Raw genomic sequence first — 125,130 nt, 5'->3', positions numbered from 1 at the left:
TATATATATATATATATATATATATAACTAATTTATTATACATATATACATAACTATATGTTATATCACATATAACATATAATCTATAGTTTTTATATTGTATCAAATATAATATAGTCTATAGCTTCAATTTTCTCTCACCAATGACTTTCAATATAAATCATATTTATATTAAATTTAATTATATGAATCCAATTTATATAATTAATATTTAAATTATATTCAAATATTTGTTTTCTCTCATAAATACTTAATATATAATGTATCAAATATATTATAGTGATTATATCATATATAATTAATTCCCTCAATTAATTTGAACAACTCAAATTAATAAAAAAATTGATCTCATTAAATCCCGTTGAGCTATTGAGGGGACCTCATGGACCTGTAACTTGAAGTTCCAACGATACGTGAATAATTAGTTGAACTCTTTAATTAAATTATTCACCATCTGTTAATTTTCGGACACTCCACTAAAGACCGATAGTTGTACTTTTCGCACTACAGATATAATTTTGTGTCCATTGGATATAACCAATCAATAGTACAAGACCCTTCGAAAATTACTCGTAAGTACAGTTGGACCAAAATTATCGTTTTTTCCCTGTAGTTACATCTAACTCCTTAAGTACCACTGATCCCTCTAATGAACAATAAATCATAGTCCAATTATGATCAAACCTCTCTCTGACCAGGAGAGGGTGTGGCTCCATATTATTCAAGCTTTGGAATCAATCCTTAAGAGAGCAATTTATCTACTTGCCCCGACATTGGGGAAGGAGTGAATTCCTTCTTATGTAGTTGTGTTCTCAGCTCCCCAATCAGAGTAATCCCCAAAATGGTAGACTTGTTGAGTCGATGATCTGGCCACTCTCACCTATACAAATCAAAGAACTGCCCTTATAGGTAGGATTTCACAACTCACTCAAGATTCAGGTCATGTTATCTATGGTCATCCTAGTGAAATGTAAGTCTCTATTATGAACGACGTTACATTTCGTGGTCCGATCTTATACAAACTCCTTTGTATAGAATATTTTCGCTCACATGTTTCCACATGAATGATCAGGATCAGATTATTTGTAGCACTTTACAACAATTTGTAACATCTACGAAGCGGGGCATACTTGTAATGTCACAAGGATAAGATATCCAGCCTTATCCATCTACTACAGATAATTTAGATTATCACTTAAACATGATCCACCCGTATGTCTCTACATAAATGTTTAAGTTACAAGATAACCTTGGATGTTAGTTTATTGGTTTGTAGTTAATGCAACTAATTTTGAAATAAAATATCACATAATTACATAAATAAAATGTTTGTACATTATAATTACAAACTATGAGACCCTAGGAGATTTAGGGCATCAACCCCAACAATCTCTCACTTGACCTAAAGCTAGTGGTGTTGGGATTTGTGTTCTAATTCACTTGGAGTCTTGTAGTTTGTAAACTCTGTACACATTGTTATTAATCAAATAAGAGTTATTTTATTTGCATTTACTCATATCCAATAAACAAAGATCCGTGGTTATTTTATGTAAACTTAAGCATATATTTGAGATATACAAGTGGATCATACCTTAAGTAATAACCTAAAAGGTCTGTAGTATAAGAATAAAGAAAGGATACCTTATCTTGGTGACACTACGGATACGACCCGCTTTGTAAAGGTTTTCAAGTGTTGTAAACTACTACAGATGGTTTATCCTAACCATTCATGTGGAGAAAAGCGAGCAGGGGTGTCATATACAAAGAGTTTGTATAAGACCGAACCACAAGATTATTTGTTTCTTTATATAATGCTGTTGATAATTGAGACTTACATCTCACTAAAACGACCATAGGTGATATGACCTTAATCCTGAGTGTTTTGGAAATTCCTGCCTATGAGATCGGTCCTTTGATTAGTATGGGTGAGAGTGACTAGATTGCCAACTCAACAAGCCTACCTTTTTGGAGATTTGTCTGATTGGGGAGCTGGGAACTCAGTTACACAAGACAGAATTCACTCCTTCTCCAAAGTAGGGGTAAATAGATAGATTGCTTCCTTAAGGGTTGATTTTGGATCTTGAACATAGTGGTCACATCTTCTCTTTGGAAGAGAGGACCTAGTCATAGTAGGACTATGACTTATTGTTCATTAGAGAAATCAACGGTACTTAAGGAGTTAGATGTAACTACAGGGGCAAAACGGAAAATTGGTCCAATTGTATTTACGAGCGATCTATGAAGGGTTATCACACTGTTGATTGGTTGATATGGAGACATAAATATATCTGTAATGAGAAGAGTGCAGTTTTCGGTCTTTAGTGAAATGCTTGGCAGTTAACGGGCGGTGGATCTTGTGACTAAAGCGTTTAGTCAGTTATTCACGTACAGTTAGAGCTTCAAGCTACAAGTCCATAAAGTCCCTTTGGTAGCTCAATGAATTCAACTTGAGAATAATATTTTGGGGTTGATTTGAAGTGTTTAAATTAACAAGAGGAAATTCAATTATATGTGATATAATTCGTATGATATATGGGATAAATCAAGTGGAGGAATTATTGTAAATATGATTTACATTAAGTACCGTAAAATAGAAAAAGAACTATGGTTTGTATGTTTCATGAGATGAAATATTAAAACTATATGATATAAATATAATATGGTATGTTGGTTATCATATTTATTTATAATATATTAATTATATGATAAATAATTTCTTTTTCTCTAATAACCGATTGAGTGGGTGATTATTGGTAGTTTTATGGTAACCATGAGATAAAAGGAAATTTTTTTTCCTAATTTTAGAAGATGCCTCATTCGGAAAGTTCTCACAGAGACAAGTTATCAAGTAAAAGATTTTTACTGAGCGATAGTGTTGACAGAGACTAAACGATCGTGTAGAGTTGACTATACGATAGTCATTCAGCTGATCATTGCTACACGATCGAGTGGCTACGTCTATACAATAGGTTGTCGTTTACTAAACGATCGAACACATCGTCAATACGATAGACAGCTTCTTATCTCCCACTTGCTTGATCAACTCGATCGTAGACCTCCAGTCTCTTCCTCAAGCTAAGATCATACATAGCCCATAACTCTTGGATTCTCACACCGAGAATAACAAGGTAACCATTGTGGTGGTGTCCTCATTCAGTTCATGGATCGAGTTAGACTCGATTGGGTTCGAGGAGTTATTGGGTATTCGTGTTGTTCGTGTGGTGATCGTTACGTTCGTGTGTTGCTGTCTTTGGACGCATTGTAGATTGTTCGAGAGATTCTTAAAGAATGGTTCTTGAAAGGGATGCATCCTCTATCCCTTGTGTCATCGTTTAGCATGCTGTAATTTATGTATATGCATGACTTATTAGTTTCCGTTCTTAGACTGTAATTGTTTATGTTCAATCTGAATGGAATTTGGAACGTTCCCTTCCGCTGCTCATGGAAATCGTCATGTTTGATTTTCTTCAAGTGGGGTGTACAATGTAAAAGTCATACTAAAATACAAAGTACAAAATCAATAAACTAGGGCATAAACCACCCAATAGAAATCATACTCTACAGGTGACCTTTAAACACCTTAGTCGTGACGATCACGTCCCCTTGATGCACAATTTCTCAGATGCGATGATACTTCTGCTCGATGTGTTTGCCACGCTTGTGACTCCTAGGTTCTCGAGAATTAGCCACAACATCACTATTATCACAATAAAGTGTAATGGGCTTTGACATATCTGAAATGACTTCTAAATCCATCAAGAATTCCTACCAAACAGCTTTTTTAGTAGCTTTACAAGCCATTACATACTCTACCTCCATAGTGGAGTTAGCATTGCACCCTTACTTGGTGCTCCTCTAGACTACTGATCCTTCGTTAAGAGTGAACACTGATGTTGATGTGGATTGCTTAGAATCCTTATCAGACTGTTTTGCTTTCTTTGTTTTAACATTCATCGAACCACAAAGGTTTGAATGTACTAGCTCTAGAGGTTCTTTTTCCTTGTAATCTTTTCCAGTAAAGGGTCTTTTAGTAATTTTGCCTTTAAAGCATGACTCACACACAAGTAAAGAATTTTCTTTTATCTTGCTTAGAAGTCCATTATTCACCAACCTCTCAATCCTATTGAGATTTATGTGTCCTAACCTTAGGTGTCAATGTTGGGCATTTTTTTAGGACAAATTTTAAGTCTTTTATGTTGAGTTACCGCATTTTTAAACATTTTAGTGTTATGGAGGGCTTTAGTTGCTAACAGTCTTAGCACATAAAGATTGTTTTCCAATTTCGCAGAACAAATATCAACACCATTTTTGGAAATAAACGTTTTATTTACATGGAAATGATAAAATAAGATTGTTATAATAAACACTTTACAGAAATTAATTTTCTTTTTAAGCCAGGAACTACATACACATTTTCTAGTAAAATGAATTTATTTTGTAAAGTCAACTAGAGACCTTCCACTGCCACAGTCGAGACGACATGTCCAGTTCCAATTCGCATTATCATCTCACCAGCCTCAAGTTGCCACCAGGAATTAATTCCCTGAAATGAAGAACAAACGTGATTAGTGGCGCCAGAATCTATAATCCAAGTAGAAATATCATTCTCTACTAAACATATTTCCAATACAAGTAAATTACATTTACCTTGCTTGGCCTTCTACTTTTCTGCCAAGTACTTGGGACAATTCCTCTTCCAATGTCCCTCCTAGTTGCAATGAAAACAGATTCCCTTTGCAACCTTGGCTTTCTTTTGAGCAAAAGTTGGTGGGTTAGCTTTCCCCTTTCCACCTTTCTTCTTCTTCCACTTTTTGGTGCCGGAGGAAGAAGGTACAAACTTTTTCCCAGAGGTTGAACCCTTATGGAAATTTTTAGAGGATGAAGTAACATTTGCTTCACCCTTCTGTCCCTTGCTTTTCATCAAGGACTGGAAGCTCTGTAGCTCATTGAGAAGGCTGGTTAGGTTATAGTCAATCCTGTTTAAAACAACATTGCTATGAAAGTGTAGGAAACTTTCAGGTAAAGATTCCAAAATGAAGCTAACCTGGTTGGCTTCATCGATGACAGACCCATTCATCTTTGCCACGTTGAAGTGGACCATCATGTTGAAAATATGTTCTCGCACAGATGCCTCTTTTTGAATACGGGCATTGAAGATGTGTTTGAGAGCGTCATGCCTGAGCTGTGCGGAGGATTGTCTGAACATTCCCCTCAGGGACTCCATGATCTCACAGACTATGAGTATGGGCTCATGCTTCTTGGCCAAGACTTCGGAAAGGCTTGCCAAGATATATGCTTGGGTCTTTTCGTTTACCCGTGTCCAACGTTCGTATGCTTCTCGAATATTTTGAGCAGCATTTGGAGCTGGAATGGGAGGACAGTCCTCCATAAGGACGAAACGAAGGTCATCAATTATAAGAATTGTGTTGATCGTGTTTTCCATGAAGTGTAGTTTTTGTCTGTTAATTTTTCAGTGGCGAGTAGATTTAATGTCACGGAAGTCATTGTGAAATAAGATTTGCTGAAACCATACAAATTATTTATTATTAATTTATTTACATTAAAACAACAAGACAACCAATCGATTTTAGCAAAATAGTCTAATGTACCCTAAGTGACATCTATTTTGCAATGATGTTTCAGTGAGGCAGGACAAAAGTCACTGTAGGGTGATCAAGTGCCCCTTCACTGAAATGAGACATTCTCAACCAATAGATAGAATAACACCTTGTTACTGTAACTATCAGTCATCATTATTCAGTCAAGAATTTGTTAAACTCACTTAATAATTCTTGTAAATGTAACCCTGCATTTTAGGTCCTAGAGTTCCGCTTCAATGAGCCAACCGTAGGGAAGAACATGAAATTAAAGTAACCCTATCCATTACTGGAATTTGAATAAATTGTCATGCAAAAATGCCATCCTTTAGGGGGACACCCACGGTGCTACGAGGTCATGCATGAAACTTTACTTCAAACTAATGAAAGAGACCGAGGGATGTGTTGTCACACATCCCACTCCCACTTACTATATCTAAGTGATTGTTTAATTTGTCAAAAAAAAAAAAAAAAAAAACTTGCCTGTGGATAGTTAAACAATTTTGATTAAGGTTCATTAAACTCTTTAACAAACTTTAATCAAACTTGTATACTTGTAACAAATCTATCTAATTCATCTTTGCAGGTAAGTTCCCAGATAGGGGTATTACGTTTTCGTCAACTTAAATACCCCAGTCTAGACAGAACTAGCTTTAGACAGAAGGTTTTTTATAGATACATTTGTTACAATATTTAATCTTTGTAGTTAAAATCAATTTAATCCTATTAAACCGATTAAAAGATTAAACTTAAAAATTCTAATCTCATTAGAAAAATGATCTTAGGTCTATGTGAGTCATGTCTTAAAATAATCTTAAAAAATGATTATAATCTAAGGTTTGCATGGAACTCTAAATTATTAATTTTAATTTTAATTTTACTTTGTTATAACAATTGTAAACAAATGAAATAAATTAAAACCATCCATTGCATGCTTTGACATACTTTATTAAATTATAACAATTATAAATTAACCTAAAGTAATGTCATGCTTCATGCAATTCCATTTCATTACTAACATATATATAACATTTATATAATAAAGTAATGAAACATACTATTATAGCATACATCCATACATACATTGAATCATATATTATAACAATTATAATATAAATGATACATGGATATGCTACTAATGCATGCATGCATATATTATAACATTTATACTATATGATGCATGAACATGCTATATTAATTAAATCATGCATATACATATATTATAACTCTTATAATATAAATGATGCATGAAATTAAATGCGTAACCTATGGTGGGTTTTAATTCTATATGACATATAAATATAAATGAAATTCATACATTACATGTATAAAATAAATAAAATAAAAGCAATTAACGAATCAGGATTGGGCACCTAAAAGGAAATTTAAAACTAACTATTACATAAATAATAGCCATTTGGTTCGAAACAGGTGAACCGGGTCTTGAACCGCTTGAACCGAACCAGAAATCGGTCCAAATGAACCCAAAACGGTCGAACCGGGGAACTCACGAACCAAACCAGACCGGTAAACAACGAACCACACATGAACCGAAGCTGAACTGCATGAAACTTCTATCTCGGAGCGCTGCAATGCTGGGCAGAAATTTCCTTCCATCTGCCACATCCCATCGTTGCAACGTTAGGGCACAGTATTGCGACACTACAACATAGTCGCCCACTGTATTGCTTCGGTCTCCTTAGAAAAAACATCAAATTCTGCCTTGATTTCTCCAGTAAACGAACGGGAACACCAAGAACGACTCAACAAATGAATACACACTCAATAGCAGCAATTAATGCCCCAAAACATGGGCCTTTACAATACCAAATTTGTAAAAACAAAAAGTGACAAACCTAAATGCCCAATCTCGAACACATCCGTTAATGCAAAACCACATTCAACATAAAACATCTCATGAATTACAGAATGCAAAAATGAAAAATCCCAATGAGTTTTTACAAAAATGCTTTGATAAAAATGAGAATTTATGCAAAATGCTTTGATAAACCACATTCTGTAATTTACAAAATTATTTCATAAAAATGAGAATTTGGAATCAAAACCTAGAGGCTTTGATACCAATTGAAGGTTCCCAATGAAGGGTCCTTGAGCGAAAGCAACGGATCGTCCCAAATTTCATTTTTCAGAATTCAATTTTTACAGAAAAAAACAATTATGCATTAAATAAAAACTAAAAATACAACATGCTCATAAGATTAGAGAATAATTAAAAGGGTTTTAGAAATCCTTACCTTTGAAGACTTTCTTCAATGGAATTCCTCTACAACGAATGGACAACAATACAATGATTATCATGGTATTATCTAGGATGAGAACCCAGGAATTGTGGGCTCTGGTGATTTCAGAAAGAATAAAGAACTATTCTATACTTTAAAAAAACAATGGTCAAAGAAGGAGAAGAAGAGGATCCCATCTCCCTATGTCAACCACCCACATGATATGTGGGTGGAGAGAAATTGGATATTTTCAAAAAATAATTTAATATTAATTAATATAATATATATATATATATAATTACTAATTTATTATACATATATACATAACTATATACACATATAACATACAATCTATAGTTTTTATATTGTATCAAATACAATATAGCCTATAGTTTCAATTTCATCTCACCAATGATTTTTAATATAAATCACATTTATATTAAATTTAATTATATGAATCAAATTCATATAATTAATATTTGAATCATATTCAAATATTTATTTCCTCTCATAAATACTTAATATTATAATATATCAAATACGTTATAGTAATTATATCATTTATAATTAATTCCTCAATTAGTTTGAACCATTCAAATTATTCCAAAAACTGGTTCTCATTAAATCCCATTGAGCTATCGAGAGGACCTCATGAACCATTATCGTTTTGCCTCTGTAGTTACATCTAACTCCTTAAGTACCACTAATCCCTCTAATGAACAATAAATCATCGTCTAACTATGATCATGTTGGGATTGGTGTCCTAATTCTCCCAGAGTCTCATAGTTTGTAATTTGTACACATTGTTATGAATAAAATAAGAGTTATTTTATTTGGCATTTACTTATATCCAATAAACAAAGCTCCATGGTTATTGTATGTAAACTTAAGCATGTATATGAGATTTACAAGTGGATCATGCCTTAAGTGATAACCTAAATAGGTTTGTAGTATAAGGATTAAGGAGGGATACTTGATCCTGGTGACACTACGGATATGGCTCACTTTATAGTGGTTTGCAAGTGTTGTGAACTACTACAGATAGTAGATCCTAACCATTCATGTGGAGACATGCGAGCGGGGGTGTCCTATACAAAGATGTATAAGACCGGACCACGAGATGATTCGTCTTTGTATATAACGCCGTTGATACTTGAGACTTACATCTCACCTAAACGACCATAGGTGACATGACTTCAATCCTGAGTGTTTTGGGAACTCCTGTCTTTGAGGGCAGTTCTTTGTTTAGTATGGGTGAGAGTGGCCAGATTGCCAACTCAACATGTTTACCTTTTTGGGCATTTTTCTGATCTGGGAGCTGGGAACTCAGTTACACAAGATGGATTCACTCCTTCCTCGAAGCCGGGTAAGTAGATAGATTGCTTCCTTAAAAGCTGATTCCGGGTCTTGAACATAGTGGCCACAACTTCTCTTTGGAAGAGAGAACTCAATCATAATAGAACCATGACTTATGTATATTAGAGGGATCGGTGGTACTTAAGGAGTTAGATGTAACTATAGGGGCATAACGGTTATTGGCTCAACTATACTTATGAGCGATCTATGAAGGGTTATCGCACTGTTGATTGGTTGATATGGACACATAATATATTTGTAGTAAGGAGAGTTCAGCTGTCGGTCTTTAGTGGAGTGCTTGGTAGTTAATAGATGGTGGATCCCGTGACTAAAGAGTTTAGTCAGTTATTCACGTACCGTTGGAACTTCGAGTTACAAGTCCATAAGGTCCCCTTGGTAGCTCAATAGATTCAAGTTGAGAATCAGTTCTTAGTGTTGATTTGAAATGTTCAAGTTGACAAGAGGAAGTTCGATTATATATGATATGATCGGTGTGATGTATAAGATACATCAAGTAGAGGATTAATGTAAATGAGATTTACATTAAGTACCATGAAATAGAAAATGAACTATGGTTTATATGTTTCATGAGATGGAATATTAAAACTATAGGTTATAAATATAATACGGAAAGTTGGTTATCATATATATTTATAATAATATTAATTATTGAATAATTATATCTTTTTCCTTAGTAACCAATTGAATGGGAGGTTATTGGTGGTTTCATGGTAACCGTGAGATAAAAGGAAAAATGTTTTCCTAAATTTGGTAAGATTTGAGATTTTTGCTATTCTCGGTAAGTTCTCATGGATTTACTAAACGATTCTCGCCAAAATGATTCCATGAGAACTTGCCGAGAATAGATTTCCTAAACAAATGGTGAATAAGATTTACTAAACGATAGCTGACAGAGACTAAAAGATCGTGGAGTGACACTACATGATAGTTCACTCAGTTGGTTGTAGCTAAACGACCGCGGAGCATTTTTGAAACGATTGGGCATCGTCTATACGATCGACTTTTGCCATCTCCTACTTGCTCAATCGTTTACACGATTGTTACTCTTCGATCTCTTCTTCTAACAAGTCCACACAGAGCCCACACTTCTGGATTCTCACACCGAGAATACCAAGGTAGCCATTGTGGTGGTGTCTGACTCAACTCGACTAAGTTGAAGTTTTGGAGGTCACTCGTTGTGTTCGCAGTGTTCCTGTGGTGGTTGCTGATTGATTGTGTTGTGTTGCGGTCACTGTGTTTGAGCATTCGTATGTTGCAGTCTTGGAGATTGAACGAGCGTTCGTGATCAAGGGAGTTTGAAGATGAGTCTTCAAAGGTATGTATAATCTTTCCCTTGATTATCTTGTGAAGCTTGCTGTAATTTCGTTTTGTGCCTGACCGGTTAGTTTCCGTTTCTTGACTATAATTGGTAGTGTTCAATTTCAAAGGAAATTTGGAACGATCATTCCACTTCTCATGGAAATCCTCATGTCTGATTTTCTTCAGATCAAACCCCTTTCCGGCTAGGAGAGGGTGTGGCACCACATTGTTCAAGCCCCTGAATCAATCCTTAATAGAGAATTTTATCTACTTGCCCCCACATTGCGAAAGGAGTGAATTTCCCAACTCTCAAATCAGAAGAATCCCCAAAATGGTAGGCTTATTGAGTCGGTGATCTGGCCACTCTCATCCATACAAATCAAAGGGCTACCCTCATAGAAGTTTACAACTCATTCAGGATTCAGGTCATGTTACCTATGGTCATCCTAATGCCATGTAATCTGTATTATGAACAATGTTATATAATGAGACTAAACATTTCGTGGTTTGGTCTTATACAAACTTATTTGTATAGAATATCCATGCTCACATGTCTCCACATGAATGACTAGGATCAGATCATTTGTAGCACTTTACAATAATTCGTAACATCTACAAAGAGGACCATACTCGTAGTGTGACCAGGATAAGGTATCCAGCCTTATCCATCTACTACAAACTATTTAGGTTATCATTGTTGGGGTTGATGCCCTAAAGTCTCGTGTCCTATAGTTTGTAAACAGTTTGTACGAATGCTTGTGATGTATAATATATGATATTTTACTTCACTTCTTGATTTTGCTCAGTTGTTTGCTTTATTTTCTTTACCACAAACCAATAAACCTAAAATCCTTAGTTATCTGTATGTAACATACAAGTGGATCATGTCTTAAGTAATAACCAAAATGGTTTATAGTATATGGATAAAGGAGGGAAACCTTATCCTGGTAATGCTATGGATGCGGCCTGCTTTGTGGAATGGTCATAATTGTTGTGACTTATCACAGATGGTCTGATCCTGATCATTTGTGTAAGGAACATGCGAGTGGGGGCATCCTATACAAAGAGTTTGTATAAGACCTGACCACGAAGTGTTAACATCTCGTTATATAACATTATTCATGACAGGGACTTCACTTCACTAGGATGACCATAGGTAACATGACCTAAATCCTGAGTGAGTTGGGAATTCTTGCCATTGAGGGAAGTCCTTTGATTTTATGGGCGTGAGTGGCCAGGTCGTCGACTCAAACCTACCATTTTGGGAATTCGTCTAATTTGGGAGCTGGGAACTTAGCTACACAAGATGGAATTCATTCCTTCCCTGAATTAGGGGCAAGTAGATAGATAACTCCCTTAAGGGCTGATTCCAGGGCTTGAACGATGTGGCGCCACACACTTTCTCTTGGCCCGAGAGGTGTTCACACATAGTTGGACTATGTTGTATTGTTCATTAGAGGAATCAATGGTATTTAAGGAGTGAGATGTAACTATAGGGGAAAAATGGTAAATTAGCCCAGCTGTACTTACGAGCATCTGTGAAGAGTCATCGTACTCATGATTGGTTATATCCGATGGACACAGAAATATATCTGTGGTAAGAAGAGTTCAGCTATTGGTCTTTAGTGAAATGCCTGACAGTTAACAGATGGTAGATCTCGTGGTTAAAGAGTTTAGTAAGCTATTCACGTACCATTGGAGCTTTAAGCCATAGGTCCATAAGGTCCCCTAGGTAGCTTGGATAAAGTCGAGAATCAGTTTTTGGGTTAGTTTGAAATGTTCAAATTGACAAGAGGAAGTTCGATTATATATGATATAATTGAACTGGTTAATTATATATGATATAATTGACTAAATGTATGAGATACATTATTTTGGAGGAAATTAGATATAAATATGATTTATATCAAGTAGAGGAGAAATTACTATAGTAGATATATGATATCAAACTATAGGTTAAGAATATAATATGATCATATTCATTTATTATTTAATTAGGCGATTATGTGATAATTGGCCAGAAATCTCTCCTAAATCGTGTGAAAGTGGGAAGATTAATTTCGGTTATTGTATTTGAAGAATAAAATGAAAATGGATTTCATTTTGCAAAGAGTTCAAAAAAATCGCTCTAGGTGTGGAAATGTCACGATCGCTTAGCTAAGAACCTATACGATAGCACCTTATCGCCTAAACGATTGCACACCCCGCGTACTAAACGATCACATGCATTCTCTAAACGATCGCTTAGCGTACCGAGTTTTCTAAACGATCACTTACTCTTTACTAAACAATCGTTTACTAATTACTAAATGATCGCTTAGTAAAACCTACACGATCATGTACTTTTCTCTAAGCGACAAACACCCACTATACGATAGCTCTTTCCCACTTGCTTGTCGTTGTACACGATCATCCCTTTTCTTCCTCCTCTACCAATTCCATAAAAGTCCACTCTTTGGATTCTTACTCCGAGAAAAGAAAGGGCTTTGAGTGGTGGTGTCATCCTCGATTGCTGTTTGTTCGTGCGCTGTCGTTCGTGTAGACGATCGTGGTGCTGGTAGCCGACTAATTGTTGGTCGATTTGGACCGTAGAGGAGTCGCTTCCGCTTGATTGAGTTTGTGTGAAGAAAGTCTTCAACTGGTACGTTTACTCAATCTGTTATTATTTACTTTTCAAAGCATGCCCATAATTAGTGTTAAAATGCATACCTGTTTTGTTAGAACGTGTGTGTGGTAATTCAGTCACAATGAAATAGAAAAAATCTGAATGTGCTCATGGATACTCTTGTTTAAGAGTTCCTTCAACTTAAACATGATTCACCCGTATGTCTCTACATACATGTTTAAGTTACAAGATAACCTTGGATGTTAGTTTATTGGTTTGTGGTTAATGCAACTAATTTTGAAATAAAACATCACAAATTTTATTACATAAATAAAATGTTTGTGCATTACAATTACAAACTATTGGACCCTAGAAGATTTAGGGCATTGATGCGATGGAAAAAGAAGAGGAAATAACTATGCATCTTATGTTATGCGTTGATCTCCATGCGTCGATGGTCATCGTTAGACTAGAAAATATACATTATGCGTTTAAGCATGTATGCGATAACCATGCGTTCCTGTCACAAGTTTTCTTGCTTTCTCGCCAAGTATAATGAGAACGAAAGTTTCTCGGGATGATCCGAGGTCAAACACAGGGACTTGGAACTCAATGATGTTTGTAAAGCAATGTGTTTGAGACGATGAATAAAAGTAAAAAGACAAATATTAAAGTATCATGCGCTACTCCTACTCCTAACTAAACAGATTGAGCAATGAAAGTTTAACTATGAGAATTGGTAGGGACGCAGCAGTTGTTAACGCATAATAATATTCATTATGTTAGGTCGCTCGAGTAATCCTAACTCGGCACACTAATGCATCCACACCTCTCTGTGGCCAGCCGCATGCCTATATCTCTATAATACATGGTTGCATCGAGCATAAGATCGTGCCTATCTCTAAGAACAATGCATACTTTGCTTTAGTGTGTTCCACTACTCACCCTCTCAGGCGGTTAGTTGCGTCTAATCAGCTCATAAACAAGCATCGCGATGACTCATAGACAAGTGTTGCTACCACCTCACACCAAGCGAAGAAGATTAACTCACTATACTTCCGCAACGCACACCTCTCGATGGGTTGCTACATGTGTCCTAACTCTAGGCTATACGATTGAATATGCGACTGCCTTTGATAACTAAACAATGAATGTAAATGATGATAAAGGAGAGGAAGATGAAGAAGATGAAGTTGAAGGAACTAAAAAATGCATTGATTACAAAATGTATTAATGTCTTAAGCCAAAATGTAAAACAATACAGAGATAAGAGGAGAGGTGGAAGGCTAGATGCAAGTAATCTCTTGCTTTTCATCGGAAATGCGTCAAGGCTGCTGGTGGCGCCATTGATGGATGGTAGAGAAGTCTCTCTCGAGCTCTATCTTCGGTCGTTACTCAGAAGGGGCTGTGGAGGTGGAAAATCTTCAAAGAGTGTCTGCTCATGCTCTCATCTGTGATCACAAAGATCCGCCTCAAGGCAGAAGCTCGGATACCTTGAATTTGGCTCTAAGGCTCTATTTATAGAGCTCAAATGTCGACAACATTGGTGGTCCCGCTCTGAATCCCTGCCACCTCTGACGCGGTAGGTGAAATGTTAACATCATCTTATCTTTTTTATACTCCTAAGGTATGCTTTCATGCTTATTTCTCCTGAAGTATCAACGCATTCCACTCACTTTGTGATCGACCTTCTATCTTGGTTATCACTCTGTAGCTGCAACATTCCATGCGACAAACTGGTCTTCATGAAGATCCACGCATACGATCAACTTTGCGATGGTCTGGGATCAATGCATGCGATCGATTCCTGCGATAGCTACAAAAATAGACATTCTGATGCAGAATAACGCATAATATAAGATTAGTAGAGATTTTCAGTGCTGATCGATGCAAGCTCACTTTTCACATAAATTCTTAGTATTATCAACGCATATCCTACTTGTTAGCCCTCATAATTCTAAATAAAAGGCTACAATAGCTTGTATTTCTACCAGCTATCAAGAATCAACCCCAACAAGTTGTAAAGGTTATTATAAGTGGGATGTCAAGCTTGAATGCTAATGTTAAGCTCAAAAGGAAGCTAGTGACATTAACTAAGGTTACCTATTCTTGTCACAGAGCAAACACAAATAGAAGAAGCCTATAACCCTTAGGGGAGTAGAATAAGAATGTGAGTGACTAGTTTTTATAAAATTTATTTTGATTTGATTTCCATGAGCTATGGCATATGTTTTGATGAGGTTCCAATGCATGAATACTTACAATATAAAGTGTTTACATTTTCATAATATGATTTTCACCATGATAGATGAATGAACCAAAGAAATCAATCAAACCAAGTCAAAAGAACTAAACTGCTGAACCAGACTGGTCTAAAATAATTGAACCGAACCGAATCATCTTGGTTGGTTGAATCACCTTAGTTTGATCGAACTGACTTGATTGAATCGATTGCACTCTTCTAAAGAAGAACGTAAACTAATTTCCTTGGGACAACTAATTTAATGAGAAAATATTCCAACAGAATGTGAATCGGATGAATCTGGAACGCTCAAATAGATCGAATTAAGGATTTCAGATCTGGTTCGAATTCGATGATGAACGTGAATCCTCAGAAACACAACGATGCAACATGTATTGAAACTTAGGGGTGTTCAAGGAACCCTATAACCTGAGAAAACTAGCCAACCCAACCCAAATAATAAGGGTTGGGTTGAGTTATATTTTTCAAGAACCGACCAATTCGGTTCGATTCTCGGGTCCAAGGAAAAAAATATCGGTTCAACTCAAACCGAACTGGTATTATATAGTTTTTTTTTTCGGTTTCATTCCAGCCTTTCCCTTCCCCTCCCTTTCTTTCTTATCCTTTTCTCTTTATTGCCACACACCCAACCACTTCTTTCTTCTTGTTCATCACCATGTTTCTTTTTTCTCTTCATCACCACATTTCTTTCTTCTCCTTCATCCCATCTTCTCCCACTTGATGCTTTCTATGTAGTACAGTCACTCTTCTTTAGCACTCACTAGACCAAATCTTGTCATAGAAGCCATGCACCACTAGATTTTTCATCATTGGAACCATCCACTACCAGATTAGCCATTGTCGTAGTCATCCACCACTAGTTCTGTTGTTATTAGAGCAGTCCATTGCCAAATTTACCATTTTTGGAGGCTTCCACCATTGGATTTGTCGTTGTTGGAATCGTCCACCTCTAGATCTACCATTTTTGGGGCTTTCTAGTGTTGGATCTATCGTCCTTGGAACCATCCAACACTAGATCTGTCATTTTTGGAGTCGTCTACCACTTGATAGGCCATCGTTAGAGCCATCCACAACCAGATCTGCCGTCGTTGGAATCATCCATAATCAAATCTACTACCGTCGGAGTCAAACAACCACCTTCCTGTGACTGGTTTTATTTTAATTTAATCATTTATTTTTAGATTCAATTAGATTTGTATTAGATTTATGTTAGATTTGTATATGAATTCAATGGATCTGGATTAGATTTATATTATAAAGAATATTTTATCAACTTGATGACCCAACCCGAATCAACCCCAAAATATATGGGTTGGGTTACTCTCATGAATAGAACCGATTGGGTTGAAGAATTCCCAACCCAAAAATTCGGGTTGGTCCAAAAAACTCCCCTAACCCATCTTGTGTACACCCCTATTGGGAGCGGCGACGAAAGTAAACACAATGACGCGGGGAGGAACGAGGAGATCAGATCTAACGTACGATGGGACGTGAACAAATGAGATGGCTGAGACGCGAACGGATCTAAAAACAAAGACCTATAGAGAGATCTGAAAAACAGAGAGCAGTGTGGATCTTAACAGGGAGCGGCAAAAGCTATACGAATCTGAGCAAGGCCGATCAACCGAACAGATCTGAGCATAAATCTGAGGGAAAAAAAAAACTTGAATAGAGATGGGCAGGGCGATATCAGATTGAATGGGAGAGGTGAACTGCTAAGTTAAAAACCATGCTCTGATACCATGTAAAAATACTCATCTTTTATTGATATCATATCTTCGAAATACATATAAAAATGTACTCAAAATATAGAATAAATAGGAAAGTCTAAGACTAAGTTTAGCCTTTAAATCAACCTAAAAATTGGGTAATTTACAACACATTTATATACGGCAACATTCATGATTTCTTCACTCTACATTAATTTTCTTGACGCTTTCTTAAAAAGTTATGTTTTACTTCAAATCATAATTCCTGCTAAATACACCAATATATACGTGACCATAACCATTTAAATCAAACAACCATTAATAATATAGGATTAATCAAACAACCATTAATAATATAGGATTTACAAAGTAAGTGAAAAAGTAAAAATTTAGTCTCTATGATTTTAAAAGTTAGAATTTAATCCTAATGATTTGATAAAATCCTCTTAAATAGATATCAAAGCCTAACTAAGACTATTTAAAGATTTTATCATACCATAAGAATCAAATTATAACTTTTAAAATTATAGAATAATTTTATAATTTAACATAATATTTAAACTCTATAAATAGCTGAGGATATGTGCTATAAAAAACACATGGCTTTTTTTATGGCAAGTGTTTGCAATATATTTTGGAACTTATTCTCAGCTATGATATGGGAAAAGTCTGAACAAAGATTCTTGCTTGCAGGCAAACAAAAGACCAAGTTGCTTAACAATGAGACAAACCAATTCAGTGAAAGGAAGGAAAAGCATATATTTTTTACCCATATCCCCATAGCCATATCATAACAAACAACCCCAAATTTCTCTCAATTTCAAAGCCATCAAATCCCATAATTTCACTCTTCCAATGGCTCTTTCTTCATTACCAAATTTCATCCATTTCCCCAACTCATTCTCAATCTCAAACTCCAACAACCTCAACGTTGCCTCTATTCACAGTACAACAAATAGTTACCTCCCTCCGCCGCTGTCGGCCAAGCGTCGACCCTCTCTGTGCGTAAAATGCCATGGCAGTCCCGAGTTGGAAAATAAAGACGACGACGATGACGACCCTCTTGAAACAATCAATAAACTTTACAAAGGCATAAAGAAGAAAGACATTGCAGACTTGTCTAATGTAATAGCTAATCGACGTCCGGATATCTTCAATTCCATTCCTTTTCTTCAAACCAATTTGGTAATTCCATTAACCGGTCCCTCTCTCTTGAGAAATTATTGAAAGAAGTTGTCACACCAATTTGAAATTATTGTATGTAGTAATTTTTATGAATGGTCTGTATTAATCATATATATACTTTTGGGTTATTGTTCTTTTTTTATTTGTCAGAAAATGTGGAGTTTGATGTCTAATATTATAAAGGGATTACAAGATAGCTTAGTATTTTCAGTGCAGCCAACAACAAAAGATGGATCGATGGTGGGCATTAAATGGAAAGTAGGTACATACTCCAAAACTCAAACCACGCCTTTAATTTGTTTGAATTTTACTAGGTGCGAAAATGGGTTTGATTTTTATAGAATAGTTAAAAATTGATGTCCAATAAACAACAAATTTTTATTTAGTTTGGTTTATTATGGCCTGGTTTTTGGTTTTGAATATTTTTTTCTTCCAAATATTTATTTTTAATTTTTACTTTTATTTTATATAGTTCAAATTAAAATTGGGTCTATTTTTTTTTAAAGAATTGAAACTATTTTTTTTTCTAACACTTTTCTAAATAACAAACATACATGATAATAATTAGTATTTTTTTTCCACTGTAATATTTAAAATACTAAGAAACACATAATGTAGAGTTTCTTTTTAAGGGTATATGTATACCCTTAGTATGGTTCGGTTTTAATTGGTTTTTCCAATGAAAAACCGATCCAGAGCAGTATTTTTTGGTCTTCTTTAAATACAAACCAATATACTTAATTTTATATACTAAATAACCAAACCAAACTAGTAGATCAGTTTTGTTTTTTGGTTTTTGAGTTTTGTTGCACTCTTAAATTTTACTACAAAAAAGTTTTTAGTATGGACTATTATATTCCTCTTGTTCACACCATAAATTTATGTTCATAAATATTAGTGAAACTTGCATTAATATTAATGGACTCCATTCTATTTTTAAAATCATGGTGACATGACACAAAAAATGAAAAGAGTATAGAGAATTTTCCATACTCCTATAAGATACATAAGTTTTCTTTTTACTACAAACAAAAGGTCATGTATGTGTTATTAATGATTTCAATTTATGTTTGTTTCTTCTCAAATTTATCTATTACCATTTTTACCAATCTTAAAATAACACTTAAATTTCTAGTCAAATTTTCAAAATAGAAACAAGTTTTTAGTTTACATGTGATTTCTATCGGTGGAAGTAACAATTATAAACTTAATTTTTCAAAAATAAAAAATAGAAAATGTAATGTTGTTAAACGAGAACCTAAATAATTTATGGATGACACCAAATCAACAGGGTGGCATAAACCACTGATGGAGTCGAAAGAGGGAGTCAGTATCCATTCTCACCATAGCTATGTTGGAAAGTTGCTTATTGGGTACTTCATAATATTATTCAAACGTCTCTTCTTTTCATTTTTCAAATTCATTATTCTCAAATTCATTATTATTATTTAATTTGAATTGGATTCAGAAACTTCGAGATGTTATTGGATCCTCTTCTTCAGCTTGGACCGATGAAAACGGTGAGTGAAATTCTATAACTCAAATAGATCAAAATAGTCCATATTCAATCTTCTATTCTTACAATTGTTGAACTAAGAAAAATATAACTTTTCATTTTTGTAAATATCACATGCAATCTTTAAAATTATGTTAATTAAAATTAACAAATTTATTAGGTAAAAAGATTGAAAATTTTGAGTTTAATAAGATGAGATGAGTTTTGTTTTTGTAATAACGTGTGGAATTAAAAATGTGTAATTATTGGAACAGATGAAATGGATTGAGGCTTCAAAGTCAAAAGAGAGGAGAATTGCATCTCTGTGTTTGGGTTTTTTCCTCCTCCTCGTGTCGCTCTTTTGTCTCCAGTTTTCTGTTCGTTAATTTCCGGAGAATAATAAAAAACCCTAAACTCTAATTCACTACTTCCTTGTTGGATGATCTAATCTTATATTCTTTCTACTTTTATTCCTTTTTAAATGTTCATCATTAAGGAATAACATTATTGCCCCCCAACAATTTCTTATGCATTATTTTTACTTTTTCGAGGGAAGAATTAAATTTTTGACTTTTCTTTAGATGGTAATTGATATTTAGAGTTTGTTTAATAAAGTATTTGAAAACAAGAGATTTAATGAAAACAAACTTGTGTTTGATATTTTCAGATATTTGTTTAGTAGCAGATTCAGAAATTATATTCTAATTAAATAATTGTTTAAAATGTGTTTGATACTACATATTTATAAATCATAAAACTAATTGTAGTTACTCACTAATATTTAATTGACAATAAATTATTACTAATTTATTTATGAAGATGATTTATGTTAAAAAAAAAAGATATTCTTATAATCATTATTTTGTAATATTATATAATTCATAATATATTACATACTATATATTAGATTTTTTAAAAAATGAATTGAGTTTACAACATGAAATATTGTATTTCTAAATGTTTTATCTTTATTTAATATACTTCCGTATTTTAAAATTTTAAATTCAAAATCTGAATAAAATGAAAACATAAAAATGTTGTTTTAGAGTTTGCACTATTTGGATCACAGAATCCTAAAACAGATTTAAAAAATAGGATTCAGTTATCTATAAAACACATCTTTCTTGAATTCAGTGAATCTAAAAATATAAATAAGAATACGAATTCTCTACCAAATAGACCCTTATCTAGTGCGACAGGCTTGAATTTTCAAATATAATTATTACCCTATTGTTTCATAGCGACCTTTTGAGATAACTAGTGTTTCCAACTTGAACTTGTAAATTTTTCTTAAGATTGTTAATAGTATATTTGGTAGGCAATCTGAAAACAAGGGATTCAATAAAAAAAAACTTATAGCATAAAATTAATTGTAGTTTTTTTAAAGGAGATGAACCAAAAGAACCACGACCTATGACTACCTCACCTCCTCAACAAGGAGAAGAGGGAGAATACAATCAGGCTAGACATCTTTTTAAAGCAAAGAATAACCTCGAGAGGATGCCAAAGCCGCAAAAGCATGAGCCGTTTTGTTCTCCTCTCTCGAGATGAGGACCCTGATCTCAAAGAGAGAATTCTCCTTTCTGTTACTCATTATATATTAGGTTGAATACAAACTACTATAAATTAATTTATGGACTTGATTTATATTTAAAAAAATTGTATAATGATTGTTTTGCAATATTATATAGTTTATAATTCATTATATAAACATATTTTAATTTAACAAAAATAATTGAGTTTGTATCATGAAATGTTATATTTATTAATATTTTTATCTTTTTAAATATAACTTTGTAATATAAAATTTCAAATTCAAAATTTGAATATAAAAGAGAATATGAAAATTTTGTTTTTAGAATTTACACTATTTGAATCACAAAATCCTATAACAGTTTTTTGAAAACTAAATTCAAATTGTCTACCATAGGCTTATTCTCTGAACTCAGTGAATATGCAAAGCAGAATTCAAACGGCCTACCAAACACTTTCAAAATTTTCCTCCCTTGAACTTCTAAATTTTTTTATACTTTGTGAAGGAACTCATTTTGAAGGGAGATCCTTGAGTGGAAACGGATCGTCCAAATTTCATTTTTATTAAAAATTAAATTTACAGTAAACATACAAGATATGCATTCATAAACAAATTACAACATGTTTTTTTATAAGGAAAAAGGGTTCAAGAGATATTACTTTTGAAGAACCTTTCTTCGTGTAATTCCCTCTAATGGTCACGAGCCTTGAACTCAACAACTTCTTGAAGACTTTCTTCAAGAACTTCACGAACCAAACAGAAAGGACACTACCACAGTAAGCTTTTGGTATTCTCAGGGTGAGAACCCAAGAGTGGTGGATTCTGACTATTTTAGTTAAGAGGGATTGTTTGAGTTTGAAGGAAGAAGATTGAGGAAACACACAGAACGATTATGCAAATCTCAATTGTTTAGCAAAAATACGTTGAATCATCTAGCAAATTGCATGGTTGTTTTGGGAGAAGAGAAAACAATTTTCTTTTATTTCTTTTGCACTACAAGGGTTTTAATGTCGTTTGGAAAAAGTGAAAACGGATGTATAATATCGGTTTTGTTTTTTTAAAAAAAGTAGATCTACTTTTTCCTTTCATTCCCAGACTTCCACTCACCCAACAACCTACGCAAAACCCTTTCAAAACGTGACTCCTTTCTTCCTTCCACGCGAAACCCACAACCCGGCCAAGCATCCGGCCATGGATTTGGTCATGGATTCAACTGTTCAGGTGCTGTTTTGATAAGAAGTCTGAGAAGAAGTCCGGCTTTTTCAAGTTTACTTTCTGTTATCTCTTTTTTTATATATATTTTTCTAACTGATTACTTGATTATTATTTATATGCTTTGTAGACTATGTTGTAGTAGCAGTGTGTTCCGCATGGGGTTTTACAGCTTCCATCTTTAGATAAAGTAAGAGCATCTTCCTTGCGGTAGATTGTGAAAGTTTGTGAATTATGATCCTTGCTGAACATCAACTTTTTGTTTTGGGATGCCGTATACATAATTGTTTTCAATACTAACTGTTTCTGAACTTGTTACATGTAATACTATTTTAATAATAGGCCTCTCTGATAATAATTTATTTTAATTTCTTGTAGCCTGACATTCCTACTATTTGTTTAGTATTTGACTGTTAGGTTTTAGTAGCTTGTTGTAAGCATGTATTAAAAAATAGGTTTAAAACCTTTATGTTTTTTCATTTGTGAATTGGAACAAGCAAAGATCGTCTGCGACCTATATTTTTATTTCCATTATTCGTATTGTTAAATGTTAATATGTATTATTTCAGTAATTTTTACCCATGCTTTGAATAATGGGGTTAAAAATACACGTGATTTTTCTATTTGTAAATTGGAGCAGCGCTGGAGACCTCATTTTGTTTCATCACATTTTAGTACTTTCATTAAGTTGACAAATGAAGTATACTTGAGATATCTAAGGAGACTATTTATAGACAATTTTGTGGCTGAGGATGTCAATCTTGTGGCTCGCATCAGAAATTTTTTCTAACTCTCAGGAGTCATCAGCAGGGCATTATAAGCCAATGCAGTCATGTAAAAGCTCAGGATACGTAGTAATTGTCTTCTTGTGTCTCTTATCTTTCCTCTCTCCTTTTTCTGTTGTTTAGACAATTAAAGAATTTGTTGGCATATAAAAAAGATTGACATCAAAAAAAGCAATTAAAGAATTTGTCTGTGTTGGTTTGATATGCTAGGGTATGTACTAGTTACACTAATCATATCAAAATTTCCTTTTTCTGTAGGCAGACATTCCATCTAGAAGCTTAGCAACACAGGTGAGTGAGTCCTGGTTGTTTTAACAACTTAGACACTTTTGAGAATTAGGCAGTATGAATATTTTTACCTAATTTTCCTTCCTGTGATAAAACATGGGATTTTTCTTAAATCTACTTCCTGTACAGAAAAGTGAATATGAAAATGTCAGCAAGAATGTGGGGATAGAGTTGTCAGGATCTGAGGGCACTGAATCTCTAAAAACAAAGCCAGATGCTATCAATGTGGAGAGTTTTAAATCCACAGTGAGATTGATTGATGACAGGATATGTGGAGGGGAGTCTAGTGGGTGCAAAGATACGGCAGTTGGTTTGAAACAAAAAATCAGTGTACGACGCAAAATTCTGCCATGGATATGGTTAATATATATGGTAATTTACTTCCACCTGAAAAAGATAATGACAAATGATGCATACTTCCCTATGAATCCTCATGCCTCTTCTGTATTTGTTGGAATTAATCACAATGGGACGTTTACTGAACCAATCCTACAGAAATGTACTAAAATGATATGGAAGCATCAAGAAACTATTGATATGTATCCGTCAAACACATCGTTGAAGTTCCCTGCTGTTTATGAGCTGCATGAAGTACTTGGTCCTGCTTTTCTGAAAGATGCTCTTTATCTTGACTGGCAAACAGAGTATGTTTTTGGTGGTAAAGCTTTGAGTTATCTGAGGGAATGAGTGGTAGCCAGTTGACATCTGATTCACCGACAAAGCGTCTTCTAGAAGCTGTAGTCACCGATGTTTGTCACAGTGGTTCTGATATAAAAGTGACATATCTCTGTGCAAGTCTGGACAGTCTCTGTTAACTTGTGTTTGAATAATAGTTTCCTATTAAATGAAAAGATGTTGAGATCCTAATTGATTTGTTTGCTGGTGATTCTATCTTGTGTTTGAATGTGGAGGAAAAATGAGATTATTTTGTATAAAGAAGGAAGAGAAAGATTGAGAGCTCTCAATGTTTAGCAATAATGGCAATTTTTTTAAGATCAAAAGACTTATAATGCAGATTTACGCATGCAAGATAAGGCATGAGAAGTACAAAACAAGATTTTAACATGGTTTGGCAAGAGGTGCCTACGTCCACGAGAAGAGCTGAGATTTCTTGAGAAGTAGAAAGGGAAAAATATTACAAGTAAATTCGTCTAATTCATTGATTTCTCTCTTTTTTTATCTCTCTCTTTTAGATCTTTTATATATAGGATGTTTACAATTTGATGAGAGATAAAAATAAGATAAAATGTCAGTTTCACTTTAAATAATTGCTGTTTTTAACACTTTTCAATATACTTTAGGAAGAACGGGATGTCATAATCAAAGCATGGAACACAATCATGAGAGAGTCGGTGTGCTGTAACACATGGGATGCAGATGTCTCAGTTCAAGAAGGTAATTTGTTATGCTTACAATTGCTATTCTCTGGGGTTAGGAAAGAAGTGAGTTACTAAAACCAACTCAAGAAGGTACTTTGTTGTTTACTCAAGTCCCTTTGTGAAAAATATAATATTCTTATGCTTTGAGCGTTAAACTGCAACTAGATAAACTAGTTAAATCTATGAGGATCAATTCTGTTTATGATCAAAATTATCTCGATAGTAGATAGGTTACTAATTGTTGTTACACTTTTTTTCACTTGAACAGGATATACAAGAGAAATGAACAATATTGTGGTGATTGAACCATATAGAAGATAGGTTACTTGTTTTCTTATCTTCTTTTTTTCTTCTCTCTTGACAAGGCGATTCTTTTTTTTTTTTTTTTTTTTTTCAAAATAGTCTCTTCTCAGCCTTTGCAAGTAGATACGAAACTATTTCAGAGTAAGATTCTTTTGGAAACTAGTCGAATTAGAATTTGGGAACTAACTCATTTAGTAATAATGAAATGACTTTGAGTGATGTTTTTTCATTTTGTTAGGTTCAAGTTTGATGTGTAAGGCTAAATTTTGATTCTTAAGGATTTGGAAGGAAGATAGGAAGATTGCATTGGACATGTTTTAAGAAGGTTGACAAGTGGAGAAGATGCACCAAACACAAAAAGGACTTCATAACAACATTAATAACAAGTACAAGGTAATATTTATAAGGTGCTTATCTTAAAAGTCTATTTGTTCTAAAGTTTTGGAATAGATTCTTAGGCATCCTTTTGTAGTTTATGGTAGTGGAACTTCTTAGGCTTCCTTTGGTAGTTTATATTTAAGCATTATTTGTCTAAATGAATCCGGTTGTACTATGGTAGTTTGTGGGTTATTCTTGCAGTGGGTTAGGTTAATTCTTCATTATCATTGTCGAATCTTTGTTACCTCTTGTTTAACCATTTATTGTGCTTCTTCGTCAATTTGAATCAAATTCTTCATTATCTAGGATTGACCCTCGATAGTATCTTTTAGTTGGAGATGTTTTTTGTGGTTTCATTTGATTGAAGTCTTGTATCCATTGGTATGCTTTTTAGATGCTTGAAGTTTTGGCGTTGCTTTAGGGGGCTTTTTACTTTTTAGTTATATGGATAATGTAAAACTTTTTAGTTGAATATGCTAGCCTCGTACGTAAAATTATTATTTTTTTATATAGTACTAGCTTTAATTTAATAAATGGACGTAAAACTTATGTTGAATTTATCTTCTTTTTTTTTTCCTTTTTGTAGTTCAATATAAAAGATGCATATACGCAAAGAGAAATCGACGTAATTCGGACCCACTGGACAAGTTTTTATTGGCCGATTTTTGTAAAGGATGTAATTCTTGTTTTTTGTCTTCAATAGAATGTAAATGCTAGCTTAGAATGAATGTAAATTTATTTAACTATGATCTTTGGGAATGGAATTAGTACTAATGATATTTGTGAATGAGAGAAATGATGGCTTGGTATAAAAATATTCTATGAAAGTCTGGTTTTGGTATTGTGATTCTTGTTTGTGGATAAATTTATAGGTGGAAGACATGATTTGTTTATCATTAGAAGTTGTATTCATGGTATTGTGATTCTGGTATTGTGATTCTTGTTTATTCATGGAATTAGTATTAATTGATATTTGTGAATGAGAGAAATGATGGCTTTGGTGTAAGCTGTATTCTATGAAAGTCTGGTTCTGGTATTGTTTTGCAAATTTTGGTGGATAAGTTCATAGGTGGAAGACAAATATTGATGAGTATATGTAATAGATTGGAAATATGATTTCTTGTTTGTGGATACATTCATAGGTGGAAGACAAATATTGATGGGCTCGCATGCAATTTTTTTTTATACTTTTTAATATAAAAACACGGACATTTCCTGACCCAACACGAGACATATAATGTCATTTTTAACTTATTTGACCAAAAAAAATGGATTCGATAATGGAATTTAAAAAAAATGGACAGATTCGAACTTCAATGTCGGTTAAGAATTAAAAAAAAACAGGCTTTAATGTCAGTTGCAATTGACATTAAAGACCTTTAATGTCGAGACCTTTAATGTCGGTTGCAACTGACATTAAAGACCTTCAATGTCGGTTGCAACCGACATTGAAGGCTGTGTTATTGGTGTTATTGAAGCTTTAATGTCCGTTTAAAACCGACATTAAAGGCAACTGACATTAAAGGGCTTTAATAACACTATCTTTAATGTCGCCCGAATTTCTTCTAGTATTACCACAAAACACAATAACCACCCACTAAGGTGGTTGGAGAGAAGAGGAAGTTATTATTCAAAAATAATAAAATAATATAAATAAATATGATAAATAACTTATCATATTATATTTATATTAAACTATATGTTATATCAAATATAACATACAACCTTTAGTTTTAATATTGTATCACATACAACATAAACTATAGTTTCTTTTTTTTGATTTTATGGCATTTAATATAAATCATATTTATATTAAATTAATAACTATGAATCACATTCATAGAAAATAATATTTGAATCTCATTCAAATATTTATTTCCTCCAATTAAACTACAATGTATCAAATACATTATAACAATTATATCATATATAATTGAAATTCATTATTAAATTCCTTCTTATTAGTTTGAACAATTCAAATTAACCCAAAAATGGATTCTCAACTACATTCTTTTGAGCTATCAAGGGGACCTTATGGACTTTCAGCTTGAAGCTCCAACGGTACGTGAATAATTAATTAAACTCTTTAATTACATTATCCACCATCCATTAACTATCGGGCACTCTACTAAAGACCACCAGCTACACTCTTCGTACTATAGATATATTTCTATGTCCATTGGATATAACTAATCAATAATACGATGACCCTTCATAAATTGCTCGTAAGTACAGTTGAGCCAAATTATCGTTTTACCCTTGTAGTTACATCTAACTCATTAAGTACCACTAATTCCTCTAATGAACAATATATCTTACTCCTACTATGACTAAACCCCTCTCGGGCTAGGAAAGGGTGTGGCGCTTGTTGGGATTGATATCCTAATTCTCTTGGTAGTCTCGTAGTTTGTAAAAATTTTGTAAACATATTGTTATTATAAAATAAATGTTATTTTATACGCATTTACTCGAATCCAATAAACTAAGATCTGTGGTTATTTCATGTAACTTAAGCATGTATGTGGCGACATACAAGTGGATCATGCCTTAAGTAATAACCTAAATGGTCTATAGTAGATGGATAAAGGCAAGATACCTTATACTGTTGATACTACGGATATAGCCCGCTTTGTAGATGTTAGAAGTGTTGTAAAGTGCTACAAATAGTCTGATCCAGACCATTCATATGGAGACATGCGAGCGGAGGTATCCTATACAAAGAGTTTGTATAAGACCGGACTACGAAATGGTTAGTCTCTTTATATAACGCCGTTGATAATTGAGACTTACATTTCACTAGAATGACCATAGGTGACATGACCTTAATCCTGAGTGAGTTGGGAACTCCTGTTTGTAAGGGCGATCCTTTGATTTGTATGGGTGAGAGTGGCCAGATTGCCAACTCAACAAGCCTATCATTTTGAGGATTCGTCTGATTGAGGAGTTGGGAACTCAGGTACATAAGACGGAATTCACTCCTTCCTCGAAGCAGGGGTAAGTAGATAAATTACTCCCTTAAGGGCTGATTCTGGGTCTTAAAATAGTGGCCACACCCTCTCCTAGCCCGAGAGGACTTAGTCATAGTAGGACTACGACTTATTGTTCATTAGAGAAAACAGTCGTACTTAAGGAGTTAAATGTAACTACACAGGGCAAAATGGTGAATTATCCTAGTTGTACTTACGAGCGATTTGTGAAGAGTCATCGCACTGTTGATTAGTCATATGGACATAGAAATATATCTGTAGTGTGAAGAGTGCAACTGTCGGTCTTTAGTGGAGTGACCAACAGTTAACGGATGGTGATCTCGTGATTAAAGAGTTTAATCAGTTATTCATGTACCATTGGAGCTTCAAGCTATAGGTCCATGAGCTCCCATTGATAGCTCAATGGGTTCAAGTTGAGAATCAAATTTTGGGTTAATTTGAAATGTTCAAATTAACAAGAGAAAATTCAATTATATGTGATATAATTGATATGATGTATTAGATACATTTATTGGAGGAATTAATATAAATATGATTTATATTAAATACCATAAAATAGAAAAAAAAAACTATGGTTTATATGTTTCATATGATGAAATATTAAAACTATAGGTTATAAATATAATATGATAAGTTGGTTATTATATTTATTTATAACATATTAATTATATGATATTAATTATTTTTTTTCTCTAATAACCGAATTGAGTGGGAGGTTATTGGAAGTTTTATGATAACTGTGAGATAAAAGGAAAATGGTTTTCCAAAATTCAGTTGATGATTCATTCGGAATAATCTCACAAAAATACTATCAAGTAAAAGTGTTTTACTAAATGATAGCATAAAGAGCATACACGATCGAGTTATGAATTTACTATATGGTAGTTACATGCTTACTCGTTGCTATACGATCGAGTAGCAAAGTCTATATGATAGGCTTCATCTTTCTAAACGATCGAGTATTTCGTCTATACGATAAACAACATTCATCTCCCATTTACTCGATCGTCTACTCGATCATCTACCTCCTGCTTTCCTCAATCCAAAACCATAGAGCCCACAACTCCTGGATTCTCACACGGAAAATACAAAGGTAACCATTGTGGTGCCATTCTAGTTCCATTCGAGGATTGAGTTGGACTCGATTGGGATCGAGGTTCATTCAGATATTCGTTGAGATCGAGTTTTGATCACTGCATTCGAGTTCATACTGATTGAACGATTTGTTGAACGATCGAGAGATACTTGAAGAAGAGTCTTCAAAGGTTTGTATACTCTATCCCTGTTCAGTCTTTTAAAGAAGCATGTTGTAATTTACTTATTATACATAATCGTTTTCGAGTAAGACTGTAATTGTTTGTGTTCATTCTCAATAGGATTTGGAACAATCCGCTTCTGCTCACAGGATCTCTATGTTTAGATTTCCTTCAGCGCCACATTGTTTAAGACCTGGAATCAGTCCTTAAGGGAGCAATTTATCTACTTACCTCTACTTTGGGGAAGGAGTAAATTCCATCTTGTGTAGGTTCCCAGCTCCCCAATCAGACGAATCCCCAAAATGGTAGGCTTGTTGAGTCGGCGATCTGGCCATTCTTACCTATACAAATCAAAGGACCGCCCTTATAGGCAGGAGTTCACATCTCACCCAGGATTGAGGTCATGCTCTATAATGAATGGTGTTATATAATGAGACTAAACATTTCATGATCCGGTCTTATACAAACTTCTTTGTATAGAATACCCCAGCTCGCATTTCTAATACATGAATGATCAGGATCAGACATTTGTAGCACTTTACAACAATTGTAATATCTACAAAGTGGGGTATACTCGCAGTGTCACCAGGATAAGATACCCAACCTTATCCATATACTACAGACCATTTAGGTTATCACTTAAATATGATCCACCTCTATGTCTCCACATACATGTTTAAGTTACAACAATAACCTTGGATGTTAGTTTATTGGTTTGTGGTTAATGCAACTAAAATATCACATATTTTATAGATAAAGTGAATAAAATATTATATATTATTAATTACATAAAGAATTTGTTCATACAATGTTTACAAACTATAGGACCCTACGAGATTTAAGGCATCAACCCTAACACTTTAATCCTTGCAGTTTTAAAGTGTCCATTTTAATTCTTACTTTTTTTAAAAAAAAAATAAAAAGAATCCATTTTGTTTATTTTTTTTAAAAAAATAAATGACGCTATGCATTAACATGTTTGAGCATGATTTGAAGTTATAAGTTAGAGACAAACATTTGACAAATAGATATTAGCTGCAAAAATATTATAAGAATGACCAAAATGATTCATTCATTTTACGTTCATAGGCTACAACATAACTTTTGAAATTAATAAACTAATGTTAAAAGAACAAAGATAAAAAAATAAATAAGAAAAAGATTAAATTAATATTTATAAGATTAATTTTTGCAAACTAAAAATTATATATTATTATAAAATTGAGGGAAAAAATGAGGCACAACGAAAACACGAATATTACAAAAATATAATATTAAAATACATATAATAAAACATATATATAAATAAATAAAAACAAAAAAACAAAATAAGAGAAATTAGAGAAAATTGAAAATTATGAAATTTCTCTCCAAAAAATATCTTCAAAATTTACCAATATGCATTAGCTAAAGAATGGGAATGCTAAACTCTACCAAGTTAAGCAACTTCAACAGGTAGGCTTGAAAAAGGACCCACGAGAAGCCTTTTGCACCAGAATGAAAAACTCGACTTGGATCAGAATCCACTTGTTTTTTTAAATCTATTAAATGTCACTATTTATAGACAATTTGGCAAGTATGAGGTGGAATTACATGGACATTAAAAGTTTGTATTTATAGCATATATGGACAACATGCATAAATACACATGGGTTAGTGAAAGAATGTCATTAAGCATTGGATATCTATTTTGTAATATATATAATACTTCCTTTTGGATGCCCATTAAATATAAAATATGTCTCAAGAAAAAAAAATCCTAGTGAAGGAAAAGGAGTACACATTAATCTAATAATTCTAAAAGAATACAATATATTTGCTTCCCCTCATGGAAATATTACTTAAGATTTTTGAGTCACCGCATTCTAATGTTGTACACCAATTTCTCAAAAGTTGTGGTAGGTAATGCATTTGTAAATAAGTTTGCCAAGTTATCCTTAGAACAATTTTTTTGTATGGTGATTTCTCCATTTTCTTCAAGATCACGAATGTAGAAAAACTTTGGTAAAATATGCTTTGTTGTATCTTCTTTTGTATATCCTTTTTTGATTTGGGACATACAAGCTTTACTGTCCTCGCATAATATCGTTGGAAGATTTTTACTAAAAGACAAACCACATGTTCTACAAATGTGCTAAGTTATTGATCTTAGACATAAACATTCTCGACTAGCCTCGTGAATTGCAAGAATTTCAGCATGATTTGAGGAAGTGGTTGTTTTGTTCTGTTACATTGATCACCATGATATAGTAGTTCCTCTATATGTAAATAAATAGATAACTTGCTTAAGACCTAGTTTTGTGTGGATTAGATAAATATCTAGAATCTGCATAATTAATTAGATCAAATTTGATTTATTTGAATAAAAAGAACTCATAGCAATTGTTCCTCAGAGATCACAGAGTATATGTTCAATTCCATTATGATGTCTTTTTGTTGGAGAAGAATTGTATCTAGTTAATGAATTTACTGAAAATGTAATATCTGGTCTTGTATTATTCACAAGATACATAAGTACACCAATTGCCCTAAGATATGGTACTTCAAGACTAAGTAGTTTTTCATTATCATCTCAATGTCTAAATATATCTCCGTTCACATCTAGTGAACGAACTTCCATTGGAATTTTTAATGGATGTGTTTTGTCCAAATAAAACTTTTTCAAAATGTTTCTTGTATAAGTTGACTGATAAATAAATATTTCATCTGCTAAATGCTCAATTTGCAAGCTAAGAAATTTTTTTTGTTTTTCCTTAATCTTTCATCTCAAAATCTTTCTTAAGATATTTTATTGCTTTTGAAAGCTTTTCAGGAGTTCCAATTATATTTAAGTCATCAACATATATAGTTATAATAGCAATCCTAATTGTAATTTCTTTATAAAAATACACGGACATATTGGATTGGTTTGGTATCATTCTTTCAATAAATATCTACTCAGGCCATTGTGCCACATTCGTTTTGATTGTTTCAATCTAAGTAGTGATCTCTATAACTTTATTGAATACAATTTTTGAGAACTTGATTTATATGTTTCAGATATCTTAAATTCTTCTAGGATTCTCATATAAATATTATTTTCAAGAGATCTATATAAATATGTTGTGACAACATGTATAAGATGCATGTCCAGATTTTCATACATAGACAAACCAATTAAAAATCTTAGTGTAACTGCATTCACCACTGAAGAATATGTCTCTTCATAATCAATACTAGGTTTTTATAAAAAAAAACCTTGTGCAAATAGTCTTGCATTGTATCGTACAACCACATTATTTTTATTTCTTTTTCTCACAAATACCCATTTATATCCCACAGGTTTGACACCTTCTGGTGTTCGAACTACTGGTCCAAAAACTTGACGTTTTGAAAGTGAATTTAGTTTTTCCTTGATTGCTTCTTTCCACAGGGACCAATCTTTTCTATGTCGACATTTTCCAACAGATGGTCTAGGATCTTCATTTTCAGATATAATATCAAGAGCAACATTATATGTAAAAATGTTGTCAATAACTACATTAGTTTGATTCCATCTTTTTCCTGTCATGATATATTGAAATCTCATTATTATCTTTAGGTATTTCACCTTCCTTATTAGTGATAGGATTTTTTTTATGAGTGTTTACATCCTCAACCAAGTATTTTTTACTATTGACTGTTTTTCTTCTTAGAGGATTTTTATCTTTGGAACCCACTGGTCTACCACACTTCTGGCATGTTGCAAACTCATTAGTGATAACTTGCTGTGTTAGGATATCAATTTTTAAAGGAACATTTGCAGTTGGTATATGTGATCTAGTTACTTTATTAGCATCTATGAATGCATTTGGTAATTGATTTACTATGTTTGCAAATGGATTATTTTTTGAACTTCAAGTTCACATTGATCTATACAGGGATCTAAATGAGACAATAATAACACATTCCATGTAATTTATTTTTCCAAATTCTTAATTCCTCCCCCTAATGTTGGAAATTTTGTCTCATTAAAATGACAATAGCTAATCGTGCAGTAAATACATCACCTGTTAGATTTAAAGATATTTAATAATTGATGAGGAATCATGTCCAACATATATTCCTAACCTCCTTTGAGGACCCTACAGGGATAAAAGCCCTAACGCAGCGGAATAATCAAGATCTAACTCGAAATCAATTGAGAAATTGAAATACAAATACACTAAGAAAAATTACAGAATAACACATAGGCCTAAAAATCTCAATCTATTGTAAAATTTAGGTTAAACATACTTTGAAAAATAGGGATTTAATGCTACGAAGAAAAAGGAAAAAAAACTTACTTTCGTTGATTACTTGAATAAAAAACTCCAATTCTTCTTGAGGATGGATTTATGAACACCACCAATTGGGAACCTCTCTATTCTCTGAGAAAAATGGGTAATTGGTTTGTAGGAACCAATCTCTAATTAGGAAGAAAGGAGAGAATTTTTGGAGAGGATTGTTTTTTTACACAGAACGTTTCTGCAACTTGAAGATCTTCCGTCTTTATATCTATTTAGGCCTAAGAGACTGAGAATTAACGTGGGAAGTATCCCTCGTTTTCTGATAATTCCTATACGTGGGAGTTATCTTTTTTAAAAAATATTTAATTTAATAAAATAAATCAAATAACTAATTTAATTAATTAATTAACCAATTAATAATTTATTAAATTAACTTAAATTAATAATTTCATTCAAATTACATTTAAATGAACATCTCTCACATAACCTATAGTTTTAATTAAATTACATTAAATTAAATTAATTCTTCAATTAATTAATTACCAAATTAAATATCAATTATTTAATTTAGCCTACATTTGAAATATATTCAATTGTATTTCTCTCATAACCTATAGTTTAATGTGAAGGGGAACCGGTAAAGGTTGTAGAAGTGGGGATCGTTCCCAATTTTAGTTTTTACAGAATTATAAAATTACAGAACAAAAATAAGATTATGCATTAACAATCTAAAATTACAGCATGCTTGATTAAGAAATAGGGAAAAAAATACGCTTACCCTTGAAGCCAAATTTCTTCACGTAGTCCCTCGATCCAGTAACAACGATTCGATCTCCAAAATTGAAAACCCAAATGGGCACCACCACTTGTGAACTTTTTGTATTCTTTTGGGAATGAGAATATGCAAGAGTGGTGAACTCTACACAATCTTGGAAGAAGGAAAGAGGATGAGAAGAAGAAGAGTTTCTCTTCTCTGTCAATACTAGGAAGGAAGAAGCCAATTTGAGACCATCCCTTACGTAACCCCTCAACCTCACTTGTGATAGAGAGGAAAAGTACGAGGGATTTATTGTGATAACTCTCTCACTTAATTTAATTCAAAAAATAAAATTAAATAGTTTATAAATATATAAATATAATAACCAACTTATTATATATATATATATACACACACATATATAACTATATGTTATATCAAGTATAACATATAACTTATAGTTTTTATATTGTATCATATACAATATAACCTATAGTTTGTATTTTCTCTCATCATTACATGACATTTAATATAAATCATATTTATACTAAATTCAATTATATGAATCTCATACATATAACTAATATTTAAATCATATTCAAATATTTAATTCCTCTCAAAATACTTTATATTATAATGTATCTAATTAATTTAATTAATTATATCACATATAATTAATTCCCTCAATTAATTTGAACAATTCAAATTAATCTAGAACTTAATTCTTAATAATCTCTGTTGAACTACAAAGGGGACCTTATGTACCTATAGATTGAAGCTCCAATGGTACTTGGATAATTAATTAAACTCTTTAATTAAATTACCAACATCTATTAACTGTTGGTCACTCCACGAAATACCGACAGCCGTACTTTTTACACTATAGATATATTTCTGTATCTATTGGATATAAACAGTCAACAATGCGATGAACCTTCACAAATTGTTTGTAAGTATAGTTGGACCAGAATTACCATTTTACCCCTGTAGTTACATCTAACTCCTTAAGTACCACTGATCCCTCTAATGAACAATAAGTCATAGTCCAACTATGACCAAGTCTCTCTCGGGGCGGAGACGGTGTGGCCACATTATTCAAGTCCCGGAATCAGCCCTTAAGGGAACAATTTATCTACTTACCCCAACATCAGAGAAAGAATGAATTCCGTCTTGTGTAGCTATGTTCCCAACTCCCTAAAATGGTAGGCATATTGTGTTGTCAATCTGGCCACTCTCATCCATACAAATCAAAGGACCGCCTTCATAAGCAAGAGTTCACAACTCATTCAAGATTCAGGTCATGTCACCTATGGTCATGGTGAAATGCAAGTCTCTACTATAACGGTGTTATATAATGAGATTCATCATTTTGGGGTCCGATTTTCTACAAACTCTTTGTATAGGATACTCCATCTCACATGTCTCCACACGAATAATCATGATCAGATCATTTGTAGCACTTTACAATACTTGTAACATCTATAAAGTGGGTCATATATGTAGTGTCACCAAGATAAGGTACCCAACCATATCCATCTACTACAGACCGTTTAGGTTATCATTTAATCATGATGCACCTGTATGCTCTACATATATGTTTAAATTACATAAAATAACTTAGAATCTTAGTTTATTGGATTGAGTGTATGCTCATAAAATAAAAATTTGTTTATACAATGTTTACAAACTATGAGAATACAACAGATTTATGACGCCAATCCCAACATAATGTGCATTTAATACACATTAATTTTAACCTAGTTTTGATATGAATCCAATTCATATTAAATTAATATTTGAACTCCTTCAAATATTTAATTCTCTTATAAACTAATTTTGAATCATATCCAAAACTAAATTTATATTATAGAATTTAATTATAATATAAACCTTATATTATAATGTATCATTATATATTATACTATTTTCCTAAGTGAATTTGAACATTTCAAACTCTATTCAAGACATAATTACCTCAGTTTCGTTTACGAGCTAGGAACTAGATTTCATGGACCTATAGATTAGAAGCTCTAATGATATGAGATTAATTGGCTAAACTCACTAACCACATTAATCAATATTTGTTAATTATGGGTACACTCCACTAAAGATCCACAATTGTACTTTTCTCATTGCATATACATTTCTGTGTCCACAGATATAGACCACTAACAATAAATTAATCCTTCACGAGTGTTCACAACATCAGCTGGGTTAAAATTACCATTTTATCCTAAATTACTTCTTTATCCTTAAGTATCGGGTGCTCCTCTAATGAACAACCTGTTTATGGTCCAACCATTAGATGGAAACCCCTTTCGATCAATGAAAGGGTAAGACCCTTTGTTCAAGTCTCGGAGACACCACTTAAGGGAGCATTCATCTACTTACCCTATAGTCGGGAAGGAGTGAAATCCATATTATCTTATTATGTTCCCAGCTTCCACATGGTCTTATCCCTAAAATGGTAGGCATATTGAGTCGGAAAACTGACCATTCTCACTTATACAAATCAAAGGACAATCCCTCATGAACGAGAGTTCATAATACACTCAGGATTAAGACTAAGTTGCCTAAGTCATCCTATTGAAAGAGAAACCTAACTAGTCAATAGAGTTACATCTAGTGGTTTCACGGTTCGGTTTTATGCAAACTCATTACATATTATACCTCCACTCGCATGTCACCTACACGAATGCGTTAGATCCTGCATTTATATCAAATACAAAATGGGTTGTACCTATAATGTCACCAGAATAAGATACCCATCTTTATCCATATACCATAGACTTTTTAGGCTGTATCATGAACATTGATCCTTATATGTCTCCACATATAGTTCATGACTCATAAGACAACCTAGGATGTTGGTTTATTGGAATTAGCATTATTAAGAGAAAAAAAATACAATACAATCAATGACACTTATCAAAATAACACCAATAACTCTTTATTGATGACAATCAATTATTTTCATTTTCTATCTATGAGTTTTAGGGCATAAAACCCAATAGATCCATCTTAGTACGCTGTGGTGGAGAAATTGGAATAAATACTACACATCCAAATATTCTAAGATGGAAAATATTTGGTTCATGGTCATAAGCTAATTGTAACAACGAATTGTTGCTTTTCAATTTAGTTGATGAAATTATAACCTTATGTCGTGTCTTAACCTCTAAATAGAATGAATAATAGACTTTAAATGCACAATTTTATCTATTCAAACCCAAGTATAAGCCTAAATAGAGTCTTGGTGGGTCAGAGGTCGAACACAGGGACAATCAACTGAAATGCGTTTGAATTTAATGCTTGGTCTTAATGCGATAAGTTTTTGTTTGAAAGTGTGCATTGAGAATGTTCCGTTCTACTAACTAATGGATTAAATTACAATAGTGGTGAAGTGGGTGATGGTAATTGATGTGAATGGTAGTGAATGACGTTGTGTTAAATGGTATGATGTGTGGAAATGAAGTGAAAATGATGGTGGTAATTACAACTACAATGAAGTAGTATGCGAGGAAATTGAAGGAAATATCAGTTGATGAAGTAGGGTTGAGAAAGGTTCACTAACATTTTCTTAAGTAATGCATAAGTCATATGTTCATGTTATTAACACATGAAAATAAAGAACTCACCTCTAGGTGTGTTTAAGCTACAATACCCTATATCTAGGATGCATACTTAAGTTAATTTAAGACCAAAGATTAACTTTATTTCTAAAGCTACTTCTCTCATTGTTTAATAAAATCTACAATCACTTGCTTTCTCAAGCAGATGATTATTTTTTTACTTAAATCAGTCTCTTAATCATATTCAAGCAATATAATAGGCATACATTAAATAAGATGAACTTTAATTTATGTAAAACTTAAAAAAAAAAAATGTTAGTTTGGCTTCCTCAACCCATGTCTATATTAAGAAAACAAAGACATGAATGGATGGAATATGGTGGAAATCATATCTATATTAAATCTTTCAATCCTAAATGACTTAATACAAATGTGAATAATAGGAACGAAAATGATGAGAACAGAGAATGAAACTGTCAAGCTGCCAGTCGTAGTCTTTTGCTTCCTTTGACTTGTATGGTGGCTGCTTCAATGGTGGTTGTAACGGTGGTAATGGAATTCCCTCTCTCCTTTTTCAAAGAAGAAGATTAAGTTCTCACTCAAAGTTCTTGAAAGAAGTGGAGTTTAAGCAGAACTTCAACCAATCTCTTGATGTGGAGTCTCTTACTTAGCAAAATTCTAATGGGCTACTTATAGGCGTCAAAAGGGGAACTTCTTTACCTCTTTCTAATGATTCATTGACACCTTTGCATTTAATTCTATGCCCTACTACGCTGATTGCTCACGTCACAGATTCGTTGGTTTTGCCACGATGTCTCAAATCAATTACCAACTTGCATTTTGATCTGATATCTATCGTCCATGCCGTTTTCTCCTTTCGTGTTTTTTTGCTTAACGCGCGGTTTCTTTGCGTACAAATTGGGTGTCGATCTGATCTCTTTCTATGCGTCCATAGTTGCAGCTTTGTTTCCTTTGTTTTTTTTTTTTTTTTTGCTTCTTTTCATTATAATCATGTGTTTTATGATGTTGGATTTTATTCTTTTCAAGATACTGGGTTTTGTGAATGCATGAACATAAAGTATAATTATGTGCATGAGTTTCATATTAAGCTAATGCATTTTCATCTAATTTTTTTCTAATTATTACAAGTAAAAAGATACAATAACTTGTATTTCTACAAGTTATCACACTCTCAAATTTAGAACAATGTTTGTCCTCAAGCATGTATTTAAAGTCTTAGCATATATCTCAACTCAAATTGATGCGTTAGTCTGACCTCTCAACATGCTTCATAGATTGAGACTTATCAGATCAGCAGTTTGCCTCAAAGCTTTATTCATTATCCTACAAAAATATTTCCTAGCTTTAAATGTGAAAAGCTTATTCCTCAAAATTCCCTCGCTCATTTCCAAACTAACTTATTTCTCTTTCCAGAAATGGGCTCATGGTTTATAAACATAAAAGCTCTATTTATTACTTTTTATTTTATTGTCTTTATTAGCTCATGCATTGATGAAGGCCTTTCACCTTTGTTTTGGCTTGCCCCGACAGGTGTCAAGCGGATATCCAACTACGAGTAAGGTCTTTTCTCATCTTAACTCTTGCCCTAAATTTGACTTAGGCAGTGGACTTGCACCCCTTTTTTTGAATGTGCATTGATTCTTGGTTACTCAACTTTGCAAAGAAGGTTTGAGGTAAAGCTTGTGTGCATGCTAATTTTAAGAAATGTGTCTTAAGGAAAAGCTCCTAAAACTGAGTTCTAAATGCAATTTTTAACAAATCGTAATGTTGGTTAGCATAAGTATTATAATTGATGTCAGCAAACGTATCAAGAGAAGGAGGAACACTAAGAAGGCAGGAAATAAACACAAGTGACTAACACAAGGAGAAGTTATGAGAATAATGGATAAACTTGATAATTCATTCAATGCATAAAATTGAATAGGCGTTCAAGTCCACAAAATATTGAATGAGAAATACAAAAACTAACAACACCCCATAAATTTAGTTTCCTCCAAGGTTGGTATCATTATTGGGTCCAGGAAGGAAATTTTCTTCGTCTGGAAATTGTAAGGGTTGCTGAAGATGCGGCGGGATAGCAGGGCCAGTGAGGAGCTGAGCAAGAACTTCTTGAGTATAATAGAGAGTGAAGTGAAATTACTCATGCTACCTTTGCATTTCCTGGTGCAAGAATGTTCGCATCACAACCTGCTGCGTTGAATCTATTGAGACTGCGTTAAAAAAATTCCCGCAAATTTTATTGTTCTTGCATGAGTGTTTCTTGTTGTCGCATGATTACTGCTTATTGGCGCGACAACGTGTCCAAGCTGCCTAAGACTGGTTCTCAGATGTCATGATGTAAGAATTTATACAACTCATTAGGGTTCAACTCAATATGCTCATCGTCAAGCACGGAAGGACTGTTGCGTTGAGTTTCATTGCGGCTACTCGGTAGACGCCTACTTGTCTCACCAATGCTTGTCTGAAGACCCAGTTGTGAAGTGATGGGGTCTTGGAAGCTTAGGTCATTGACAATAAATGCAGACAGAAGAATGGTTGGATACGTCGACTCTTTAGTAATTGGAGTCTTTCATTCTTCTTCTATTGGAGGCGGAAAAGGAGTCTTTTCTCGCATATCAGGATGTAGATGAGAAGGGATGTGGTCTTCTAGGAGGAGAGGATGTGGTAGGTCAACTGACAGCTGTGGGAACTCTTCTCTTAAATTTCTATGAGGTGGAGAAATTATCTCAACCCCTAGGTAGTTTTTGTTACTCATTGGTTGCTTTATAGTATTTTTTCAGGCCGATCCTTCTTTTTCTTTCCAGCCTCTTTCTTCCGTTCTCTATTTTTATCTCCTTCTTTTCCTTTTTAATTCTTTTTATGTTTTGCTTGATGCGCTGGCCTTAGCCCTTTTCCTCGTATCACTTCCTTCGCGCAACTCGCGATCCATTCTTTAGCATCCATAACCCCTTTATTCTTTACTTTTGGCACATGATGCCGAGTTCTAGCTACAGCGCCTGCATCTTTGATGTTGATGTGTTACAGTTTGAGTTGTGTGCTAAGTCGTATCACGCCCAAATTAAATTCGGGTGACTTACTCACTAAATATATCAAGGGAAGTATGGAGTCGATCCCACAGAGAGCCGATTCAAATTTCTCAAGTTTGAAACTTATAGAATGTAACCAGGGGCTTTCGTGAAAATTGTAAATGCAAATTGCATGAAATTTGAAAAGCATAGAGTGAGATTAAATGAATAAAAATTATCAATCAAAGAAAACACTTAGCTTGGGTCGTTCTAGTTTATTCCATTCATTTTTTCAATTCTATCATAAACTTATTCAAAAGATCATGCGAGAAATTCCAATTAAAACTTAGTCTGCTCGTTTAGAATCCTAATCGATGGTCCGTAAAATCAAGTTAATTCGAAGAAAAGCGAGAATCCTCAACTAAACAACAAATCAACAAGCATTAAGATTAAAAGTAATGCTAAGTCAAACAATCGATTTGCATCGTCTGATCAATTATTTGAGCGAAATTTATCTAGGTTAGAAAGTAATGCTTATCAAATGGAATCCCAATTTAACTTCACAAACTTTACTTAACCTTTGCTTCTAGGTGATTACTACCTAACGATTATAAATTAGGGCCAATCAAAGCAATTAATCGTATAAACATAGCCAATTTGTCAGATTATCCCATGTAAGACAATTGAATAATAAAGTCAAGATAAATTTCATACAGATCAGAAAAGTTTCAACTGAATTTCATATAGATCGAAACCCATGCTAAGTACTTACCCTTTAACCACAAATAATCTTCTAAATTGAATCCTCAAGTTAGATGGTGTTCAAAGGGTAGATAAATTCAATATTTTGTTCAAATGAGAGGGAAAAACTGAGTCAAATCGAATTGGCGGCTGTTTTCTTTAACCCTCGGACTGACCATTTATTTAAAGTAGTTGTCGCAGCGTTGCAATGCTGTGCACAATGCTTCAGCCTCAAGATTGTAGCATTGCAACACTGCCTTATTCTCCACAAAATAGGTAGCTACTGCCTTGTAGCATTACATGACGCTCAATTCGAGCGTTGCAACGCTCCAATTACGCAGAATCTTCTATTTTCTTGGCCTTTTTTCTCCATTTGTGCATTTTATTTCCTTACTTGGCTATTTTAACATCTTTTCGTCTCGAACGCTTTATTCAGCCTCTTGTGCACTCGAGTCCTACAAAACCATCAAATTAAACACATTAGATAACTTAACGATCCAAATTAAGTAGAGGAAGATAACACATTTTTTGTGCTATTAAACATCCCCAACTTAGCTCTTGATCGTCGTTGAGCAAGTTAGAACACACACAAATAATCAGTTTTTCAAACCATAATATTCCCTACTCAAGCCTCAATAGTCAACTAGAATCATACACACAATCGATTAGGCATTCAAATAGCATTCCACCATTTCAAGGCAAGTTTGAAAATTCGTTAAAAGCTTTGTCATGCATGTACAAGTCAAAAGTTATTTATTTTGAGGAAGAGCAAGCCCGAAATGGCCTTATTATTCCTTTGTTTGTTTTCCTCATATATTGGCTCGAAGGATCCGGAATTAGGTTTTTAAGTTCAAAGTGACAATGACATTAAATTGGAGTGGTCAAAATCTATTTATTCATCGCCTTTTAGTATGTGCTTTTCTTTTCTTTCTTTTCTTTTTTTTCAAATGAAGGGAAAACTTAATCTAGGAAGGAAACTTTCGTTTTAGTTTGTCCACACGGGTTACGTAGAAGACATCTAACTACGGACCTGAAGGAAATCAAACCAGAGGATTTCCATGAGCAGTTAAAAGGATCGTTCCAAATTCCATTCAGATTGAACACAAACATTTACAGTCTAAAATGGAAACTAACAGGTCATGCATAAATAGAAATTACAGTATGCTATTAGAGAATCAAGGGATATAGTATGCGTACCTTTAAAAAACCATTCTTCAAGAATCCCTCGATCGAAATTCAATTTGTCCACAACAACACTCGAACGCAATGAGCAGAATGCCAACAGCATGAACGTCTTAATGCTCCTCGAACCCAATCGAGTCCAACTCGATTCACGAACAAATGTAGAACACCACCACAAGTGTTACCTTGGTATTCTTGGTGTGAGAATCTAGGAGTTGTGGGCTCTGTATAATTTTGGCTTGAGGAACACTTGAGGTATGCGATCGAGTAAACGATCGAGTAAGTGGGAGATATGACACTGTCTATCGCATAGACGATGTACTCGATCGTTTAGTAAATGAAGCCTATCGTATAGACTTTGCTACTCGATCGTGTAGCAACGATCAGCTGAATGGCTATCGTATAGTCAATTCTAAGCGATCGCTTAGTAAAACAATTTTACTTGACAGTCATTTTTCCATGAGTTCTTTCCGAATGAAGCAAGTTCTAAATTTAGGAAAACAATTTTTCTTTTATCTCACGGTACCATAAAACTTCTAATAACCTCCCACTCAATCGGTATTAGAGAAAAAGAATTAATTATCATATAATTAATATATTATAAATAAATATGGTAACCAACTTATCATATTATATTTATATCCTATAGTTTTAATATTTCATCATATGAAACATATAAACCATAGTTCTTTTTCTATTTTATGGTACTTAATACCAATCATATTTTTATTAAATCCTCCAATTAATGTATCTCATACATCACACCAATTATATAACAGATAATTGAATTTTCTCTTGTTAATTTGAACACTTCAAATTAACCCAAAATTTGATTCTCAACTTGAACCCATTGAGCTACCAAGTGGACCTTATGGACCTGTAGCTTGAAGCTCCAACGATACGTGAATAGCTGACTAAACTCTTTAGTCATGAGATCCACCATCCGTTAACTGTCGAGCACTCCACTAAAGACCGATAGCAGCACTCTTCTCACTACATATATATTTCTGTGTCCATATTAACCAATCAATAGTGTGATAACCCTTCACAAGTTGCTCATAAGTATAGCTAGGCCAATTTACTGTTTTGCCCCTGTAGTTACATCTAAATCCTTAAGTATCACTGATTCGTCTAACAAACAATAAGTCATAGTCCTACTATGACTGAGTTCTCTCTTCCAAAGAGAGAATGTGGCCAGTATGTTCAAAACCTGGAATCAACCCTTTAGGGAGCAATTTATCTACTTACCCCTGCTTCGGGGAAGGAGTGAATTCCGTCTTGTGTAACTGAGTTTCCAGCTCTCTAATCAAACAAATCCCCAAAAAGGTAGGTTTGTTGAGTTGACAATCTGGCCACTCTCACCCATACTAATCAAAGGACCGCCCTCATAGGCAGGAGTTTCCAAAACACTCAAGATTAAGATCATGTCACCTATGGTTATTTTAGTGAGATGTAAGTCTCAATTATCAACGACGTTATATAAAGAGACTAATCATCTCCTGGTCCGGTTTTATACAAACTCTTTGTATAGGACACACCTGCTTGCATGTCTTCATATGAATGGTTAGGATCAGATCATTTGTAGCATGTTACAACACTTGCAACTATCCACAAAGCGCACCGTATCCGTAGTGTCACCAGGATAAGGTATTCTTTCTTTATCCTTATACTACAGATCTTTTAGGTTATTACTTAAGGCATGATCCACTTGTATGTCTCACATACATGCTTAAGTTTACATAAAATAACCATGGATCATAGCTTATTGGATATGAGTAAATGAAAATAAAATAACTCTTATTTTATTTATAACAATGTGTACAAACTGTTTACAAACTACGAGACTCCGGGAGAATTAGGCACTAATCCCAAGAGGGCCGATTTCCCTTCAAAAGTGTCTAAGCTTAGTCATTCCTCTGGAGTACTTTAGCTCAAAGGGAAACCACGAGTGTCATGACCGTCCCAGGTTAATCATACTCTTGAAGAAGAGGAGTAAACCCAATTTTTTATTTTTTTTCTTCAATTTTTTTTATAATGTGAATTGTGATATCAATTGACTACATCTCAAGGCATGCATTAGTAAATTGAACAGTGGAAAGACTAATATCTATTACCAAGGCCTTTCGGAATGACAAAAAACTTGTGGTCTCATAATTCAATTCTAAGCAAGCGAACAAGGTCAAGAAAGATATAGAGAGAACTTGTAAATGTGTGAACAAAAAAAAAATTAATCAAAATTTTCAAAAACACCATGAAAATCGTGAATCCTTTCATCCGACCTATTCTTATGCTAGAAAAATTTATACCAGTGTGTCATAGACTAGTCATAATAAGGAACAAAACAACAAGACAAACCACAATCAAGTAAATATAGTCCAAGCAAATCCAAATACCCCACCCCCAACTTTTAAAACACACATTGTCTCCAATGTGATGAAAAATAAAGCACGAGAGATCAGAATACTTCCTTGAGCAACAGAGTGAAGGAAGGATATAGGAGACTCGAATTAACTCTTCTCCACCAACAATCCTAGCAATTCAAGAAGGATAGAAAGAATTAGGCTCAATAATAATAATAATAATAATAAGTTACAGAATTGAAATCTAATCTATGAAAGCAAGTAAATATAAAGCCTGGCTGCCTCCAGGATGCGTAAATTTTTAAGGTCAGTTACTCGTCCATGGTGGCTCATTATTAGATGTGAACTGGTGAGTCCAACCAGTAGACGATGTCAAAGCAATCTAAACACTCGCCATCATGGAAGACCTTTAACCTGTGCCCGTTCACTTTAAAAAAAATTCCTGTCTCAAGATTAATGATATCTACTGCACCATAGGGGTAAATGTGATAAACTCCAAATGGCCCAAGCCAGTTAGATAAGAGTTTTGCAGGCATAAATTTCAAACGAGAGTTATATAAAAGAACTTTATGCCTTACCTCAAACTCCTTTGGCATAATCATCCTGTCATGAAACTCTTCTACTCTTTGTTTGTATATCAGAGAATTTTCATATGATTCTAACCTGAGGTCTTCCAATTCCGAAAGTTGTAAAAGTCTGGCCTCCCCAACTGCCTCAGAATCCCAGTTGCACTTCTTTATTGTGCAATATGCCTTATGCTGAATCTCAACTAAAAGATGACAAGATTTTCCATAGACCATCCTGTAGGGAGACATCCCAATAGGGGTCTTAAAGGTCGTTCTGTAAGCCCACAAAGCATNGATTTTCCATAGACCATCCTGTAGGGAGACATCCCAATAGGGGTCTTAAAGGTCGTTCTGTAAGCCCACAAAGCATCGTCAAGTCGAATGCTCCAATATTTCCTTCCTGGGTTGACCACTCTCTCCAAAATAGTCTTCACCTCGCTATTGGACACTTCCTTGCCCATTTGTATGAGGGTGGTACAAGGTGGCAATACAATGTTGTACCTCATACTTTTTCAACAAGAAAACAATGACTTGATTGCAGAAATGTGATCCTTGGTCGCTGATGATTGCCTAGGGAAGCCAAATCTGCATAAAATGTTAGACTTTAAGAACCCCGCAACCACTTTACCATCATCAGTGATAGTGACTTTTGCTTCCACCTATTTGGAAACATAGTCCATTGCCATTAGAATATACTTAAACCCACAAGATGAAGGAAACAGTCCCATAAAATTTATCCCCCATACGTAAAATATCTCATAGAAAAGAATAGGGACTTGTGGCATTTCATTCCTACGGGACAAACCTTCTGACTTTTTACAACGTACACAAGTCTTACAAAGAAAATATGCATCCCTAAACAAAGTATCCCAATATAAACCAGAATCTCAGACTTTTTTAGCAGTTCTTTTGGGACTAAAGTTTCCACCACATGCATGCTTATGAAAAAAATTCTAAAACAGAAAAGAACTTGTCTTTAGGGACACACCTTCTAACAACCTGATCAGCATAAAATTTCCATAAGGTTCCTCCCATACATAATACTTTGACTCACTTTTTATTTTATCTCACCTATGCTTGTTTATTTCATAAGGGAACTCACCAGTGGTCAATTAATTAACGAGGTCAGTATACCAGGGAGTCATAGAAATACCGTCGGCCTGCATCAGTATATGGTCAGGGAAGTCTCCATCCAAACTAAGACAACCACCGTTAGCTACAAGCTTGCTAAAGTGATCCACAACAAGATTTTCACATCCTTTTCTGCTTGAAGCTTCAAGTTAAACTCCTGAGGGAGAAGAACCCACCTCAACAATCTGGGCTTAGAATCCTTCATGGACATGAGATAGCATAAAGCTGCATCATCAGAAAAAACAACTACTTCAGATCTAATAATATAAAAGCGAATTTTTTCAAGAGTAAAGACAACAACTAGAAACTCATTTTCTGTTGTGGTGTAGCTGCACTGAGCCGGATTGAGGGTCTTCGAAGCGTAGTAGATCACATGATGTTTCTTATCAATCTTATGTCCCAAAACCTCTTCTACAACATGATTGTTCGTATCACATATAATCTCGAAAGGAAGATCCCAGCGAGGAGCCTAAATAACACAAATACATAATAAGGCGTCTTTCAGCATGTCAAAGCTTGCCTTGCATTCATCATTAAACTCGAAAGCCACATCCTTGTGAAGAAGAGAGGTCATCAGCTGAACAATTTTACTAAAATCTTTGATAAACTTGTGATAGAAACCTGCATACCCAAGAAAAGATCAAACCTCCCTTACGCTTGTAAGGTAAGGGAACTTAGCAATAACATCAATCTTAGTAGGATCTACCTCAATACCATGCTTAGAAACAATGTGTCCTAAGACAATTCCATGCGAGACCATAAAATGACATTTTTCAAAATTAAGCACAAGGTTAGACTCAATGCATCTTTCTAACACTCGAGATAAGTTTGACAATCAATCATGAAATGAATCTCCATATACAGTGAAATCATCAATAAATACCTCAATGCAATTTTCTATGAACTTAAAAAAAAAAACACTCATCATGCAGCGCTGGGAAGTGCCCGAAGCATTACGTAGTCCGAACAACATCCTTCTAAAAGCAAAGGTGCCATAGGGACTATTGGGTTTTATGAACTAAAACTCGTAGATAATGAATGTAATTAAATTATCGTCATTAATAAATAGTTACTAATGTTTTTCTCAATCAGTGTTATTGATGTTTTATTTAACTTTGTCTTATTAATCCTAAAATCCAATAAACTAACATCCTAGGTTGTCTTATGAGTCTTGAACTGTATATAGAGACATATAGGGATCAATGTTCAATATACAATATAAAGGGTTTATAGTATAGAGGTAAGGTTGGGCACCTTATTTTGGTAACACTATGGATACGACCCACTTTCTATTTGATACAAATGCAGTAATCCAACGCATTCGTATAGGAGTCACACGAGTGGGGATATCCTGGGCAATGATTTTGCACAAGACTGAATCGCAAAATAGTAACCACTAGATGTAACTCCATTTACTAGTTAGGTTTCTAATTCAATAGGATGATCTAGGCAACTTGGTCTTACTCCTGAGTATATTATGAACTCCTGTTTATGAAGGATTGTCCTTTGATTTGTATGAGTGAGAGTGGCCAGTTCGCCAACTCAATATGCCTACCATTTTAGGGATAAGGGTGAGCAGATAGTTGGAAACATAATCATACAAGATGGATTTCACTCTTTTCTGACTTTAGGGTAAGTAGATGAGTGTTCCCTTAAGTGGTGTCTCTGGGACTTGAACAAAAGGGCCTACCCTCTCACTGCCCCAAGAAGAGTTTATGTTTAATGGTTGGACCATAAACAGGTTGTTCATTAGAGGAGCACTGGTACTTAAGGATGTAGAGATAACCTAGGGCTAAAATGGTAATTTGACCCAGCTGGTGTTACGAACACTCGTGAAGGACTAACTTGCTGTTATTGGTCTATATCCATGGACACAGAAACATATCTGTAGTGAGAAGAGTGTAGTTGTGGGTCTTTAGTGGAGTGTACTCACAATTAACGAATATTGATTAATTTGGTTAATGAGTTTAGCCAATTAATCTCACATCGTTGGAGCTTCTGATCTGCTAGTCCATTAGGTCCCATTCCTAGCTTGTAAAGGGTATTGAAGTAATTTGACATTAAATTGAACTTGAAATGTTCAAATTTAGAATTGGGAATTTTTTTTAATATATGTTGATACATTTTAATATAAAGTTTAACATTAAGATAAGAATAATGTGAATTGGATGCGCATTAAAACTATATATTAAATCAGAGAAATATATTTGAATATGATTCAAATGAGAAATTTAAATTAAATATGTGATATTTAATTGGATGATTAATTAATTAGAGATTTAATTATTTATTTAATTTAAATGAATTTTGAATTTAATTAAATTGATTAAATCAAAACTATAGGTTGAAATTAATGCACATTAGATGACATTAACACTATAGATTATGTGAGATAGAACCATTTAAATATGATTTAAATGGTTATTGGTTTTTATTTATTTAATTAAATAAAATAAATAGTTTAATTTAATTTAAATAAAATGCAATTCCCCACGTAGAGGAGTTACTAGAGATGTGTGATCCTCACTTTCACCCTCCCTATCTCATTCTCTCTGTATCAAAACAAAAGAAAAAAGAAAAAGGCAGTGAAGATCAATTTGATCGATGAGAAAATTTTCTGCATTTTTTCTTCCTTTTTCCTCCCAATTCCTAAAAGAAAAAAAAAAAAAAAAGGAGAATCCCACAATTCTCATCTCCTCAATTTTCCTACAAGAATAGGAAGCACTCCAAGTAGTGGTGCCCATTCCTAATTCGTACAAATTCCATAGACTTCCCAAAAGGTTTGCAATGTAGGTTTTTTTCCCTGTATAATTAGGTTTTTGGGAATTGTATGCTTAATCTATTTTTCCTGTTTTATTCCAATGTAAAATTGTTATGTTTTAAATGCCAATTTTAAATATGTTTAGGTATTGTGTTTTGGCTTCCGTTGTGCCTAGGGTTTTCATCCCATCAGGGACATGTAAAGGTCATCTTCGGTTGGTCTTCCTGGTTAATCAGGATCTGATAGAAACCCGAAAAACCATCAAGAAAACAGAAGAAAGGCTTTCCAGCTAACCTTTCAAGCATCTGATTTATAAATGGAATAGGAAAGTGGTCCTTTCTAGTTACAATATTTAATCTCCTAAAATCAATACTTGTTCTCCACCAATTTTGAATCCTAACAGGAATTAGACTACCTTCCTCATTCTTGACCACAGTAACACCTGTTTTCTTAGGCACTACATGTATGAGACTGACCTATTCACTATCATCAATAGGGTAAATAATACCTACATCAAGGAGCTTGAAGACCTTATTCATCACTACCTTTTTCAGAACAGGGTTCAGATGTCGCTGGGGTTGTCAACAAGGCTTAGCTCCATCTTCAAGAGAAATCCTATGCATGCACACAGTGGGGCTAATACCTTTAATGTCGGCCAACGTCCACCTAATGGCTAGCTTTTATTGTTGCAAGACTTTTACTAACTGCTTCTCTTGCTCAGCAGTCAAGCTCTTGGAAATAATTATGGGTAGTATTTAACTTCTCCCAAGTAGGCATACTTCAAATGATTAGAAAGCTCCTTCAGCTCCACTTTAAGTGCCTGCCCAATAAAAGGATGCACCTTTTCAGATGAATCATTATTAGAACAAGAAGGCATACTTACCGGCTCTGACACGGATAAAGTGGGAAGCTCCTTAAGTGAGATTAAATTGCCTGAATCATCCTCATCATCATCATAGGTGTCCCAAATTACCTCCTGCTCAAGACAATCAAACACGTCAATTTGGCAAAAAGACTGCACATGCCCAACAGTAGGAAATCTCATAGCATAAAAAATATTAAATTTAACTACTTCACTATCAAACTGAATAGACAAAGTACCTTCATCTACATCGATCTTGGTCTTGGCTATTTTCATGAAAGGACGACCAAGCAAGATTGATGCAGATGAAATAGATGTAGGTTCCTCCATCTTAAGAATATAAAAGTCAGCAGGGAGAAAAAGATCATTAACCTGAACTAGGACATCTTCTATGATCCTTAACGGGTGAATAAAAGACCTATCAGCTAATTGAATTACAACACCAGTCTCAGTCAGGTCTTTCAATTTTAGTTCTTGGTATATTGAGTATGATATAACACTTATGGATGCACCAAGATCTAACATAGCTCTCTCAATTTTCTTTTTACCAATCACACAAGGGAGAGAAAACATACCTGGATCCTTTTGGTTTTCAGGCAAATTCTTTTAAAGGATCGGAAACACAAACTGACTTACCACAATCCTCTTTATTTCTTTCGCTTGCCTCTTCCTCGTGCATAGTTCCTTATGGAACTTGGTGTTGTGCGTCACTTCTTCTTATTATTTTTCTTCTTATGCATCACTTTCAGAATCTATTTCATATTCCCACTTGCCTTTTATGTTATTCATGTGGCACACGTCTAATTCATCAGGGTATTCTAACTCCTTGAGTATGTTGAATTTCACTTGTTGTCCATTCACCTTCATGATTATTTCTCCTTTCTAAACATCAATTAGCGTTTGCCCTATTGATAGAAATGATCTACACAAAATTATGGGCATATCTCTATCCGCTTCATAATCCAAGATTATGAAGTCTGCGGGAAAGATAAACTTATCAACCTTAACCAAGACATCTTCAATTTTGCCCTCTAGATGTGCTATGTGAAAGAATCGAATTCCTTAGCAGAAGTGCGTGAACACGCGTGCTTACAAAATTCATTTTGGAAATCAAGAAGAAACAGAGAAACATACAATATACAAGATAAACAAAAAACTCATAAGCATGTTGTATAGAGGATAGAGAGATTAGAAGAACTAACCTTTGAAGACCGTCTTCAAAGAATTCTTCTCTGTAACTCACAAACAACCACAAACTCCTCTACACAGACTTCTCCCTCGAACTCAACGTACAACAGGACATCATCATTGGGCCTTCCTTACTATTCTCAAGATTAAGAATAAAGGATGTGTAGGCTCTTTGATTTTGGTAAGAAAACTCAATTTGAGAGATAAAGAAATTTCTATTTTCTAGAGAGGAAGTTGAGTGAAAAACCATTTCTCTGGAAGAACTCTCTTCTTCTGTATTAGCACCACCTTGTGTATCACTCATGTGAGGAGAGATCCCTCGACCGCACGTTAACTCCCCTTGCTAACTGCTGGGGAGTTAACATTAACTTTTAATTTAATATTAAATTAAATCCTATTTAATTTAATTTAATTTAGTCTAATATATATAACTTAATCTAATTAATTAAATCAATTAACTAAATATCATATATTTAATTAATGTCACATCTGAATCATATTCTAATGTATTTCCTCTCATATATTATAGTTTTAATATGAATCTCATTCATATCAAACTTAACCTATAGTTTTAATATGAATCTCATTCATATCAAACTTAACCTATAGTTTATTTAATATTTGAATCTTATTCAAATACATTATTCTCTCATTAACTTATAGATTTAATTTGAATGTTATTCATATTAATTTTAACCTATAGTTTTATATGAATCTTATTCATATAAATAATATTTGAATCTTATTCAAATATTTATCTCTCTCATAATAAATTATAATTTTGAATCTAATCCAAAATTAACTTTATATTATAATGTATTTATATACATTATATTAATTGTATCTTATACAATTAATTCCCTTTATTTAATTTGAACAATTCAAATTAACCCAAAACTAATTGATTCTTAGTTTTACCCATAGTGACCTAGCAAAGGGATCTAATGGACCTACAGATTAAAAGCTCCAATGATATGAGATTAATTAATAAAACTCTTTAATTAAATTAATCAACATTCATTAACTGCAAGTCACTCCACTAAAGACCCACAGTTGCACTTTTTGCACTATAAACATATTTCTGTATCCATGGATATAGCCAATCAAAAGTAAGTCGACCTTTATGAATTCCATGTAATATAGCTGGATTAAATTACCGTTTTATCCCTGTGGTTACATCTAACTCCTTAAGTACCATCAATCCCTTTAATGAACAAAGAGTTCATAGTCCAACTATAAACTAATCTCTCTCGAACCAGTGAGAGAGTAAAGCCTCATTGTTTAAGACTCGAAATCAGCTATTAAGGGAACAATTCATTTACTTACCTTAAAGATGAGATGGAGTGAGTTATATCTTGTGCAGTTGTGTTCCCAGCTCCCTACTCAGATAAATCCCCAAAATAGTAGGCATATTGAGTCGACGAATTTGGTCACTCTCACCTATACAGATCAAAGAATTGCCCTCATAGACAGAAGTTCACAACTCATTTAGGATTAAGGTCGAGTAACCTATAGTCATCCTATGAAATGTTAATCTCTTCAATCAACGGTGTTATAAAGAGAGACTAATCATTTTACGGTTTGATCTTATACAAACTCTTTGTATATGATACTTTCATTCACATGTCTTCACATGAACGATTAGGATCAAATCGTTTGTAACATTTTACAACTATTGTAACAATTACAAAGTGGGTCATATTCGTAGTGTCATCAAAATAAGACACCCAATCTTATTCATATACTACAGATTATTAGGTTATTACTTAAACATGATCTACTTGTATGTCAATCACATACATGTTTAAGTTACATAAAATAACCTTAGATCTTTCTTTAATGGATTATTGTATATATAAAATAATCAATTATTATTTCAATAACATATGACTATGAGGATTTAGGACATACATCCTAACACTAAGGAACAATCTACCAACTATAGTGTTACTGATGTTGGCCTTGCTTCACCAATCCCTAACTTCTTAAAGATAGATAGAGGCATCAGGTTAATACTCACCCTTAGGTAACATAGAGCTTGCCCTATGCCGATGTCTCCAATAGAACATGGGATGGTGAAGCTCCCGAGATCTCTCTTTTTATGCTAGGATGTTCTCCAGAAGCATGGTACTGCATTCTTGCGTCAGTTCTATCATTTCAAACTCTTCTATTCTTCTCTTCTTGGAAAGTATATCTTTTAGAAACTTCACATACGCGGACATCTGCTTCAACACTTCGACTAATGGAATGTTTATGTGCAGTTGCTTTAGTACATCCAAGAAGCGTCGAAACTTACCTCCATCACTCTTTTTCTTCAATCTCTATGGATAAGTAGATGAACGCATTTCTGATGACGCTTTTGAAATTGTAGCATTTGCAGATGAGATTCTATGTTTTCTAACTTGTTTTTCTTGCATTGAGTCTAGTGTTTCAGAATTCTTCATTGGTTGGTTGATTGGTTACTAATTAATAGAATTGTTGTTTTCCTCAATTGTTGGTCTAACTGTTGGGTTACTTCTTCCAAATTTTTTGGCAAATGGTTTTCCACTTCTCAGAGTCATTGCTTGACAGTGCTTCTTACTTGCATTCCCTACTTTTGGCCAATAATCTTGCAAATGCAAGGTTTCGACTTGATAATAAGCACACGTGTGACCATTTACTGGATGCGTCTATTAATACCATAAAATATCTAAATGATCCACTTGGTGGGTTAATAGGTCCATATATATCACCATGAATTCGTTCAAAAAATGCAGGTGATTCAGTTTCTACTTTAGCTAGTGATGGTCTAATTATTAATATACCTTGAGAGCAAGCATCGCATGATAATTCATTAGATTGAAGAACCTTCTGGCTCTTCAATAGATGTCCATATGAATTCTCAATAATTATTCTCATCATATAGATCCTGGATGATCCAATTTGTCATGTCAAATAGCAAATATATCTGGATTCATGAACTTCAGGTACATTGTTGCATATGTTTCAAATTACTCGTATATGAGTATGATATAATCCAGAAGATAAAGTAAATAACTTTTCTAGTATACGCTTTTCATATGAGACAGTAGATATCATATACAGATATTCTCTCATTCTTTCTATTAGTCTCAAATATGATAACCATTGCAACGTATATCTTTAAAACTCGGTAGATTTCTTTTTCATTGAGTAGGGAACAATTTATTATCAATTGTAAATTTTGTTCCTCTAGGTAAAATAATATATATATTTTTTCCAAATCATTCAATTAGGTTTTCAAAAACTAATATTGTGTTAATTTTTGCTTCCAACATTAACAATTTGTAAAAATATTTTCGGTTGTAAGTATTGTGTGTATAGTTTCACAGTCTGCCATCTTCATTGCTCATTGCTTAGTCACTCAAAATATGAAAATTATCCACGTTTCTTCATTAAACAAAATGATGACAATAAGAGAAACAAAACTTTGAATATTAAAAGTTCAATAATCTTAACTAAAGATAACATGAAAAATAGATTCTAGAAAAAGCATTAATTTTGTAATTCTCAAAATTGAAAGAAACACTTGTTATGTCATCAATTGTGGCAATTTTTGTTTCAGGAGATTCGAAAAGGTCTGGCACATCAACATTTATCATATTGGATGGGCCACATATATCATTTTCCTGCTACACAAATCTTGCTTCCACATTTTTCATTTTTCTTGAATTATTATCTTGTGGAGTTTTTCCTTTACAATCATCATTTCATGTGGTTCTCTTGAAATTTGGATGATTATAACAATCATCACGAAGAATACTTATTTCTTCCTCTATCGCGGTCATGACCTCAACCATGATCACAATTATTAAAATTTACAACATTCATTTCAGGAAATGGTGTTGTTCTAGTTGGTCGAGATTCATGATTTTTCATCTATGATATTGCTATTGCATGAGCATATCCGAGACACGAAATGTAGAAAAATATTTTATCTAACATATTGATCTCAAATCTTGGAGCCTCAAGTGTATCCATTCACAATGAGCTTTAGGAAGAATAATATTTTCCTAATGATCATATTTTTATGGCATCCAGGTACATTTCAGCATCAAACACTCATGACAAATAATTATTATCATTAATGTTAAAGGTTATGAATTCTAATTTTGTAAGATTTTTCATGGTAACACTATCACGAAACATTTTATTTATATTAAAAATTTAATATATATATATATATATAAAACATGCAAAACAACAATTAATTTATTAATCATAACGAATAGGAGAAAATGATATACCTTTAGGACCTACCTTTATCATAGGAAATAACGGGAGCTTCTGCTAATAAAGTGTTGTAAAATTGAGAAGAAAAATGGGCACGACGAAAATACGAATATCGAGAAAATATAATATTAAATTAAATATAACATAATATATAAATAAAAAATTAAAGAACAAAAGATGAGAAATTAGAGAAAAATGAAAATTATGAAATTTTTCTTTTTAAATTTCTCTCCAAAAAGTCTCTTCAAAATTCAGCAATATATATTTTTCTTAAATTCACCAATTGCCACTATTTATAGCCAATGTGACAAATATGAGGTGGAAGTACATGGATACTAAAAGTCAGTAATTGTATGGCATATGGACAACATGTATAAACACATATGGGGTTAGTGGGAGAATGTCATTAAGCATTGAAAATCTATTTTATAATATATATTATATATATCAAATTTGGAGCCTAAAAAATTAAAGATCAAATTGAGAAGAGAATATTGAATGTGTTTTTTAGTTAATGATTTGAGGATGATTTTGAAGAGACTTTATGCCAACTATCGTGTGACAAGCTCACTTTTCTATAGGAAAAATACATCTTTGGTTTTTTGGATCTAGTTTCTATTTAGTCCCTAAATTTTAAAGTGTTATACATTTAGTCCCTAAGTTTTAAGTTTGGTTTCAACTTAATCCCTAATTTCAAAATACTACAATTTTACCCTTTACATTTGAGTTTCACTTCAATTTGGTCTCTATATTTCAGGATTTACACTTTTAACCTTGATTTTTACTAAATATACATTTTCCACCTTTAAAATTAATTTATGTAAATAAATTAAAAATTATTAAAATAATTATAATGAATTAAGTTTCATTATTTTTATCACTTTTAAATTTAAATTTAAAATTTTACTTCACAACTATTTTAATTAATTAATAGAAATTGACGTCAATGATTGAAAATGTGTATTTAGTAGAAAAAATGATGTTAAAAATATAAAATCTTAAAACCCAAAGACCAAATTGAAACAAAACTCAGAAAAAATTGTAATATTTTGAAATTTAGAGACTAAATTGAAACCAAACGCAAAATTTTAAAATTAAATATATAACATTTTAAAATCTAGGAAATTAATAAAAGCTAATCCAAAACCTAAGGAGGAAGGAGATATTATTACCTTTCTTATATTTCATTAGTTTAATACCATAAAGTTATCCCTTACGACGCAATGCATTCCCCGAAACCCCGAGGCCAAAGGCTAGCGCTCGTGTTTCTTCTCTGACTCTGCCCATCACATTTGAAAGCGCAGAGGCCGTGGGTTATTGGCCGGGAGATGCTAAAACAATGCTTCAGGTTCTCAATCTAAGACCCCCAACTCCGATTCTGGCCTTATCGACCTCGATTTCCGGTGACCTAACTTGCTCCGCCCTCCTATTACTTCGCCCTCGTAATGCAACACACAATTGGGCGCTTTTACAGTCCAACCTCAAGTGCAACGGCAGATTCTCTTGCCTTTTCCCCGATAATCGAAGAGAGGTGCTGCGTTTTTCTTTTCTTTGTTTCTTTCAACCTTCAACTGATTAGAATTTGTAGCTTGTTCTCTTTTTATGTTGTGTTCGTTGTCAATAACCTAGTTAATTTTCTGAGATTGATATTTCCGGCTGGATTTTCTTTACTTTTTCGAGGAAATATAAATGGGTGGCGAAACTTTATGCCGTGGATTTGCCTTCTGTGGCTTACTTTTTGGGGGAAATTTGAGAAACATATGGAAGGGAAACTGAGGGGTTGGGTAATTACTTCAGAGCTAGGATGGGAGATAGGGATAATATGGAGTTGAAGCTTAATACCCTAGTTACCTTATTCCATAACAGACATAAAGTGGATGAGAATTGGATAGCTTTGCTTGGTATTGCTAGCTATTTGTACATTTATTAGAAAATTTTATTGCATACTAATCATCCTGTACTTGAGTTCTTTAACTTAGAAGACTATAAATTTGAGCTTTTGTATGAAGAAGCCTGGAAGCTTTATTGTCAAAGTTGCATATACTTCTATTTTTAATACAATAGGGTTGGAGAATTTGAAGCACAGACCTCTTAGTTGCTAGCACATCAGTTGAGTTATACTTGCTTCGGCGATTGCATGTGCTCTGTTGATGCTGGCTTTCCAACTGTATCTGACTGCTTTCGTTAATTAAATTTCATCCTACGAGGGAAAAAAAACTTAAAAGAGTCCACCAATCTAATAGACTGGCTGCTGAAAAATTGAAGTGTGAATTGTTCTACTCCTGTTTGAGAGAGGACTTCAACTTTTTTCTGTCTGTTTCAATTATTTTTTGGAAGCATTCTTCTATCCCATCTTTTTTCATCCATGGGAATCAGAAAATGACTAACATTTATCCTTGGTAGTTGTACTTACCCTGTTACTTATTTCCCTTTTCCCCAGGGCAGTGTCATTATTGTTAGATATGCACATCCATCCCTTGGCTTTCCTCCCAAAAGAAGAAAAAATAGAGAATTGACTTTATGTTGTTTAATTTTGTGTGATCCAATATGCACCTAATTTGCTCCATATACAAACTTGCCGTGCATTCTTCTTTATTATTGTGCCCAACACAACAAAGTGTGTTATGGAATTGGAACAAAAGAAAATCTGGCTTAAATTTACCTTGACTTTGTTGATAGCAGGAACAGGCAAGGAAGGCATTAGAAAGTGCACTTGGGGGAAAGAAAAATGAATTTGAGAAATGGAATAATGAAATAAAGAAAAGAGAGGAGATGGGTGGCGGTGGCAGTGGTGGACGAGGAGGTTGGTTTGGATCGGGCAGATGGTTTGGTTGGTCTGATGACCAATTCTGGCCAGAAGCACAACAGACTAGTCTTGCTGTTTTAGGTATAATTGTCATGGTAAGTATTTTCCTTCACCCATCATAGATTCTGCATATATTGTTTTGGAATGCAATCTAACCATCTAATCTCTCATTTCACTGCTGCAAATTTTCAATAAAAGTATCTCATAGTTGCAAAAGGCGAACTGTTGCTTGCTGTTGTTTTCAACCCACTGCTGTATGCTTTGCGAGGAACAAGAAATGGATTGACTTTTGTTACTTCAAAAATTTTGAGGAACACCTCTGCTAGTAATTATGCTGAGGTTGAAGATATTTCAAACAAAGAAGTCTCTGCCAAAGAGAGAGTTGCAAAGAAATGGGGGAGCGATTGATCTTTAATCCCATTTACTTTTGACCTTCATGTTTCAACTATTCAAAAATAGGTTGCTATGTAATTTTTTGGAAAATGTTTGGCTCCTAGAATTAGTTTTTTCCTTTTTATGTGAGTTGTTTTCTTTCGTTTTAAAGAATAGCTTCCTTTTAAACTGGATGCTTGTGTTCCCTTCTTCAACAGAAACCTCCCCCAAACTAAAAGAGTAAATATTGAATTGCATAATTACTCTTTAAACCTTGTTATATTTGTCATTTTTATAAACATACACGACACACGTAGTTTCATTGTTAGCGACTTTTGAGATACTAGGTAATGTCTTATCTACTAAAATATGTTATCAAATTGACACATGATCCAAGATTTAGCCAAGAAAGATCATTTCTCATTACCATACATGAATGTACTCCCCCTCATAGAAACATCACTTGAGAGATCTCTGAGTCGTTGCATTCTACTGTTGTGCACTAGTTTTTCAAAGTTTGTGGTAGGTATTGCCTTTGTAAATAAGTCCGACAGGCTATCTTTCGAATAAATTTGTTGTACAGTGATGTCATTTTCGTCAAGATCATGAGTGTAGAAAAACTTTGGTAAAATATGTTTTGTTCTAACTCTTTTAATATATCTTCACTTGATTTGGGATATGCATGTTGTATTGTCTTTGTATGATATCGTTGGAAAATTTTTACTAGAAGACAAACCACATGTTCTATGAATATACTGAGTAATTGATTTTAATCATATACTTTCTCGACTAGCCACGTGAATTGCAAGAATTCCAGCATGATTTGAGGAGGTGGTTGTTATGGTTTGTTTCACCAATAATCATGATATAGTAGTTCTTTCACATGTGAACAAATAACCTATTTAAGATCTAGTTTTGTATGGATCAGATAAATATCCAGAATCTACATAAAACAAACTCATATCGATCGTTTCTCGAAGATAACAAAATATATGCTTAACTCCATTTCAATGTCTTTTTGTTGGAGAGGAACTGTATCTAGCTAATAAATTTATTAAAAACACAATATCTGATCTTGTATTATTAGAAAGATACATATGTATACCAATTACACTAAGATATGGTACTTCAAGATCAAATAGTTATTCATTATTATCTCCAGGTCGAAATATGTCTTTCTTCACATCTAGTGAACGAACTTCCATTGGAATGTTCGATGGATGTGTTTTATCCATATAAAATCTTTTCAAAACTTTTCCTGTATAAGTTGACTAATGAACAAATATCCCATCTGTTAAATGATCAATTTGCAAGTCAAGGCAAAATTTTATTTTTTCGATATCTTTCATCTCAATTCTTTCTTAAGATATTTTATTGTCTTTGAAAACTCTTCAGGAGTCTTTATTATATTTAAGTCGGCAACATATATAGTTATAATAACAATCCTGATTGTGATTTCTTTATACCGATCTCTGTAACTTTATTGAATACGATTCCTGAGAATTTGATTTATATGTTTCAAGTACCTTAAATCCTTTTGGGATTCTCATATAAATATCAATATCAAGAGATCTATATGAATATATTATGACTACATTCATAAGATGCATATCCAAACTTTCATACACAGTCAGACCAATTAAATATCTTAGTATAATTGCATCCACCACCGGAGAATATGTCTCTTTATAATCAATACCAAGTTTTTATGAAAAGCCTTCTGCAACTAGTCTTTCTTTATATCTTGTGATCTCATTATTTTCATTTCTTTTCCTCACAAATACTCATTCGTATCTCACAGGTTTGACACCTTCTTGTGTTCGGAATATTGGTAAAAAAATCTAACGTTTTGAAAGTGAGTTTAATTCTACCCCGATTGCTTTTCTCCATTGAAGTCAATCTTTTCTATGTCAACATTTTTCAATAGATTTTGGTTCAGAATCCTCATTTTTAGATATAATATATGTTGGGGTTGATGCCCTAGATCTCGTGGGTCTTGTAGTTTGTAATTGTAATGTAAAAATAATTTATTTATTTTATAAAATATGAGCTATTTTATTCGACATTAAGTAGCATTAACCCACAAAACCAATAAACTAGCATCCAAGGTTATTTTCTGTAACTTAAACATGTATGTAGAGACATACAGGTGAATCGTGTTTAAGTGATAACCTAAATGGTCTGTAGTAAATGGATAAGACTAGGTACCTTATTCTGGTGACACTATGAATACACCCGCTTTGTAGATGTTACAATTATTGTAAAGTTCTACAAAGGATTTGATTATGATCATTCATTAAAGACATGTGAGCAAGGGTATTCTATACAAAAGGATTTGCATGAGACCGGACCATGAAATGAATAGTTTCATTAAATAATGTCGTTAATAGTAGAGACTTACATTTCACCACGATTGTTAGGTTTTATGCTCTAAAACTTGTAGATAGTAAATGTTATTAATTGGCCGTCATCAATAAAGAGTTATAGATGTTAAACCAAGTTATTGCTTGCATTGTTGTCTAATTTGTCTTAATAACCTTAAATCCAATAAACTAACATCCAAGGTGTCCTATGAGTCTTGAATTGTAATGTGGAGACTATAAGAATCAATGTTCAAGATATAACATAAAAGGTTTATAGTATAGGCACAAGGTTGAGTACCTTATCATGGTAATACTATGAATATGACTCACTTTGTATTTGATACAAACGTAATGATCCAGCGCGTTCGTGTAGGTGACACTCGAGTGGAGGTGTCCTATGAAAAATTTGCAGAGGACTAGACCGTGAAATAGTAACTACTAGATGTAACACCGTTGACTAGTTTGGTTCTTATTTCAATAGGATGACCTAGGCGACTTTGTCTCAATCCTGAGTATATTATGAACTCTTGTTCACAAGGGATTGTCCTTTGAATTTCATGGGTGAGGGCAGCTAGATCGCCGACTCAATATGCCTACCATTTTGGGGACAAGACTGAGTGGGGAGTTGGGAACATAATAAAACAAGACAGAATTCCCTCTATCCCTCCTTCAGGATAAGTAGATGAACGTTCCTTTAAGTGGTATCTCCGGAATTTGAATAAAGAGCCTTATCCTCTCATTGGCCTGAGAGGGTTTCTATTTATTGGTTGGACCATAAATAGGTTGTTCATTAGAGGAGCACTGATACTTAAAGAGTCAGAGATAACCTAAGGATAAAATGGTAATTTGACCTAGTTGAAGTTGCAAACACTCCTGAAGGACAACTTGCTGGTCCTGGTCTATATCCATGGACATAGAAGTATATATGTAGTGAGAAGAGTGCAGTTGTGGGTCTTTAGTGGAGTGTACTCACAATTAATAAATATTAATTAACTTAGTTAATGAGTTTAACCAATTAATCTCATATCATTAGAGCTTCTGATCTACAGGTCCACCAGGTCCCCTCTAAGCTCACTAGAGGATACTTAAGAGGGATAATTTGAATTGTTCAACTTAATTTGAGGAAACTATATACTAATGTGATTAATATATAATTGGAAAATAATATTTGAATAAGATTTAAATTAATTAATTCAAGTAAATTAGATTCACAAATAATTATTAATAGAGAGGTTTTGCACATATACATGAGATGTATATGATAATTAAATGTATACATTAAATTAGGTTTAATATATAAGTAATTATTTAATTATTGTGCAAATCAAAATTAAATAAGTGTTATTTAATTGGACTAATTAATTGAATAAGTGATTTAATTAAATGAGCTAATTAATTAAATAAATTCTATTTAATTAATTATATAAAATGAAAATATATTAGAAAAGATGCTTCACCCTTTTCTATATAAAGACCTCCTTATGACCATTTGAGGATGTACTAAATACACAATTTTCATTGTAGAGAAACTCTGCCAATACACAACTCCTTGATGTTATTGTGTAGAATTTTCTCTAAGTCATAAATCCTCATTACACTCCAAAACCTTATTCTCCTTTCTCTCTTCCAATAGTTGGATACCACCTATCCCTCTATTGGAACCCCAGAGAAAAACGAGGTAACTCTTGTGGTAATGTTCGAGATTGTTCAAGGACGTTGTTCGTGATCAAGACCGTTTGGAGATCCGTTTGTTGGAACATTGGAGAGGATTGTTCGTGGCACTTGGGGAATCTACAAAAGTATGAACCGTTCTAATCATTTCCCCAATAGCATGCTAGTTTATGTGTTTATTCTATTCCATCTAGTATAACAATTTTGTTTATTGTAAAAATCAAATCGTGGGATGCAAGGCGATCTCACACGAGAACATTTTTCCTGTGGGATTCGATCCTTTCAATTGATGTCAGAGTCAATTCCTTGCATCCACATTCTTTATATTTTTCGAAATAAAATCGTTTAGAGGTGGGTTTTTATATTCTGCATTATCGAATGTTTGGATGGTTGGTTTGCAAAATTAGATGTTTTTTTATCTTGGCACTAGATTACTTTTTAATTTGATTAAATTGTAAGGGCCCATCATATTTTTTTGGGTGTTTTAATTCATGCTTCAAATCTGTAAATCCGTGTTGATCGATAAAACAGTGATTGCTGAAGAGATCGGGAAGAAATGGAAGTTTTCGGGGGCAAGTTTAGAGCTCAAATGAGGAATATTGAAACAATCTGCCACACAGCGTCGCAATGCTATAAAGCAGAGGCGTTGGGCTACAGTCGCAATGTTGCAACGTTGTCGATAGTGTTGCAACGCTCCGAAGATGGATGGACTCAATGCGGTACGGGCAGATGTCTCAGATGTTGTTCTTTTAACCTAATTTCCTCTTTTGTAATTTTATTTTATATTAATTAATTAAATTAATATAATAGTTATATTAATTTAGTCAATTAATTTTGCATTAGGGTGTTATAAATCGGTTCAGTTTTTGCTGCTTAATTTAGTTATGCATTGGATGGATGTTTTAAATTGTTTTTTGAATTCATATTACATATCATATGTCATAAAGATTAAAAAATACTCACCTTAGGATAAACATGTACATGTATCATGATTAAATATAAAGGGTTATATTTTATAGATGCATGATTAAATTAGCATGCTCATGCATTATAATATAGAGTTATGTTAGTGATGTATGATTAACCTAAGCATGTCCATGCATCATACTATATATTAAAATTGTCCTAATAAATAGTGGAATGATGTATGTGAATGCTTGAAGTTTTTATAGATTTAAATAATTAATTAATTTATAAAGAGTTATAGTATTAATGAAATTGATTAAAATCTATAACCTAGATTGCATGCAAACATAGGTCCATTTTTTTAAATGGTTTAAAATTGACTTATGTTATTTTTAATGAGATTAGGAATAGGTTAATCTTTTTAATTTGTTTTAATAGGATTAAAATGAATTTCAACAAAAAATAAATTTATAAAATAACTGCTCATAAGGGACCTTTGTCTAAGGAAGGTTCTGTCTAAGAGTGGATATTTAAGCTGGCGGAAACTGAACATCTCCACCTAGGAACCGACCTGAAAGGTGAATTGGGCAAATATTTTATAAGCATGCAATAAATGATTGATTTTATTAAAAGGTTTAATAAATGAAATCAACTATTGTTTAAATTTTTCAATATAAATATTATATTAAGCAAATTTAAAGGACTTAGAAAAGTCATTAGCCAGGGTTTTAACTAAGTATAATAAAATTCTAATACAATATTAGAAAACTTTAGTGGGAAGAAGTTGGTATATATGATATATCAAACTTCAGCTCCCACATCCCCAAGAGTTCACACCGTGAGATTCATGCTCAGTTTCGTATCGCCATGGGAGCAGCCTCCCCTTGGAGAGTATTTACATGGGTCAATAACAAGGTGAATGGGGAAAGTATACCATGTCAACGTATCCCACAATCTCCACCATTAGGTTGCACTGTGAGATTCCTATGGTCCACCTGCATGTCATCCTAAAGCGACCATCCTTTCAGAGGCCTCATCATAGAGGTCGAAACAATGCAAACTCCAGCAATAGATAAAGTTTCTTAGGTTAATCTTCAACAGTTCTTTCCCTTTGGTAACCTGTTGAAGCGTACCTCTGAGATCCAAAAATGGGAGGACCACACTTACGAGATGAATTAAGTAGTTAATGAATCCTTAACCGAAACAACGATAGCTAAAAACTATAGGAATGAGAGTTATTATGGTATTATTGATTGGCTGAGAATGTCTGAATTCAAGGGAGAAGTAGCTGATCACCCTTTGGTGGCTATTGCTCTAAACCTCTGAAGTATCATTGCCAAAAAAAAAAAAAAAAAAAAAAAAAAAAAAAAAAATTGAAATCAATAGTTTAATTAGGGTTCTATGATTGCATGCGTTTTTGCTAAATTGACTGGATAATTATGTAATGGGTTATGACAAAGATAACTAATAAGGTCAATTGATTGTTATATGTTTTAGCAGGTCTTCCACAATCATATCTTTGCTTAAAAATAAGAAATTAATCCATGAAATCTATGCGACATGGAAATCTAACTTGAATATGATTCTGGTTATTAATGATCTGTGATTTGTCTTGACGAAGGAATGCCCTCAAATTCCCGCTCGAAATGCATCTCAAGTGTTGAAGGATGCTTATGACCATTTGATGAATGCCAATGATAAGCCCCGAGTCTACATCTTGGCAAATCTGTCTGACATTCTTACCAAGAAGCATGAGGCTATAATGACTACACGTCAGATCATGGAGTCCCTCCAGGAGATGTCTGGACAACTGTTCCCTCGAATCCGACACGAGGCCCTCAAGTACATTTATAATGTGCGCATGAAAGAGAGCCAATCAATGAGAGAATATGCTCTTGATTTAATGGTCCATTTCAATGTCGCTGAAATGAATGGTGCGGACATAAACGAGCAGAGTCAGTTGCTCTTTATTTTAGAATCTCTTTAAAAAAGTTTTCTTCAGTTCCACAGCAATGCGGTAATGAACAAAATATAATACAATCTGGTTACCCTTCTAATCGAGTTACAGACTTTTTAGTCTCTTATGAAAGTTTTACCAGTAGAAGGAGAGGCAAATGTTGTCCATTCTAAAAAGTTCTATAAGGGTTCATCCTCTATAACTAAGTCGTTCCTTCGACTTCTGGTACTAAGAAGATCTAGAAAACGAAATGAGGGAAGAAGAAGGATCCTGCTACTGGCAAAGGCAAGGGAAAAGCTAAGATTAACAAGGGAAAATGCTTCCACTGTAATGTGGATGGTTATTGGAAACACAATTGCCTCAATTGCCTTGCTAAGAAGAAAAAAAGAAGGAAGGTAAATATGATTTACTAGTCTTGGAAACTTGTTTAGTGGCAAATGACCATGATGCCTAGATACTTGATTCAGAAGTCACTAATCATGTTTATTCTTCTTTATAGGGAATTAGTTCCTTTCAGCAGCTAGAAGATGGTGAAATGACGCTCAAGGTTGGAATGGAAGATGCCATTTTAGCTCGTATAGTGGGAGCTGTTAAGTTGTATTTTGGAAATAGATTTTTGTTTTTGGAAAACTTATACATTGTTCCCAAGATGAAGAGGAACCTTGTTTCTATTTCTTGTTTAATTGAACAATAATACTCATATTCTTTTAGTAAAATGAAGTGTTCATTATGAAAAATGGTGTGATTATTTATTTACACTAGAAGACAACTTATATGTGTTAAGACCAACTAAATCAAAAGCTGTTTTAAATCTTGAAATGTTTAAAATTGCTAATACTCAAACTAAAAGGCAAAGAATTTCTCCAAGTAACAATGATACATACCTTTGGCATTTGAGATTAGGCCAGATGAATCTCGATAAGATCGGGATTGGTAAAGAATGAACTTTTAAGCAAGTTAGAAAATGATTCATACCCTCCATGTCAATCCTGTCTCGAAGGAAAAATGACTAAAAGACCTTTTAGGGAAAAGGTTATACAGTCAAAGAGCCCTTAGAGCTCATACATTTTGATCTATGTAGTCCGATGATTGTAAATTCTAGAGGAGGGTACGAATGCTTCATTTTTTTTATAGATGATTATTTGAGGTATGGTTACTTATACCTAATGAAACATAAGTCTAAAGCTTTTGAAAATTTCAAAGAGTATAAGATTGAAGATGAAAACCTATTAGTTAAAACAATTAAAACACTTCGTCTGATCGGGGTGGATAGTACATGGATTTTGAATTCCAGGACTATTTGATAGAACATGGAATTCAATCCCAACTCTCAGTGCCTGGTACACCTCGACAAAATGGTGTATTAGAAAGGAGAAATAGACCGTTATTAGATATGGTCCATTCTATGATGAGCTATGATCAATTGTCTTACTCGTTTCAAGGGCATATAGTAGAGACTATAGTTCACATCTTGAACAATGTTCCCTCAAAAAGTGTTTCTAAAACACCTTTTGAGTTATGGAGGGGGCGTAAGCCAAGTTTACGTTACTTCAGAATCTAAAGTTGTTCTGCACATGTGTTAATGACAAATCCTAAGAAGTTGAAACATTGTTCAAGATTGTGCCAATTTGTTGGTTACCCTAAGGAAATGAGAGGTGGTTTGTTCTATGGCCCTCAAGAAAATAAAGTGTCTGTATTAAAAAAAAAATGCTACATTTTAAGAGGAAGATCACATGAGAGATCATAAACCATGTAGCAAAATAGTATTAAGTGAAGCTACTGAAGAATCAACTAGGGTTGTTGATACAACTGGTCCTTTCTCAAGAGTTAATGAAGAAGCCAACACTACAAGTTAGTCTCATCTTTCTCAATCATTGAGAGTGCCTCGATGCAGTGGAAGGGTTGTGATACAACTTGACTGTTACTTGGGTTTAACTAAAACTTAGGTTGTCATACCAGGTGATGGTGTTAAGGATCCATTGTCCTATAAACAGGCAATGAATGACATAAACAAGGACCAATGGGTCAAAGTATGGACCTTGAAATGGAGTCTATATACTCCGATTCAGTATGGGAGCTTGTAGATCTACCTGAAGGGGTTAAACCCATAGGGTGTTAATGGATCTATAAAAGAAAGAGAGATATAGCTGGAAAGATATAGACCTTCAAAGTTAGACTTGTAGCAAACGGTTAAACCTGGAGAGAATGGGTTGACTATGAGAAAACTTTTTCCCCTGTTGTTATGCTTAAGTCTATAAGAATTCTCTCGTCTAATATGGCAAATGAATGTCAAGACTGCTTTTTTTGAATGACAATCTTGAGGAAAATATCTTTATGTCTCAACCCGAGGGGTTCATAGCCCAAGGTCAGGAGCAAAAAGTTTGCAAGCTGAATCGATCCATTTATGGGTTGAAACAAGCATCTAGAACTTGGAACATTAGATTTGATACAACGATAAAATCTTTTGGTCTTGATCAAAATGTAGATGAACCTTGTATCTACAAGAAAATCATCAACGATAAAGTAGCTTTTCTAATACTTTATGTGGATGATATCCTACTAATTGGGAATGATGTAGGGTACCTTACTGACATTAAGGAATGGTTGGTAACCCATTTTCAAATGAAAGATTTAAGAGAGGCACGATATGTACTTAGGATCTAAATCATTAGGGATCACAAGAATTGAACCCTAGCTCTATCTCAACAACTTATATCGACACAATGTTGACTTGATATTCGATGCAGAACTCTAAGAAGGGTTTGTTACCTTTCAGGCACAAGGTTCATTTGTCTAAGGAACAGTGTCCTAAGACACCTCAAGAAGTTAAGGATATGAAATGTATTCCCTATGCCTCAGCTGTGGGCAGTTAAATGTATGTTCTGCTCTACACTAGGAGACATTTATTATGCAGTGGGAATTTTTAGTAGGTATCAGTCCAATCCAAGGTTAGACCACTGGATAGTGGTTAAGAAGATCCTTGTATCTTAGCAGAATAAGGGACTACAAGCTAGTGTATGGAGCTAAGAATTTGATCCTTACAGGATACACCGACTCTGATTTCCAAACTGACAAGGATTTTAGAAAATCCACGTTAGGATTAGTGTTTACCCTAAACAGGTAGCTATAGTATGGCGTAGTATCAAGCAAGGATGCACGATAGATTCCACTATAGAAGCTACGTATGTAAGTACTTGTGAAGCAACAAAGGAAGCAATTTGGCTAAGGAAGTTCCTGAGTGATCTGGAAGTGGTTCCAAACATGAACTTGCCCATACCTTATACTATGACAACAGTTAGGTAGTAGTAAACTCTAAAGAACCTCGTAGTCATAAACCTTACTAGATTCTCTAATAAGGGAGATTGTGCAAAGAGAAGATGTGATTATCACAAAGATTTCCTCAGAGCACAACATTGTTGATCTATTTATGAAGGCTCTCTCGGCTAAAGTGTTTGAGGGTCATCTAGAGAATCTAGGTCTATGGGAGATATACATTGTATAATCTAGGAAAAGTAGGAGATGTATAGTGGGTATATGGATGCCCTAGTTTATTGTATTTAGCATTATCCTGCCTTTTGGATTGTGTACAACCCATTTACTAGAGTTTTAGCTCAAGTGAGAGTTTGTTGGGTTTTATGCACTAAAACTTGTAGATAGTAAATGTTATTAATTGACCGTCATTAATAAAGAGTTATAGATGTTAAACCAATAAATGTTATTGCTTGCATTGTTGTCTATTTTTTCTTAATAACCATAAATCCAATAAACTAACATCAAAGGTTGTCTTATGAATCTTAAACTGTATATGGAGACATACAAGGATCAATGTTCAAGAGTTAGCCTAAAGGATCTATAATATAGGGATAATGTTGGGTTTCTTATCCTGGTAATACTATGGATACGACCCACTTTGTATCTGATACAAACGTAATGATCCAACGTGTTCATGTAGGTGTCACGCGAGTGAGGGGATCCTATGCAATGAGTTTGCATAAGACTGGACTGCGAAATAGTAATCACTAGATGTAACATCGTTGACTAGTTTGGTTCCTATTTCAATAGGATGACCTAGGCGACTTAGTCTCAATCTTGAGTATATTATGAACTCTTGGTTACGAGGGATTGTCATTTGATTTGCATAGGGGAGGGTGGCCAGATCCCCGACTCAATGCTTGCCATTTTGGAGACAAAATCAAGTGGGGAGCTGGGATCATAATAATACAATATGGAATTTACTCCTTCCCTCCTTGAGGGTAAGCAGATGTGTGTTCTCTTAAGTCGTGTCTTTGGGACTTGAACAAAAGGCTCTACCTTCTCATTGACTTGAGAGTGGTTTCTATTTATTGGTTGGACCATAAACAGGTTGTTCAATAGAGGATCACTAATACTCTATGAAGCACAGACACAGATACGGCTACACGATACGGATACGATCGGATACAACAATTCTTCAATTTTTAAAAAACTAAGATACGGATACATCTAAGGATGCATCATTTTTTTATATATATATATATTTCTAAAAAACGAGGATACTGATATGTTGAAGATACATTTTCTTTTTTTTAAAAAAATCTAGGATGTAGATAAATTGAGCATACAAGTTAATAACAATAGCACAAAATAGAATACAAACACTGAAATACAATACAAAATAAGTAACATCTAAGATGTTGAAGTAAAATAATTAATAAAATGCAATAGAAAGTGACTCATATTGCAAAGAAGAAGAAGAAGAAAATTAGAGGGAGAAATATGAAGATAAACAAAGAACTTCTTCATTGAATTGTTGAAGATGTCCAAATGGTTTATATTTTGGTGGACTTTGTGGGGACTCAAATGTGAAGATGGAGATTAGATGATTCTAGTCTAGGGTTTGGTCCGTTATTTATTTATTTTCGTTTTAGTTTTGGACTCGAGTAGTAAGCTTTTTAAATAGGTTACCTAGTTTTAGATTGGGAAAGATTAGATGAGTTTCTTGTCTTTTTTCTTTTAAAAAAGTACGCGTAGAAATAGATACATCAAATCGCATGTCAGATATGTATCTGGGAAGTATCTAGAAGTATCGACATCCGATACGTGTCTGATACTGATTCTTTGCCTCATATGAAGTATCTGTGCTTCATAGGTACTTAAAGAGTCAGAGGTATCCCAAGGATAAAATGGTAATTTGACCTATTGGAGTTGCGAACACTCGTGATAGACTAACTTGCTGGCATTGGTCTATATTCTTGGACACAAAGATATATCTGTAGTGAGAAGAGTGCAACTGTGGATCTTTAGTGGAATGTAGTCACGGTTAACGAATATTGATTAACTTGGTTAATGAGTTTAACCAATTAATTGCACATCGTTGGAGCTTCTGATCTACAGGTCCACCAAGTTCCTTCGTTAGCTCACTAGAGGATACTTAAGAGGGATAATTTGAATTGTTCAAATTAATTTGAGGAAACTATATATTAATGTGATTAATATATAATTAATTATGGATATGATATATAATCAAAAGGTAATATTTGAATAAGATTCAAATTAATTAATTCAAGTGAATTAGATACACAAAGAATTAATTAATAGAGAGGTTTTGCATATATACATGGGATGTATGTGATAATTAAATGTATACATTAAATTGGGTTTAATGTATAAGTAATTATTTAATTATTGTGCAAATAAAAATCAAATAAGTGTTATTTAATTGTGCAAATTAAATAAGTATCATTTAATTGGGCTAGTTAAATGAATAAGTGTTATTTAATTAAATGGACTAATTTATTAAATAAATGTTATTTAATTAATTATAGAAAAGAAAAATATATTGGAAAATATGCTTGGCTCTTCTCTATATAAAGACATCCCCATGATCTTTTGGGAATGTATTGAATACATAATTCTCATTGCAAAGAAACTTTGACAATACACAACTCCTTAGTATTATTGTGCAGAATTTTCTCTAAGCTATAAATCCTCTCTACCTCCAAAACCTTATTCTTCTCTCTCTCTCCCAATAATTGGATATCACTTATCTCTCTATTGGAATCCTAGAGAAAAATGAAGTAACTCCCGTGGTAGTGTTCGAGATTGCTCAAGGAGTTGTTCGTGATCAAGACCATTTGGAGATCTGTTCGTTGGAACCTTGCAGAGGATTGTTCATGGCATTTGAGGAATCTATAAAGGTAAGAACCGTTCTAATCCTTTCCCCAATAGCATGCTAGTTTATGTGTTTATTTTATTCCGTCTAGTATAATGATTTTGTTTATTGTAAAAATCAACGGGATGCAAGGCAATCTCACATGAGAACGATTTCGCTGCGAGATTCAATCCCTTCAAGGATGACCATAGGCGACATGACATGAATCCTTAGTGAGTTGTGAACTCCTGCCTCTGAAGGTAGTATTTTGATTTACATGGGTGAGAGTGGCCAGATCGCCGATTCAAATTACCTACAATTTTTGGGATTCGTCTGATTGAGAAGTTGGGAACACAACTACAAAAGACGAGATTCACTCATTCCTTAATGTTAGGGTAAGTAGATAAATTACTCCCTTAAGTTCTAATTATGGGACTTGAACAATGTAGCGCCACACTCTCTCCTGGCCAAGAGGGCTTTGGTCATAGTTGAACAATGACTTATTGTTCATTTGAAGGATCAGTGGTACTTAAGGAGTTGATGTAACTATAGGGGCAAAGCAATAATTTTAATCCAACTGTACTTTCGGGTAATTTATGAAAGGTCATCGTGCTGTTGACTGGTTATATCCAATGGACATAGAAATATATATGTAGTGCGAAAAGTGCATCTGTTAATCTTTAGTGGAGTGGTCGACTATTAATGAATGTTGAGTAATTTAATTAAAAGAGTTTAATTAATTATTCAAGTACCATTAGAGCTTCAATCTAGAGGTCCATAAGGTCTTCTCTATAGCTCAACTGGGATTATTGAAAATTAATTTTGGATTAATTTGAATTGTTCAAATTAATTGAGGTCATTCAAATTAATTATATGTGATATAATTAATATAAAGTATTTGATACATTATAATATAAAATTTATTATGGGAAGAATTAAATATGATTCAAATACTAATTATATGGATGAGATTCATATAAATTAAATTAAATATAAATTTGATTTATATTAAATACCATAATTGATTGAGAGAATTTAAACTATAAATTATATTGTATTTGATACAATATAAAAACTATAGATGATGTATTATTTTGGATATAACATATAGGTTAATATATAATATATGATAAGTTTGTTATTATATATATATATAACTTCTATTAAATTAAATTTTGAATTTAATTAAGGAGGCCCCTATTTTCTCTCATGATCAATTTTGTAGTAAAGAGGAGTTTTATGATTTGCTTCTTCGTCTTCTTTACATAAGTTTGTCACAAAAGGTTTGTGTATTTTTTTTCCCCAGAAGCATTCTCCCATTAAAAACATATTCTTCTCTTCTAAATCTTCATCCCTCTCCCAAAATCAATAAAGCCCACAACTCCTGTTAATTCTCAACCCCTAAGGAGGATACAGAAGGCTCATTTGTGGTAGTGTCCACATTGGGGTTTGATTGTGTTCGAGATTCCAAGAGAAGGATTCGTGACCGGATTGAGGAGGATTATCATGAAGAATTCATTCTTCAAAGATTAGTATGATCTAAACCCTAATCTCTCCATTCTCTATTTAATTCAAAAGCATATTGTAAAATTCCTGTAAAATGCATAATGTGTTTCTCTGTAATTATAATTCTGTGAAATTGAAATTGGTACACGAGGTTTTTTGTCCCAATTTTAATTTTTTCCATAATTAAAATTCGTTTAATGGTGGGTTGCATTATTGTATTGCGTTTCAAGTTGATGAATATATGGTTTTGTAATTATGGATGTTTTAGGATTGGACTGTGTAGAATTATGTTTCAGGATTGGACTATGTAGAATTTACTGCTTTATTTTATAAATTGGTTTGTAAGGGCTCATTGTTTTGGGAATTAATATGCAATCAAGTTTGTATATTTATTGTTCGTGTAATTCGTGGCTTTTCCAATGACTTTCTGGAGAAAACGAGGCCCAAATCGGAGCAAATTTGATGGAGATAGCGACTGTACAACAATGTTGCAACGCTGCGAAGAGGCAGACAGAAGGATTTTTTTTGTAACGTTACAATGCTAGGTCACAACATTGCAACACTAGGAGACGAAAAAATGATGCGGTTCAGTTTGTGGTTCGGCTAGTTTGCAGTTTGGTTCTTGTTTTGGTCCGGTTCAGCAGCCTTTTTTTGTAGTAGTTAGTTTTCTAATTAATTAAATTACTATAAATGTTATATTAATTCAATTAATTGTTTTGGAGTCCAATCCCGGTCCATATATTGTTCTTTAAATTATGCATTTGATGTATAGTTTATTTTTATTTAATATATTTCATAATGTATGTCATATAAAAAATCTCACCATAGGTTATGCATTTAATCATGCATCATCAATGTTATAATATAGTTGCATGATTTAATTTTATAACATGCTCATGCATCATATAATATAAATGTTATAATATATGTTTGCATGCATTAATGACATTATCATGCATCATTATATTATAATTTTTATAATATATAGTTAGCATGTCTCGATGAATGTCATTATAAATTTCATTACTTTATTATATAAATGTTATGTATGTTCAGTAATGAAATGGGAATTGCATGAAGCATGCCATTACTTTAGGTAATTTTATAATTGTTATAATTTTTCCTAAGTATGATATCAAATGCAACTAATGGTTTTAATTTGTTTTATTTATTTTATAATCGTTATAATTAAATGAAATTAGAAATTAAAATCAATAATACAGAGTTGTATGCAAACTTAGGTTAAAATCATTTTTCAAAATAGTTTAAAATATGATTCACATAAACCTAAGTTCACATTATTTCTAATATGATTAGAAATTAATTTAAACTTTTTAATCAGTTGAATAGAATTAAATTGGTTTTAATAAAATATTAAAATTTTAGCAAATATATCTATAAGGGATCTTTGTCTAAGATTAGTTCTGTCTAGGCTGGGGTATTTAAATTGACAGAAACAGAACATCCCTACCTGGGAACTGACCTGGAAGATGAATTAGATAGATTTGCTTGCAATTGTTGATTAAAGTTTGTTAAAATGTTTAATGAACATTAATCAAGATTGTTTAACTATTCAAAGTAAGTGTTGCTTTTGGGCAAACATAAATAATCACTATGTAAAATACTTAGTTGGTTGAAAATGGTACTTTATTAAAGTGTTATTTATGTTACTTTTGGGCAAACATAAATAAATAGACGTATTTTTCTAAGTGAAATTAACCCTAGGTAAAACACTTAGTGGGTTGAAAATGGTACTTTATTTTTCCTTTTCATGTTTCTCCCTCATAGTTCATACCGTGAGACCTATACTCGACCTCGAGGCACTTTTTCTTGTGTCCCCCTATAGATGGTATTTGTATAGGTCAATATTAAGGTGAATGGAGATAGTGTTTATAGTAAGTGGGAGCGAGACGTGTGTCAACACATCCCACGATCTCTCTCATTAATTTGTAGTAAATTTTCATGTTTGGCCTCGAGGCACCTTTGTTTGCGTCCCCCTACGGATGATATTTGTATGACTCTTTACTCAAACTCTAGAAATGGGTAGGGTTGCTTTAGTTTTTCCCCGATCGGTTTTTTCCTATGGTTGACTCATAAATTTGTCTTGAGGAATGTCCTCCAGTCCCAACATAAAATGCCACTCGAAACATTCAGGAGACATATGAGCATTGGGTACAGGCAAATGAAAAGGCCCGAGTGTATATTTTGGCAAGCCTTTCTAAAATATTGGCCAAAAAGCATGAGCCCATGCTCACTGCACATGAGATCATGGAGTCTTTGTGGGGAATGTTCAGACAACCGTCCGCTCAACTCAAGCAGACACCCTTAAATTCATCTTCAATGCCTGCATGTAAGAGGGGGCCTCTGTTCGAGAACTCGTTCTCAACATAATGGTCCACTTTAATGTGGCTGAGATGAACAGGTCTATCATTGTTGAGGCCAGTCAGGTTAGCTTCATCCTGAAAACTTTTCCTAAAAGTTTCCTACCATTTCGTAGCAATGCTGTTATGAACAGTTGTAACGATAACTTGACCACTTTGTTCAATGAGCTATTGAAAAGCATCTAAAATGTGCTTTTATTACCTTCAAATTTAGTACTGATATTGCTAAGTTTGTTTAGTTTGACGTGGTTTATTGAGTAATTTCAAAAATCTAAGCATCAGGAGCAATTTGTGCGAAAATGATAAAAAAAAACCCGAGGCAAAACTCTAATCTTGCTCAATTACGGGTTGGCTATGGAATTAAAAAGAAACCAATAACCTAAGATCAAGAAAAGAGGTAAATTTGGAAGGCAATTTGGGGGATCCAATGTTGGAAGAATGTTGCAATGCTGCTCCCTGACGCTGTAGACCCGAGAGCAAGTTGGTAGTGTTGCAACACTACGACTTTGACGTGGTTGGCATGATGCCAACGTTGTGACACTGTAAGTATATTATAAATAAGAATGTGAGCCATCAGTGATGCGTTGTAAATTGGGATGCAATTATGGTATGAGTTTACTGTGATGTGTTATGCATTGCACATGCAAGTTTTCTTAATAGGACCTAAGTATAAGCCTTAGTAGGTTTCCTGATAAGTCCAGGGTCGAACATAGGGACTACTGAGTAAATATACGATAGCTACTTTGATTCTCTTGCTGTGGTGAAAAAAAATAAGTTGGATGGTGTTTTGATAAAGAATATTTCCTATGCGACGAAGTTCGAACAAAGAGTTGATGAATTCGAGAGTTACAATGAGTATGCGGTGAACGAGTTGAGAAGGAATTTAGCTAACACTTCCTAAGATTACGTACAAGCTATGCGATCATGCTACCTACAAAGAACAGCATGTCATCTCTCAATGCAAATGCCATAATTCCTATTTCTAGAACGCATGCGGTGTATACAAAAAAGTCGATAGGATTTATGTCTAAGCTTCTATTCTTGTCTATGCGATAATGCATGTGCACACATAAACAAGGTGACCGCATACTATCATATCCTATTTCTATGGTGCATGCGATGTATTAATAGCAATAGAACTTATGTCTAAGTTTCTATCTCTTGCTTATGCAGTTCTAATCTAACTCTCTCAAGCCTAGATTCTAATCTGACTCTCTCAAGCCTAGATTCTAATCTGACTCTCTTCAAGCCTAGATTCTAATCTGACTCTCTCAAGCCTAGATTCTAATTTGACTCTCTCAAGTCTAGATTCTATCTTTAGACTACTCTCTTAAGTATCTCTAAAGGGTGAATGACACATACATAAGATAAGATGATCACATAAAGTGTAAATCTTAGGTCATGCTAGCTAAGTACTTCTCAACCCATTCGAAAATTGAGCAACTCATGCGAAATGTGGAGAGATTGAACATAGATTGAAATGAGAGTTCCATTTTCTATAAATAAAGTGCTGAATACAAAATGACAATGGAATTTAGAGATAAGAAGCTCGGTAAGCAATGTCTTGCTTCCCGTGGCCTTTTACACTGTCTTTTTCACTCCAACTCTATCCAGATGAATATACTTGCTCTCACAAGTGTTGGCTCTCTCTCCCTTTGTAGCGCTTTCCGATAGTCTTTCGATCTGTCCGAGAATGATCTCTCGGCTTCTTCTTCTCCTAGCGCGTCTCCATCTTCTAAATCTAAGTATATACGTGAACAGACTAGCGACTCTCTAACTTGTTCTCTATTCTATATGGCGATCTCCGGTACAATGGTGGCCCTTGGTATTTATAGAGCTCAAGGTGAAGCAGCCTTTCTCTCTAATGATTTCAATGATGGGCGATCATTAAATCTCCTACTCTGATGTACCGATTAATGGTCACCGAAAGTTGAGTGTACTTTCTACAGTGTGGCTTTAACAACTTGTCAACTAAATTCGGATCCGACCGTCATCAGCTTTCCATCCCATCATGATTTATTATGTTATCACCTTGATGCGCAGTCTTAATGTGGCCACCTTCTTGAGCAACTTCTCACATTCGCATACGATCGCATGACTTTGCGATCGCAATTTTTCAAGCGTGCGGGCGTCTAATTCCTTGGATCGCAATTTTATTTCCGCCAATGCATTTTTCCTGTACAAAATAAGTAAATTAACTAATTTTATGCGATGGGCGCATGTGATCGCAATTTTCTCAGTTTAACACTTTTAGACATGATATTGTTATTTTTACTGTCACATTTTCTCATTATTTTACTTATTTGAGATATAATAACGTGTATTTCTTGTTATGCGTTGCACATGCAAGTTTTTCTAATAAGATCCAAGTATAAGCCTCACTAGGTTTCCTAGTAAGTCCAGGGTCAAACATAGGGACTACTGAGTAAATATGCGACAGTTAATTTGATTCTCTTGCGGTGGTGAAAACAAATAAGTTGAATGGTGTTTTGATTAAGAATATTTCCTATGCGACAGAGTTCGAACAAAGAGTTGATGAAATCGAAAGTTACAATGAGTATGCGATGAACGGGTTGAGAAGGGGTTTAGATAACACTTCCTAAGATTATGCACAACTTATGCGATCATGCTACACAAAAGTAACAGCATGTCATCTCTCAATGCAAATGCCATAACTTCTATTTCTAGGATGCATGTGATGTATACGAAAAAGTCAATAAGACTTATGTTTAAGCTTCTATTCTTGTCTATGCGATGATGCATGATGCACATATAAAACAAGGTGACCATATACTATCATATCCAATTTCTAGGGTGCATGCGATGTATAAATAGTGATAGAACTTATGTCTAAGTTTCTATTTCTTACTTATGCGGTTCTAACTTGACTCTCTCAAGCTTAGATTCTAATCTGACTCTCTCAAGTTTAGATTCTATCTTTAGACTACTCTCTCAAGTATCTCTAAAGGGTGAATGACGCATACATAAAACAAGATGATTGCATAAAATGTAAATCTTAGGTCATGCTAGCTAAGTACTTCTCAACCCATTCGGAAATTTAGCTACTCATGCGAAGTATGGAGAGATTGAACATAGTTTGAAATGAGATTTCCATTTTCTATAAATAAAATACAGAATATAGAATAACAATGGAATGTAGAGATAAGAAGCCCGGTAGCAATGTCTTGCTTCCCGTGGCCTTTTACACTGTCTTTTTCACTCCAACTCTGTCCAGATGAATATTCTTACTTTCGCGAGTGATGGCCCTGTCTCCCTTTGTATCGTTTTCTGGCAGTCTCTCGAGTTGTCTGGGAATGATCTCTCAGCTTCTTCGTCTCCTAGCTCCTCTCTGTCTTCTAAATCTAAGTATGTACGTGAATAGACTAGTGACTCTCTAACTTATATCTCTATATATATCTGGCGATCCCCAATACAACGGTGGCCTTTGGTATTTATAGAGCTCAAGGTGAAGCAGTTTTTCTCTCTAATGATTGAAATGATGGGCGGTCATTAAATCTCCTACTCTGATGCGCCGATTAATGGTCATCGAAAGTTGAGTGTACTTGCTATAGTGAGGCTTTAATGGCTTGTCAACTAAATTCAGATTCGACCATCATCAACTTTCCGTCCCATCATGATTTATTAAGTTGTCACCTTGATGCGCAGTCTTTATGCGGCCACCTTATTGAGTAACTTCTCACGATCACATACGATCGCATGACCTTACGATGGCAATCTTTCAAGTGCGTGGACGCCTAATTCCTTGGATCGCAATTTTACTTACGCCAACGCATTTTTCCTGCACAAAATAAGTAAATTAACTGCTTTTATGATGGGAGCATGCGATCGAAATTTTCTCAGTTTAACACTTTTGGACATGATATTGTTTATTTTTACCGTCGCATTCTCTTATTGTTTTACTTATTTGAGCCATAATAACGTGTATTTCTACCCGTTATCACACTCAAATTTAAAGAAATGCTTGTCCTCAACCATAAACTAAAGATTTCTTTAAAGAGTGAATCGCTTTTACCCTACCTAGATTTCTCAAGGTGCCTTATTCAGATTTCATGAACCAACGCCTTCTTAATTTCTATCCTGGTCTCTTCCTAAAATATTTCTAATCTTTAGGGATCGCAAGTTTAACTTTCAAAAAATCTTTACTCGTTTCTAGGGCATCACATGATTTATTTCAATATTTTCTCCAGCTGGGGTGTTTCTAAGTGATTTTTGCCTTTGCGCGATTTAGATATTCCTTTTGTGATCTTGCGCTGATCCAAGTGCCTAGCCTTCGTTTTGGCTTGTCCCCACGGGTATCATGCGAGCATCCAACTACAAGCAAGACACTCTTTCTCAGTTTAAACTCATGCCCATTTCATTTGACAGCGGAGTTGCAATCACTTGATTTATGTGTTGATCACGATTCTTACCTTCGTTTTGGCTTGCCTCCACGGGTGTCATGCAGACATCCAACTACGAGTAGGATCCGATCTCAACGTTATAATTTTATTTTATTTTTTTTGTCAAATCTCTAAAAGTAGCAAGGTTGAAAACAAATACTAGCACCCCCAAATTTATACACGAAAATGTCCTCATTGCTGATAGACTGAAATAACTCATGTGATGCTCTTAGGAAATTTCATAAAAATCGTTTTGAAAGAAAGTTGGTGGACCGCTAACTTTTAGAAATGTTTCATGAATTGACCGTCCAGAAATTAAGTTGACTCTAGTACATGCGGTCAGAAATAAAGGCATGAGTTTCATCATTGAAATCATAATTGGTATAGGGAAGAATGCGGTGACTAAATAAAGTAATCAAAATTTAATGATTGCGACAAACTAAAGAGGATGCGATAATAAAATTTTAGCGATATTAAAATGAGATGCAGGAAGTGCAAAATTGGAATAAAAGAGTCAAAGAAAGATACAACCCCCAAATTTGCTCTGTTGTCCACATCATCTGTGATCGCATCCTTGCTTGTAGTGGGCCGATTCCTCGATTGCAATGGGCTGATCGATCTGGTCCGTGTTTTGAGGTTATCGCGTAGCTCCACCACAATCATTCACTACGATCTTTGCTAAATATTAAGAGGGTAAAAAGTATGAAAGACAGAGTTGATAATTCTAAAGAGTAGTGGTTGTACAAAAAGGTAAAGTAAGTTCATGAAATAAAGATAACAAAAGGATACTTCAAAAATTACGTCCCTGATGAGTATGTATCGCATATTAGCGCAGGGACTGCTCATTTCTTCTTCAGTCAAGATTCCTCAGGTCCACGGAGGTTTTCTCGCGATGAAAGTCTCCTCTGTGATACATCTTGATTCTTTGCCCGTTGACCTTGAATGCACTGGTCCCTTCTTCATTAGTTAATTCGACCACACCGTGCAGGAATACTTCTTTAATATAAATGGTCCAGACCAGCGTGACTTTAATTTTCTGGGAAAGAGTCGTAGCCTAGAGTTGAATAGCAAGACAATCTGTCCAACCTGGAGATTCTTTTCGCATAGTCGTTTGTCATGCAAACATTTTGCATGTTACTTATAGATCTTGGCATTTTCATATGCTTGAATTCTCCATCCGTCTAGCTCAAGCAATTGAAGTTTTCTTTCCTCCCTTGTAGTCTTCAAATCAAAATTGAGCTTCTTCACTGCCCACAATGCCTTGTGCTCTAATTCCGGCGGTAAGTGACATGCCTTCCCAAACACCAGCTCGTATGGGGACATGTTTATAGGTGTTTTATAGGTGGTCATATATGCCCACAAGGCATCGTCAAGCTTCATGGCCCAATCTTGGCGTGAAGGAATCACCACCTTTTCTAGGATCAGTTTGATTTCCCTATTAGACACCTCGGCTTGGCCGTTTGTCCGTGGATGATATGCTATGGCGACCTTATGGTGGATATTATACTTGAGCAGTAGTTTGTTGATGACGCCATTGACAAAGTGGGAGCCTTCATCATTTATTATGGCACTTGGGGTGCCAAAACGAGTGAAGATGTTTCTTCGCAAGAATCTAAAGACTGTCGTCGCATCTTTTGCAACGCATGATACCGCATCAACCCACTTGGAGACATAATCGACAACCAATAGAATGTACTTGTGACCATTTGATGGTGGAAATGGTCCCATGAAGTCTATGCCCCACACATCGAAAATTTCTAATTCTAATATAATGTTCATCGGCATCGCATTCTTCCATGAAATGTCTCCCGTGCGTTGACACTTGTCGCATTTCATAGAATAGTCTTGCGCATCTTTGAATAGAGTTGGCCAGTAGTATCTGCTTTGTAACACTTTTGCTATTGTGCGTTGACCTCCGAAGTGTCCACCATAAGGTGAGTCATGGCATTAGGAAAGTATGTGCTGATAAGCAGTCTCTGGCACATATAGTCGCAATATCTGGTCTGACCCCCTCTTGTAAAGATTCGGTTCGTCCCAATAGTAGGATTTACATTCATGCATAAGCCGCCTCTTTTGGTGGGCTATGTAATTCTCCAAAAATTGCTCATAGACCAAGTAATTGACAACATCTGCGTACCATGATAATTCTTCAAGTTTGAATAGTTGTTCATCTGGAAAGGTTTCGTTCACCTCCGACTGAATGCGGTCTACTTCCAGATTCTCTAATTTCGATAGGTGGTCCGCAACCTAGTTTTCCATCCCCTTGCGATCAATTATTTCCATGTAGAATTCTTGGAGGAGGAGCACCCATCGGATTAGCCTCGGCTTTGCATCTTTTTTTGTCATTAAGTATTTTATTGCCAAGTGGTCGGTGTGAACTATCATTTTGGATCCTAGTAAATAAGCTCTGAATTTTTCCAGCGCAAAGATCACCGCAAGAAGCTCATTTTCTGTCATAGTGTAGTTTGCTTGGGTAGGGTTCAATGTTCTACTCGCATATGCCATGGGGTGTAGCATTGTTTTTTTCTTCTATGCTAACACTTCCCCCATCGCATAACCGCTAGCATCGCGCATTAGCTCGAATGGCTTTGTCCAGTCAGGTGCGATCAAAACAGGTGTGGTAATTAATGCATTCTTCAGTATTTTGAATGCGTTGAGGCATTGTGAATCAAAGTCAAACATTCTGTCAGCCTCTAGCAACACACTCAATAGTCGACCTATCTTCGAAAAGTCCTTCACACGACGGTAGAATCTTGCATGTCCTAGGAAACTCTTTACAGCCTTCACATTTTCTAGAAGTCGAAGCTTTTCAATGGCCTCAATTTTTGCTTTATCCACCTCCAGCCCTTCCTTGGAAACCTTGTGCCCGAGTACATTTCCTTCGTTCACTATGAGGGCACTTCTCCCAATTCAGCACAAGATTTGTCTCTTCGTATCTCCTCAATATCTTCTCTAAGTTGCTTAGACAGACTTCATATGTTTGCCATAAAATGAGAAGTCGTCCATAAAAATTTTCACTGAATCCTCAAGCTACTCGGAGAAGATAGCCATCATGCACCTCTGAAACGTGTTCGACACATTACATAATCCGCATGGTATGCAGCAAAAAGCAAACGTTTCGTATGGGAAGGTGAATGTGGTCTTTTCTTGGTCTTCAGGAGCAATCATTATTTGGTTGAGCTTGCGGTAGTCCATGCAAATCCGCCAGCCAGCGACAGTCCTCATTGGTATTAATTCATTTGCGTTTGGGACTACCGTTATTCCTCCTTTCTTGGGCACGCATTGCACGGGGCTGACCCACGTGCTATCGACGATTGGGTATATGATGCCTTCGTCCAACCATATAATTATCTCCTTTTTCACAACCTTCTTCATCGTAGGGTTCAGTCTGTGTTGAGGTTCATAGACCCTTTTTGGTTTTCTTCGAGACGTATGTTATGCATTCAGTATGTTGGGCTAATTCCTCTTATATTGTCTAACGTCCACCCAATTGCTTTTATGTACTTCTTCGGGATGCTCAGCAACGCATTTTCTTGTTCTTCTTGTAACGTAGAGGAAATTATCACTGGCAAGGTTTCATTTTGCCCAAGGAAAACATACTTCAGATGACTTAGCAGAGTTTTCATTTCCACAGGAGGTGGTTGTTCTAAGGAAGACTTTTGTGTTTTTCTCTCTTCATTCAAATTCAATTTTTCTTCTTTGTTTGTTGTTTCTGTGATCACATTGCAGGTTTCTACGGATGCAATCGCATCCTCTCTTTCATCTTCTTCTTCGGACTCCACTTCTTCATAACGGTGTTCGTTGTCAGAATCATATAGGTCTTCATCTTCTGTATACTTCATGGCTTTGATGATGTTAAACCTGATCTTTTTCCCATTTATACTTATCGTGATCTCTCCCTTGTACACATCAATTTGAGCACGACCAGTAGATAAACATGGTCGTCCCAATATGATGGGCACATCTTTGTTCGCCTCATAGTCAAGAATGATGAAGTCTGCTGGTAAAATAAATTTATCAATTGTGACCAGAACATCCTTCACTTTCTCTTAGGGTGAACTAGGGACCTGTCCGCAAGTTGGAGAGTTACCATCGTGGGTGTCATCTGCCCCACATTCAATTGTTTGAAGATTGAAAGGGGCATTAAATTTATATTGGCCCCAAGGTCGCATAACTCTTGACCGATATAGATCCCGCCAATTGAACAGGGTATCGTGAAGCTTTCTAGGTCACGCATCTTTGGTGGGATTATGGTGTTTGACTTTTGTGTTAAAGCCACCATTGCGAACTTTCCTGTGCTTCTTTTCTTTGACACCATGTCCTTAAAAAATTAGCATATTTTAGCATTTGTTCTATTGCTTCTGTAAACGGGATGTTGATGTGTAGTTGCTTTAACATTTCCATGAAGCGATGATACTGAACTTCATCGTTTTGTTTTTTCTTCAGTCTTTGTGGGAATGGTGGTAGCTATACCTTCACGGTTCCATGTTCCATAGGCTTAGAGGTGGACGCAACTTTCTGTTCCATCGTCTCAGGCTCTTCTAGTTCATTTTGCGTCAACAAGTTCTTGGATTCCATCACAATTGGATTGGTCCTACTTGGTTCCTTATTTTCTTTCACTATCGTCTTTCCACTTTGCAAGGTCACTACTTGGCATTGCTCCTTTCCTGTGTTCCCCAGGTTGCGAGGGAGCTCAGTTGAGCTCGGCAGCATCCCTTGCAGTCTATTTTTCAGCTTTCTCGCAATCTGTCCTATTTGGATTTCGAGATTGCAGATAGAAGTCGCCTGGTTCTGGAGGGTCGTCTCGTTCTTTTCAATGTACTGCTTTAATAGGCTCTCCAGAAAGGAAGATGGCAGTGCTTGCGAGCTGCTGGCTTGATGCTGCGGTTGACCGTTCGTTTGTTAGAAAAATCCTGGTGGTCCTTCTTTCCGTGCCATAGGTTGATAACTTTGTTGTTGTGTATTTTTCCAAGCGAAATTGGGGTGGTTTCTCCATGGGGGTTGTATGTATTAGAGAAAGGGTTGTTCTTTATGAAGTACACTGGCTGCGGGTTCCTTGGACATTCTTCAATCGGATGCGATTCTCCACAAGTAGCACAACTCGTGCTCGTCTGTTTAATTGCGTTGACCTGCCTTCTTTGCGTTCTAGGGTTGTTGATTGCGATGCCCTATAACAGATTAATCATCGCATTCATTTGATTCTGTAGAGTTGCAATGGCCTCATTGTTTGCGTTACCTTCTCAAATTTTTAGCCGTTGATCACTTTCCTGCCAATCTTCGTGATTCTTTGATATGCGATCAAGGATATTTTTCGCCTCGTCATAAGTTTTATCAAGTAGACCACCAGTTGTTGCCGCATTGGCAGCTGTCTGCGATGCAGAGTTTAAACCGTGATAAAATATCTCCATCTGGAGACAGTCTGGTAATTCGTTGTGCAGACAATCTCGCACCAATCTCTTAAACCTTGCCCATGCGTCGCTGAGCGATTCGTCTATTTCCTGTTCAAAGTTTCTAATTAACTTCCTCCTTCTTGCATTCTCTGTAACTTCTCTACAACCTGTTCCCACGAAGTTATCTCCCCTGGTTCGAGGGAATATGCCCATTTCCTTGCTTGATCGCATAATAAAAATAGGAACAACGTTAGTCGAACTTTTTCAGCTGAGATATTCGGGAACACAAAAGTGTTACAGATTTCAATGAAACTCCGGAGATGGGTGTGCGGGTCCTCACCACGCCTCCCTACTCTCTCAACTCATGTAATAAGTGTGGGTGGTTGGTTGGAGTTTTTCTAATTCTTTATAGTGTTTACAGAGATTTAAGGAGGGGTGAATGTTTGCTCTCTAAAAAGAAAAAAACTCCCAAGAATTCCTTTCTGCTCCTCTCAATTTCTTTCCCTCTACCAAAATTCCCAAAGCCCACCACTCCTATGATCCTCATCCCTAAAGAGAATACAAGGGGTTCTAATTGGTGGTGGCCATCTTGGATCGAGAGTTTTGAGTTCGTGGTAATATGTGACCAATTTTGGAGAAAAGGAAATTCAAAGAAGATTGGATCTTCAAAGGTAAGGATTTCTTTCTAAACCCTAATTTCTTTTATGCATGCTGTAAATTTTCTTAATTATGCATATTCTGTATACTGTAAATTTGTGTGATTCTGTGAAAATAAAATTGGAATGATCCCTACGTTTCTGCTCAGGGCCTCCATAGGTTCCTTCAATTGGTATTAGAGCCAGATTTTTTGTTCCTAATTTTTATTGTTCCAAAATTAAATTTTACAGAATTGGTGGGTAGCATTCTGTATTCATGTGATGAATATTATGATGAATGGTTTTCAATTGTTGGATGTTTTTGGAATTGGATTATAGATTTACTGCTTTAATTTACATATTTGGTTTGTAAGAGCCCTTTATTTTTTTGGCATAATTGCAATAGAGTCTGTATATTTAAAGTCTTTGAGTCGCTCGTGATTGTTTGGATGGAATTCTAAAGAATTGAGGCCATTTTTAAAGGAAGATTGATGGATTTTGCTACTGTTTAGTACAATGTCTACTGTACAGTAGTGTTGCAACCCTATGCCCTAGTGTTGCAACGCTGCCAAGGGCGGGCGAATGAAAATTTTCGTAGCACTGCAATGCTAGGTCCCAGCATTGCAACGTTGTGAGATGGTTTTTTTTTTTCGATTCATGTATAGTTCGTTGCTTTTCTAGCTCTTAGTTCATCCGGACGGTTGGTTCAAGGATTCGGGTTCGGATTAGGTGTTGGGCAATCCGGTTCGAACGGTTCAAGGCCCGACTCACTTGTTTCGAACCGGTTGACTATTATTTTTTAATAGTTAGATGTTTTCCAATTAATTAAATTAATATAAGAGTTATATTAATTTAATTAATTGTTTACATATCCAATAATTATTATTTTTAATTATGCATTTGAGGTATGATTCTTATTTATTATTATATGTCATAATGTATGTGATATAGTAAAAATCTCACTATAGGCTATGCATGATTCATGCATCATTTATATTATAAATGTTATAATATATAGCTGCATGATTTTATTTTTATAGCATGTTCATGTATCATATAATATAAATGTTATAGTATATACATGCATTAATAACATATCCATGCATCATTTATATTATAAGAGTTATAATATGTAGTATGTATGTATGGATGGTTGTATGTTATTAATTATTTCATGGCTTTATTATATAAGTGTTATATAAGCTTAGTAATGAAATAGAATTGCATGATGTATGAAACTACTTTGGTAATTTTATAATTGTTGAAATTTTACTATTTCATGCATCATGAATCGTCATGGTACCTTAATTAAATTCAAATTTTAATTAGAAAAGTTATATATATATATATGATAACCAACTTATCATATATGATATACTAAACTATATATTATATCGAATATAATACATAACCTATAGTTTGTATATTGTATCAAATACAATATAATCTATAGTTTAAATTCTCTCAATCAATCATGGTATTTAATATAAATCAAATTTATATTAAATTTAATTATAAGAATCTCATCTATATAATTAGTATTTGAATCATATTCAAATATTTAATTCCTCTCAAAATAAACATTATATTATAATGTATCAAATACATTATATTAATTATATCACATATAATTATCTAAATGAATTATATCATATATAATTAATTCTCGCAATTATTTTGAACAATTCAAATTAATCTAAAATTAATTCTTAATAATCTCAGTTGAGCTACAGATGGGACATTATGAACTTGTAGATTGAAGCTTTACTAGTACTTGAATAATTAATTAAACACTTTCAATTAAATTACTCAACATCAATTAATTTTAATTACCTAAATGGAATCATTAGATTGAAGCAACATGATGTAATTTTAATTAAGGTACCATAACGGTTCATGGAATTTGCATGATGCATGACACTATTTTCTCTCATGATCAATCATGTGGTAAAGGGGAGTTTCACGATTTGTTTCTTCGTCTTCTTCACAGAAGTTTTCCACAGAAGGTTTGTGTGTTTTTTTTTTTCCAGAATCTTTCTCCCAATAAAAACATATCTCTCTCTTCTATATCTTTTTCCCTCTCCCAAAATCAACAGAGCCCACAACTCCTATTAATTCTCAACCCCTGTGGCCATTTGGATTGAGATTTTCTCAATGCCCAGGTATTAAGGATGCCTGGGAATTATATGTCTGGAAATAAGATTACTGGGAATCAAAGATGACTATGTTTGATTGTGCATGAGAAAACAATGCCTGGGAATAGTATGTGTGGAAATTTAAGATAACTATGTTTGGTTGTGTAGGAAATGTTATCAATTTTTCCTGAGAATAAGTAATACATGTGTTTTGTGTTGCATGGGAATATTATTAGATCACCCAAGTAAATGTTATTTTTGTTTAATGTAATGACCCGACCCCCTAGGACTTAGGTAAGGCCGTTACTAAAATAAATGCATGCACAGAATTTAAAACGACGCTCAGTTATTTGAAATAAATGCTAATTAAACAAGAGAAGTTCATAAGCCGTTTATTAAATGCAATTGTTAAAATAGTTAATAGGGTACCCAAAATTCTTAAAGGCTAATCAAAGGCATATAAAAGAAATAATCCTTAGTAATAAATTTTAAACAGTAAAACCAAATAACAAATTTCAAGATGCGGAAGCGAAAAGGTCTAGTTCCAGTAACATGATCACGAATTCCGTTGCACCATTGCCGGTACATCTTTACCTTTTCCTTAAACATCAACATAAGAAAGAATGAGTATGAAATACTCAGTAAGTAACCCTACCACTGGGGTCGGGCTAGGCATCTATGTCATCTAGATACCCGCATATGGCACATAAACATATGGAACAAACAAAAGACTGAGTCCTATCTTATTGTAGTTACGTATGCCCACAAAACTGGTGAATCCCGAAGGAAACACAAAACTGACGAATTTCGAAGGAAACACAAAACTAGTGAATCCCGAAGGAAACACAAAAATGGTGAATCCCGAAGGAAACACAAAGCTGGTGAATCCCGAAGGAAACACAAAACTGATGAATCCCGAAGGAAACACAAACTGGTGAGCATCTAACTAATCAGTGAAGATGTTCACACAATCTCAACATTCTAAGAATCAACATTGTACAATTCTAAAACATACATGAAAATCCTTGATACCATGGCTTCATCACATACACATGATTCTTAACAACATATTATATAACATTCATGTATACCTTACATCATAATTCCACAACATGCAAGTATGCTTCAACTCCAGCAGATCAGACATTGACATATGAAAACACATACTATCACATACTAACGATTAAGTACTTAAGTGTGTATGTAAACAAATCAGAACTCGTGCCAGAATATACTTTGATTCAGGTCATACTGTCAATCAACATGCTAACATTTACCATAACATACACTCATCACGCTAGCATACAACTAAAGCCTGGCCCGTGGACAGTTCCAGTGGTAAGATTACTTACCTCAATCGAAACTTTATGGACAACGAAGCTCCGATGACCAAACTATAACGGCAACTAGAAGTAGCGGCCCTAACACTAAAAACAACTCAAACAATTTCAGTTCAACCATAACAACAACACTTCAGACCCAAGTCCAAAATATTCAAAAACTTACCCAAAGGATGAAGGTCATTTCCAATTTCCCATAACGGTGCTCCCTCTAAATTCCAAGTTTCTCTAAAACTCACCTTTAAATAAAAACCCAACAACTGTGAATCAAAATGACGAAACCTAATGTTAATGGCTAAGAGATCAAACCGAGCTACCACAACCTTACCTAGAACTAGTCCGACTGCAACAAGGAAGACGGCCGACGACGGTTCTGGGTCTGGCGAAGTGTGAAGAAGCGGCAGCTGGTCGAATCTGAGCTGGGAGGTGCGAGGGAACGGCAGTTGGACAGATTTGAGTCGGTGAGGTGCTGTGATTGACGAGGAATCTCTCTCGCGCGGCGGCAGGTTTGATGAGACAGTGAAGGAAGCATGGCGTTCGGATCTGAATGGCGGTGAGGGAGGCGCACGTCGTTCGGAATGGTAGCGAGGGAGACGTGGCGGTGAAAACTGGGCAATTAGGGAAACGGTGTTCGTGGGTTTAGGAGGAAAGAAGAAGAAAAAATTGGGGGGGGTTTTTCCGTTTGAGGAAGAAGAAGGAGAGTATTGGTGGGGGGTTTTTTTTAAAAAAAAAAAGGTAATAATAAATGTAGGATTGATGGGGGTTTTAAAATATAATAATTGATGGGAGTTTTAAAATATAATAATTAAAAAGGAAAGTGTAATTATAATAATTTCTTTCCGTTTCGAAAGGAAAATTAATTCATGCAATAACCTTCACATTGAAATTCAAAATTTAATAATTTTAATTTTTTCGCCAAACTTAAATTCCCGCATTTATATGTGAGATCCAAAATTCCAAAAATACCCTTCGACCAAACAATTATTGAATTACCAAGGATAACGTTACTGAAATTACATTATTATATAAAAAATGTGCGGGATGTTACATTTAAATTGTGTGATCACTTTCAGAATTTTGTGCAATTATAAAGCATATAACTAATAAAAAAAACTTGCCTTAATTGATTTTAAATAATTAATTTGTGCAGTTTTATTTTTATTACGCAATTATTAAAAACAACCTTAAGTAGTTGCACTATATTTTATTCCAAAAATCAAATATAACCGATATCAAAGTATAAATACTAAACTTAGACAAAATAAGCATTTATATTATGTCAATATTCATAGTTACAAACAAGAGTACAATGCAACATTCATTCAAAATGAAGATACTTAGCAAGCACTAACATGCTAGCTCAAAATAAAGAGTACACGTCATTTGATAAGGGTGCCAATATATATATATATATATGTTCAAAATAAAGAATAGGGAAGAGAAGAACAACAAGATTACGTGGAAACCCTAGTGCAGGGAGAAAAACCACGGTATAAAGCCTTTTCTTATTTGTTTTAAAACTGATACACTAAATACAAGGACACACTGTATAAATAGACAGTAGGAAATCCTAGGAGTCTTACACAATTACATAAATGCCCCTAGGTTAAAAACCTTATTTCCAACACTCCCCCTCAAGTTGGTGCATAGATATCAACAAGCCCCAACTTGCTTACACAATAATTAAAATTTTGTCTCAATAACCTTTTTATAAGTACATCAGCAACTTGTTGATTCGAAGGAATATAAGGGATGCATATGTTTCCACTGTCCAACCTCTCCTTAATGTAGTGTTTGTCTATCTCCACATGTTTAGTTCTGTCATGTTAAACTAGGTTGTTTGTAATACTGATGGCAGCTTTATTATCACAAAATAATTTCATTGGAAGCTCATTATCTTGCTGGAGATCTAATAATACTTTCTTCAACCTGATTTCTTCATAAATCCCTAGACTCATGGCTCGATACTCAGCCTCAACACTACTTCTAGCAACAACTCCTTGTTTTTTACTTCTCCAGGTGACTAGATTTCCCCAGAAAAACATACAATACCCAGACATAGATCTTCTATCAACAACAGACCCTGCCCAGTCAGAATCAATGTAAGCTTCAATAGATCGTTTATCGGTTTTCTTGAACATTAGGCCTTTACCACGAGTTCCTTTCAGATATCGAAGAATACGTTCAACTGCTATCATATGATCCTCACAAGGAGCTTGCATGAATTAACTCACAACACTTACTGCATAAGAAATATCTGGTCTTGTGTGAGATAAGTATATCAACTTCCCATCTAACTGCTGATACCTTTCTTTATTAACAGGAATTCCATCATTCTTATCACCGATTTTTGCATTATATTCTACTGGCGTGACAACAGGTTTACACCCAGTCATACCTGTTTCCTTTAGCAAGTATAGTGTATATTTTCATTGAGAAACTGATATACCCTCTTTTGAGCGAGCCACTTCCATTCCCAGAAAGTATCTTAGCTTCCTGAAGTCTTTAATTTCAAACTCTCTAGCCATCTCTGTTTTTAGTCTTGCGACTTCTACATCATCATCCCTAGATAAAATAATGTCATCAACATAGACAATAAGAACAACTATTTTCCCTGATGTTGATCTTCTTATAAAAAGAGTGTGATCGGAATGTCCTTGAACATATCCCTGTGCTTTCACAAATGTTGTGAACCTATCAAACCAGGCCCTTGGAGACTGTTTCAATCCATATAGTAATTCCCTCGATCTACACACTTTATTTTAAAATTGACTTTAGAACCTATGAGGGGGACTCATATAGACTTCCTTCTCAAGTTCCCCGTTCAAAAATGTATTTTTAACATCAAGTTCGTGTAGGGGCCAATCTTTATTCACAGCTACTGACAGAAGCACTCGGATCGTGTTAAGTTTAGCCACAAGTGAAAACATCTCAGAATAATCCACTCCATATGTTTGGGTAAAGCCTCTTATAACAAGTCTAGCCTTGTATCAGTCAATCGTCCCATCTAACTTGTACTTTATAGTAAACACCCATTTACATCCTACTATTTTATGCCCTTCAGGCAGAGTAACTGGTTCCCAGGTTTTATTCTTTTTCAGAGCCCTTATTTCTTCCATAACATCAGACCGCCATTCTGGTTTTTCATTACAACACTTATGTTATCTGGAACCACCTCAGTGTCCAAGCTAGTAGTAAAAGCCTTGAACTCGGATGTCAGATTACTATATGTCATGTAACTATGCATAGGATATTTAGTACATGAACGGGTACCTTTCCTCAGGGCTATAGGAAGATCAAGTGATGCATGACATTCTTTCACCTCTTCAGGCTTCTCACCATGATTTACTATCTGTGTATCAGAAACTTCAGTAGTATCTTCCACATCATCATTAGCACGGACCATTTCATCCTTTACAGTTTCCCTTTCTATCACTTTCTTAGTATCACTGCTCCCTTCCCCCTTGTCATGCCTACCTTCATCATTTTCCGTACATAAATCAACATCATTAGGAATACACATACCTGGATCTGATGACAGGTCTGACTTCTGTACTGGAGCCGACAGTTCTGGTTCAACAGGTGACACTGCTTCCTTCCTGAGATTCTTCCTCTAGTATGTTTTCCAAGGAACTTGATTAGTAGGAAGGACCAGACTATCATGCTCAGGACTAGGTTTAGACAAGGTTTGAATGGGCGCTGACTCTAAAGGAATAGCAGAAGATGACCAGTTAGTCTCTTCATTTATGTTCTCCTCCTGAAGATGATTAATAGGGAAGAATGACTGATCCCCGAGAAAGGTGACATCCATAGAGATAATATTTTCGAGATGACGGGTGATAACACTTATATCCATTTTGATGGAGTGGATATCCAACAAAGACACACTTCTAAGCATGAGGAGTAAATTTCGTGCGGTTTGGACCATGGGAATAAACAAAAGCAACACAACAAAAAATCCAAAAAGAAACACTAGAAATCAATCGAGTATTAGGAACAGACTCTTTAAACAATTCTAAAGGGGTATGAAGATTAAGAATATGAGAGGGCATCCGATTAATGAGGTGAGCAGCAGTAAGAACTGCATCTCCCCAAAAGTATGAAGGAAGGGTGGCGGATAACATAAGAGATCGGGCTACTTCAACCAGGTGTCAATTTTTACGCTCAGCTACTTCATTTTGTTGCGGAGTGTAAGCACATGAGCTCTAGTGGACAATACCTTTAGAATAGAGAAATTCTTTGAAGGAGGCATTAAAGAATTCTCACCCATTATCACTTCTTAAAATCCCAATCTTTGTTTTAAATTGAGTTTCGACAGTTGTGTAAAACTATTGAAAAACAGAGGACACTTCAGATTTATCAATGAGTAGGAAAACCTAGGTGAGACAGGTGTGATCATCTATAAACGTGACAAACCACCATTTTCTCGTGGAAGTAGTAACTGGTGAGGGACCCCATACATCACTATGAATAATAGAAAAAGGACTCGAGGGTTTGTAAAGTTAGGAATGGAAAGAAACACGATGTTGCTTGGCAGGAATACAAACATCACAATTAAAAGAAGAAGTACTTGCATTACGAAATAAATGAGGAAATAAATATTTCATATATTGAAAATTAGGATGTCATAAGCGAAAATGCCATAACATAACACCATTTTCAGAAACAGAGAAATTTAAAGACATAAACCCAGATTGGTGATCATTCCTGGAGGAAGCTTCGTCAGAAAGGAAGTAAAGTCCCCTATCGTGCCGGGCAGTGTCAATCGTCATCCCCGATTTCATATGGGGCGGGGAGGGGGCTTGAAATAAAACTGAATGCTGTTGGTGAGGGAAAATCGCCGTTACAACCTGCGAGAGAGTCTGCTGGTGGAGTTGACTGAGGCAGATCAACAGAATTAGATGATATGTTGAGGGCACATGTAAGAGGTATCACGGTAAATTAAACGCATTTTGAAACAGAGGGAGATATTGGCCGCTTTGCCTACAATGGAGGCGAGAGGAGAGGGAGAGCCGTGGCGGTGCGGAGAGTTCGATCCTCTCATTACCAGCACTCGAATTATATGACATAAATAACTCTGAGGAACTCGTAAGGTGATCAGTAGCCCCTGAATCCACAATCCATGGTTTCTTACCATTTACACTAATTAGGCCAAAAGAAGGAAAATTACCTGACTGTGCAATTGCACTCACCCCATCCGTACTCGAGCTGTGTTTACCATCACCAGAAGATTGCTTCTTAGTTTTTTCATCTACTGAATCACTTACCAGGACACGACTAGTATTAGATTTTTCATGAGACTGTCATCACTTGCTATTTAGGGGCTTCCCGGTTAATTTCCAACATTGGTCTTTCGTATGCCAAAGCTTTTTACAATGTTCACAAACTGGAGGGGGTTTCTTATCACCATCAATACCGGATGGCTTGGCAACGAAGGCGGTTGCATCAGTAGTTGAGGTGGTATTATTCATAGTGCATGACCGATCTTCTTCCAACTGTATTTCATAACATACTTCTCGAAGTGAAGGAATCGGGCGCTGGCCCAAGATCCGACTATGAACACCATCAAACTTTGGATTTAATCCAGCCAAAAACACATAAACACGATCTGCTTTCTCAATCTTCAAATATTGGGCCTCATCTTGTGGATAATTCCAGACAATCTCTCTACATAAGTCCATTTTCTGCCATAGCATCAATAGTTTGTTAAAATAAGAGGTAACATCCATGGACCCTTGTTTGGATTCATGAACCTATTTATGGAGTGTATATAGCTGAGAGGCATTCTATCTTTTAGAATAAAGATCTTGCGCCGCCTCTTAGATATCTTTGGCTGTTGTAGCATATAATAGTAGTCTTCCTATCTAGGGTTCCATACTGTTCACCAAGACAGACCGTCGCAATGAATCTTCTCCTTTCCAAATTCGTTCTTCTGGATCACCTGGGGCTGACTTTGGAATTTCCCCTATCAAATATCCAAACTTGTGACACCCTTCCAAAGCCATCCGGATCGATTGAGACCAAGAGAAATAGTTCTGACCATTTAATTTTTCTTCGACGATAAATCCTGCAGAATTACCCATAGAACCAGATAAGTAGGACACGTTAGGCACTATAGGTAATGAGTTTACCAGATTTTCTGAATAGACCGGTTGAGGATCTGCACCGAATATCGTATCCAAATCAGAAATCTGGTGTTGTAGGTAAGCCAACCGTTGTCTCACATCGTCTGGGTAATGAGCTGAACCACAATTAATTGGAACAGGTGCTGGTTGCTCGGACTGCTCGAGACCAAGGCTGTTGGATGTGAAAAAACCATCGGGTTGGCTGTTGAAGGAAACCGGATCACCGGGTCGGGCTGGATGGGCTGAAAAAGGAACGGCTGGCATAAAAAGCTGGACAGAAGAGGTCTCGGGTCAGGCTAGCCTTGAGTCGGACCACGGGTCGGAATTAAAAGCTGAACTCTCGAGTTGGGCTAGCCTTGGGTCGGACCGGTTCAAGTCGGAATTAAAGTCAAAATACCAGGTCTAGCTGGTTTTCCCTGATTCAACCTGAACCGGTCCGATTTGCTCCAGACCGGTACTAAACCTAATCGGATCATCACTACCTCTATGCTTCTTGCCTTCGACGTTGTTCACTCTGCCTTGATAGATCCGATCGAAGGTCAACATCTCCTCGCGGCCAGCCTCTTCTTCACGTCCGAGACCGCCGACTCTGCCATGACCGTCGCTGACTCTGCCATGATCATGATAGCTCCGATTGTGAATCGTTGGTTCCTCGCGCTGGCTTCAGCTTCGATCCTGACCGGATTCTGACTGGTTTCGAAATGGTGATACCCAATCGGTTGAGGGTGTTTTTCCAAGGATTGTACCTGAACAGCAGAAATTAATTCCGGTAGGGCATCCTGAAAAAATTCCTTTACCGTTGCTCGGATTGCTGTTCTCATGTCAAAACTTGAAGACCCATCAGCAGAGGAGGATTGAGATTGAGATTGATTCTCTTCCATAATGGCTAGATTTTCGTCACCGCTCTCTGATACCATGTTAAAAATAAAGAATAGAGAAGAGAAGAACAACAAGATTACGTGGAAACCCTAGTGCAGGGAGAAAAACCACGGTATAAAGTCTTTTCTTATTTGTTTTAAAACTGATACACTAAATACCCAGGGACACACTGTATAAATAGATAGTAGGAAACCCTAAGGGTCTTACAAAATTACATAAATGCCCCTAGGTTAAAAACCCTATTTCCAACAATATATATCCATAACTGTCCATGTATAACAAAGCCATTCGAAAAATTCAGCAGAGACCAAGGAGATATATGGATCATCCCCTCATTTGAAAAACATGTGCAATTAATCAAAGGGCACAGGGTAGGAAGGGGAAGAAGAAGTGAAAACCCACACTTCTCAATGGTATGTAATTCCTTCACTTGTGTGGCTAAAAGATGCCGAGGAAATGCATTTTCCAAGATAAATAAACAAAGCCCACCAACCAAACATGGGCTTTGTAAGTCCATTCCCATTCCCACCCTTTTTTCCCTTCAACGAAACAGCCAAGGAGAATACAGAAGGCTCATTTGTGGTAGTTTCCACATTGGGGTTTGATTCTGTTCGAGATTCCAAGAGGAGGATTCATGAAGAATTCGTTCTTCAAAGGTTAGTATAATCTAAACTCTAATATTTCCCTTCTTTATTTAATTCAAAAGCATGCTATAAAATTTCTGTAAAATGCATAAAGTGTTTCTTTGTACTTATAATTCTGTGAAATTAAAATTGGGACACAATCCACACTTCCATATCAGACCACACAGTCCTTTAATATCAAGAGTAACATCATACGCAATAATTTGTCAATAACTACATGAGTTCGATTCCATCTTTTTTCTGTCATGACATCGTTATTGAAATCTCATTATTATCTTTATGAGTCCACCTTCCTCATTAGTCATGTCATGAAATTCTTTATGGATATTTACATCATCGATCAAGTCTTCTTGACTATTAATTATTTTTCTTTTTTCGAGGACTTTTATCTTTAGAACCTACTGGTCTACCATGCTTCTAGCGTATTCCAAACTCATTAGTGACAACCTGTTATGTGGGGATATCAATTTTCGATGGAACATTTGTAACAGGTATATGTGACTTAGTTACTTTCTTTGCATCTATAAATGCATCTAGTAACTAATTTTCTATATTTTGTAAGTGAATTATCTTTTGAACTTCAAGTTCACATTGATCTGTACGGGGATCTAATAAGACAATAACAATGCATTCCATGTAATTTATTTTTCCAACTTCTTTATTCCTCCCATTAATGTTGGAAAATTTGTCTCATTAGAATGACAATCAGCAAATCGTGTAGTAAATACATCACTCGTCAAAAGTTCAAGATATTTGATAATTGATGGGGAATCATATTCAATATATATTCCTAACCTCCTTTGAAGATCCATCTTAGTACGTTGTGGTGGAGTAATTGGAACATATACTACACATCTAAAAATTCTTAGATGGAAAATATTTGACTCATGGCCATAAGCTAATTATAATGGCGAGTACTTATGATAAGATACTGGTCTAATGTTTATAAGTGACGTTGCATGCAAAACAGCATGTCCCCATACAGATGAAGGAAGCTTAGCTCTCATTTTATGAATGACTCTGCTGAACCATTTTATGTATGAACATGAGCTATAGAATGTTCAACACTTATCCCAATTGACACACAATAATTATCAAAAGCTTGGGATATAAATGTTGGGTTTTTATGCCCTAAAACTCGTAAATAATAAATGTAACATTTAACTAATCATTAATAAAAGTGTTATTAATGTTTATTACAATAAATAGTTATTGCTCATCTTGTATTTATCTTGCCTAAATAAACCTAATCCAATAAACTAACGTCCTAGACTAATGTATGTGTCTTGAACTGTATGTGGAGACACAAGGGGATCAGTATTCAAGATACAGCCTAAAGGGTCTATAGTATATGGATAAGGTTGGGTACCTTATCCTAGTGACAATATGGATACGACTCACTTTGTATTTGATACAAATGCAATGATCCAATGTATTCATGTAGGAGATATGCTAATGGGGGTATCCTACGCAATGAGTTTGCATAAGACCAAACCATGAAAAAGCAACCACTAGATGTAACTCCATCATCTAGTCGAGTTTCTATTTCACTAGGTTGACCTAGGCAATTTAGTCTCAATCCTTAGTGGATTATGGACTCCAGTTCACGAGAGATTATCCTTTGATTTGTATTGGTGAGAGTGGTAAATTCGCCGACTCAATAAGCTTATCATTTTGGGGACAAGATCAAGTGGGGAGCTGGAAACATAATTTCAGGAGATAGAATTCACTCCTTTCCAGCTTTAGGGTAATTAGATGAATGTTCCCTTAAATGGTGTCACCGGGACTTGAATAAAGGGCTCTACCCTCTCACTAGCTCGATAGGGTTACTGTTTAATAGTTAGACCATAAACAGGTTGTCCATTAGAAAAGCACTGGTACTTAAGGATATAAAGATAACCTAGGGGTAAAATGGTAATTTGACCCAACTGGTGTTATGAACACTTGTGAAGGACTAACTTGTTGTTATTGATCAATATCCATGGACATAGAAATATATCTGCAGTGAGAAGAGTGCAACTGTGAGTCTATAGTGGATTTTACTCATAGTTAACGAATATTGATTAACTTGGTTATCGATTCAAGGACACAAGGTGCCCCTGTTTTTTCAAGGTAAGAAGGGGTAAAGAAAATACCTCGAGCCAATGTTCGAGTACCAGGCACTACAGCGCTAAAGTAACCCATGTCATACTCCCAGGAAAATCTCGAACGACCTTTAACAAAAGGGTACTTGTACCTGAAATCAACACAGGTGGGTAGGTAGAGAACACTTAGTAGTGCGAGACAACTCTCTCTAAGGAACTCAGCAAAATAACCTCGTAACTTCCAAATAAGGGGTGCCTCTCTACAAAGGGGGTCGTAGTGACTAGGCCTGGGCGACTGTTTACCAAGAACACAAGTCTCTACAAAGTCGTAAGCCTATGTATGCGAGTTAAGGTCAAGGAAGCTGGTATCCTAATGGCAGGGGAGCTAGCAATCAAAGCCCCGATGAAAAACGATCTTAACTATAATGGTCCTAAGGTAGAGAAATTTATTGTCAAGTAAGTCTCGGTCCGCAAAAAAGGCGTAATGATTTGGACAGTGTCTCGAAGAGAGGCTCAGTGAAATAGACATGTTTGTGAAGATGCAGACTACCTGCACTTAGACAGAATATCTTATGAAGCTTCACTATTCCCTGGGATTGGCTTTGGGTCTTTCCTGCACAGCTTTGGTAGAAAAGGGGCCTTCTTAATTGGCTAGTTGTAAATATAGACTATGGAACAAAGGATTATCCCAGACCTACACGAGGTATTAATGGTGATTCTCAAATATCGAAGAAAAAAATTTGATACGATGAGATAGAATGCAATAGAAACTAAGAACACAGGGAACAGGTTACCTACTCTTGACGATCAAAGCGAACCCTTTCATTCTGAATTCTTTAATTTGGAATGAATCAAATCTCCCTAAGTAGAATTTGAACCTACAACCAATCGATCAACAACCGACCGCTCTAGCACTAAGCTACTGAGGAACAATGGTAAATTAGGTCTCAAAGAATTCAATTCCCGTTCTCAACCCATGACCAATATGAGCTCAAGGTTTCCTTTGTAACTCCCGAAACTTCTTCATAGTGACTCCGTTCCAGGCCTCATTTCATAAAAAATCTCAAAGTGGCTTTGTTTCATTATATTACATCCATTAGATCCCATTGGTAGCTCATAAAGGGTATTGAGGTGATTAAAATAATTTGAAATGTTCAAATTTACTAAAGGGAAGAATACAATGTATGGTGAATTTTAATTAAACTTTATAATATAAATTTATTTTGAATTTGATTCAAAAATTAATTTAAAGGAAGAATTTAATAGAATTAAATATTTGAAAGAGTTCAAATATTAAATTTAATATGAATAGAATTCATATTAAAACTATATGTTAAAATTAATATGCATTAGATGCACATTAAAACTATAGGTAATATGAGAGAAAAATAATTGAATGTGATTCAATTATAAGGTAAAATTAAATATGTGATATTTAATTTAATGTTTAACTAATTAGAGAATTAATTAACTATTAAATTAAATTAAATTAAATTAAATTAAATCTATTGACAACTGTAGGTTATTAGAGAGATGTATTAGAATATGATTCTAATTCACATTTAATTAAATATAATATTTAATTATTATTAATTAATTTAATTAATTAATAATTATTTTATTTATTTTAATAAATTAAATTTTGATTTAATTTATTTTNTTTTATTTATTTTAATAAATTAAATTTTGATTTAATTTATTTTTTAAATTAAATAAATTTATTGTTATTTAATTAAATAAATTAAATTTGATTTAAATTATTAATTAAATAAATAATAATTTAAAATAAATTGGTTATAACAAACTCCTTAACGTGGGGAGTTATATGGGAGTGGGAGAGAGATCTTCTCTCTAACTTCCTCTTATCTCATCTCCTTCTATCTCACTAGCCCAAAGAGAATACTCTAAAATCTTTTTTGTGGTGTTCACTTGGTTTGTAGCAAAGGAATCAAGATCTTATATCCAAAAAGTTGGTGATCAAGCTCTCTAAATTCGTCAATGAAAGTAAGAGTTTCTAGATTTTATTTCATCTTTTAATTTGTTATTAAAATCTGAAAATAGTCTGAATTTTTTTCTGCTATGTTTGGGATTTCAACCCAACAATGGGATTTCAATAAATTCACCAGCATTATCAAGACGAATGATATTAATTGTATAATCAAGAAATTGTGCTCTTAACTTAATTATTTAAGAAGTAATCTTGCAAATCGACTTGATAATAAACAAGCGTGTGACCATCTGTTGGATGCGTCTATTAATACTATAAAATATCTAAATGGTTCACTTGGTGGGTTAATAGGTCCACATATATCACCATGAATTCTTTCTAAAAATGTAGGTGATTCAATCTCCACTTTGACTAGTGATGGTCTAATGATTAATTTGTGAGAGTAAGCATTACATAATAATTCATTAAATTGAAGAATCTTCTAGCTCTTCCATGGATGTCTATTTGAATTCCCAATAATTCTTTTCATCATTATAAAAGTTAGATGACCTAATCTGTCATGCCAAATTGTAAATATATCTAGATTCATGAACTTCAGATTCATTGTTGCATATATTTCAGTTATTCGTATATAAGTATAATATAATCCATAAGATAAGGCAAGTAACTCTTCCAGTATACATTTTTCATATGGACATGAAGGGATCAAATCCTGGGCGGAAGCGTGTGAACACCTTGAATTTCATTTTTCCGGTTTATATGATATAAAATCAAAACAAAATAGAACCAAAACATAGGATAAATTATGTTTATACATTCAGCATGCCTTTTAATAAGAAGAAAAAGGAAGAAGAACATTTTCTTGCCTTCGTAAATCCCTTTGTCTTCATGAAAATTCCAAGTTTTTTCTCTGCAATGTATCTCCAACAAATAATGAGCACCACCATAGAGACCTTGATATTCTCTTGGAATCCAATGGTAGAAGAGTGGTCTCTAACCCTTGGAGGAGGAATGGTGGGAAGGAGAAAATGTTGAGAGAATTTTTTGGAGAAGTTTAGAGGTTAGGTTTTCAGAAATAAAAATATTATTTTTAATTTGGACAAAAGAAATCAAGTATTTCCATATTTACCCTTAGGGCTCAATTAATCAAATAACATTTATTTGATTAAATAGAAAATCTAATAAATAACTAAATATATTAAATCTAATTTAATATATATAGTTAATTAATTAAATAAACATCATATGTTTATTTGTCTCCACCTCTCAAAATTAACTAATTCCTTATGAATCTGATTCATAAAAAAATCATTATTTGAATCCTATTCAAATATTCCTCTCTTAATTATACATCAAATCCATAATTAACCGTATCATATTAATCTCATTAATATGTTATTCCACCAATTGATTTAAACAATTAAAATCATTTTGGGGATTTGCCTATAAAGGCGGTCCTTTGATTTAAATGGATGAGAGTGACCAGATCGCCAATTCAATAAGCCTACCATTTTGGGGATTTGTCTGATTGGGAAGTTAGGAACATAGCTACACAATATAAATTCACTCATTCCCCAATATCGGGGTAATTAGATAAATTTCTCCCTAAAGGGCTGATTCTGGGGCTTGAACAATATGCTACAACACCCTCTCTTGGCTCGAGAGGGGTATGGTCATAGTTGGACTATGACTTATTGTTTATTAGATGGATCAGTGGTACTTAAGGAGTTAAATGTAACTACAGGGGCAAAATGAGCTGTACTTACGAGCAATTTGTGAAAGGTTATCAAGTTATATCCAATAGACAGAGAAATATATCTATAGTACAAAGAGTGCAGCTGTTGGTCTTTAGTGATGTGCCTGATAGTTAATGGATGTTGAATAATTTAATTAAAGAAGTTTAATTAATTATTCAAGTACCATCGGAGCTTCAATCTACAGGTCCATGAACTCCCCTATGTATCTCAACAGGGATTTAATGAGAATCAATTTTGGATTAATTTGAGTTGTTCAAATTAAATAAAAAAAATTAATTATATGTGATATAATTAATTTAATTTAAGTATATATGATATAATTAATATAATATATTTGATACATTATAATATAAAGTTTATTTGAGAGGAAATCAATATTTGAATGTGATTCAAATATTAATTATGTGAATTGGATTCATATAATTAATTTTAATATAAATGAGATTTATATTAAATACCATGCATTAATGAGAGAATGAAAACTATAGGTTATATTGTATTTGATACAATATTAAACTATAGGTAATACGTTATATTTGATATAACATATAGTTTAATATATATTATATGATAAGATGGTTATCATATAAATATATTAAATGGTTTTTAAATTAAATAATTTTAATTTATTTTTTAAAATGTTTTTAGGAGGGAGTTGTAACTCTCTCCCCTTTGTCTCTCTATACGTGCGGGTGTGGGAAAGTGAAGAAAGGGAAGTTTTTCTTCTTCTTCACAGATGAGATTATAGAGAGATTCAAGTTTTTCCTAGACATTCTCCCTTTCCTCTCAAACTTTCCCTCTCTCCCAAAATTCACAGAGCCCACATAACTCCTATGATTCTCATCCCAAAAGAGAATACATGAGGCTCTAATTAGTGGTGGCCATCTTGGTTCAAGGGTATCGAGTTCGTGACAATACATGGCTGTTGGAGATTGTTTTGTTTGTGACCAATTTTGGAGAGGAAGAAATTCAAAGAAGATCGAATCTTTACAGGTAAGGGTTTCAAATCCTAATTTTCCTTTCCTCAATTTTTTTTTTTTTTGTAATGCTGTAAATTTTTTGTTATGCATAACAATCATATTTTGTAATTTTGCGTTCTGTTAAAAACCAAAAATTGGGACGATCCACGTTTCTGCTTAGGGCCTTCACAGATTTCATGTATATTAGTGTTACTTTTATTGTTCAGTATTTCCTTTAGTGGGCTACGAGGGGAACTTATGGACCTACATATTAAAAGTTCTAATTATATGAGATTAATGGATTAAACTCCTCTAATCCAATTAATCAGTATTCATTAACTACCGGACACTCCACTAAAAACCGATAACTATACTCTTCACATTGTAGATCTATTTCTGTATCCATGGATATAACCAATCAACAGAGCGATGACCGTTCACAAATGCTCATAACTATAACTGGGTCAAAATATTGTTTTACCTCTGTAGTTACATCTAACTTCTTATGTAACACTGATTTCTCTAATGAACAAACAGTTTATAGTCCAACTATAAACTAACACCTCTTGAGCCAGTGAGAGGTGAGACCTCATTATTCAAGATCTGGAACCAGCTATTAAGGGAGAAATTTATCTACTTTTTCAAGGAATGGGAAGGAGTGAATTCCATCTTGTGTAGCTGTGTTCCTAGCTCCCTAATCAGAAAAATTCCCAAAATGGTAGGCTTATTGATTTGGCTATCATGGCCACTCTCACCTATACAGATCAAAGAACTGCCATCATAAACAGGAGCTCACAACTCATTCAGGATTAAAGTCAAGTCTCCTATGTGTTGAGGTTGATATTCTAAATCTCGTACGGTCCTGTAGTTTGTAAACACATGTATGAACAAACATTTGTGATGTAATAATATGAGATATTTTATTCACTATTGTCTATGAAATATGAGATATTTTAGTTCCCTGGTTATGGTTGTAACTTAAGCATGTATGTGGAGACATACAAGTGGATCGTGTAAGTGATAACCTAAATGGTCTGTAGTATATGGATAAAGGAGGAAAATCTTATCCTGGTGACACTATGGATACGACCCGCTTTATAGATGTTACAAGTGTTGTAAAGTGCTACAAATGATATGATCCTGGTCATTCATGTGGAGACATGTGAGCCGAGGTATTCTTTACAAAGGAGTTTTTATAAGACCTGACCATGAAATGTTTAGTCTCGTTACACAACGCTATTCATGATAGAGACTTTCATTTCAATAGGATGATCATAGGTAACATGACCTTAATCCTAAGTGAGTTGGGAATCCTGCAGGGTGGTCTTTTGATTTGCATGGGTGCGAATGGCTAGATTGCCTACTCAAACCTATCACTTTGGGGATTCGTATGATTGGAGAGCTGGGAACTCAGCTATACAAGAAGTAATTCAATCCTTCCCCGAAGCAGGGGTAAGTAGATAAATTGCTCCCTTAAGGGCTGGTTCCAGGGCTTGAACAATGTGGCGCCACACCTTCTGATGACCTGAGAAGTGTTCACTCATAGTAGGACTATGTTGTATTGTTCATTAAAGGAATCAGTAGTACTTAAGGAGTTAGATGTAACTACAGGGGCAAAATGATATATTGGCCCAGCTGTACTTACGAGCGATTTGTAAAGGGTCATCGTACTATTGATTGGTTATATCCAATGGACATAGAATTATATCTGTACTGTGAAGAGTGCAGTTGTCGGTCTTTAGTGGAATGTCCAGCAGTTAACGGACGGTGGATTTTATGATTAAAGAGTTTAGTCAGTTATTCACATACCGTCGGAGCTTCAAGCTACAGGTCTATAAGGTCCTCTTGGTAGCTCAATGGATTCAAGTTAAGAATCAATTTTTGGGTTAGCTTGAAATGTTCAAATTAACAAGAGGGAATTTGATTATATATGATATAATTAAATTGATTATATTATATGTGATATAATTGATTTGATGTATTAGATACATTAATTGGAGGAATTAATATAAATATGATTGCTATTAAATGTAATAAAGAAGAAAAGAACTATGGTTTGAATATTACATATGATGTGATATTAAAACTACAGGTTATAAATATAATATGATAAATTTAGTTATTATATTATTTATAATTAAAACAATTATAAGATAATTGTTTGGTTGGTTATTATTTTCTCCTTTAACCGTGTTTAAGTGGGAAGTTACTATCAGTTTTAATAACTGATAAATAAAAGTGGAAAAGTTTCATTTTTTTTATGATCACATCAAATAACGATCAAGTGAAAGAAAAAGTTATATGATAGCCTTTGAGAGAGTGAACGACGAGACATCGAGTTTACTAGACAACAACTTCTCGTTTACTAGACGATCGAGTACCCCGTCTATACGATAGACTTAGACATTCTCCCACTTACTTGATCGTTTAGTAGATTCGTTGAGTTCCTCTTTCCCTCTACCAAATCAACACAGGGCCCACCCCTCTTGGATTCTCACACCAAGAATACCAAGGCAACGATAATGACGAGTGTTTCTATTCGAGGGTCGAAGATCGAGTCTTACTCGATTGCATTCAAGGATCTGACAGTTCATGAGTTACACTGGTTGTTTGTTGCATTCGTGCTCATGATCAAGTTGGCTTAGACGTTGGACTAGTGTTGATCGAGGGATTACATGAAGAAGAGTTTTTCAAAGGTATGTCACTTGATTCTAGTTGGTTTTAAGAAGAAAACATGTTGTAATTTACTTGATGATGCATGACTGTTCTTGTTTGTTTGTAAATGCATTGTTCTTTCACAATGGTTTTTGGAATGATCTTGTTTCCGCTCACTGGCTCTCTTGTTAAAAAGTTCCTTCACTATGGTCATCATAGTAAAATGTAAGTCTCTTCTAGTAATGGTGTTATATAGAAAGTCTATTCATTTCATGGTCCGGTCTTATACAAACTCTTTGTATAGAATACCCCCGCTCACATGTCTCCACATGAACGATCAGAATCAGATCATTTGTAAAACTTTACAACAATTGTAATATCTACAAAGTGGGTTGTATTCATAGTGTCACAAGGATAAGGTACCCAGCCTTATCCATCTACTACAGACCATATAAGTTATTACTTAAATATGATTCACCTGTATGTCTCCATATACACGTTTAAGTTTCATAAAATAACCTTGGATCTTAGTTTATTGGATTAAATTAATGCAGTCTAATCGTCAAATAAAATACCTATGATTTTATTAGATAAATAATTTGTGTTAACAAAACTACAAACCACGAGATACACTAGATTTAGGACATCGATCCCAACAAGACAGTAGATACTATATAAAGATACTCCATATTATTCTTTTTATCAATCTCAATATGATAACCATTGCAACGTATATCTTTAAAACTATGTAAATTTCTCTTTGATTGACTAGAGAATAATGCATTTCAATTGTAAATTATGTTCCTCTAGGCAAAATAATATTTGTTTTTCCAAACCCTTCAGTAAGGTTTACAGAACCTGATATTGTATTGACTTTTGCTTCTAGTATTATTAGTTTGGAAAAATATTTTTTACTTGTAAGTATGTGTAATTGCATTGTCTGCCAGACATAGATTTCTTTACTTGTTTTTAGTCACCCAACATATGAAAATGATCCATTTTTCTTCATTAAAAGAAATTAATTACAATAAGAAAAACAACATTTGGAATATACAAAGGTTAACAAATACCAAGTGCAAAAAAAAACATGGAGATGAATAAAAAAAACAACATTAAGTCAAGATATTTTCAAAGTCAAAGGAACACATGATGTTCCACCAATTCTGTCAATTTTCTCTTCAAGAGATTCAAAGAAGTCTACCACATCCAAATTTGTCATATGGGATGGGTCAAATATATCATTATCTTGATATGCAAAATTTGCTTCATATTTTTCTCTTTTTCCTTCAGGGATGCTTGACAAGATCACTAAGTGTCTTGACGTACAATAAGTACGTGACCAATGCACAGTTATTCCGCATCGGAAGCATTTATTTTCAACACTTTTTTAACTCTTATCTAGTGGAGCTTCTTTTTGTGGTAATCATTTTGTATGATTCTTTTGAAATTTGAATGATTAGAACGACCACCATGAAAATAATAATTATTTCATCCGTTACCATGGTCACGGCCTCGACCTCGACCACAATTATTATTAAAATTCACAACATTCACTGCAGGGAATGGTATCGTCCCGATTGGACGAGATTCATGATTTTTCATTGTTAACTAGTTATTTTGTTTGACTACGAGAAGATATGAAATTAGTTCAAAATATTGTTTAAATTCTTTCTCTCGATATTGTTGCTGCAAGAGCATATTTGAGACATGAAATATAGAAGATGTCTTCTCTAACATATCAGCATCAATAATTTTCTCTTTGCATAACAACAATTCAAACTTATTTTAAATAGTGTGGAGTTGTAATTACTTACTAATTTGAAATCTTATAGCCTCAAGTACATCTACTCATAACAAGTTTTAGGAAGAATAACTGTTTTTTGATGATCATACCTCTCAAATTTTTCCACTAGATACGGGATCTTTTATTGTCAATCCCTCGTGGAGATGATGATGAAGGAAAATCATAGCTTGTGCTTTGTCCTTACTGAATTTTGTATTTCCTTCTTTAATAGTCTCTCAAAGATTCATAGCATCCAGGTGCATTTCAGCATCAAGTATCCATGATAAATAATTGCCGGCATTAATATCAAGAGTGGCAACTTCTAATTTTGTGAGATTTTTCATGGTAACACTATCATAAAATATTGTATTTATATTAGAAATTTAATAGATATTAAATAGGAAAATTATTTCAAATGGTAAAACTGTTGAAAATATTTACAAGATATAGCAAAATTCTAGAACTATCACTAATAGACATTGATAGACACTGATAGAAATCTATCAGTTGCTATCAGCATTTATCATTGATAGTTCTAAAATTTTGCTAAATTTTGTAAATATTTTGGTTTATTTTTCTATATTTAAAAACATCCCTATTAAATATACAAAATAATGTTAAATTATATAACGAAGAGAAAAAAAACTGATGTACCTTTAGGACCTATCTTTAGTGAGAAAAATGATATAAGCTTAGGAGCACAACAGTGCACAATGAGAACACGGATATAGAGAAAATATAATATAATAATATATAAATATATAAAATAAATAAATAACAAAAATAAATAAAATAGTAAAGAATAGATTTCTCCACTTTCTCCATTGATCACCAATATCTTTCAAAACCTACAAAATGCCACCATTTATAGTAATCTGACAAGTTAGAGGTAGATTACATGGATAGTGTGTAATGTTAAGACACATGGACAAACACATATGATAATGGATCAGTGAAACGTGGCCTATAGACAGTAATAATAAGCATCTATATTACGCCTAATTTAACATATTTATAATATTTTGAAGATTATATACAAATTGTCCCATGATCTTAAATTAAAAAATAATAGAAAAGTTCAATTTCTACCTCTAATTTCGATCAGTAACTAAATTTAAACCTTAATCTTTCAATTTTATAGATTTAAACATTAATTTTGAAAAAATGTTGCAACTGATACCTCTTTGAACTAAATTTAGAACTGTCTAAACTAATCACACAATGGAACTAAAGAAAAATGCTCAAATTTGACACCAAAATAAAGTTCGAGATTGGAAGATATGAAAACTTAACTATCTACAAATTTTTCCATCCAAGTGTAGCTCAACTGTCTAATGATTTCTCATATCTAAAAGGTTTTCAAAAAAAAATAAATAAATAAATAAATCAACCAAGGATCCAGCTAAGCATGGAATTGAGTAATCACTTTCAAGCATTTATAGAGTTGGAAAACATAAATTTCGAAAATAAGTTGGAGAAGACGAGCACAGAAGTTATAAGAACATGAAGATTGTAGGCGGCAGCAAACAATTTCCATTAAAACCAATGATTTGCAGGAATCTTCTCCGCAAGAACAGGTCAAATGGGCATCTACTCTGTCTTCTCTAATTTCTTCTTCTTCTTCTTCGATTAGCTGAATTTGGAGAGAGAAAAACCCTGGATTCTTGGCCTTCGTTGTACCAAACAACAATGCCCTGTGACCTGTAAGTGACCTGCACGATCTCCCCATAATTTGTATTTGTTATTTTTAGCATCACCATAACGACCATTTCTCTTCACGTTTCATTCATTCCTTCTTTTTCTTTCCCTTTACTTTTCCTTTCTAATTTCCAATGCTTATCCTTTTGTGGGTTTCTTCCAATTTTGATATCTTATTACCCCTTTCATTTTGTTAGTTTCTTTTGGCTGGACCCCCTTGCTCCTAGCTTTATCTTTGACTTGTCTGTCCATCTTCATCACCTCCTCTGTTTCTCTCTGTTTCTCTTCCTTTTGGTGGGCAGAGTTTATTCTTTTGTCTACCATTTGGGTCTCTTCTTTTTCCTTGTTCTTTCTCCTTAAAGCATATTTCTGGATGGTCTTTTGACTTCTTTTGGCATTGAAGAGAAATGGGTCTTGACAACAATGAAGATGGAAATGGTTCTCCTGAGACTAAGAAAATAGGTGGAGTTGAAGAAGAAGATGGAGATGAAAGTGTTGGGTTGAGTAGAAAAATGAGTGAGGCTTCTATATGTGCAGCAGAGGATGATGAAGATGAAGAGGGAAGGAAGATTGAGTTGGGTCCTCAGTGTACATTGAAAGAACAACTTGAGAAAGATAAGGTTTCATTTCCTTCTCATTCTCCTTTCTTGGGTCAAAGCAAGTTTTTGTCTTTTTGGTTTTAATCATGCTCAATTTATAATGCTTTCAAATTGGGTTCTCCTAGGATGATGAAAGCTTGAGGAGGTGGAAGGAACAGCTTCTAGGAAGTGTGGATATTGCAGCTGTTGGAGGTAATCCTTTGAACTTGTTTTCCCTTCAATTCTAACCATATCATAAAAGACAGATTTCATTTTAGATAGTTTAATAACTGAAGCAAGTGCTGAGAGAATTGTGTTACTTTTGTTCTTGTGGTTTTTTTGGTGGGTATGGAAACCAAAAAAAAAAAAAAAAACACAGAAACTTTGGAACCAGAGGTAAAGATTCTGAGCCTAGCGATTAGAACCCCAGGAAGGCCAGACATTGTTCTACAAGTTCCTGAGAGTGGAAATCCAAAAGGGCTATGGTTTACATTGAAAGAAGGCAGCCGTTACAGCTTGATCTTCACCTTCCAAGTTAGCAATAACATTGTTGCAGGTCTCAAATACGCTAACACAGTCTGGAAAACTGGTGTCAAAGGTAACTTTCTTTCTCTTTCTACCATCCCTTATCAACTAAATATCAACAAAGATTCAGCCTTTTTCTTTGTTTTTTCTTTAAAATCTCTACAAAACAGTTGATAGTTCAAAAGAGATGCTGGGAACTTTCAGTCCTCAGGAAGAACCTTACACCCATGAAATGCCTGAAGATACAACCCCATCTGGGATATTTGCTCGAGGATCATATTCAGCAAGAACCAAGGTAATTAAAGTTTGATTTCATTTACCAAGATTTAGACTTTAATGTTTCAATTTCAAAATGGATGAGAAGTTTGGGTTTTGTTTGTTTTTGTTTGTTGGTTGTAGTTTGTTGATGATGATGACAAGTGCTACCTGGAAATCAACTACACATTTGATATCAGGAAAGATTGGCAATCGTCTTAAAAAACAAAAAGAACAAAAACATCAGGATTCTCTGCTAATGATTGGTTTTGCATTTGATCAATTATCTTCTCTTTTGAAGCTCATTCATAAATTTGGTTTGAATGTCCAAATATTTCATGTACTCTCTTTCTTTTAACTCTTGATTCTTTCATGTACGTGCATGAGACTGATGGCCAAATATGCAAATGCATATTATTTTATTGTTGAAAAAGGGTCCAATTATTCAATTTCCTTATAACATTTGGGTTAGTTTTTTAAAAACTTTTTTTCCTTTTTCAAAGGCAACTAAGAATAGAAATATTTGCATGATCGAAAAATCTGTAATGAGTTGAGCAGAATTAAACATCCAGCGATGATAGATTTAGTTCTTATTTTATTTTAAAAAACATATTATTCAGCCATATATAAATATAATGCAACTTTCAGCTTCCTGCTGTGATTGGTCAAAAGAGATCTCTTCATACCGCTAATAAGCTTTCAACAAGTCTGAGAAAGAAAAATCTAAAACATTTTAGAATGTAGAAACTAGAAGGGTGAAGGGACTGGCAAAAGTTAACATTCATTCAACTATGATCAAGTTGTTTCTCGCTTGCTACAAAAGCTTATACAGATTTTATTACAAGAAGAAGAAGAAAAAATCTACAGATTCAAGATTTGTTGTAATGAATTAGCAATGTTCTCAGAAGGTGAAGGAACAATCTTTCCGGCGCATGTCCCAAAGCCAACAGTGTAACCATCTCCCTGCAATAAAATTGAAGGACCATAAAACGATTGTAGCATGCTATCAAATGGTTTAACTCGAATCACAATGTTTTACCTTGCATTGACCAGTAAAAACGACTTCATCTCCATCTTCCAGAAATTTACGATGTATCCCATGTAATAACTCCAATGGTTTTTCCCCATTCCATGCTAACTCCAGCAAGCACCCAAGAGATTCTGGTTCCTGTCACCAAATCAAAATCAAAATCATAAGACGGTTCCAAACAAGGATTGTTTTATTTTTTTCACAAAGAAAACAACGAACAAACACACACACATTGAAAAAGAGTTGAAGCTTGTTATAAGATTATAAGCTAGAAAGTCATACAGGTCCACTTATGGTGCCAGTGCCCATCAGGTCACCTGGCTGCAAGTTGCAGCCATTCACAGTATGGTGTGCAAGCTGTTGAGTCAGCGTCCAATACCTAAATTACAAAATAAAGTCCCACAGACAGTTTGCTTAAAAAAAAATGAAGTCCCTAAAAATCTGTGATAATTACAATGTGAAAAGAGTTAAAGCTTGTTATAGGCTAAAACTAAAAGAAAGGACACAGCTTGGTAAATTGATTAATTGATCCATCACTTAAGGATTTATATATAACACTGAAAGAGTTGTAGAGCCTCCTTACAGATGCTTAAAATTACTTCTTGTCACCACATGTGCATCTTGTTCGCCAGCAGGTCGAATTCCAACCTGGCAGGCAATAGGAAGATATATTCATCTATCTCAAGCAACAAACTAAGCTCCGTTGCTAAACAAACTACTGGGTTTTATTAAAGGACATAACAATTAGTAAATGTAGTAAGTGAACAAAACATGGGCTATAATGCTTTATAATAGATTTATATAAGCTGAATTAAGTACCTCCAGTGAGATGTCATAGTTCTTGGATGTTTTTTCGGAAAGATATGGCAATGGAGGTGGGTCCTATAATAAAAGGCACAAATCATATAACTCGTTAGAGCTTTTACACATAACATGCAACAGAGGCAACAATGGGTTGGAAAAAGAAATAGAAGGAAAAAAATGGATGATAGGGACTGGTCGTACCTGCTTTGGAGCATCACATTTGAAAGGCTCTAAGGCTTCAAGTGTAACAATCCATGGGGATATTGTAGTACCTAAAACAAACATGATGTCAAGAAACAGGGTAAGGTCCCTAAAACCGTTTATGGAGAGAGAGTTAAGAATTCTAACACAATTAATGCAAACTATATTCTCTAACCAGTAAATGCAATGGTAAGTTCTCCCTTAAGCTCCTAGAACTAAAGATGAGAAGAGAAAATGAAAATGTTTGTACTTACCAAAACTCTTCCCAAGAAAGGGCCCTAGAGGAATATATTCCCATGCCTGAATGTCTCTAGCTGTGAAAAGACGAAGTAACAGATATTAACCAAGCAAGCAAGCATAATTTTAGAAACTAGCAAAGCAAAAAGTATTCTTACCACTCCAATCATTCATTAGAACCAGGCCAAAAATATGATCCTCTGCTTCATTTATATCTACAGGCTTTCCCAACTGATTTCCAGTACCAACAACAGCAGCCTGTAAGCAACATTAACATTTAATGTCAGAAGTCAAAATTGTACCTATAAAGAAGTAGAAACAACATAACATGACCTCCAATATAACACTTCCAAAATACTATTAAAAATCTGCATGCGCATCTGAGTTTAGGATCCTAACCATTTCCAGCTCAAAATCCAACTTAGCAGAAGGGCCAAAATGTGGTGGAGAGCCTCCGACTGGTTTTCTCTGGCCTCTGAAGATAAAAATACATGAGAAAAATCCAAAGATAACAGTCAGTTACTATAAGAATGAATCCATGCTAGAAAGAACGGGAGTGTAGTATTAAATCAGCAATAACCAAGAGGGTACGAAAAGTCTGATAAACTTAGAAAGAAATGGTGCAAGAACAAACCCTGAGAACAAGATAAACAAGCCTATTTACGATCAAAATTCTTTTTATCTAAAAATAAGTACGATTGACATCCTTAGACATATGAGGCATTGATTAAATATAAATTATATGAAAGGAATGAGGCATTGATTAAATATAAATTAAATGAAAGGAATGAACATCCAAGGATATCATATTTCATCCCCAGTCAAGTTTTCTTTACTCTGATAGCAGAAAACTACATACAAAATAAACAAAATAAGGAAAAACTCAAAGAAAAATCCCATACCGGGGTCGAACAATATCTGTCCCTGAGATGACAATAGATGATGCACGTCCATGATATGCAATTGGAAGGTGGAACCTATATATATAAACTTAGGATGTTCAACTTAAAAAGAAAAGAGATGATGAAGAGTTAATTTGATTCACATTCAGTATCCACAAACCAGTTGGGAACAATCGGGTTATCAGGTCCACGAAATATAGTTCCGCAATTTTTTGCATGATGCATAGACGAAAAGAAGTCCGTGTAGTCGTGAATGGCCACAGGAAGAACCATCACTGCTTTCGTCTGGAAATGTAAACATCTTATTGAGACATTAGATGAGAAGAGATCTAGAAAGAAGTTGAACATTCGAATTTTGCATATTATTACCAGTGGAATAAGTGACTTCGACCTTAAAGCTTCATTGTCACGCAGGGTTGGTTCAGTAGCTGCACCAAAAAGAAAACAAGTTATTTCCATTGGTTTGATAAACATGTTGATACACATAATAAATATGCCAACAATAAGACCTTGAATCATGATACGTCATCCTCCCACTACTAATGTAATCTTGGGATCTTTTTCCTCAGATTGCATCAAGAACTTAATTAAAGAAGTTACAGTAAAGTAAACATACAAGATAACAGTTTTTGAAGCGTCGCACGAGCTTCCTTCCAAGCAGGCCGTCCCAGAGACAGAAACTTGTTCAGATTAGGCTACACCAAGAAGTAAAAAGATCAAGCCTCTTGATTGCCAATTTTTCCAGGAGAAACAAAGAAAAGAAAATTTCCATCAATTGGCATTTCAAGAAATAATTTAACACACACAATTACGCGCACCGACGTCTACAGTGAACTTATTACTTGCTTAGTTGAGCAATCAATTTCCATCAATTGGCATTTCTAGTAACAAGAACAACAAACCGGCGGAGGTAAGTAGCGCAATTGACATACCTGGTTGAAGCAATCGGAGTTCTTGAGGAGAGGGCCGTCGAGGAGGCCGGCGGAGGCGATCTGAGAGAGGTCCAAGACGTACTCGCCGATAGCCACACCAGGCCGTCGAACCAAATCGGGTTCAGTCATGAATACTCCGTAGGGGAGATTCTGAATGGGGAAGTGAGACTCCGGTTGAACTTCGATGAAGGACTTCAGAGCCATGTTCTTGCAATCAGTGATTTTCGCGAAGAAGAAGAGAGAGAGATGAAGTGAAAATGGACTGTGAAGACTCATGTATTTATGGAGAGCGTGGGTGCGCCACGGGATAGAAGGGTCAACCGGTCAATAGAATTAATGATTATTTATTTTTTATTTCTTTGGGTGAAAATTTGTTGTTAATAAGTTCATTGTTTTGGTCGTTGGGCAATTTGGCATCCACGCCGTAGGATCGTACGTTTATTAGTTACCACAACTGGATTTTGTATTTTTTTTGTTTTTTTTCAGTTAAACCATTTGCATGTTGCACTAATTTTTTAGGCGAAATTAAACTGTATGCTGTGAAGTTTCAATAATGCCCTACAACGTTTTAAAACTTTACTTTTTCGACTTTGAACTTAAAAATTATTTCATAACAAACATTGAGTCCTTTGTTGGCTAATTGATGGAAGATCAACATAGATGCAGCTTGGTGTGATTGTACGGACGTTGGTGGTATTGGGTGAATAGTGTATGACTCTGTTAGGTCTCGTTGGTGTGGGGTGCAAGTAGCTGAGATTAGTGGGTGATTGAGGATGTGGAAGTGCGTGTGGTTTGTCTTGGTTCTAAAATTTTTGGAAAGCTTCTATTACCGCTCTCCTATTTATTGATCCAGACTTGTCTAACTGATGGGAGAGCATGTGGATCTTTCTTAAACACAAACCGTTGTGGACGAAATCGTCAAGCTGGCTCCCCTTGTAAGCGTGGCAACGTTCACCAAATAACTCATGTCTGGTAATGGTGTTGCTCAAAGGTTAGCTAGGGCTACTATCATTAAGGGTGATTTTGTGTATTCTCTGGTTGAAAGTCCCTCTTCTTTCTCTGAAGAGGGGATGGTGGGGTTGAGGTTCCTTGAGCCCAGCCGGTTTGCCTCTTGTTTGTTGATGTATATATTCTTGTTTCTGTTAGTTAAATGAAGTTTTAGGGGCTGTTTGGGGACCCAATATGAGTTGAGATGAAATCCAATATCATCTTAGTATTTGGGAGCCCATTTTTGCATGTCACCCATTTCAAATGTTAGTCCACTTATTTGTAAACAGTAATTTCAATTTGAAGGGGATGTTTCGTATCTCTCCCCTTTCCCTCACACGACTCTCTACTCTCCCATTTCCCTCATGCCCCCTTTCCTTCACGCAATTCCATTTTTCAAATCTCATTCCTCAGATCTCTTCTCTCCCTTTTCCCTTCCCCGTTTCTCATCCCTCAAATTTCCACTCTCCCCTTTCCCTCATGCGATTCCCATTTTTGAGATCTCATCCCTCACATCTCCGCTTTCCCCTTTCCCTCACACGATTCTCATTTCTCACATCTCCCACATATCTCTTCTCTCCCCTTCCTACACGTGTTTCTCATCCCTTATATCTCTCATCTCAAACCCTCATATCTGAAACCCTAACGTCAAACCCTTCTCAGATCTCTCATCTCAAACCCTCAAATCTGAAACCCCTCAGATCTCTCATCTCAAACCCTATCGTCTAACCCTCAGATCTCTCGTTTCATCGATTCCTTCCCTGCATGCAAATCTCTCGATTTTTTTTTCATAGTTTCTCAACTGATCTGTTAATTTTTGGATCAATCCCATTCCCCCTCACAGCTTCAATGAAAAGCTAAACTAGCCCTTTGCCGCTTCAATGGTCCTCTTTCACCTGTAACCTATTCTACATTTGGATTTCAGACATTGGTTCTCGTTTGGGTTGTCAATCATCGAATGCATGGTAGGGGTTGTTTGAAGACAATGAAGCTCGGTGCGGAAGAATACCATCTTAGGTTTATTTTCTAAATCCTAAGAGGCCGATGATGAGTTATTTCATCTGATTATTTCTTCATAAAATTTATTCTGTGATTTATTTCATCTTTTATGTTCTAAAATTGCAGTTTTTTTTATAAAAAGAAATCAATTTCATTCATACAATTCCAATTTGTATTAGTTTGTAGCTTGTTTTTTCTCTGTTGGGTTTGAAGTCTCTATTGTGTTTAATTATGTGTTCTAACTCATTGTCGTGTTTAAACCCTCTACTGAGTACGATCAACCATCTGTTGTGTTTTATTAAACTCTCTGTTGTGTTTAATTATGTGTTCCAACTCATGCAATGTCAATTCTCTGCTGGGTTTAAACATGTGTTCTAACTCATGCAATGTTCAACTCTATGTGTACTTTTCAATATTACAATGGCCTCATCCACTTTTATTTATTGATTTTGTTTGTTAACTATACCATGATTTTAGTTCTATTTCGTCCAATTCCAATGAAGTATTTAACTTCTCTATTTGCTGTGTTTAACTCTTCATAATTTTATTTTGCTTATTTTAATGGTTTCTGAACTACACCATGATTTTAGTTCTATTTTCGTCTAATTCCAATGGAATGTTTAACTTTTGTTTGTTGGGTTTAACTCCTCATGATTTTACTTTACTTATTTAATGGTCCACCCACTTCTATTTAATGTTTTTGTTTGCTGATTGAACTCCACCCTATTATATTTAATGTTTTTGCTTATTGAACTCCATTTTTTTTTTTGCATATACATTAATGACTCAACCACTTCATGAAATGGATTGAGTTCATTTATTTATGATTTGTAAAAGTAAAACCTGAGACATATCAAATCTATATTTAATTTATTCTAATTTTTTTGGGCTTCAATTAAATGTTGAACCACTCACCTCCTCTTCTCTTCCGTATATAACTTCATCCTCATCCACCTTCAATAATTCGAGAATCCTCCATATCCAAGGTTTTTTCCAATTTGGTGAGTTGTTTCCATCAACCATACTTTTCTTTCTATTTTCTTCTTTTCCATTTTCTAATTTTTGTTTGTTTGATGAGTGGTAGGGTGTCATTATGTTCTTTCACCTATTGAAGGTGTTAAGGTATGGAAAGTTTTATCCTCTTAATTATTTTGTGCAACAAGTATAATTGCTTTTGTTTAAAAGGATTTTGTTCTTTATTAAATGATTCCAAATAGTTGTCTAAACTTTCCAAGTCAATTAATAGATTTCAAACTTGTAAAATAATTGCTTTTGTTTAAAAGGAATTTTTTTCTTTATAAAATGATTCCAAATAATTGTCTAAACTTTCCAAAACAATTAATAGAAATCAAACTTGTAAAATAATTTTTTTTTTTTTTTTTTTTTTTTTTTTTTTTTTTGTAAAGCAATCTTGGAAGGAAAGATCCAAAACTAAAACCTAGACCATAATTCATGGTTATAAAAAATATGTCTACTTAATAAAAAAATCAATCAAAATTTTATTCAAACCATTTGTAGAATTATGGTATAAAAAAGTTTCAAAACAACATATAGATCATTTTAACATATTCTTTTATATCAACTTTTAGTGCTAGAAAAGCTACACTAGATATATGAACTCAGACAAAAACTTTGTACCCAAACACAGACATATGAACTCAGACAAAACAACTCTACACCCTAAACACTGACATGTGAACTTAGACAAAACAATTTTGCACCCCAAACATTGACATATGAACTTCACAGACATATAAACTTCTCATACATATGAACTCCAGACATCCTATATCAACTCCACACCCCAAATAGTCCCTTAGCTTTTTGTAAGAGAAAAAAAAAATTGTTGAATGGTTTTACACGTAGCATAACTAGTATGTTTCAATTATACTATTGAACTTATATATATGTTTTTTCAATTATACCCTTCGTATTTCAAAATTTTCATTTTAATTATAATCATTGTAATGATTTTAAAACAATCCTTTCATTAATTTTCTTGCTTAAAATGAATATGAAAATATAACAAGGAGGTGGTGAGTTGTTAAAAGAAATTAAAAAGTTTTAGTCACATTTAAAATGAGGTAATAATTTGGGGATTCTAGCTTAAAATGTTTTTCCCCTCTTACAATTAAAATATTTGAGGGCAAACAAATTTTTGAAGGGGTAGATATGGAACTTCTATTTTACAATCTATTGATAAAAATTAATTTTAAGATTTGAATGGCGAAGAAGACTTACCAAAGAAATGACAGAGTGGAAACAAAGTACACCTTTTTTTTTTCTATGGATTTTTTATAGGGTAATTACAATTCCTAACATTTTTAGGAATAATAATCAAGTATGTAACATCATTTAAAAAAAATGTAAATATAGACAAGTCTATCAACGATAAACTTCTTTGTTGATAGACTCCTACTAGTGATATGGTCTATCACTGATAGATTATTTAAATAATATGGTATATTATTAATAGACTATTTAAATTTGGTCATATTTATAATTTTTTTTTATATTATGTTATATATGTTAATACTTTTGGTCAAATGTCTATATTTGCAACTGTCCATTTTTTATATTTGGGGATAAAAATCTTTTTTTTTTTAATTAATCTTCTAATTCTTTACGATCTCGTATCTAACGCTTTCAATTGGTCATCTCTATCTTCCATGATTTTTCAGTCGATCGTTTCCTTTTGATATTTCTAGTGTTTTGACTTATTTTATAATCATAGTGATATTGATTTTTACCGATGCACAATTTTTCTTATAATATGTGGCTTTTCTCATAATTTAAACTAAAATTCCATCTCTTAAGGTTGTTTCTCCCCCTAATCAACATCAATTTGATTTTCTATGTGATTTAAAACCCTTCACTTTTAACTCATTGTCAAAGTATGACCACATGGAACATTTATCTTTCAACAAATTGCTACACTTTTTTTTTCTCTCTTAACAAAAAAAGATATAATGAAATAGTTGGTTTGAAACATTTCAAGGATTAATGGTTTAAATGAACATTTTCAAATGATGAAAACATAAATTGAAACTTAACCTAAAATTTAGTGGTACAATCTAAATGTGCCACTTGGGATAAAATTTAGTAGTACAACCTAAACGTGCCACTTATCCTAAGTGTACAATTTGTTAACAAGTAAAAATTGATGAAAGTGGTTATTATAACTAATTTACAGTTTAAGGGTAATAATAAAATTTGTGAAAGTCTATAGACATTATTAAAAATCACCTTAAAATTCTCCTAAAATTATTTTGTATGATTTAACTTAGATTTAAGGTGAAGTTGCAAAATCACAATTGATAGTATATGCTCTTGTCCAATAATTTTTTTTTTAATACAATTAAAGAAGTGAGGGATTCAACCTTCGACCTCTCTAAGAATGAAGCATATACTAATACCATTGAGTCAAACTCACTTTGGCATTGGTTATTTATTTGTTAAAATTTATCCTAAAATGTATGTTTTTACATTTAATTAAAATTAATAATAAAATTTTGAAGGGTTTGAGAATTCAAACGAATTTTCTTTTCCTTCGATTCTTTCTCTAATGTTTCAATGATGTTTTTAACCGTTCGAAAATTCAAAAAGTTCTATAACGGTTCGATCAAAGTTGATCTACATCCACTTTGAAAGGCATCCATTGATCTTATTGATGAAGAAGCTTTTTAGAGACGGAGATACAAATTGACTTTCGGACTTCACTCGCAACTTTTTTCTCCCACCAATCTCACTTACACACAAAGCAAAACTTAAATGAAAGTAAATGAGAGAGTTAACAAAAAAAAGGGCTAAATAAGTAAAGTCCAAGCCCAAAGCCCAACTTAGCTTCTACACAAGTATACTTGTATATCTGTCAAAACTCGTCACAAATCACCCTCTTGATAGTTATACAAATTTACCAAACTGAAGACCCAAAAATAGATACCTTGTGAATTTTATATTCTGGACTTTATTAGCCAACACCGAGCCTTAATAGGCTGATTAGATATTGAATTCTGGAGCTTGTTAAAGGCTTTGTAAGCATATCTGCAGGATTGCCCAAAGTAGAAATTTTCTCCAGCTTAACTAACTTGTACGCAACCATTTCTCGAAGATAATGATACTTTACATCGATGTGTTTAGTACAGTCGTGATATAGAGGATTTTTCAAGAGCGCTAAAGCACTTTGACTGTCACAGAATATAGTAGATACTCATATTTCTCCAATCAACTCAGTAATTAATCCTCTAAGCCAAACACCCTCTTGAACTGATTTTGTGAGGGCAATATACTCGGCCTCTGTGGTGGACAAAACAACTACAGATTTCAAAGAAGCTTTCCAGCTAATAGGATTTCCAAATAAAGTATAGACATACCCGATGGTTGATCTTCTTCTATCCACATCAGCTGCAAAGTTAGAATCAGTATAGCCTATAAGGCAGTTTTCATCAACTTCACCTCTTGTGCAAACCACACCTGTGTTCCAGCTTCCTTTGACATATCTCAAGACCCATTTGCAGGCTTCCCAATGTGGTTTGCCTGGATTACCCATAAATCTATTGATCACACTCACTAAATTTGAGTAAGAAGCCTTAGACATTTCCTCAATCCCTTTTGCTGTTATAGGAGAATGTGCCTTGGACAATTTAAAATGATGTGCAAGAGGCACATTTACTGTCCTTGCATTTTTCATATTAAATTTTTTAACCAACTTATTCAAATAATCCTGTTGAGTCAATGTTAGAATACTTGCTTCTCGGTTCCTTTGAATTTGCATTCCCAAATTTTTGCTTGCTTGGCCTATGTCTTTCTTCTCAAACTCACTGTCTAATTGGCCTTTAATTTTGTGAATTTCGCTCAACTTGTTTGATGATATTAACACATCATCTACATAAAGTAACAGAGAAACAGAATCTTCAGCTGAAATATGCTTCACATATACACAACTATCATATAAGCTTTGGACAAAACCACAACCAAGTATGAAAGTATCAAATCGCTTGTACCATTGACGAGGTGATTGTTTCAAACCATAAAGTGATTTTTGTAAAAGACATACCATGTGTTCTTCACCCTTTTTGACAAAACCGAGAGATTGCTTCATATAAATCTTCTCCTCCATATCTCCATTTAAGAAGACGGTTGTTACATCCATTTGTTCTAATTCAAGATCATAATGAGCAACTAATGAAAGTAGTACTTTAATAGATAAATATCCAACAACCGGAGAACATTTCATTATAGTCGATATCATATTCTTGAGTAAATTCCTTAACGACTAGTCTTTCCTTGAACCTTAGTTTGTGTTTTCCATTTATACTTGGTTTAATCTTGAAGATCCATTTGCAATCAACAAGTTTATATCCCTCACGCTTTTTTTTAAATTTCCAAGTACCATTCTTCTTCAACGAAGCCAATTCCTCTTGCATAACTAACTCCCATTCTTCCTTTTGTTTTGAATTGATTGTCTCAACATAGGTTTTTGGTTCAGAACAATCCACACTCTCATCAATATACAAAGCATAAGCTTCTATTTTTGGCATTTCAACTACACAGTCAACTTTAAGGGATATTCTTAGTCTATCTCTTGTCAACTGATAGTTTTTCAATTCAGTTTTTGGTAAGGATGGAGCTTGAAAATCAGATTGTGATTAAGATTGACCTGTCACTCTAATATCTAAAATTTGTTGAATCAGGTCAGTCTCTTCTAAAGATTATGCTTGCTGCTCTGAAGGTTTAGAGTTGGTTGATTCTGTTTTTTCAAGCTCAATCTCAAAAGAACTTGTATCCAAGTCCTTTTCATTTTTGTAGTTCAAAGTTTCAGATTTTTGCCACGACATTTCTGACTCATCAAATCTTACATCTCTACTAATTAAACACCTCGAATTTTCTGGTTGAATAAGTCATAACTTGCCTTTTATTTCCTTCGGATATCCCAGAAAGATGCACATCTGAGGTCTAGGCTCTAATTTGTCTTGCTTAATATATGCATATGTTGCACATCCAAACACTTTATTTTAAATTTGGTGCCTTTCTTGACCATGAAGGTATCGGTTAAGGTTGGTGAGCGAAAATGGAAATCGGATTCAAATCTCAATTTTTACAAAACTCACAATTTTACAGAAAACATACAGAAATATTATGCATTCAATTAAAATTACAGCATACTATAATAAATGGAAAAGAGAGAATTTGGGTGAGAGACACTTACCTTTGAAGAACTTTTCTTCTCATAAGATTTCTCCTTTGCAAAATGGTCACAAACTCGAAACCCTAATTTTAACACCACCAATCAGAACCTCCTGTATTCTCTAGGATGAGAATTCAATTGTGGGGCTCTTGGTATTTTTTGGAAGAGAGGGAGTGAGATTGAGAAGAAGAGAGTTGTGTGAAAAAATGAGAACCTTTCTCATAATGTTTTCTATATCTATCTTTCTGTCAAACTCAAGGGAAGAAGATGATTGTTTTTAACCCTGCACAACTCTCCACTTTCACGTACTAGAGAGAGAAAGGGGAAGGAGTTACAACTCCCTCCAAAAAAAAAATTAAAAAAAATTAATAAATAAAATTATTTTTAATAAAAGATTAATATATGTATATATGATAACCACTTTAATATAACA

The 125,130-nt window shown here is 34.3% G+C and overlaps 5 protein-coding genes and 2 long non-coding RNA genes across 9 annotated transcripts; 4 read left to right on the top strand and 3 right to left on the bottom strand.

Annotated features, from left to right (window-relative positions):
• Positions 1-17,872: 17,872 nt before the first annotated feature.
• On the top strand, positions 17,873-20,199 carry LOC120074268. 2 transcript variants are annotated; one of them, XM_039027342.1, is made up of 5 exons: positions 17,873-18,275; positions 18,492-18,537; positions 19,567-19,648; positions 19,744-19,795; positions 20,046-20,199. In XM_039027342.1, exons 1-5 carry the CDS (start codon positions 17,946-17,948, stop codon positions 20,154-20,156), a joined length of 621 nt encoding a protein of 206 aa, XP_038883270.1. In that variant the 5' UTR covers positions 17,873-17,945; the 3' UTR covers positions 20,157-20,199. The 2 variants fall into 2 exon arrangements, with proteins under 2 accessions (XP_038883270.1, XP_038883269.1); XM_039027341.1 differs by having other exon boundaries at positions 18,426-18,537.
• Positions 20,200-25,255: 5,056 nt separating this feature from the next.
• Positions 25,256-26,360, top strand: LOC120072553. The gene is made up of 3 exons (XR_005480523.1): positions 25,256-25,289; positions 25,510-25,664; positions 26,236-26,360. It is a non-coding gene; the product is annotated as an uncharacterized LOC120072553 (long non-coding RNA).
• A 19,752-nt stretch (positions 26,361-46,112) lies between these two features.
• On the bottom strand, positions 46,113-46,804 carry LOC120073451. The gene is made up of 2 exons (XM_039026300.1): positions 46,668-46,804; positions 46,113-46,578 (listed from the first exon to the last, which is right to left on the bottom strand). Exons 1-2 carry the CDS (start codon positions 46,802-46,804, stop codon positions 46,113-46,115), a joined length of 603 nt encoding a protein of 200 aa, XP_038882228.1.
• Positions 46,805-57,742: 10,938 nt separating this feature from the next.
• LOC120072833 lies at positions 57,743-59,989 on the top strand. Its single transcript, XM_039025349.1, has 3 exons — positions 57,743-58,067; positions 59,219-59,437; positions 59,541-59,989. Exons 1-3 carry the CDS (start codon positions 57,876-57,878, stop codon positions 59,748-59,750), a joined length of 621 nt encoding a protein of 206 aa, XP_038881277.1. The 5' UTR covers positions 57,743-57,875; the 3' UTR covers positions 59,751-59,989.
• A 29,721-nt stretch (positions 59,990-89,710) lies between these two features.
• Positions 89,711-91,223, bottom strand: LOC120074668. 2 transcript variants are annotated; one of them, XR_005481038.1, is made up of 4 exons: positions 90,857-91,223; positions 90,695-90,767; positions 90,541-90,615; positions 89,711-89,788 (listed from the first exon to the last, which is right to left on the bottom strand). It is a non-coding gene; the product is annotated as an uncharacterized LOC120074668 (long non-coding RNA). The 2 variants fall into 2 exon arrangements; XR_005481037.1 differs by lacking the exon at positions 89,711-89,788 and having other exon boundaries at positions 90,486-90,615.
• Positions 91,224-110,828: 19,605 nt separating this feature from the next.
• Positions 110,829-112,851, top strand: LOC120074006 (rho GDP-dissociation inhibitor 1-like). Its single transcript, XM_039026967.1, has 6 exons — positions 110,829-111,065; positions 111,464-111,680; positions 111,785-111,851; positions 112,018-112,236; positions 112,334-112,458; positions 112,563-112,851. Exons 1-6 carry the CDS (start codon positions 111,052-111,054, stop codon positions 112,638-112,640), a joined length of 720 nt encoding a protein of 239 aa, XP_038882895.1. The 5' UTR covers positions 110,829-111,051; the 3' UTR covers positions 112,641-112,851.
• Positions 112,852-113,172: 321 nt separating this feature from the next.
• Positions 113,173-116,949, bottom strand: LOC120074753 (fumarylacetoacetase). The gene is made up of 14 exons (XM_039027986.1): positions 116,525-116,949; positions 116,209-116,287; positions 115,962-116,020; positions 115,753-115,877; positions 115,593-115,667; positions 115,090-115,165; positions 114,849-114,948; positions 114,708-114,767; positions 114,454-114,524; positions 114,268-114,330; positions 114,032-114,096; positions 113,731-113,827; positions 113,458-113,586; positions 113,173-113,381 (listed from the first exon to the last, which is right to left on the bottom strand). Exons 1-14 carry the CDS (start codon positions 116,798-116,800, stop codon positions 113,280-113,282), a joined length of 1,377 nt encoding a protein of 458 aa, XP_038883914.1. The 5' UTR covers positions 116,801-116,949; the 3' UTR covers positions 113,173-113,279.
• Positions 116,950-125,130: the final 8,181 nt, after the last annotated feature.

This window comes from Benincasa hispida, chromosome 3 (assembly GCF_009727055.1).
Source record: "Benincasa hispida cultivar B227 chromosome 3, ASM972705v1, whole genome shotgun sequence".
Classification (NCBI taxonomy): Eukaryota; Viridiplantae; Streptophyta; class Magnoliopsida; order Cucurbitales; family Cucurbitaceae; genus Benincasa; species Benincasa hispida.
This window is presented reverse-complemented; position numbering and strand designations above follow the sequence as displayed.

Bases quoted from the DNA above. Each gene is read 5' to 3' on its own strand.
- LOC120074268 (XM_039027341.1), top strand. From the start codon at position 17,946: ATGGCTCTTTCTTCATTACCAAATTTCATCCATTTCCCCAACTCATTC. The intron at 19,649-19,743 runs GTACTTCATAAT...AATTGGATTCAG, and splicing joins GTTGGAAAGTTGCTTATTGG to AAACTTCGAGATGTTATTGG. The intron at 19,796-20,045 runs GTGAGTGAAATT...TTATTGGAACAG, and splicing joins AGCTTGGACCGATGAAAACG to ATGAAATGGATTGAGGCTTC.
- LOC120073451 (XM_039026300.1), bottom strand. From the start codon at position 46,804: ATGGGCAAGGAAGTGTCCAATAGCGAGGTGAAGACTATTTTGGAGAGA. The intron at 46,579-46,667 runs GTCTCCCTACAG...GTCTCCCTACAG, and splicing joins TTTAAGACCCCTATTGGGAT to GATGGTCTATGGAAAATCTT.
- LOC120072833 (XM_039025349.1), top strand. From the start codon at position 57,876: ATGCTTCAGGTTCTCAATCTAAGACCCCCAACTCCGATTCTGGCCTTA. The intron at 58,068-59,218 runs GTGCTGCGTTTT...TGTTGATAGCAG, and splicing joins TCCCCGATAATCGAAGAGAG to GAACAGGCAAGGAAGGCATT. The intron at 59,438-59,540 runs GTAAGTATTTTC...TTTCAATAAAAG, and splicing joins TTTTAGGTATAATTGTCATG to TATCTCATAGTTGCAAAAGG.
- LOC120074006 (XM_039026967.1), top strand. The intron at 112,237-112,333 runs GTAACTTTCTTT...TCTACAAAACAG, and splicing joins CTGGAAAACTGGTGTCAAAG to TTGATAGTTCAAAAGAGATG. The intron at 112,459-112,562 runs GTAATTAAAGTT...TGTTGGTTGTAG, and splicing joins CATATTCAGCAAGAACCAAG to TTTGTTGATGATGATGACAA.
- LOC120074753 (XM_039027986.1), bottom strand. From the start codon at position 116,800: ATGAGTCTTCACAGTCCATTTTCACTTCATCTCTCTCTCTTCTTCTTC. The intron at 116,021-116,208 runs GTATGTTTACTT...TTTTTGGTGCAG, and splicing joins GCTTCAAAAACTGTTATCTT to CTACTGAACCAACCCTGCGT. The intron at 113,382-113,457 runs GTAAAACATTGT...ATTTTATTGCAG, and splicing joins TTTTTACTGGTCAATGCAAG to GGAGATGGTTACACTGTTGG.